The sequence below is a fragment of the Lepus europaeus genome, chromosome 19 (assembly GCF_033115175.1).
Source record: "Lepus europaeus isolate LE1 chromosome 19, mLepTim1.pri, whole genome shotgun sequence".
In the NCBI taxonomy this organism is placed as follows: domain Eukaryota; kingdom Metazoa; phylum Chordata; class Mammalia; order Lagomorpha; family Leporidae; genus Lepus; species Lepus europaeus.
In genome coordinates, this window is record NC_084845.1 from 43,182,137 (window position 1) to 43,326,315 (window position 144,179).

Here is a 144,179-nt window from a genome sequence, read left to right on the forward strand (position 1 = left end):
ATCCCAAAGCCCCTTTATTCCACAAATTAAGACCAAAAGTACCTGCATCCCCTTTCCTGGCTTCTGCTCTCTCCCTATCCCCCACCAGACAATTTCCCAGATTTCCCAGTAAGATGCCTCTTGGGCCTACAGACACCTGCTGGAGAATATGCCTGTCTCGGCTCCTCCAGGATCCTCATGTCAGCTCCTCCCATTCACAGCTCAGTGCTTTCTGTCTGCTGTGACTTCACTGGCTCTTAGACACTGAGCTCAGTCCAGAAGGCCACTTCCTTGTCTTTCAGCTTCTGGGCTTCCTGGGTGGCAGCTCCAATGTGCAGGTATCCTTCCTTGTGGTCATACTCTGGCCAGTGAGGAAGCCCCTTTCCATTGGGGTTTCTGGGACACAATCAAACAAAAATCCTCTCAAAATGATGTGTGATCCCAATGAACATCTGAGAATAACGGAGGCCCATCCTGGGTTATCTCTGACAAGAGGCTCATACATCTCCAGGAAGGAGAATTTCACCACCCACTGAGACTGCTGTTTTAGCGAACTCTTATTTTTAGAGTTCTATGGTCATGGCAACTGGAGTTCAATCCTCAAACTTTAGAAGTTAACCCTTCCCAATAGATATGGCCTACCCCCATCAGGCCTCTACTCCCCAGCCTCACCCATTCCGAGCAAAGTTGGCCCAGAATTTCATCATCATCTTGCTCAGTTGGATCTCTTCTTCTGAGACACCCTCTGTGGCAAAGAAGAAAAATCCTTTGCAGCTCAAAGTGCAGGACATGGACAGCAGTAGCAGCATCACTTGGGAGCTTGTTAGAAATATAGTGTTGGCTCTTACTCTACTCCTACTGTGTCGTCATCTGCATTTTCATAAGATTCTGGTTAATTGATGTGGACTTTAAGTTTGAGAATGGCTAACCCAGGACCCAGCAATGGGCAAGTAGTCCCCACACAACCCAGCTGCCTTTGGTTTCTGCTCCCACCTGCCTGAATCTCCCCACAGAATCACAACATCACATCCCAGGGTTGCCACTATTGCAACTTCACCTCTAAGAGTTACTCTATCTTTGGTCTTTTATCCATATATTACATACACTCACATTTTCATAGAAATGAAAATCAATAAGGTTGCAAGATTGCAAAGGAGTCACCCAACAAGGAGATGCCCAGCAGCACTGGGGTGTCATGAACAGCCATAAGGGGTCACAATCACCTGTAGCTGCTTAAGGTTAAGGTATGGAATATATTTCTAAAAGATTTTCTTTATTTTATTTTTAAAAAGATTTATTTTTTAAGAAAACTTTTATTTAATAAATATAAATTTTGAAAGTACAACTTTTGGATTATGGCGCCCCCCCCCCCCCAACCACCATTCCACACACAGACCATCCCATCTCCTACTCCCTCTCCCATTCCATTCTTCATTAAGATTAATTTCTAAAAGATTTTCTTTAAATAGTTTAACTTAAACTATTAACTTTAAATAGTTTAAACTTAAAAATCTATGAGATAGAGATGTGTGTGTGTGTGTGTGTGTCTACACTGATTAGACCTGATTCAAGGTTATTGGCCAATACTATGCTTATTCTTATCCATATTCTGATATGCTCCTGTGGGTGGGAAATCAAACAGAGGCATTCTTATCATAGAACAAGGCCATATAGGAGACCTATCATAAGCCTTACTAATACCTAAGGCCTGGGCTCTGAGAATGATTCTCAGGGCACATGAATACACATTGTCCTTCATGTGAGAAGGGGTAAGTTTGTGGACTTCCCAGTGTGGTCCAACCCTGTTACAATAAATTGGAAAACTGAGAAATAGAAAAGGACAACTTGCTCAGAATCACTAAACCAAGATTAGAACCCAGACCTTCAACTCCAAGCTCATAGCCAAAACAAGAGTATTTACCTGTGAAAAGTGGAATCCCAAAGACAGAGTAGAGCTCATCCCCATGATCTCCCATCACCGTCACAGGTTTCATATCTGATGAGAAGCTTGGATGATACTGAAACTCATACATGTAGGTGGGGGCTCTAGCATCTGAGAAGACACAGATCCACACACAGTTCATGTTACCAGATATACACTTTCTGCAGGAAACTCCTGGTTAAGTACATAGTAGAGAAAGGGAAGACCAGTGACGTGCATAAGGCTGCATAGCAGGTTGAAGTAGAAGGAGAATTTGAGCAAGATATATGTTGAATAGAGGAATGAATGTTGAAAATATGGGTCAACCATTTAATATGGTTCTCATTACCCTGAGTTCATATAACCCCTTTGCCTCCTGATGCAGTCAGACAATGGAAAAGACCTTTATATCCAGTTCATATCAGTTGTATTTCATTGCTAACAGACTCCTGTTCATTCAACTGTTTCATTCACTCCATCCTAGGTTCTTTGGCCTCTTCACCTTCCACCTGGAATGAGGCAGCAGAAGGCCCTCACCTGATTACAGCCCCCTGATCTTGGGCTTCCCAGACCCAAACCCAGAGAAATATACATGTAATTCTATTGTTTATAAATTACCAAGTGTGTAGTCTCCTGTTATAATAGCATAAAACGGACTAAGATATGGTTAAAGATTTATGCAAGTAAGGTTGATCACCATGTTATTCAGAATATCAAAAAATGAGCTTCCAGCATATATATCCAATAGGGAAGAATTATTAAATTACAATGCACTAACCTATGGAATAATGGATCATTTTGATGGATTTTCATTACTATTAAGGAAATCTCAACAACATAGTGCTATATGAACAAAAACATAATGTAAAATTGATTTTAAGTTATATATGACATGGGAAATCATTACAAGAAATTACAGAAAAATTATAGCATATACTTATCTATAAAAATAACATCTGGTTTCTTTTTTGTGTGTACCCAAATCTTAACATTATAAAATGGTAATTTATAAATATTATACTCAGAAAGATTTTTTTATCAAAGACAATGAAACAAAAAAATGAAAGTTTATAAATTCTTGTACTCCTGGGAAAAGACTCTAAACACAGAATCATGAAATATCAGATGAAAACATAGTCCAATTATGATGGGAACAGCAAGAGATGCTGGGGGCACCATGGATCAGACATATAGCAGGAAATACAAACAAAATTTATAGAAGAACAGATTTGACCACAGGCTGCCCTTGGCTAGAGGGTTTTATCCAAACTTCAGAAGTGGGAAGCAGTAATTAGAGCCTATAGACTAGTGTACTGAGGGGTATTATTGTACATACTGCATCAACTTTGGTTAGTTTTTTGTTTTTTTAAATTAACATTTACAAAGTCTTGAATGTAAAAACCTTCCCAGCATAGGCAGAGAAAAGAAAGGTGTGCATCAGGGACCTAGTCTATGCCTTGGGAGTAGGTGAAAGAGAGCAGATAGAAAAGAAGCATCCGGTGAGGGTCCCCAACTGCCACGCAGATGGAGAACCCTCCTCTGCAGTTAAGCTCATGCATCTGTAAACTCACACCCCACTCATCAGCTTGAGTCAATGTGGAAAGCTGCATGGTTGACGCTGTCCTGGCCCTCAGCTTGCCCACACCTGCGCGCACCAGGATTAACAAATGCCAGCCGCAGACACTGACATTCTCCAGCCCCTTCTTCCCTATACCTGCTGCTGCCATCTCCTTTTGACCTTATTGGGCCTGGATATTTCTCCTAATCTTGTGCTTGGCTTCCATTCTCCCCCTACCTCCAGTAGTTAACAAATCAGTTTGCAACTAGCTCTGATCTGGGAAATCTTCCAAGGCCCAACCTCTGATATTTGCCCTCTACCCCCTCACTCCCCATCATAAGGAGCTCCTGTAGCAGATGCTGGTGGTGCTTCACCCACATCCTCTATTTCTGGGCATGTTGGGCTAATTTGCACCTCCAGTGATGGTGGCTCTTTGCCTGAGGAGCCTCTCTGGTCTCCAGAGACCACTCTGCAGCCTATGTGCGCAAAAGAGCAAAGCACTAGGAAACTTCCACCATTTGGAGCAGTCTTCACTCAATTATCAAGGGAAATGGTGGCTGATACCTCAGCCCCCCTTGCCATGTGGCTGGGATAACCATGAGATGTGTCTTCTGTTTGCCTCCCAAACTCCCCAGCTCCAGTTGTCCACCATGGACATTTGCTTGATATTGATCAGTTTCCCTCTGTTTCCTGCTGTGTCACTTCCTTGTCTCCCTACTGGTGTTTTCTCAAACAAACTACTGGCTTTGGGACCCTTTCCCTAGAATCTGCTACTGACGGAAACTAACAGAGAAAAATGCTCCACTCCAGGCCATGTGGAATCAGCCTTCCAAGCCTCATCTGCACCATTTCCCACATCTGTCTGTGCTGGCAGCTAGCCAAGTGGGTCAATGTCCCTCTCCTATAAACCTCTAGGACTCACCTCTGTGGTGACGGGCCACAATGACAGATGGGACACAAAATAACACATCTCCAATCAAGTCCAGGAACAAGTCTTTCTTTTTAACAGGGTCATCTGTTGCTCCTAAATACTTCTCAATGGCCACTGGAGTCAGTTCTTTAGAGATGTTCTGAAATGGACCAAAAGAGTGACCACTCCACCCACGCCTCTGGTTAGCAGCCAATGGTCGGTCTCCACAGCCCTGTGCACATTCTCTGCAGCAGGAGTGCTGTGGTGGGGAGGGGGAGGGATAAATAGAGGCAGAGCCTTAAAGTCTCACTCCTCCTTCTCCCATTTAATTAACCTGTGATTTGAAGCAGGCTCCCGTCCCTTAGTTGAAATTCCCATTTTTCCCTAGACTCTTACAACAATGGGGTAGGATTTCCACAAGAGTTCTGTGGCCGTCTTCTGATCCAGCTTCCCTTCAGAGAGTGGATAGCCCATAATCTGTTAAAAAGATGGTTAAGCAGTGTGATTCACTAGGGATTGACAGGCAGAAACAAACTGAGCAACAAACCAAACCAAGGCACGGTGAAGGTCTTCTGATTCTGTTGAACACTGAAGGGCCTGGATCTTTTAAAAATTTGGCACAAAGAAGTCAAGGGATAGCAAATTGGATTAGGAAAGAAGTTCAACAGGATCTGTGCCAATGTTTGCTCTCTCTCTCTCGCTCTCTCTCTCTGTGTAACTCTACCAGTCAAATAAATAAATAAAAATCTTTAAAAAAAAAAAAAACACCTCCTTGCCTTCTAGAAGTTAACTTTGACTCAAGAAGAAGCACAGGTCTCTGATTTTTCCTAACGAGGTGGGAAGAGCAAGTGTGAGGTTTCTGGGCACCCCTGCACACAGCCCAGGTGAGAAGCCGTCAGGCCCCAAACCTCACTCTCCCTCTCCAGCTCCTTCCCTCTCCTGCACATCTTCAGTTTGCCCTTCCCAGAGTGATTATCTTTGCAGGTCTCCCCAGCCTTCTCTCATTTCAGGATTCATCAACTGGGGGACAATCAAACAATGTTTGGGCAGAGGGGTTCCTAGGATTAGGCACCCAGGGGACAGTTGAGCCAACCCAGAGATTTCCACAGAAACATCCACTTGTCAGAAGGGGGCAGTTTCCCAGTGTCCCAGGACTCAAGGGGAGCTTCGAGAAGGAGGGCTCCCATAAGCAGAGGTGGGAGGCATGGAGAGTGGGAGGCCCACATGTTCTCACCGTTGGAAGGATCCAGCCGAACTCTTGCTTGTTGATTCCCACGATGTAGGGGACTCTGTTGAATCTCTTTTCTGCCAGAATCTCTTCAGGTGCCTTTGGCAGCAGCACCCCATCAACCACAGTGAGTGGAAAGGGGTAGCTCTGAGAAAGAGAGCGACACAATGTCTGTCATTCCTGTTTCCCAAGTAACACCCACCTCCCCCTCTCTGCCTCTATGTGAGTGAGGCCAGTACCATGGACCTGAAGCTCCAGGTCCTACCAAAGGGGATTGAGTCTCTGTGCCCACAGAAGGTAGAATGCTGACTAGAGGCAATTAGTGATAAGGTGATAGATGGGGGCAACCTTCATTCAAATTGAAATGGACACATATATATTTATATACACCTACATATATGTGTATATAAACATATAGTTACTTATATATTTATTTATATTTTATACATATATTTTAATGTATTTTATTTATGAAGCATAGTTACAGAGAGAGAAATACAAATAGAGATATCTTCCATCTACTGTTTACTCCCCAAATAGCCTGGACCAAAACCAGGAGCTAGGAACTCCATCTGGGTATCCCTCATGGATAGAAGCTGTTCAAGTACTTGTGCCATCTTCCACTGCTTTCCCAGGCACATTAGCAGGAAGCTTGATCAGAAGTGGAGCATCCAGAACTTAAATGGGCTCATTTGGGATGATGGAATTGTAGGCAATGGGTTAACCCATTGTGCCATAACACCAACGCATATGTACTTATTTCAATCTAAAGTGTGAATGTATACAAGGAGTCTTCACAAAGTTCATGGAAAGTATGTATTTGAAAGTCTTGGCATGAGTTTTAAAATATTTCATAACAAAATAGACTTATATTTCATTTTATTTTCTAAAAAGATTTTCAATGTTTTATTTTTGTATAATTTAAGAGCAGACAAGTAGAGATAAAGAAGCAGACAGACTCAGAAAAAAAGAAAGAGAGATCTTCCATTCACTAGTTCACTGCTCAAATGCTTACAACATCCAGGCCAAAATCAGGTCAACCCAGGTCTTCTAGTTGGTGGCAGGGACCCAAGCACTTGAACCATCCCCTGCTGCCTCCAGGGTGCCCATTACCAAAAAGCCAGAAACAGAAGCAGAACTAGGACTTGAAACTAGGCACTGTGATAGGGAATGCAAGGGTTCCAAGAAATTTCTTGACCACTGTGCCAAACACTTGGCTACCAAGAACTTTTCAAATAACTAATTCAGTAGAGGCAAGGGTACTTGTCTTGAAACAGGAAAGAGTAAACATTTAAGAGGGGGTGACAGGCTTTAACTTTGTGTTTAGGGGCAAGTTTGACAGCATATGAGGCATGAGAGTGGGAGGGAAAGTGGAGGAGAAGATGGTAGACGTCCATGGCGGAGACACGGAGTGCTGAGTGGGGCAGTGACCTCAGTAATGAGAACTGCAATTTTGGCTGTCGTCCACTCAGTGGTTACAGTGGCTGCCTGGAGTGGGTCATGGCATGGGTTTGCTTGGGTTGGAGAACTCAGGGCACCCCTTCTCCTCTCTCTCTCACACACCGCGTGTCCTGTCCCTCAGCAAACCCCCGCAGCTATTCCTTCAAAAGTGCCCAGACTCGAACACTGATCTCCACCCAATGCTATGGCTTAGTGTAAATGACAGCACCCATGCCTGGGCTAGTGCAGTGCAGGCCTTCCAGCTGCCCCCTCTCCATGGTCTGTGTCCACAGAGCAGGCAAAGAAACGCTGGAAATTCTTTTTTTTAATTTATTTTATTTATTTTTTTTTGACAGCCAGAGTGGACAGTGAGAGAGACAAAGAGAAAGGTCTTCCTTTTCCATTGGTTCACCCCCAAAGTGGCCAATACGGCCGGCACGCTGTGGCTGGCGCACCGCGCTGATCCGAAGCCAGGAGCCAGGTGCTTCTCCTGGTCTCCCACGCGGGTGCAGGGCCCAAGCACTTGGGCCATCCTCCACTGCACTCCCGGGCCACAGCAGAGAGCTGGACTGGAAGAGGAGCAACCGGGACAGAATCCGGCGCCCCAACCCGGACTAGAACCCAGGTGCAGGCGCCGCAGGTGGAGGATTAGCCTATTGAGCCGCGGCGCTGGCTGGAAATTCTTTTTTTTAAAGAAGATTTATTTATTTATTTAGAAGGCAGAGTAATAGAAAAAAGAGGGAGAGACAGAGAGTGATTTTCTTTCACTCCCCAGATGGCCCACAACATATGTGGCTGGGCCAACCCAAAACCAGCAGCCATGAACTCCAGCCAGGTCTCCCACATGGCACAGACCCAAGTACTTGGCATTGTCTGCCTCCTTCCCAGGTCCTTTCGCAGGAACCTGGATCAGAAGCAGAGTGGCCTGAACTAAAAACAGGCACTCCAATACCGTAAGCTGTCATGGCAAACACCAGTTTAACTTGCTGCCCCATAATGCCCACGCCCCAATGGCAATTCTAAGATCATATCGCTATTGTGCACAAAACCCTCTGAAGACTTCCCATCTGATACCAAATCATAATCAAAATTCCTTTAATGACCACCTCTCACCTCCCACCTCCTATTACCTGTTGTCTCTGCTCACTCCCTCTACTGTAAGCACAGTGGCTCCCAGCCTCAGGGCCTTAGCACCTGCTGTTCCTGCTGTCTAGAATACTCTTCCTCTAGTTTTCCTGACTTCCTTCTTTCCCCTCAACCTAGACTCAAATGTAACCTCTTAATTAAATTTAAACCACTGACCCTACTAATTAAATTCAAACCACTGGAAAACTCTATCTCATTTCTCACTTTTTCTCCTTTACTCTGACAATCATCAAACACAGTACATATTTTATATTTTTTCTCTCATACGCAACCCTTGGAAATGGAAGGCTCCAAGAAGGCATAGACTTATAACCTATTTCAGTGTTGTTTTCCCAGCTCCTAAATCAGATCCTGGAACACAGCAAGTGCTTAGTTCACCTTTGTCGAATGATTGAATGAATCTCACTTAATCCTTACAAAAACTTTTAAGGGAAGTGCTGTGATCTCCAGCAGGTACAAGAGAGGACAGGATGGTATGATGTAAAGTGTTGTACATCCAATGTCACCAGAGCCTGGAAAGTCACTGACACGAGGGAGGGGATGAAGCAGGAGGTGAGGAGGATGCTGTGGTAGCTCCCGAGGTGCTAGGAGGAGCAACATGATCTTAGGATTCCCAAAGTCTCTGCCTGCTCCATGGAAACAGACTGTAGGGAAGGGGCAGACACTGAGTATTACCCGGGAGGCCCCTGCACTTCACTAAACCAAGTACGGGATGCTGGCGGCTTAGAGCAGGCCATAGCCGTGGAGCAGTGAGCAGTATCTGGAATTGGAGCACTTCTGAAGGCTGGCTGCCTGCACAGCTCATCAACCCTGCGCCTCCTACCCACCCTCCTCAATGAAGGCTCCTGAAGAAACCTCTTATCCAGCATTTCTGCCTCCTCACAGTGGAAGGTTCCACTTTGGCATCCAACACAGAGCTATGTTAGGGCTCCATGTGTGTGTTGGGTGGGAAGGTTCGCTTAGCCCAGGGGACACAGGGTTGTTGGCTGGGAGTACTAGGCTGGGAGTAAAGGAAACTGGTTCCAGCACTATCACTGGTTTTCCTGGCTGTGTTTTGCAGGCAGGTCACCACCCCTCTCTGTGATACACACACAAGGCATGTTGACTCTACTAAGGAGAATCTTTCGACTGTGGTATAGAGCTTACAGATAACAAGACGCAAAACCTGTAATGAAGAAACCAAGATCCTTACCTGTCTGGGGTCTCCAACCAAATCAAGAGTGAAAAATTTCTGTGAAGACAAAGGCAGAGGAGGTGGTGAGAAGGCTTCCTGGGCAAAGCTGATCCCCAGGGGCTGCACACCTGACGAGTCAGGAGCTCCCTCCCGGTGCTTCCCCATCTGCTTGAGAGGAAGTGGGCAGGACACAGGCTCCTCCAGGCATGAGCATGGGCACCAGCAAGGGCAGGCTAGGCCCTGGGACCAGTGCTGGGTCCACTGGAGCCCCGGGGAGGCTGTCTGCTGGGCAGACCCGCCCCACCTTTACCCCTCTCCCTGGTTCCCTCTGGCAACCATCTCTGTTTTCCCCAGGGGAGTTTTCCCCTCCCAATTTATCTTTAGTTCCAGGAATTCAGGCATCTGCATATGCCTGAAGAGCTCCTGATCCTGAAAGCAGATATTTACCGTAGGGATGGTAACATAATTTTGTCAGCCCAACAGAGCTGACCCCCAACAGTTACTAGAATTATTGGGAAAAAGATTTCTACCCAGACAAGATATGTCTACAGTGCTATTATGTTTGATCTCCCCAGGGGACAAATCTATCTGCAATGGAAGGCAACACACAGGAGTACAAAGCTGAGGGATAGAGACTTAATAATATTCTACGATAGTTAATAATATCCTGTGAGCATCTGGATCCAGCCATGCCTGAAACATCCATTCCTTGACATGCATTACCTATAGATTCTAACACATCCCTTTTTCTATTCAAGTCATTTTGAGTTGATTTCTCTCATATTGCATTGGAAAGTCTTGACATATACAGCTCCCCTGAAGCATATCTCACCCCAAACTTCTCTTTGGTGTGTGTTCAACAAGACTACAGTGATGCCAATGTTACACTACAGCCAGCAATCTGATCTGTATGCAGGAAGGGACAAATAAGGCCCCTGTTTTATGAATTGTAGCCCCATCACCCATGTGTGTATGTGTGTGTGTGTGTGAATCAAAAATCATGGAAGTATTTCAATAAGATCTCAGAAAACCTCAGAAGGTTGTCTTGGAGTGTCTGATTCTCTGGATTTTCCCAACATGACCAAGATTTCCCATACAAGCTGGGTCCTCTTGCTTCATTTGGAGAATTGCTGAAATATTTGCTTCTTTCAATGCATTAGAAAGAAGCTGTGTTTTAATTCTTCAGCACCTTGGTCACCTTATTTGAGTCCAGTGAACTGTGACTAAAGCCCAAGCCCACACTGGACACAACCCATGGACATAACTGAGTGATAGAGTCTGTCCTGAGGGTAAAGGAGTATCTTCAGGTACCCACCTAAATACAGAGTTTAGGCTCAACCTGAGCCCACATAACAAAATAGCTCCATTGGCCCTGGATGCTCTGGGTGTTTGTCCTGCTCAGAATCCATTGATCTGTAAATGTTACCTCCCTAAGGGCAGCCTGGCTGGCCATAATGAATGTGTCCTCTGTATACTCCCAAAACATTTAACCTAGTAAGTCTGTGACTGTGTTTCTCTGTGCATAGTTCTTTGCTTACAGGGCATATGTTCAATTCATTTCTGTACTATAGCCCCAGGAACTCCCTAACCTCGTTATGCTTTTGATGAATGGGTAGAGATGGATGAATGGTGGAGTTGTTTAATAGCTGGAATATAAATGTACCACGTGGATACATGGAAGATAGCCAGCAGATAATTGATGGGTGGATCATTGCTTTAGTAAGAATGGATGGTGTAATACAGATATATGGTTGCTGGCTGATGGGTAGACTGAAAATAGATGAATGAAACCTGGGAGAATTGATATTAGATTGATGGAGGGATTTCCAAGAATAATCAGAGGATAATTGTTGGCTGAATGGAAGAATGGGTGGATGGATGGATAGGTGATAAAGGAGTAAACATGCTTATGGATGGTACATTACTGTTTTTAGATACTATAATCAAATACCTGAAGGAGGCCAACTTTATAAAGAAAAGAGTATTATTTAGATCTTGCATTTTGAGGCTGAAAGTTGAAATAGTATAGCATTGACTCTGAGAGCTACACAGCAAATAGTGGGAATGTGTTTGTAGCAAGGGATCATATCACCTAAAGAGAAGCCAGAGAGCAATTTATGGGTCAGACTCACTCTTATAACAACTTGCTCTCACAAGAGCTCAAGTGTCCCTCAAGTGATATTATCTTGATGGCAGCTGCTCCACTGGCCTAAAAAGACCTTTTACTGGGCCCTGTCCCTTCAAGATTTCACTCTCTCTCTCTCTCCCTCTCTCTCTCTCTCTCTCTCTCTCTTTTTTTTTTTTTTTTTTTGACAGGCAGAGTTAGAGAGAGAGACAGAGAGAAAGGTCTTCCTTCCGTTGGTTCACTTCCCAAATGGCCGCTACGGCTGGCATGCTGCGTTGATCCGCAGCCAGGAGCCAGGTGCTTCCTCTTGGTCTCCCATGCGGGTGCAGGGACCCAAGCACTTGGCCATCCTCCACTGCCTTCCTGGGCCACAGCAGAGAGCTGGACTGAAAGAGGAAAAACCGGGACAGAATCCGGCGCCCCAGCTGGGACTAGAACCTGGGGTGCTGGCGCCACAGGCGGAGGATTAGCCTAGTGAGCCATGGCACCGGCCTCACACTGTCTCTTAATACCACCACCTTGGGGACCCAACTTCCAACATTGCACCCTTGGGGAAACACTCAAATCATATCAAAACCATAAATATGGCTATTCTGTATTCACACTTGAAGCTGTATCAAAACATCTAGAAACCTAGTCACTATTGGGTTATAATTTAGATATTTTCTTAATCATTCAAGATAAATTATGACACCTTTCTGAAAACCTAACAACTCCATCACAAAATAAAGAATGGCCATTGCTTCTGGAATATGGAACTAATAATTTATTTAAATATACCCAAAAACAAGAAAGGCGAAATGCTAAGTTTTTATAAAGGTAAGGGATTATTATGCAATTTTCTTCATATTATTTTTGGTTTTTTTTGACATTTAAAATATTTCACAAGTTTGGTTTGTGATTATTATATGATTACAATTTTATTATGTTATTTTTAGATGTTTTAGACACTTGATCAATTTCACAATAAAAAAGGAAAAAAAAATGAAATTCTGAATTCAGATCCAAAAGCTGACACTGCCCCCAGGAGTTGAGAAAATTCCTCAGGTAGTTTTTAAGGGCAAGAGAACAACTGAAATAATGAAATGTGGGGCCAAGTACACAGGGTGGGGGCCACTTGCATGGGAAGACCTACCATTTTCTGTGTTATCTCCAAGAGTTCTTTCTCTGTCTTCTGGCGCAGGCAGTGGATCATGACAGCCGAGGTGGTGGTTTCACAACCACCGGTGATAGCAATTTGCTGCAGAGATCACAGAGAGCAGCAGAGTTTAAGAGCAATGTCCCTTCCCTCCATGAGAATACAAAGAGGTGTTCTGTCCCAAGCCCAACCTCTGAGGACAGCAGAAATACCCTAGACCAGCAGGTATGGGTTCTGAGTTCCACATGGTGTTGCCTTTTATACATTTGAATTGAGACCTGAATCCATTACACAATCTCTACAACTCAATTATGCCTAAGGGTATGAAGAGCATGGATTCCTGAATTCCAGTCTTGTTTCAAATCCTGTCTCCTTCACTTACTAGCTATTTGGCATCAGGAATGCCACTACATCTCTTATGTCTCAATTTCTCCACCAAATGTGGTGGGGATAGTGACTGTCCCTCCCTTTTATGACAGATTAGTACACGTGAAATACCTAAGAGGGCACTATGTATCTCACACTCTAAAACATGCAGAATTGTAGCAGGTCTAGATAACATAACTGACACAAAGCACTTGAGAAAGTACATGGTGTGATGACAGTGTGATCCCTAAGGGAAGCATCAAAATGGACATCTCAGTGCATACTTGGTATTTTTCAGTTGAGTGATGCGTTTGTGGCACAGCTAAGAGTTTCCACCTGCAAATTCATGCCTTAGAGCTTAAAGCAATGTTAGCATCTCCCTAGTGCAGGGGGTCAGCAAAAGTTTTATCAATGGCCAATAGTATATATTTGGGGCTTTATGGACCCTATGGTCCACTCTGCTGTTGTAATGAAAAGCAAAAATGAACAGCAAGTAAATGAATGAGTGTTGCTGTTAAAATAAAATCTTGTTTAGGACACTGAAATTAGAATTGAGTATAAGTATGAAAGTCATGAAATATTATCCTTATCTGATTTATTCAGTAATTTTTAAGTGAAAACTAAAAACATCCTTAACTCAAAGGTCATATAAATAGGTACAAATTTAGTCATGGGCCATAGTTCTAAGGCAAGTCACTTAGGACTGTAATTATCCGAGTCCAGAATCTTTTTCTCTCTTAAAAATATATAAAATATATAAAAATATATATATTGTGTTGCAGTTGATTAAGTCACCACTTGCAGTGCTGGAATCCTATTCAGATTGTTAGTTCAAGTCCCAGCTGCTCTTCTTCCAATCCAGTTAATGCACTTGGAAAAACAGTAGAAGATGACCCAAGGATTTGGGTCCCTACCACACATGTGGGAGAGCAGGATGGAGTTGTGGGCACCTGGGAATAAGATAGGGAGGAGATGTACAATTTGGGATATGCTCAATCGGATTTGCCCCAAATGGTGGAGTTAGAAATGTGCCAGGGGATTCCAATACAATCCCATCAAGGTGGCATGTACCAATGCCATCTCACTAGTCCAGTGATCAATTTCAGTTCACAATTGATCACACTGATAGGTCTAAGAGTCAAAAGGATCACACAAACAAGACTAGTGTCTGCTAATACTAACTGATATAATCAAAAAGGGAGAGAATGATCCATCATGGGAAGCGGGATACATGATACACAGCAGACTCATAGAATGGCAGATGTCTTAAATAGCACTCTGGCCTCAGAATCAGCCCTTAAGGCATTCAGATCTGGCTGAAGAGCCCATGAGAGTATTTTAGGCATGGAAAGTCAAGACACTCTGGAAAAAAAAAAAAAGACCTAACTGAAAGATCTCTGTGAGTGAGATCCCAGTGGAAAGAACGGGGCCATCAAAGAAGGAGGTACCTTTCTCTGAAGGGAGGAGAGAACTTCCACTTTGACTATGACCCTGTCGGAATAAGATCGAAGTCGGCGAACCCTAAAGGCTTCCATAGCCTTGGCAACTCATGACTAGAGCCTAAGGAGATTACTGACGCCATAAACAAGAGTGTCAAATTGTTAAGTCAACAACAGGAGTCACTGTGTACTTACTCCTCATGTGGGATCTCTGTCGTTAATGTGTTGTCCAATGTGAATTAATGCTATAACTAGTACTGAAACAGTATTTTACGCTTTATGTTCTGTGTGGGCACAAACTGATGAAATCTTTACTTAATATATACTAAATTGATCTTCTGTATATAAAGATAATTGAAAATGAATCTTGATGTGAATGGAATGGGAGAGGGAGATGGGAGGGGAGTGGGAGGGAAGTTATGGGGGGGGGAGCCATTGTAATCCATACACTGTACTTTGGAAATTTATATTTACTAAATAAAAAGTTTAAAAACAGAAGTCTTGAGTTAAAGAATTCAATAAATCAGAAAGCATTAAGCAAGTGAATATTTTTATTATACATGTTCCAGAAGTAGACAAGACGAGAAAAGCCTATTAAATTAAGTAATACCTGAAAACTTTCCCGATCTTGGGAAAGAGATGGAAAACCATAGTCAGGAAGTTCAAAAGATCCTTAATAGACTGGAATGAAAAAGGTCTTCTCTAAGGCGTACTGTACTTAAAGTGTCAAAAGTACAAGACAAAGGGAGAATTCTAAAAGCAGCATGTCTCTGATAAGCAATTCCCCTTTACCTAACAGTAGGCTTCTCAGCAGAAACCTTACAGGCCAAGAGAGAACGGGATGATTGCCTAAAATGTTCATGAAAAAATGAGATTTAAAAAAAGATACGTTTATTTTGGTACAAAAATATTTGTTGCAATTCTTGCATAGTCATTTTATAATATCCATTTTCCAAAAACATTTTAAAGATCGTTCATAAATTATTTAGTCAACTAAATTTTTTTAAGTATGTAAAGAAAGTGTATAATATAATATAATATAAAAAAATCTGGGGGCCGGTGCTGTGGTGTAGTGGGTAAAGCCACCACTTGCAGTGCTGGCACCCGATATGGGCGCTGGTTTGAGTCCTAGCTGCTCCACTTCCTATCCAGCTCTCTGCTATGGCCTGGGAAAGCAGTGGAAGATGACACAAGTCCTTGGGGCCCTGCACCCATGAGGCAGAAGCCCCTGGTTCCTGGCTTTGGATTTGTACAACTCCAGCCGTTGCAGTCAATTGGGGAGTGAACCAGCAGATGGAAGACCTCTCTCTCTCTCTCTCTCTCTCTCTCTCTCTCCCCCTCCTTCTCCCTCTCCCTCTCCCTCTCCTTCTCTCTGTGTGTAACTCTGACTTTCAAGGAAATAAATAAATCTTTAAAATAAAAAAAAGTCCCATCACTCCAGAAAACATTCTTCCTGTTACCCCTTTGTCATCAAACCCTTGCTATGCCCCAACACTGAACAGCCACCGATCTGTTCTTCATCCTTGCAGTTGAACCTTTTCTATACTGTTTTTATGCTTTGATGTGTAGCATTATATAAACAGAACCATACAAAGCCTGGGTGTAGTAAAATGGAGTATGTAGATAAAGCTACTCTATGTTCCTTTGTAATTAATAAATTTTAGGGGTAAAATTTAAAAAAAAATAATATTTCTTGAATGAATGAATGGCCCAGGACCTGATCCCTATCACAAGGCCCTCAGGGAGGAAGCAGTCCAGGCCTACATCCTGTAGCACATCCACCATGTCTCTGACCCTGAACGTGATCACAGTCTCTGCTCACTGTCCACTCAGCACCCTGCCCAGCACACTCGGGGCCAGTGGACACTGCACTGCACTGGCAGCTCAGAGCCGTGCGCTTGAGTCCTAGGCCTGCCCTGCTCCCTTGATGACCTTGGAAAGTTGCTGTTGAACTCTGCTGTAGTGGTTGGTTGTAGAATCATTAGGCTGGGGATGGTGTCTCCTTACCCTTCCTGCTCAGTTATTCTCATGTCAGTGATGCTTCAAGGATCCCCAGCCAGGAAGAACCCTGAGGATTCCAGAGAGCAGAGCAAAGGGTACAAGAGTTTCCCAGGGTGAGACCTACCTCGGCCAAGGGCTTGGCATCCTTCTTGAAGAGGCAAGGAATGAGGGCCACACCACTCTCAGAAATGGCTCGATGGAAGAGGTTCTTGGCCAGAGGAGATAAAACCTGGGAGGGGAGTGGAGAGGAGGAGAGGTCATGCTCATGGGGAGAGGGTCACTGACATGTTTCTTCTCAAGGCTTCCTCCACTCACTGCTCTGCCCTGGCCAATGTCCCTGGAGACATTGGGGATCAGCAGATACAATGCTCCTTGCCTGGCCTGGCCTATGTCCAGGTTTCCCCTGGACCTAGCTTCCCAAAAAGAACCTGAGCATGATGAAGTCAGAACAGAGAGCAAGGGACATACTATGACAACCAAAACTACCCAGGACACAGATTGGCAATTCCTAGCCACAAATTCTGATTCACCACTCCCATCAGGGAGAATTTATTCTAAGAATAATAATCATGGAGACACAGAGAGATATCTATGAAAGCTCATGCTGTTATTCATAGTTAAAATTGGGGGAAAAAACCCAAGGTTCCAATTTTATGAGATCAGGTAAATAGTTTTTTTTTTTTTCATATTGGCCACAAAATATGTGTGTACTTTAATGTTTGGGGAAAAATACATGATAGAACTGAAGAAAAAAATTGTACAAAAAATAGATGATAGAAATAGATGTATAAAGATAAATAGATGATATAATATAAGATAGATACAGATGCTAGACATAGATTACAGATAGCTAAATTGATAGACAGAAATAAAAAATTGCACAGAAATGTGTGTAAAAACATCTATGTAACTATTCCTAAGATTGGTATTATTGCTGACATTTCTCTTCACTGGGCTTATCCAAGTTCTTCCTATTTTCTACCTTAACAAATATAAAAACATTTTCCTTGAGTAGTCAACTCTGAAATAAACATATGTTTGAAAACTACAGTAAAAGGGCAGATCCTCTGTTCAAGTCTGAGGTAACTTATATCTTCCCTCAGTGTCTCCCAAGCTCCATTCTCCACACCACAAGACACATCCTGCTCCCAGGCTGTGTCTCCGGCCCACACCCCTGTCCCATTCCTCCCTGCCCAGCTGCCAGCCCTGCTGCCTTTCCCCACCTTCTCCAGCCACCTCATTCCTACAGATAGTTGCCCTCTGTCTGAGGCATGGAGGCCATCAGACCTCCTTAGAGGAAGCCCCTTGTCTGCTCCTGTTGTTCATGTCTTACAGACAAGCCTTCAGATGAGACAATGATATCTCATCCAACTCTGCTTCTCACCTCTGCTTATTCATATCTGCCTTCCGAGAGGTGAGTCTTAATGTTATTAGAAAGGAAAAGGAGAAGTGAACCATGGGAGGAGAGGAGGAACGACCCTGCTGCAGGCTGCAGGAGGTTCTGATAGCACCCCGAACGTGACACTCCCTGACCCTCCTGACTGACAAGGACAGTTTGGTCTTTGCTCTCTACCATCTGATGCTGTGCAGAGAATAGGGTCAGACCTGAATCCAGAACATGGAAGCAAAGATGCCCATGGCTGGATTGATGGGTCTCCAACGGGTCCCATCAATAGCCATCATGCTTGAAGATGGGTCTTGATGCCAGGAACACTTACAAGAACGGATACACTTTGACCTCCTGCTGACTCTCCAAAGATGGTCACAGAGTGTGGGTCCCCTCCAAAGTTGGCAATGTTGTCCTGGACCCAATGCAGCGCAGCCACCTGGTCCAAGTGACCCCAGTTCCCTCGGCCGTGTTCATCTCCTGTGCTGTGAATGAGAAAACAGGTGGGAGTGGGGAGCAGGAGTGGGGAGCACAGGTGTTATGGTAGAGATCTCAGGACCACAATAGCCTGGGGACTCCAGTCAGCCTTCCAGAACCTTCCACATCCCTGACACAAGGTCTCCCCCTGCCTCCCATTTCCACACATGGTTTTGTGTAGAGCCCTGCATTCATGCATCTGACAGCTATGAACTGAGTGTCTGCTATGTGCCCAGAAGTGCACTAAGAGCTAGAGAGCATCTGAGAAAACACAGGCAAACAGGACACTGAGCTCACACTACAGAGCACAGATTAATCTAAAATATAATGACATATAGTGGTATTGCTTTGGGGACAGATAAAACCAGACAAAGGAGGTCACATGACTGGGGAGGCATCTCGGGGGCAGTGGTGTTTGAGTAGGGACCTGAATACGATGAGCACAAGGATCGTGCAGAAGGACCTGCAAGCAGCAGAAGCAACAAGAGCGGAGGGCCTGGGCCCAGTGAATGGAAGTGTGTGAGCAGCAGATACAGCTGGAGAGTGCTGTGGGCCTTGGTGAGGGATTTAATGTTGTTGCAAATATGAAGAATCCCACTGCAGGGTTTTGTACAGAGACATAACACAACTCCGTCTATGTTAAAACGATCTTATATTCTTATAGTACAGCACATTAAGGACAGAGATCCTACATGGGAAGTAAGTGCACAGTCATTCCTGTTGTTGATTTAACAATTGACACTCTTATTTATGATGTCAGTAATCACCCGAGGCTCTTGTCATGAGCTTCCAAGGCTATGGAAGCCTCTTGAGTTCACAAACTCTGACCTTATTTAGACAAGGCCATAATCAAAGTGGAAGTTCTCTCCTCCCTTTAGAGAAAGGTACCTCCTTCTTTGATGGCCCGTTCTTTCCGTTGGGATCTCACTCACAGAGATCTTTCATTTAGGTCATTTTTTTTGCCACAGTGTCTTGGCTTTCCATGCCTGAGAAACTCTCATGGGCTTTTTGGCCAGATCCAAATGCCTTAAGGGCTGATTCTGAGGTCAGAGTGCTGTTTAGGGCATTTTCCATTCTATAAGTCTGTTGTGTATCCTGCTTCCCATGTTGGGTCGTTCTCTCCTATTTAATTCTATCAATTATTGTTAGCAGACACTGGTCTTATTTATGTTATCCCTCTGACACTTAATCCTATCTTTATGATCAAGTATGAACTTAAACTGATCACTTTAACTAGTAAGATGGTATTGGTACATGCTAACTTCATATATTTGAAAAGCGAAGCCAAGATCGTTTGCAGGCCAACTGGATGTGGCTGGGAGAAGAGTCCAAGCTGCTCACTGCCCTTTATCCTGAGCAAGTAAAGGATGGAGGTGCCACAAGTATGCAGGAGGCCCTGAGAAAAGGAAGGCAAGTTTGCTGGGGAAGCAGCAATGGGAGGCAGTGATTCAGGGTGTTTCTGTGATGAGAGAGACACCTATAGACATCAGTAGAGGAAGGAGGAGGTCATTGATGACAAGTGTCTGGATTTCAAAAGGGAGCTCTGGATGCACCACCGCGACCACTCATGGGACTACTGGAGAGGGAGAAGGAGACACCAGGAGGCCTCATGTGCATTGGGAAGGAGGAAGAGAGATCAGTGAAGAGATTGAGAAATAACAGCCCAGGAGGTGGAGGTGGCCAAGGGAACAGAAGAGGAAACATCTTGAAGAGATATGAGTGGTCATCTGTGTCTGTGCCAATAAGGCATAATGTGGGCTGAAAGCTGAAGGAGGCTGTTGGTGAAATGGATGCTTGGAGTCAGGTGACATGGACAACTCTGCCTGGGGTGGGCATAGGAGAGATAGGGAAGAAGGTAGTGGACCAGGATGTCATAGCAATTTTGCCCCAGTGGGAAGCAGAGGCACCAGCCATGCATGAAAGCACTGTGAAGCTTCAATAAAAATGATAGATCTGGGTCATGACTGGGCTGGGGTGGCTAAGTGACAGGCAGACCTGAACCTCTCCTGCTGCTCTGTGGTCTTCCCCTTGGTGAACATCTCTGCCCACAACTAACTCATCACCTGTCAGAGGCAGATGTTCTGGACCAGGGGCACTCAGAAAAGGTTCCCAGCAATTGTGCTCTGCAGATAACCAGTCATGTGCTCCTGGAGACCTACTGGAGAAGGTTCTAACCTTGACTCCTGTGTGTGCCAGTTTCCAAACAACACAGAGTCCTCCAGGGAGTATTATTCATGAGGTCAGATACCCCTCTCATTGCTTCATGCAATTGCCTCCAAGAGCCTGCCCTCTGCTTCATCTCCCATGAGAAGACGTGTGAATGCTTAGCTGCTGTGCTGTGTGCTGACATCACAGGGGAACGCAGTGTGCAAGGGCACCGCAAGTAGAAAGGAGGTGAGTTTTACATAAGAGGTAACATGCGGGCTGGCCTTGCAAAATGAACAGGAATTTGTGGGATACAGTAAACATTCCAGGCAGAGGGAGAAACACAAGGACACATGTTTCCAGGGAATGTGAAGGTGGAAAGGGCCCAATTAGGAATGGATTTGCATTCCTCATTAAGGAACATAGAAATGTCCTATTGAGGGCACACATGACCAATGCTGGGTCCGAGTCTTCTCTGTGGGGCCAATGGGCAGTGAGTAAAGTCCAATAACTTACCTGAAGAATCCCCAGATGCCCAAGCGGTACTGAATGGTCACCACCACCACGTTTTCATAGGCAGAGATGGCCAGGCCATCATAGATTGACGCCGCACCCACCAACAGACCACCTCCATGGATCCACACCATCACCTGCACAGGGAGGAGGCAAACACACTCTTTGTAAGAAGCAGAGCAGGGAATGACCTGAGAGGTTGTCTGATTTGGTCACCTACCTCTTGGGCACGAAGGCTGTTCCCCATTGTCTACTAGTGCCCAACAGAGTTGCAAAAAACAGTCTTTCTCCTCCTCTAGCTCTCCCAGGTTGGGCCAAGGCAAACATGTGACTCACTGCATCCTGATTACTATTTCCTTTCTCCCCAACCCCAGGGCCATCTCCACCCAAGGCTCTTCAAACTGAGAACATCATCATGGGAGCAGCAAAGGCCTAGGTTTTCTGTTCCTACCAACACTCCCATCATCTTCATGCCTACACTGTTCATCTAGCTCAACATACGCATGAGAGAGTGCTTTTATTATCAGTCTTAAGAAGGTCATGGACAATGCATATTATGTAAAAATTATGCATGGGGGGCCAGCGCTGTGGCGTAGCGGGTAAAGCTCCTGCCTGCAGTGCTGGCATCCCATATGTGCGCTGATTCGAGTCCTGGCTGCTCCACTTCTGATCCAGCTCTCTGCTATGGCCTGGGAAAGCAGTGGAAGATGGCCCAAGTCCTTGGGTCCCTGCACCCACGTGGGAGATCCAGAAGAAGCCCCTGGCTTCTGGCTTCGAATTGGTGCAGCTCCAGCCATTGCAGCCAATTGGAGAGAGAACCAGCGGATGGAAGATTTCTCTCTGCCTCTGCCTCTTCCTCTCTCTCTCTGGGTGTGTAACTCTGACTTCCAAATAAGTAAATAAATCTTTAAAAAATTATGCATGGATTTTTATTTTTACATGCAAATAAACATCTGTTAAACTTAATTTCCATGAACTTTTTGAAGTACTATTTTTCCAGCTTCATCTCAGGAAACTCTTCTGTTTTAAAATAAACTTGTGTGTAGAAGCACACATCCCCAGTGAAGTCCTTCCTCATATGTCTCCCCTCTGCCTCCTTAGCCTTCCAAATCCTGTGTACATTCCAGTGCCAGCCTGAAAGCCACCTCCTACACAAAGCCTTCAATCATTGTTGTCTGAGAACCTCCTATGTATGAGTCAGGGATTGTGAAAAAAACTTAAGACAAGAATAGATATTATATCCATGATTCATGGAATGTGCATTTGACATGCTTACATAGCAGGAAAGCAAGGAACATTGTTAATAAAATTAAAAAGAACTCCTAACGTGAACTATGTATCAAGTACTGTTGTAAACAATTCAAAGTAAGCTATCCATGAAATAAATAGTAATACTGGACAGACAGGAAAACTGAGGCACTTCGTCCGCCCAAAGTCTCAGATCTAACAGGAGGTTGAAGATGGACTTGGACCAGGGTAGTCCACCTCACTACAGCCCATGACCACAGTGCAGTCAGTTGGCTGTTAGGTCAGGAGTAAGATCCTCCCTCCTGGTTCTAGCTAACCTCTCACAAATGCTTGATTTATGGACTTAGCCTGGTGCTGAGACACCGCTTGTTATTCACCATTGAATACTCAGGTGTAAGTATTCCAGTTTGAGGAAACAGGATGAAAGAAGTTAAGAAATGGTCCAAATCTCTAGCTTGTCAAAGGGAGAACCAGAATGAAATTCAGACTCTGCAGTTCTCAAGTCTTGTGGCCCTAAGTAGAAATTTTCCTGCCAGGAGGTATTGTGAGCACCTGTTTCTCCTCTACCTTTAATCCTTGCCTCCAAGGCAGGAATTGAGTTATGGGCTGAGACTACAGCCAGTCATCAATTATATGGTGAAGAAGTTACCCATGTCTTTGTGCAGCCCAGTTGGAAAGGTCCATGAAGGCAAAAGTTGCATCATAATGGTTTTATGTTCCTCCTTTCCACTAATCTCAAATCTCTCTCTCTCTCTCTCTCTCTCTCTCTCTCTCTCTCTCTCTGTCTCCTCTTTCCTTTCTCTCCAAGTATGTGGGGGGGGGCACTGAGTACATAATAGATGCATAAATGAATGAGTGAATGAACTTTTGTCCACCGCGCCATAGGTCTTCACGGGTCATCTTCTAGTATAGTGTAGACCTCCTTTTTCACCCCAGACACTAGGCCAGAAATGTCTCTGAGAGACTGACTGCATGCTGATGTCCCCCCCTCTTTCACCCCAGGACTACCTCCTTTTCCCACAGACCTTGGTTGCATCCTCTCAAATTTGTAACTTACAGCCTGCCTCGTATCTGACCCTTCACTTCTTTAGGAAATGCTGACTTACTAAGTCATCAGCCAGTGCCAAAGACAATTAGAGAGGCAAATTAGCTGCCATTAAATGCCGAACGATTTACAAAACGCAAAAGAAAGAGCTTTTGAAATTGCCCCATGCTCGGTCTCCCACACCTCTCTCAGGGGACAGCAGAAGTTGTCATAGACGGATCTTTCTGTGCAGCCTGGCGGGTGTGAAGAAGGTCATACACAGACGTGATTCTCCAGACCATGTCAGGGTGCCTATTTAAAGATCAGATGTCCAGAGCTCTTGTCCTGCCAACCATATGGTACAAACTCTCTTATCCCATCTGGGCCTCAGTTTCTCTATTTGTAGAGTAAAAGTTGGGTTGTTCGTGCCAGGGGATTCCAATACAATCCCATCAAGGTGGCATGTACCAATGCCATCTCACTAGTCCAGTGATCAATTTCAGTCCACAATTGATCACACTGATAGTTCTAAGAGTCAAAGGGATCACACAAACAAGACTAATGTCTGCTAATACTAACTGATAAAACCAAAAAGGGAGAGAAGGATCCAACATGGGAAGGGGAAGACACAGCAGACTCATAGAATGGCAGATGTCCTAAATAGCACTCTGGCCTCAGAATCAGCCCTTAAGGCATTTGGATCTGGCTGAAGAGCCCATGAGAGTATTTTAGGCATGGAAAGCCAAGACACTCTGGAAAAAAAAAAGAAGAAGAAGAAGACATAAATGAGGATCTCAGCGAGTGTGATCCCAGTGGAAAGAATGGGGCCATCAAGGTAGGAGGTACCTTTCTCTGAAGGGAGGAGAGAACTTCCACTTTGACTATGACTCTGTCGGAATAAGATCAAAGTCGGCAAACCCTAAAGGCTTCCATAGCCTCGGCAACTCATGACTAGAGCCTAGGGAGATTACTGACGCCATAAACAAGAGTGTTAAATTGTTAAATCAACATCAAGAGTCACTGTGTACCTACGTCCCATGTGGGATCTGTCCTTAATGGGTTGTCCAATGTGAAGTAATGATATAGCTAGTACTGAAACAGTATTTTTACACTTTGTGTTTCTGTGTGGGTACAAACTGATGAAATCTTTACTTAGTATAAACTGAATCGGTCTCCTGTATATAAAGATAATTGAAAATGAATCTTGATGTGAATGGAAGGGGAGAGCGAGTGGGAAAGGGGAGGGTTGCAGGTGGGAGGGAAGTTAAGGGGGGGGGGGAGCCATTGTAATCCATAAGCTGTACTTTGGAAATTTATATTCATTAAATAAAAGATTAAAAAAAAGTTGGGTTGTTGACTTTTCTCTAAGATTCAACTCTAACTTAATTGGAAGTTACGTCTTTGCTGCTGTGAGCATCTGATTCTTAAACTAGCAATGAAGAATAATCATTCTTGTTCCTTTAATAACATGAAAGAATTAGGAAAAATTAAAATGTGCATTAAAGATGTACTGCAAATCCCTCAGAGGTCCTGTGTCATCAGGGGAAAACTGAGACATGAAAAACTGGTGCTTCCTGTGTTCAGAGGATGCTCTGGGACACCTGAAACAGACACAGCCCATGATGCCACCACCCCAGGCTGCCCTCATCTTCTTCCAGTCTGCACCAGACGATCCCAGATGCTGGGACTTACATGCATAGGGGTTCCCATGCTTACCGGCAGCCTGCTTTTCTTCATCAAGTTGGGAGTGTAAACATTTAGGTAAAGGCAGTCTTCAGAAATTTTGAGAGATACATTCTCCCGGACATTGAGCCCTGGAATCAGTGAAGAATCCTCAGTTGTGGTTTGAGAGCACCTGGGGAGGACAGTATCACTGAGTAGAACCATATGTGACCAAAGTGTTTCCTGGGGCAGAACCTTGGACTGGGAGGCTCAAAGCTGTAAATGGATTTACTGTCACTAGACTCAAGACACTGAAACGGGTAGGAGATTACCTGAGAAATCTGGATGGGTGCCCAGAACACAATAAAGTCTCCCAGTACCATGCAGGGTGAGAATGCCTCGGCACCATTCTTCTTCCAAGAGCTGTTGCATGCCCTGACCCAGGAGAGGAGGCTGCCTATACATTGCCCTGCCTTGGAACACGGCATTTCCTACACTCCCCGGATCTGGCCTCACCTTTACATGGAATACAGGGTGACGGTGTTCTAGTCCATGGAAAACCTCCATTAACCAGGAGAAGTCCCCAATGTGGCAGACATTTAGGGACTGCAACAGGTCAGCAGTGACATCTTTGTGGGACAACCTCAGGAGAACTGCACATAAGTCTTGCCTTAGCCACTGATTTTCTGGGTGACCTTGAGTGAGTTCCTTTCATGTCTGAGAGTGAATGTGCCATGTCTATGTGAGGGGAGAGATTTCTCTAAGGGTATGAAGGTGTGGACTGCTAAGATTCCATCATCACTTCATCTCAGGCCAGGACTGTAATTTGCCTGATGACAGGTCTCAGGGATCAACACAGATTACAGATTACACTTGGTGACAGTTATTGTGGACTCTCATTGTGTCAGATCCTGTTTTTAGAGAATATCCCCAAGGTCACATAGACAGGAAGGTCAATAATATGTGGTACTTGCATATCCAAGTACATTATAAGCACCATGTCCTAATCTTTGGGTACCCAGAAAGCAGGCATCTCTGCCCTCAGAATGCAGCTGGGATAACTGAGGACCGCAAGAACAAGGAGGACACAGCTGTCAGGGGCCAGAATGACAGCAGCCAAGATGACATCTGTCTTCCATCCTGGGAACTGTCTCTAGGTCACCAAGATCAAGAGGCATAATATTCTTTAAAAATGAAATCCAAATAGCAAAAAATGTAAACAGGTTTCAACTTCACTAGTATACAAATAAAATTAAAATTATACTTAATATTGTTATTATTTATTATTATTATGCTATGCCTATTGAATAACCAAAATTCATTTTTTAAAGAACCTTGTGGGGGCTGACGCCGTGGCACAGTAGGTTAATCCTTCGCCTGTGGTGCCGGCATCCCAAATGGGCACAGGTTCTAGTCCCGGCTGCCCCTCTTCCAGTCCAGCTCTCTGCTATAGCCTGGGAAAGCAGTAGAAGATGGCCCAAGTCCTTGGGCCCCTGCACCCACATGGGAGACTAGGAAGAAGCACCTGGCTCCTGGCTTCGGATCAGCACAACTCCGGCTGTTGCAGCCATTTGGGGAGTGAACCAACGGAAGGAAGATATTTCTCTCTGTCTCTCCCTTTCACTGTCTGTAACTCTAACTCTCAAATAAAATAAATAAAATCTTTTTAAAAAAAGAATCTTGTGTTCTGTGGAGACTTTGTACATATTGATGGTAAAAATGGGGCTTTTAACTAAGTTGCCCATGGGAACATGGGCACGCCCACCATTGCTACACTCAGAATTGGGTTCTTGACACACCTGGGAATATGAACCTACCAAGTAAACACTCAAATACGCCCACACCCACACACACCCTCACACACCCACTCCCTCAACTATGCCTGGGTTTGAAGATAGGTGATTAGTTAAGATCATATATTTTCATCTCTCTTATCTGTTCAACTTTTGTCCAAAGCACTGTGTACAAGCATATTACCTAATTCATGACTGAATTTGTGTAATGTTTATTATCTCTCCCCCACTGTTGGGAGGCAAGCTCTATGAAAGTAATATTCTTGTTCTGTTCACCAATGGATTCCAAGAATCCAGAACATGCCTAGCACATAGTAGGTGCTCAATAAACATGCATTGAATAAAGGAGCCTAGAGTGCTGTATGAATTTAGGAATGTTTTTAAGTTCTACAATATTCTTGGAGATCCTAGAACAAAGTGTAAGCCAACCAGAGGGTTGCCTTGACTCCTTCCTACAGCATCCCCACTGAAAGATGCCAGCGCCAGCCCCGTGCACAGCTTACATGGGAGGGTAGGAGGTGGTGTTCTTCACGTAGCTCCATGGCTCTGCAGGCTGCGGTGGCGCAAACCTCAGGGATCCAAGAGGGGGCTTGGCGAAGGGGATTCCCAGGAAGACGGCCACGGGCTGTGCAACTCCTTCTAAGCTGACGAACTTCCCCAAGACTTTGCCGTGCACGGTGTCCACCACAGGTGGTGCAGACAGGTGCCCTAGGGACATGGAGAGGAAGAGCGGACACGTCAGAGGAGGAAGATTTGGCTTGGACTCCAGGGAGGCTTTTCCATGTTGTACAGGTGGCTTTGATCTGTGGAAGGTGATGCCGCAGGACATGGACCCTTCAAGACTGGAAGGCGTCAGGTGAGGTGCAAAGAGGATCATCCACCTGAAGGAGAAGGTGCACTCCTGGGTGTTCGTGACTTTCTGGAGGATTCTGGTGTGAGACACAGGAGAAAGAGTCAATGACAAAACTCAGGGACGTCGACAGTGAGACTAGGAACCTCCAGTCGAGAAATGGGGGGAGGATATCACCACATCCTGGAAGCCCAGGGAGGTGGAGAGGGTGGCCAGAAGGTTGAGTGCAGCAAAGGGGTGAGGGATTCTACTGGATGTGGCCTGCACTGGCTCGGTGATAATCTTCGACAGAGATGAAGGGTCAGCACCCAAATTCCCAAGCATGAAAGAGTGGGCAAGCAGGTGAGTGACATAAGCAGGAATAGCAACAGCAGCACTTACCACTTAGGTACATGGAGGGTGTACACTGTGAGCACTGACTCAGGGCAACACATGCATTCCAATTCTTTTCATGAAAGAAGCCTTGCTAGTTAGTTTTCATCCTCATTTTACAGGTGAGGAAACAAAGAAAAGAAAAACTGATTTGTATTTCTAAAATGAGAATGCGGAGGCATTGCCAGTGGGTACCCAGTAACAAAGGAAAGTTCCACTCCAGATTTGGGTTCTTACATGCTCCATCCTAACACTCAGACCCAGGCCTTTCACAGTGCCTCACTGCCGCAGAGAAGATAAATCATAGACAGGGTCTGGGCTCTCAGGGCACTCAGGGCCACAACACTGGCTCTGGATTCAGGAAGCAGAGATAGCCCAGGGCATGGTGTTCCAGGTGGCCCGGGGCAGGTTCCTTTCCCTCTCTGAGTCTCCGTTTCTCCTGTAGAAACTGTAGAAGGGCACAGGTGCATGTTGAGACGCTCGCTGCATCCCTGTGGTCACCATGTCTCCATTCTCTGTGTTGGGTGCTTTGATCTTGCTGGCTCTAGAGAAACTGTCCCAGGGCCAACCAATTCAGGGTCCACACCTCAGGCAGGCTCTCACACTCCAGGCTTCTGCTCCCCATGACCTTAATCACCCCAGAGCCAGCCACTAGGCAAGTAAGGACAAATTCTGTGTCAGGAGTCCCCTGAAATGGCTCACACTAGCCAAGCTTAGCCTGCTTGCCCTCCTGTCTCTTCCAGGGGGAACCACAGTGTCACCGTCGCCCACCTCCCAATGCCTGCCTACTACTCTAGTGCTTTCCCTTGAGTCTGGGCCATAATCTCAAATGACGAAATCCTAAAGGATCAAAAATCCCTAAAGCTGGGTGGGCCTGGCTCCTTTTGGGGCCTGCGCGGCCCTACCCCTGTGTGACTGCGAGGAAGATGAAGAAAGTAGCCGAGCCTGAGGGGCGGCTGTGACTCCCTGGCCGAGGTCCTTGCCGCTTTCGCCGCCGGGAGCGTCCCTCCTCTCGGGGTTCCGTGCGTCGGAGCGCCCCAGTGGCCTGGCCCCGCCGGTGGAATGGTCGCCGAGGCCCACGGCGGCGGGCGTCCGCGCGCCCCGTAAACGGACGGGGGGAGGCTCGAGGGACCTCCGCCCCCACGCCAGGCGAGAAAGCCCCCGGCACGGCAAATGTGCAATACCAACATGTCTGTGTCTACTGACGGTGCTGTAAGCACCTCACAGATTCCAGCTTCGGAACAAGAGACCCTGGTTAGACCAAAGCCATTGCTTTTGAAGTTGTTAAAGTCTGTTGGTGCACAAAAAGACACTTACACCATGAAAGAGGTTATATTTTATCTTGGCCAGTACATTATGACTAAACGATTGTATGATGAGAAGCAACAACATATTGTGTATTGTTCAAATGATCTTCTTGGAGATTTGTTTGGAGTGCCAAGCTTCTCTGTGAAAGAGCACAGGAAAATATATACAATGATCTACAGAAACTTGGTAGTAGTCAATCAGCAGGAACCATCAGATTCAAGTACATCTCTGAGTGAGAACAGGTGTCACCTTGAAGGTGGGAATGATCAAAAGGACCCTGATCAGGAGCTGCAGGAAGAGAAACCTTCGTCTTCAAGCTTGGTTTCTAGACCATCTACCTCATCCAGAAGGAGAGCAATTAGTGAGACAGAAGAAAATTCAGATGAATTATCTGAACGCCAAAGAAAGCGCCACAAATCAGATAGTATTTCCCTGTCCTTTGATGAAAGCCTGGCTCTGTGTGTAATAAGGGAGATATGTTGTGAAAGAAGCAGTGGCAGTGAATCGACAGAGACGCCATCAAACCTGGATCTTGATGATGGTGTAAGTGAACATTCAGGTGACTGGCTGGATCAGGATTCAGTTTCTGATCAGTTTAGTGTAGAATTTGAAGTTGAATCTCTAGATTCAGAAGATTATAGCCTTAGTGAAGAAGGACAAGAACTCTCAGATGAAGATGATGAGGTATATCGAGTTACTGTGTATCAGGCAGGAGAGAGTGATACAGATTCATTTGAAGAAGATCCTGAAATTTCCTTAGCTGACTATTGGAAGTGTACTTCATGCAATGAAATGAATCCTCCCCTTCCACCACATTGCAACAGATGTTGGGCCCTCCGTGAGAATTGGCTTCCTGAAGATAAGGGGAAAGACAAAGGGGGAATCCCTGAGAAAGCCAAACTAGAAAACTCGACACACTCGGAAGAAGGCTTTGATGTTCCTGATTGTAAAAAAACTACAGCAGATGATTCCCAAGAAGCCTGTGTTGAGGAAAATGATGATAAAAGTACACAAGCCTCTCAATCACAAGAAAGTGAGGACTTCTCTCAGCCATCAACTTCTAATAGCATTATTTATAGCAGTCAAGAAGATGTCAAAGAGTTTGAGAGAGAAGAAACACAAGACAAAGAAGAAAGTACGGAATCTAATATTCCACTTAATGCCATTGAACCTTGTGTGATCTGCCAGGGTCGACCTAAAAATGGTTGCATTGTTCATGGCAAAACAGGACACCTAATGTCATGTTTCACATGTGCCAAAAAACTAAAGAAAAGGAATAAGCCCTGCCCAGTATGTAGACAACCAATTCAAATGATTGTGCTAACTTATTTCAACTAATTTACCTGTCCATAGAAATGGAATTATATATTTCTAACTATAAAGTCCTAAAAATTTAAAAAAAAAAAAAATCCCTAAAGCTGTAAAAATTCCCCTTTTTTCATTACAATAGGCTTCTGGTCAGTTGGCCTGACTGTACCTCCAATTTTCTATTAGCACAAGCACACTGCATTTTATGACAACCCTGTTCTTTCTCCATCCCTTGTCCTCTCCTCTACATCAGGCACCATCCTAAGTGCTTTGGAAACCACCACCTCCAGCCTCACCACCATCCACTGAGGAGCGGACTACCAACATCCCTACTTCGTAGACACAACAACTGAGGCACAGACAGCTGAATACCTTGTCTAAGGATACACAGAAAGAAGTGCTGAGGAAGATTCAAGCCCATGCCCCACACCCTCTGGCTCCAGAGGAGATAATTTTAATAGTCTGCTAAATCATTCTGCATGATGTGGCCATATCAGGACTCATAACCAAAGAGAAAATAAGTTGTGCTCTCTTAATTCCTCATGTGTGAGGTTTGAAAAAGTTCATTGTCCTCCTGTGCATGGTCCAGGCTGTGACCCCTGAGTTTTGCTCCTTCCCTGCAACTCTGCTCAGAACCGCCTTGGCTGCCTGGGCTCACCTGCTTGAAGTCAAAGCCCAAGTCCAGAGGGTGCACACTGCTACAGAACCGGACCTGTCAGGCCTTTGCCCTCTGTGCCGCCTCTCCCAGGACAAGGATTTCTAAGTGTGCCATCTCCCCAATATTTGTGGTTCAGGAGGACTTACCCCAAGCTGTGGAAGCAGCAAGTGAGGCCAGAACCAGAGCGCAGAGCCACATCATGGAAGGATTGCAGCTGCTGGAACCAACAAGCTCTCCCTGCCTCTTATAGGAGTTCAGCCAGGCACCCAGAGCCCAACCTTTGCCCCTGAGTCTCCACCCCCAGAGCCAGATGCCACACATTTGTCAAACCTTTTGTTACTGAAGAGTTTCTCATTGTAGGTCTCTGACTTGGGGCTCTGTGACCTTCCCAAAGTCAGGTAAAGGGCAGCTTTGATTTGGAGTCCTCAGAATAAGCTTGAACACTTTTAGAGCCACTCACAGTCCTATAGCTGCTCAGCTGGGTGACATGGAACACAGCTCTTAACTTCCCTCAGCTTGTAGTTCCTAGAATCTGGACTGTCGAGTTTGGAAGCCATGTTAAGTTTTAGCCAGTCCCCACATTCGTGTTACAGTGTTCCTGCCCAGTGATCCCATCTCCTTACTCACACCTCTGGGACTGGATGGCTTTACAGCCAAAATCTATAAAGCACTTAAAGAAGAATTGACCACAATTCTTATCTATTGTTAAAAAATAAAAAGAAGTAAACTCTGCCAAACTCTTTTTATGAGGTCAGCATTACCCTGAAACCATAACCAGATAATGACACAACAGAAAAAGAAAACTACAATATCACTGAATGCAAGTATCCTTGACAAAATAGCAGCGAACTTAATTCAACAGCACATCAAAAAGATCAAATACAGTGATCAGGTAAGATTTATCCTGGGAATGTTAGAATGGCTCAACATATACAAATTTAGTACAACCCATCAGTAGACTGACGAATGAAGACCATATGATCATCTCAATATATACAGAAAAAAATCTTCAATGAAATCCAACATCCCTTCATGATAAAAGAAAAAAAATAACTCAGAGGGATGGGAACTGGGGCACCAACAATGGCTTAAGTCCCACTTGTTACGCCCACATTCCACATCAGAGTGTGTGGTTCACATCATAGCTGCTAAGCTTCTGATTCAGCTTCCTGCAGCAGCAAATGACCACTCAAGTGGTTGGACCCCTGCCACTCACATGAAAAATCCTGGATGGAGTTTCTGGCTTCAGCCTGGTCCAGCCATGGCTGTTGTGGATCTTTGTGAGAGAGACTCCAATAGAAAGAAGGGGCCATCAAGAAAGGATGTACTTTTCTCTGAAGGGAGGAGAGAACTTCCACCTTATTTATGGCCTTGTCTAAACACTGATGGAGATTGTGGACTCAAAAGGCTTCCATAGCCTTGGCAGCTCATGTCAAGAGCCTCAGGAGATAACTGACATCATACATAAGAGTGTTAATTGCTAAATTAACAACAGGATGAAATCTTTACTTAATATATGCTAAATTGATCTTCTGCATATAAAGATAATTGAAAATGAATCTTGATGCGAATGGAATGGGAGCGGGAGCGGGAGATGGGAGGGTTGCAGGTGGGAGGGAAGTTATGGGGGGGGGAGCCATTGTAATCCATAAATTGTACTTTGGAAATTTATATTTATTAAATAAAAGTAAAAAAAAAGAATTGTATCTATGAAAAAAATTAACAACAGGAGTCATGGTGCACTTACTCCCCATGAAAGACCTCTGTCCTCAATGAGTTGTATTATGAAAATTAACTGCAAAACTTATTCCCAAACAGTTTGTGTGTGTGTGTGTCTGCAAATTGTTGAAATCTTTACTCAGTATAGAGTTGGTCTTCTGTGTATAAAGTTAATTGAAAATGAATCTTAATGGAGAATGGGACTGGGAATGGGAGAGGGAGGAGGAGGTGGGGTGTGAATTGGGGTGGGAGGGCAGGTTTGGTTAGGAGAATCACTATATTCCTAAAGTTGTACTTGGGAAATTTGTACTCATTAAATAAAATATTTCTTTGAAAAAAAAAAGAAATTGGCTAAGTAGATCAAAATATGTAAATCAATGGGGAAAAAAGTCAGTGTGTGAAGAGACACTCCCACACAAATGCAAAATTGAGAGAGAGCAGGACTGTGGATTTAGAGACAGTTTGTATCTGTAAAGGCAGCAGGTGCAGGTATCCTCACTTACTCACATGGGGAACTCTCCCCCTTGAGATTTACCCCCTAAGACTAAAGTTTTCTCAAGTTCTCTGCCTCTTCAATCCCAGAACTGGATAAGCCCCATGGACTCTGACCACCTGATTACAGCCCAGCACCAGAAGGGCCTCAACAGGGGCCAATATCCAGTGACTTCTATCCAGAAATCTGAGGGTTAAAAGGAAGGAGTTCCTTTATGTTCAAGGAAACAGCTGCAATGATGACAACTTTTGATCTCAATCCCTGGTCACTCATCTAGAGCCCATGGCAGCAGATAGGTTGTCCCTGCCCTTATATTAACCCATTGCCAGTGGTTCCCTTTACCCCACTGAGTGATTTATTAACAGGAGCAAGTTTCACAAATCAATTGATCCATGCATTAAAACTAATCAAGGCACAAAACTGTACCAGTCCTTCTGAAAATAGCTAGCATTAACAATTGAAGTGGCCGGCGCTGTGGCAAAACAGGCTAATCCTCCACCTAGTGGCACCGGCACACCTGTTCTAGTCCCGGTCGGGGCGCCAGATTCTGTCCCGGTGGCCCCTCTTCAAGGCCAGCTCTCTGCTGTAGCCCGGGAGTGCAGTGGAGGATGGCCCAAGTGCTTGGGCCCTGCATCCCATGGGAGCCCAGGAGAAGCACCTGGCTCCTGCCTTCGGATCAGCACGGTGCGCCGGCCGCAGCACGCCAGCCGTGGCAGCCATTGGAGGGTGAACCAACGGCAAAGGAAGACCTTTCTCTCTGTCTGTTTCTCTCTCTCTCACTGTCCACTCTGCCTGTCAAAAAGAAAAAAATTGAAGTGACCCTTTGTCACTGCTGGTAGGATTGTTTGTGGGTGGAATTACTTTGGGAAACTTTTGGAATGTCTATGTGGTTGACATACGCACCCAGTGGAGTACAATCAAGATAAATGCTTGCATATATGCATTAAAATACAAGTTCTAGAACAGTCATGACAACATCATAATAACCATAAACTAAACACTATCTGTTATGAACTGAATAATGTCCCCTCTCCTCCTCAAATTTTGATATTGAATCTAAACCCCAGTGTGGCTCTATTCAGATACCAAGTATTTCTGGAAGTAATTAAGGTTAATTAAGTCATAAGTTTGGAGAGTTAAATATAACTAATTTCCCTTTAAGAAGAGACACCAGGGTTCTTTCTCTCTCTCTCTCTCTCTCTCTCTCTCTCTCTCTCTCTCTGCTGGTGCACACAGAAGAAAGATCATGTAATGACACAGTGAGAAGGCAGCTATCTCACAAGCCAGAAAGAAAGCCTTCAGTAGGAATCAACTCAGCCATCTTTTAATCCAGGACTTCTAGTTTCCAGAACTATACAAAAATATTTTTCTATTGTTTAAGCCACCTACTCTATGGTGTTGTGTTATGTCAACCTGAACAGATTAATACACTAAGATTGCCAGCAAGAGTAGAATGGATTCCACATGACATACGCATACCATGAGTGACTACACAGCAGTGATATTGAGCAAAACAATACAAATAAATGTGCAAACATGATGTCGAGAGAGGAAATCCAGGTGTAAGCGTTCACAAGTTCACTATTCTGTGTATAGAAAGCACAAAACCTGGAATAAGTAACATGTGTTGCTAGAAATCAGAACAGTGGTTACAACCGTAAGCAGATGAGCAAGGAAGGATAAGGAAGTATGCAGGGCCTGGAACTGAGCTCAAATGGCTTCTTCTGGGATAATAATAATGTTCTGGTTCTCAATCTGGGTGTTTATTAGACAAGTGCAACCAATGTGTGAAAGTTCACTAAGACCATGTTATGTATTATGTGTATTATGTGTGTTCTGTACTAATCCATTTTCTGTTGCTGAAACAGAATGCCTGATTCTGGGTAGTTTATAAGAAGAGACTGATTTAGTTCCAAGTTTGGGAGGCTAAAAGTCAACTCTCATGGGGTCCTATTCATTTGGACTCTGGGGAGATACTGGGGGCTCCCTTTTCTACATCACAACACAGAAGATGGCATCATGTGGGAGCATGTGAAAGGAAGAGATCAGAAGGCAAGATAGGAAGACAGAGACATTCAGGAGCCAGGCTTGGTCTTTTCATAACAAATCACTCTTGTGAGAACTAACTCCCTCCATACAACCCACCTTAATCCCTTTTGAGGGAAGTATCCTATTGACCTTACTACCTTGTACTAAACCCATTTCTAGAAGGTTTCTTCACCTATCAACATCAGCACGTTTGGGTACCAAGTTTCCAGCACTTGAATCTTTAGAAAACACACTCACACTATATACAAACCACACACACACACACACACACACACATAGTTTCTTGGATATACACTGTATTTAGTTTAAAACTTAATAGTGTGGAACAGCCTTTAAGAAGTTACCCAATGGAGGAATCAAGGTTAAGACCATATAAATAATAGGATAGAATATAAATGATCAAATGTGGCAACTCTTTTAGTAAGGACTCTGTTGCATGAGCAAACAGAAATACAACTTAAATTTATGTAAAGAATTCATTGAATAAATTGACTCTAATAAATAAAAATCCAAGAAGTAAACAGAGTTTCAAATACTATTACATAAAGAGGTGGAGAAGAACAGATGATAAGTGATATAGATAGATGGATGAGATAGATAGATAGATAGATAGATAGATAGATTCACCTCTTACCACATTATCTCCCATAAAGAAAGAAGTCTAGGGGCCAGCACTGTGGCACAGTGAGTTAAGTCTCTGCCTATGATGTGGCATCTCATTTGAGAGTGCTGGTTTGAGACCTGGCTGCTCCTCTCCCTATCCAGCCTCTTGCTAATGCACCTGGGAAGGTAGCCAAAGATGGCCAAAGTATTTGAGCCTCTGCCACCCATAGGGGAGACTTGGATTGAACTCCAGACATCTGATTTTGGCCTGTACCAGCCCCTTCTGTTGAGGTCATCTGGAGAGTAAACCAGCAAATGGAAGATCTCTTTCGTTCTCTGTCTCTCCCTGTCTCTCCGTCACTCTGCCTTTTAAATAAATAAAAATAAATCTTAACAAAAAGAAGACATCTATTCTCTAAATGTGAAAGTATGAGGGCCAATCTTGCCAATGCCAGCCACACGACCAGCTGGGCGGCCCCCTCTCAGCCACTGCACATTCATGGCCCTGACTCCAATGGAGGCTGTTCTTCTTCCTACCCATCCCTTCAAGTCCTGACTTGAACTCCAGCCCACCCATGGAGCACAGCCAGCTCTTTGCCAGTTAATGCCCTTATACTTGGAACAATCAAACAACAAGGCAGGTTTTGCTCTCCCTAGCTGTTCCCTTTCTAGAGAATAAAATGAGGCACACTCTTGACACAACCTCTGGCACAGCACAACAGTTAGGCCTAAATGGCATCCATCCCAGCTGTGGGAAGGGAGAGAGGTTCACCCCAGGGATGACCTGGGGCAGCACAAGGTAGGGTAGCTTTCCAGGTGCAGGGCCTGAAAACATCTCCCACTCTATCCACACTCCTATACAAGGGGGAACCCAAGTGAGTGATCTGCAGCTCAGGCCAGAGGTTGAGAGAGGAGAACCGGGCTTTGGAATTGAGAAAACTATTGGAGTCCAAAGGGCACTCAAAGGAAGAGGAGAAGGAGCAGGCAGCCCAAGTGGGAGGAACTCCCTCATTCCCATCTGAGACAACTCCCCAGGACACTTCGGGAAAGAAAAACACTGCAGACCCAACTACCATCCTGTCTGAGTTTAGTCATTTCAGTCATCTTTACAAGTGGTGGATTATACTTTCACCATTCCAAATGTTACAGAGAAAAAAAGAGAATGGTATATGTTGTTGGTTTATAATTTAATATCTTGGTGCTGGCTTCTTTTCCGTTCATGGATGTGCAATGTCAAATCACCAGCACCCCAGGAGTCTGAGTGGGAACAAGTTGTTTTTCTTCTGTTGTGATGCTGCCCTCTGCTGGACACTGGGAAACTCATGGGTGAAGACTGACATGGTTTGTCTCTAAAGCTTTGCTTTGGTTTGATCTGATGACTCAAGTCTGTGTGTGTATGTGTGTGTGTGTGTGTTGGGGGGAATAGGTGGGGAAGTAATATTTCTGCAAAAAGAAATTAAATAGCTTACTTTTCAATTAAAAAGAGAATCAATATTTTATGTTTTTAAGTGATGGAGAAGCAGAGGTGGTTTCAAATATGATATACATCTGTGTTGCTGATGAGCATGAAGGAGTGTGGCTCTTTAGGAAAGTGAATTGTAGAATACAAGAGGTGACATTTTAAAATGGATGACCTTTGACCCAATCCATATTCTGCAAATCTGGATGTTTTTCAGTCATGTTAAAAAATAAAGACTCTTCCCAAAATTGCTCATCAACTTATGCCCATAAATGTCCATGTTCAGATGAACAAGTAAAGAGATTGTCACACGTCCACACCAGGCAGACCTTAGAGCAGACTTTGTGGGAAGTGCTCCCAGCAACGTGGAAAGTACACAGACCACACCATTCAGACTCGGTGGTGCTTAATCAGGGTGCATGTAAGAACATGGAAAACATGGATTCCCAGTTTTCACCCAAGAAGGTTCTGCTTTAGTTGGGCTGGGGAGTGGCCTGGCTGTTGGAATTTTGAGAGAGTCCCCCAAATGATTCTTCTCACATCCTTTATATCAAAATCTCAATTAATTAAAAAAAAGATACCAGGTGACATACATATGTCAGCTTTACCCCCATAACATATCTAATGGCATTTGGACAGGAAGGAGGAAGAGGAACCTATATCTGGAAATGTACTCCCCTTAGAGAGACAGCTGCCAAAACTAGAACCATATTTAAGGATGCTCAGACTGCAAGCATGAGGAATGTGATGTCATTTCACACTACAACTGCAAAATGAGGAATGTGATGTCATTTAATACTATAGTATTTCGGAAAATGAGTTGAGCAGTGTTTGGGGGCTGTGGTTGTACCAAATATTGATGTAGAAATCAACCTGCTGCAGCTGTGGAGGTCATTGAACTTCTAGCTTGCATTCTTGTGCCTTGGTTCTTCTTTCTAGAGCCACGAAGTAGCTCGATCATCTCATTTGCCCCTCCTACAACTTCCTAGGCAGATGAGTCTTGTTTGGAAAGACAAGAGACAGAAGGCCTAGTTTTGATGTCAGGCTACCTTGCTGAGGGATCTGTGATGAATCCCTTCTTCTCTCTGTGGCTCACTGTAACATGGTATGTCAGGAGTGCAAACTTGAACACCACGAGAGGCCAGGTGATTTCAGTGAGTAAAATGGGCCAGTAACAAGACGAAAGGAATGACGAGGGCTGTGGAAAGTTGAGAGCTCATGCCTTTGCAAGAGGTGTTGCCACTACTCAGTTCATGCAGATTGCTTCATCTTTGTGCCTCAGAACAGGTGCATAGGTTGTGTCCTGCAGAAAAGTTAACACTTTGGAGGAATTATCATTCACATCACATATATAGCTATTTATCAATGACAGTTTCCTGGAAGATTATGTGGTGGGCTTGGATAAAGGGGTACCTTCTAATTTGCAAGAAGATCCTGTATGAGCAGAGGCCCTGGTTATCATATGGAAATATGACTCTTCTGTTACCAGATCTTCTGTTTTTGTATTTTCTGGAAAAACTGAAAGTAAGGCTTTAATATGAAATCTCCTAATTTAAGATTACCTGACAATTAATTCCATAAGTCTGTAACATTGTGTGAGCTCAACAAAACACTTCTGGGGGTCAGATTCAGGCTGGGAGTTGGCGATCCCTGAGCCAGAGGATCTGTAATGTACTCATGTCTCAAAAACTCCCCTATTCTATATAATTCATGTGTGATCTTCAAGCAATCAAAAAGAAAAATGAATTACCCTGGTGCATCATTGTGGAAAAAAATATGGATTAAATGCTATTAAAAGTATGTGCTGGAGCAAATGTTTAGCCTAGTGGTTAAGAAGTTGGCATCCCACACTGAAGTACCTGGATTCAATTCCTGGCTCCAGCTCCTGACTCCAGCTTCCTGCTAATGCAAACCCTGGAAGGCAGCAGTGACAGCTCAAGTAATTGGGTCCCTACCACCCACTTGGGATACCTAGATTGAGTTCTCAGTTCCTGGCTCTGCCCCCAGTCCACCTCTGGCTGTTGACAGCATTTGAGGGTAAACCAGCATGTGGGGGTGCTCTATCTCCCCCTCAAATTTTTTAAAAATTATTTTTAAAAGTGAATATATCCTTTGAATGATGATGAAAATTTATTTCATAATACATGGAAAACATATATTATGAAAAACTATGCATGAGTTTCAACTTTTTTCCACCAAAATAAACTCATACCTTTAATTCTGTTTTCCTATGAACTTGAAGTTACTTTAGTTCTCCAGAGACAGCCCCTATGATTTCAATCTAGGAATCCCTCTGTTATACTTTCTTTAAACACCTTACTTTTCCTGAGTAGTGGTTATCAAAGTCGAGTCTTAAAATATCCACCTGTGTGTATGTTTGCTTAATACATGTCTTCTCACTGTTTGATAGAGGCCGTGATTCTGTTCACCACCATGTGCCCAGGGGCATATGTCTGGCATATGCCAATGTCAACTTCTTGAGTAGTAGATTTGTCTCATCCCCATCAGGGGAGCCTCTTCTTTCCTTGTAGTCCCTGATCTGACTGGCTGCCAGATGTTTGATCTTTAGGTTCTTGACCTTGGATGATGTCTTGTTTCCATGGCTATGATTTGAACATCCCCACTGAAGTGCATGTTGAAGTTTGATTCCCATTAGATATTAAGAGATGGGGCCAGCACTGTGGTGCAGTGGGTTAACGCCCTGGCCTGAAGAGCCAGCGTCCCATATGGGCGCCGGTTCTAGTCCTGGCTGCTCCACTTCCAATCCAGCTCTTTGCTATGGCCTGGAAAAGCAGTGGAAGATGGTCCAAGTCCTTGGGCCCCTGCACCCATGTGGGAGACACAGAGGAAGCTCCTGGCTCCTGGCTTCGGATCGGTGTAGCTCTGGCCATTGAACCATTGGTCAATATGAACCATTGGATGGAAGACTTCTCTCTCTCTCTCTCTCTCTCTCTCTCTCTATATATATATATATATATATATATATATATATATATATATCTGCCTCTACTTTCTTTGTGTAACCTGAATTTCAAATAAATAAATAAATCTTTAAAAAAAATATATTAAGAGATGAGGTCAGGTGGGACCCTTAGCAGGTGGTTGGGTCATGAGGGCTTTGTCCCCAGGAATGGATTAATCCATTTATAGATTAACAGATTAGTGGATTAATGGGCTGTTGTGGGTGTGGCTCATGATGAAAATAGACTGTCTCTGCCTTGCTTGCTCTGTCTTGCCACATGATACTCTCTCGTGTGGTGATGCACCAGGAAGGTCCTCATCAGATGCTCAGTAGGTGCCAGTGCCATGCTTTTGGACATTTGGAGCCATGAGCTAAATAAACTTCTTTTCTTTATAAACTACCCAGAATGTGGAATTCAGTTATAGCAAATTGGCTATGGACATTGACCATGGACAAAAAGGATTAGGACACCCTCCTCTGCATATCTCACTGAGTCAGAAAAGAGACCCAGCTCAAACCAGCCATGTTTAGGAAATCCCAACTTGGCTTATGGCAGAAGCCTCCTTGGATTGGTGGTGGGGGATCCACATTTTGGGAAACACACAGATATCTTCTCTAATAGAAAGTCTGTTTGATCTTGGGTTTGGTGGGGAGAGTACCTATCAGCATAGAATTAAATTCTATTGCCTGTACATATTTTACATTCTGATTTTATTGCAGCTAACAAGATTATTATTACAATAGGCCAGTCCTTCTCCAGATTTACTGAAGAAATCTTATCCAAGACAAATTTCATTTTTTGATGTCACAAAGAATTTCAGAAGAATCATCCCTAAGTCTGTAAAACATCAACCAAAACTACTTATCCCACAAAGAGCCCCGCACAAAGCACTTAAACTCAGAATGAAGTTCATGGTTGTGGGAGAAATTACAGCAGGAGAAAGGAAGTCAACACCATACAAAGATAACTAACTGCTCAAGGAGCAGAAAAGGAAAGGAATGGTAAGAGCAGAGAAAACAAGATTAAGGAAGACGGGGGACTGGGGAGAGCTTCAGAAGTGGACATTATCATGGGAAAGGTATTGGTCCAAAACACCACTTTCTGCTCCTTCAGTCTCTCTCCAAGACTTATGTTCAAGTCCAGCTTCAGATACATCTCGGACTTGTTGTAGGCTGGCCACAGAGGCAGGCGGTCCCCATTCGGATTCCTGAGAGTGAGAGCAGCAGAAGTGAGACTGACATGCTCTGACATCATGTGAAGGAGACAACAGATTCATTACCCAGTAGTGGGGACATGACACATTCACTTACCCAGTCCGAGCAAAGTTACCCCAGTATCTCATCATCTTCCTGCTCAGCAACTTCTCCTCCTCAGTGGCCCCTTCTGAAGGAGACAATCACAAAACCCAGCTGCTCACAGTGATTCCTCAGAAGCACAAGGCATCTCACATTCCATGAATCCCTTTCAAATCTCTCTTCCCGTTGGATCCTTACAAGCCTGCCAAGTCATTGTACCCATTCCATGTATGCAGATACTGAGGCTCAGAGCACCTGTGATTTGCACAAGCAATGGTGGCTTTCAAACAGTGTATCTTCCCAGTCTACCTTGCGCCCTTGTGCACTTCCAACCATTCCTATGAGGCTGCAGTTTCATTGAGGACAGAACCTCAGCCTCTCTCTCTCTCTCTCTCTCTCTCTCATACACACATAAACACATATTTTATAAACAATTAATTACAGCTGTCCTTCAATACCTGAAGGACATTGGTTCCAGGACCTGCCACAAATACCAAAATCCTTATATACCAAATTCCATATTTAAAATGGCATAAGATGATTATTTGCATATAACCTATGTACATTATGCTAAATATACTCCAATTATCTCTAGATTACTTAGAACACCAAATACATGGGTGGGGGTTGTAGCACAGTGGGTTAAGCCACCACTCAAGATGCTTCTATCCCACATTGGTGGGTCTAGGGTTAAGTTCCACTTCTGCTTCTTTCTGGCTTCCTGTCAACGCACACCCTGGGAGGCAGCAGTGATGGCTCAAGTACTTGGTTTCCTGCCTCTCATATGGGAGACTGGGATGGAGTTCCTGGATCCTGGCTTTAGCATGGTCCAGCCCTGGCTATTTGCGGGCATTTTAGGTGGGAACCAAGAGACAAATGATTCTCTCTCTCTCGCTCGCTCGCTCTCTCTCTTTCCTTTCCTTTCCTCCCTCCTTCCCTCTCTCTGTCACTCTACCTTTCAAATAAATAAAAATCAGTAACTTTATTTTTCAAAAGAATATCTAATATAATGTAAATTAAATAGCTGTACAGTATTGTTTAGGGAATAATAACAAGAAAAAAGTCTATGAATGTTTAGTACAGATACAATTTTCCCCCAAGTATAGAGAGGGGAGACTATGTTATATTTCTTCATTTAAAAAGGCAATACCTAGTCAAAGTACAAAGGCCAAAATCCAAAATACGGTATGAAAATCTAACATCTAATGAAAATCAGTTTCCTTCCTTCTCTTCCTTTCAGACCCTTCAGTTACAACCTCAGAGGCAACCAATGTGATCAAATTCTCAGGCACTTACAGGAAAGCAGTTTCCACATGCACCAGGGTATAAGTAAGCTCTTTCTTTTCACACATTTGGGAGTCTATTTGCCACATATTCTAGATCTTTTGCTTTTTACTAAAATTGTAGCCAGGACATTGTCACCTATAAATCTTCCATTTAGTATTCTATAAACACTTATATATAAATTATGTATATATAAAATATATATACAGTTACATAAATATTGTAACTCATGTATCCAGTATTCTACTGATGGATGTTCATTTTATTTCCAGTCTTCTGCTGGCAAAAACAGTGCTTCAGTGTGCACATATATTTTTGCACATGTGGAAGTGTATTTGCACAAAAAATCCTAGAAGAAAAATTGCCAAGGTCAAGACTGCGTAGATTTTAAATGTGGGTAGTCTTCTAATAATGTATAGAATGGTCTGTTTCCCACATCTGCTTGAATCCTTTGTTGAAAATGCATTGTTCTTCCCAACTTGAATGATGAAAAATGATTCTCCAGCCAAGGTTAGTCTTCAGTTCTTATGTGGTGAGTGAGGTAAAATGGATTTTCATATGTTTAAAAGTCACTTGGGTTTCCTTCCCCATAAAATGTCAGTTTATATCTGTTGCCAAATTTTTTATTAGGTTGTTCTTTTCTCATTGATTTTAGTAGCTTTTTAAATATCAAGGATATATTCGGTGTTCATATTTTTTCCAGTTTGGAAAGTCCCTGTGTCATCACACAGAATGGGCCCAGTAATGGTTACTGAGTAATAACATCATTTATTAAGCACTCAACTGTGTGCTCTATGGAAATTGTTTCATTCAATCTTTGATGGCAACCTATTAGGTAGTCCTGCTGTTATCTTGTTATAAGATGAGGATGAAGAAATGAAATAATGAATAAACCATAGTGAACAAGCACCCCTTTAAGGGAGATCCTGTATATTGTATTGTTCTTAGCTAAATATTTTAGTGATAAAATCACATGTGCAATTTTTCTATAATGTTTTCTACTGATAAGCCCATCTGATTTGTTGATTATTTTAGGCAAAGAACATGTCATCAATTCAGTAATAAATGCGCCAATGTCATTAGTACCAGTTCACAAGGCATTTGGATCCAGACAATTTTGAGCTAGAATAATGGAAAAAACATGGTCCCTGCTTGTTAAAGCATGGGTGGTGGCTTCATGGGATTTCTGAGAAGGGCAGGGAGAAGGGAGATCAGTAGTCAATGAGAAGGAAGAAAATAATTCTAATTGTTTTTCAAAAAATCAGATTGCCTGAGTGTCCCAAAATACCTATCCCTGCAGGCTTTGGTACAAGATTCAATACTCACTGGGAAAATGCTTGTAGCTCTTTTTCATATTGGTTTCTTAAAGCTAAGCGCAAGCCTTTTCCCAAGAAAGGATGTGCTGGTCTTTACGCCAGGCATGTCATTTAATTCCAACCCACCAGTCACCCTGGACTCTTGCAGAGCGGTGGGGTGAGCAGGGAGCTATACTAACTGTGAAGACCCAGAATCTTCTCCCCACCTGCAAAAGCAGGAGCCCCCCTGCAGTCAGGTCCTTACCGAACATGACAACGTCGCCCGTCAGGAAGGCACCTCCAAAGACAAAGCGGATTTCATCAGAGTGATCAGCTTTGACAAAAGCAGGCTTCGTGTTTTCAAAGCACTGGGGTCGATGCTGAAACTCATAGAAGTACACGGGTGCACCACTATCTGAGAAAAGGTCAGGAAAGGTCAGGCATGCACGCAGTGGGGGAGCAGGGGACCAGGCCTGCATCTCTAGCTCTGAAGTCCTGGATTTACAGATCCACAGGTGGAACAGCTCAGAGTCAAGAGGTGGCCTACATCAGCCTAACTTCCCCCTTCTTCCTTTGAGGCCAGAAGTTCGTGCTACAACAGCCCTCATACTCCCAGTGACAACGAGATAACTATCCCTCAGGAAGCCTGAGAAGGCAATAGTTCTACTCCTTGAAATAGTCCTTCAGGGGACAGGACCGTGGTACAGCCAATAAAGCTGCTGCTTCTGCCCCCAGGAGTCCCCTATCAGAGTGCTAGTTTGAGTCCCAGTTGCTTCACTTATAATCGAGTTCCCTGTCAATGCACCTGGGAAGATAGAGGAGGATGGCCCAAGTGCTTGGGCTCCTGCACCTATGTGGGAAACTTGGATGGAGTTCCAAGATTCTGGCTTTAGTCTGGCCAGCCCTGGTTGTTGTGGCCATCTGAGGAGTGAACCAGCAGTGGAAGACACCTCTCTTTCTCTCTCTGTCTCTCTCTCTCTCTGTCACTCTGCCTTTCAAATAAATAATTTTTTAGAAAGAAAGTCCTTCATACTGAACACAGATCTACCTGGTTGTGACTTCCTCTCATCTACCCTGGTTCAACTGTATAGAGACAAATGGAGCAAGGCTCATTCCTGCTCCCACGATTAATCCATGCATGTGCACCCCACATTTGTTCGCTTCTCTTCTGAAAACCTTTATTCTGTAATGTCTTGGTTTAAGCTTTTATTTATTTATTTATAAGAGAGAGAGAAATTCCCATCTACTAGTTTACTACCTAAATGTTTGCAACAATTTGGCCTGGGTCAAGCTAAAGCCAGGAGCCAGGACCTCCGTCTGGGTCTCCCAAGTGCTTGTTTTCCATCATCTGCTGCTTCCCAGGCACATTAGAGGAAAGCTGGATTGGAGGCAGAGGTGGGACTCCATTCCAGGCACTCTGTGGTGTAGGATGTGGGAGTTCCAAGTGGAAGTTTAACCTGTTCCACAATGCCACCCCTACTAGATTTTTCTTTAATCACCAAGTAGTTTACTACTGCATGAATATTTTACAATTTGCTTATTCATTCATCTAATGATAGAAATTTGGGTTGTTGTTTCCAGGTTGGAGATACTGTGACTAAAGCTGCTGTGTACAAGTCTTTTGTATGGAAAATGCTTTCATCTCTCTTCAGTGAATGTCTAGGAGTAGAATAGGTAGATAATAGAGTAGGTAGGTGTTTAAGTTTGTAAGAAACTGCCAGTTTTCTAGAGCAGTTGTACCATTTTACATTCCCACCATCAGTACATGAGAATTCTGAACACTCCATGTCCTTGTCAATATTTCCTGGTATGATTCACGTTAATTTTAGCCACTCTAGTGGGTGAAAATGGTTACTTCATTTTGCTCATAACTAATAATGTTGAGCACTTTTTTGGTGGGCTTTGGAATTTCCAAATATCTTCTTTTATAAGGTGTCTTTTCAAGTTTTTTAATCCATTATTGAAAAAGATTGTCTTTGTTACTGAAACATGAGAGTCCAATTCTGGATATGGATTAGTGAAAGTATTTCTCCAAAACCACTGCTAATATTTTGATTGATATTGGGATGCCACTGTGTCTGGAGATCAGTTTACTCGCTTTACCTTGAACCCATCTTAGTAAAATTTTCAGTCCCCCATCATTTCATCACAATATTTCTTTTCAGTGTCATCAGTGGTCTCCATGTTGCCAAACTCAGTCCTCATCCAATCTGTCATGTATCATCCTAGCAGACTTTAAAAACAGTGACCTCCCTGTCACTGCTAATCTTCCCTGCTTGATTTTACTCCATAGCACTATCATCCAAGATATTCTAGATTTACTTGTTTTTCTGTTACCATTCTCCTCTACTAGTATGTTTGTTTAATGGTGCCATGGTCTCTCTTTTGTTCACAGTTCCAGGCACATAGTATACCTTTGGTAAATGCATTAAAAGGAAAGGGAAAGGGAGAGGTGGAGGGAAAGGTGGAGAGGAAGGGGGAGGGGAAGCCAGAGGAAGAAGAGAGGAAGGGAGGGGAAGGAAAGGGAAGGAATGGGAGGAAGGAAGCCAGGGAGAGAAAGAAGCGTTAGGACTGCATCCCTACAAGTTATCTTCCTTTATGATTGTTCCATACTCCTTATAGCTAGGATGTTCTGGAAGACATCTCCAAAAAGAATATATATATATATACATATATATATATATATTTTGGAGAATGGGCCCCAGAAAAATTGTGGGAAGGTAGAAATGTTTAACATGGTCCTGAAAAACAGGAAGGGACAGAAACAAGTATTGACCAACATTCTCAAACTCTGAAAGGCAAGGAACTTGCAAAGTCAACATGGCACAGTTATGTCTCAGACACACCTGGGGATCCCTCTCAGCGAAGGAGCAGAGAGGAGGAGCAGACAGCTGGCCAACAGACAAGTTAGATCCCTGCTGCCATCAGCCTCACCAGGCTGTGGTCCTGGGGCTGCTCAGAGACTCACCTCTGTGATAGCGAGCTGTGATCAGCGCAGGGACCACAAAAAACACATCTCCAAGCAAGTCCAGGAGACTATCTCGGATCTCAACTGAAGAGTTCTTGTCACGAAAGTATTCATTAGACACAACATACAAAAGCTGGGGAGGAATGTTCTGCAAGACATCACAATCATAGGAGATCCAGATCACCATAATGGTCAACATATTAGGCACTTGCCTGTGCAGGCATACTTCTGAATACGTTATGTGCATTGCCCTGGGTAATCCATACAGCAATCTCATGATGCAAGTATCAAAATTAGCCCCATTCCAAAGGTCAGGAAAATGAGGCTTAGAAAGTGTAAGTGGTTGGTCCAAATGGGTCTATTTGCATTCAAATATCATGCTTCTAAGCACAGTGACAAACCTCACTAGCATGCTTCAGAAAGAGTCACTCCTGGCCAGAAATGGTTATACCATTTGCGGAGCTCAACGCAAAATGAAAATGTGGGCCTCCTCTTTAAAAATTATTAAGAAACAGGACTGGTGTTGTGGTGCATCAAATTAATATGCTACCCTCAACACTAGCATCCAAAATGGGCACCGATTTGAGTCCCAACTGCACCACTTCCTTTCCAGGTCCCTGCTAGTGTACCTGGGAAAGCAGCAAAAAACTGGTCAAAGTCCTTGGGCCCCTGCACTCACAGGGGAAGCCATTTCATGTCCTGGATGCTTCATTTCCCATTCAGATCCATGCTAATGTGCCTGGGAAAGCAGAAGAAGATGGCCCAAGTACCTGGGCTCCTACCACCCATGTGGGAGACCGGATGGAGTTCCAGTCTCCTAGCTTCACCAGTTGTTGCAGCCATTTGGGGAGTGAACTAGCGGATAGAAGATACCTCTCTTTCTCCCCTTCTCTGTAACTCTGATTTTCAAATAAATACATGAACCTTTTTAAAACTTATTAAGAATGTCAAGATGGGCACAGCAGAGCATCAACCCAAAAGTAGGATCCTTCTGACTACATGAACCATACATCCATGAAATTGGCTTTGCTCCAGGTCTCACTACTGCCTCCAGTTCTTTGCTATTTTATCTGACCCAGTTGGTCTCTTAGAACCCTCATATGCTTATCTGTGGGAACACAGGTTGCTGCATGAGATATGAAGAGAAAAGCACTGCTGGTACAGAGTAGGTTCTGTTGGTTCCGCTGCTGAGTGCCTTAATGGGGCATTTGATGCCTTCTTTGACTCAGCATAAATCTGCCTTCAGGTTTTCTCCCTTAACTTTCTCCAAGAACAAAACGAGGAGGGTGCAAGGTAAACTCTATGAGGATTCAAGGGTCTACCACACTGGTGATGTTTTTATGGAATCTGGTGCTCCAGGGGATGCTGGACAAATTGTTGTACCTCAAACAATTGCCACACACAGCCCTTGGTAGATTTCTTTGAAATTTTGAGGCCTGGCAGCAGATGCCACATCTGGAAGTGATGCTCAGATGCATTTATTGAATCTTCACAAGGCTTATGGTTTTTAATCAGGCTCAGAGCAAGGGTGGGCTCTGCAGCAGGTACAGGTTGGGATGCAAGGGCCTGGCACTTGAATCATATGGTCAGTAGGCCCCATAGGGCTAGAGGTATCCAAGATGGGTAGATAGTCTTATTCAGTCACTGGTGATCCTTATAGGCCAGTGACAGTGCACACCCCTGAAGTTTTGGAGCAAGGCCATGCATTCTGCATCAGAGAACTACTTATCATGTGCAAAGAAGCTCCTGGTGTGCTGCCAGGGCTAGGAGAGACCATATATCCTCCCCTTCCTCTTGTAACTCCCCATATAATCTATTTCCTACCACTGTGACTTGGCTTAAGATAACTTCTGCTCTTGAAATGCCCTCCTTCTCAAGAGTTCCCCTACACTAAAGTGCAGACCTGTGACCACCTCTTCCATGCACCCATCTCCAATCCAGCCTTGTGGTCTACTATCCACCTTATATTTTAAATGTCTCTCAAACCTTAGTCCCAGTTCTCAGCAACAGATGCCAGGAGTCATCCAACATCCCTCCACATAGCCTTAGGGACTGAGGGATCCTCTACTCCCAATATGGCCTACATTGCACTCAGAGGGTTCCTTCCAAGAGGAAGCCAAATTATTTCATTCTTCCTCCTATTTCCAATCCTTGGGATGAAGATTCTACTCCTTCCATGGTGTGCAATACTGCAAGCAGCTTCTCTGAGTATAGCCACCTCTCCACATTCCTCTGTTGCCAGCTGGTCCTCTTAATTCTTCCTTGCTCATCTCTCCCTTGCCCCACAACACTCTTTACCCCAAAGGAGCTGCCTGGTTCTCTTGCAGGCACCACAAGGTCTCAGACATTCCTGTTTTGGTTCTTATGTACTTACTTAAGTTCCTTTTCTTTTCCATCCACCCCACATTGCACCCCAGTGCCTTCAGAAGTGCTGAGGCATCTGCATTCCCAATAAGCATTTGTTGTATGAATCAATGAACAGAATTAACCTGGTGCTGATTACACAGTGAATAACTGTTTATGGAAGGAAGGAAGAGGAAAGGAAAGAGAGAAGAAAGGAAGGAAAGAAATCGGTCTCTATATCCCAAAGTCTGGGGTAAGACCTGATTCTGCTGTGCCTGTATATGCAATGAATGAATGAGTAATGATTAACTAATAAATAAATGAATGGATAAATGACAGGTATTGTAGAACATAGCACAATACCTAGTTGGAATGTAGTGAATAAGATGTTCTAGTCCCAGGTGTGTGTTTCAGGATTAAGAACTTTTCAAATTATTGCTAGACAAGTCTGTACATGTGTTACACATTGTATAACATATTGGGGTTGGGGGCAGCACCTCAATACCTACATAAACATATCTGCATAGCAACATCTGAACAGTAGGGCAAACTAGTGAATGAACATGTAGAAACAATAAAGGCTAATGGCCACAAATCAGTCAAGGTCAGATTTGGAGTCCAGGTTGGTTTCAAAAGTCCTTTAGGTCTTTGGACTGTGAATGAAGGACTGCAGGCCTACGTGTAACATAGTCTGTTGAACGAGTAAATGAATAAGAAATGTCTATGCCCCCAGATCCTATCTTTCTATGCCCCCAGATCCTATCTTGAGTATAGTCCAGAGATGTTTGTTAAGTGAATGATTCTTTGGAGAGTCCCAGTCATCCAAGTTCACTTACCAGTATAGTGTGTATCACGTGATGGGCAAGAGTCTTGTTGGATCCATCAAGGATATTAGGGATTGTCTTCTGTGGAGAGAAGCAGGGTATCTTCTGTGAGTCTTCTGGTCAGAAACCAGTCTTTCTGAGGGCCTGGGCATTTGACTTCCCAAGGGGAGGATGGGAACAGTAGGAAATCCTTCAGCCCCAGGCGGCCACATGCAGGAGCCCAGGTAACCCCCCACCAGAGGAAATGACCCCATTATCTGCTTAACTGTATACCCCTTGATGTCATATTTTGAAACCCTAACTCCCATTATCTTTGTATATGATTTCATTTGGAGAAAGGTCCATTGAAGAGGGAGTGATGTAGAAGAAGGTCTTTAGTGTGGGCACTCATCCAGTCTGGTTAATAATATCCTAATAAGGGGAAATTGACACACAAACAGACACCAAGAATCAAGCACATAGAGGATAGACCATGTGAGGACACAGCAAGAAGGTGGCCATCTGCCAGCCAATGAGAAACCAAACCCACCCACACCTTGGTCTTGGACTTCTAGGCTCCAGAACTATAAGAAAATAACTGTGTGTTGTTTAAGCCGCCCAGTCCATGGTATTCTGTTATGACAGCCTGAGTTGACTAATACAGGGAAGCCAGAAAATGTTGAGACTGGTGGTTTGTTTTCCTTCCAAGGCCTTTGCAATCTGGGCCTCTGAGGAGGCAGCAGCAGGGGGTCAGGCAGTGAAGCAGTGGTTGAGAGCACAAGCTCTACAGCCGGACGTCCTGAACTCGAATCTCTGCCTGCCCCTCACGAGCTGTGAACCTGGCAGTGGCCTCACGTTTTCATATCTCAGATTCCTCATCTATAGGATGGAGATGGCAACAGTCCCCACCTGAGAGAGGTGATATTTGCAAATCACTGACAACAGGGCTGGCTACCTAAAAAGAGCTTCATGTAATTATTTGTGAAATGATCATCTTCTAGAAATTTTACAGTGGAAAAACATGAGGGGGTAGAAATATTATTCACTTGTCAAATGAATTTCTCTGGTCCATGTTCTGCTGGAAACATTGGCATAATGAATCACTAGCCAAAGATACTTAAATGGGTTTGTCTCTGGAATGCAGGGAAGTCTCCAAAGTCATTCAAGTTTTCCATGAGTATAATTTAAACACTGAGAGTCCTCTATGTGTGTTAAGAAGCTGGCATTTTGTTTTTGTTTTTGTCTTAAGGATTTCTTACGGTCTCCAACAGCCAGGAATGGGGCTAACTCCAAGTTCATATGGAATATCAGCACTGATACAGGTTCTGGCACCAATTTCCATCCTGTCACTTGTAAAATTTCAATACATAGCATCTACTGAGTACTTACCATATGTCAGGGTATTTGATGTGTATCAGTGAAGCAGGCACTAACATTAGACCTTTGTCACAGGTAACGGAAGAGGCTCAGTCAAAAAGCAAAGAACCCAGCATTTAAGGCAGAGTCTAAATGTATAAAAATTATATTTCACTGTTTCCTTACTAGCTGGGAGACAAGAAAATAACTTTAACTTCTCTGAACTTCAGTTTCTTTAACTATAAAATGGGATAATAATAGCTCTTTTCAAGTTGTTGCACAGATACAGCATGTACATGGGACATGGAGAGCACTCAGGAATTGGTCACTATGGCTATAGTGGTACCTATCAACAGTAGCACCTTCCCTCTTTCCAGGGCACACCCAGAAAGCATTGAAAAACCTTACTGAAGCCACAGTTTGTGACTCAGGCACCACCTTTACAACATGAGGACAAAAATACCCAACCCCACTGACCCTGAAAAATTGCTCTAGAGATCAAATTAAGAATGGCGGAGCATGCTCTAACAAACCAATGAACTCAGGATTCTGGTTCTAGGCTGCCACCAACTAGCTTTATAATTTGGCAAATACCTTTGATGTGAATGGAATGGGAGAGGGAGCGGGAGATGGAAGGGTTGTGGGTGGGAGGGAAGTTATGGGGGGGGGGAGCCACTGTAATCCAAAAGCTGTACTTTGGAAATTTGTATTTATTAAATAAAAGTTTAAAAAAAAGAAAAAAAAAGAAAAGATAAAAACAAGGAGTTGGACTATATAAATGGACTTTGATGGTATGATGAATTTGAGTCCTCCAAACTGCTGAGGACACATGGAAAGCATATTTTCCATGGGAAGCGTTTCTTAAATTACAGAGTCGGGGCTGGCGCTACGGCATAGTGAGTAAAGCTGCCGCCTGCAGTGCCAGCATCCCATATGGGCACCGGTTCGAGTCCTGGATGCTCCACTTCCTATCCAGCTCTCTGCTATGGCCTGGGAAAGCAGTAAAAGATGGTCCAAGCCCTTGGGCTCCTGTACCCACATGGGAAACCTGGAAGAAGCTCCTGGCTCCTGGCTTCAGATCGGCACAGTTCCACCCATTGCGGCCAATTTGGTTATGAATCAGAGAATGGAAGATCTCTCTCTCTCTCTCTCTCTCTCTCTCTCTCTCTCCCCTTCTCTCTCTCTCTCTCTCTCTCTCTCTCTCTCTCTCTGTGTATGTGTAACTCTGGTTTTCAAGTAAAATAAATAAATCTTTAAAAAAAAATCACAGAGTCAAGGCTCCTTCTCCACATCCAGGCTCAATGATCTTTCCTCAAAGGCTCTCTTGACCTTTGATCTCTTGTCCTCCCTGAAGACACCATCTCTCTCCACTTCTGTCCTTCAGAACACTCAGCACTTTCTGAAATCGTCTTTTGAACCATGGATTTAATCTGTCTTCTCCCTCAAGAATTTAAGCTCGAGACAGGCAGGAGGTGCAGCAGTTAGGATGCCACTTGGGACAGCCACATCTCATATTGGAGTACCCGGGTTCCAGTACCAGCTCCACTTCTCATCCTAGCTTCCTGCTAGTGTGTGCCCTGGGAGGCAGTAGGTGATGGATCAAGTACTCAGGTCCCTGATACCCACATAGGAGACCCAGACTGACTTCAAAACTCCTGGTTTTAGCCTAGCCCAGCCCCAAATGTTATGAGATTTGGGGAAGCTCCCAAAAAGCTGGAAGCATGTGACTTGCTCTCTTTGGATGCTCAGTTTTTATAAACATGTGGTAAGTGCTCAAGGTATGCTTGTTGAGTGGATTAAATGATTTAATAATGCTTCAACTTGAAAATATTACAAAGCATTCTTAGAAGTCAAAATGCCAGCATCAAGGGTGGACATGAAAAGTTTAAAGGGCTAAAGTTTTCCAAACTGGAGTATTATCAAACAAGGCCACTTCATATACTTAGCCCCTTCTGCACACAGCCAGTTCTCTTTCCATATCTGCACCATGTGCTGCCATGGGAACCCATGCCTGCCACCAGAAATATGAGCCAAATAAACCTCTTTTTTTATACACTAGCAAACATGAAGTATTATGTTATAGTAACACAAACAGACTAAGGTTCCACGTATAGAGAGAGGGGAGATTATCACTGAGTGGTTGGCTGATGGGCTGCAGCTCTCATAACACTTGGGGTCCTCTAGGGAAACTCCCAGCTGTTGAAGCAACTAGCTGCATCATGGGTGGTGGTGGTGGTGGGAGGGTATCTAGGGCAGGCAGCCACAATTCTTACCATGGGCAGCAGGTAGCCGCATTCGTGGTTATTGACTCCAATGATAGAAGGAACCGCTTTGAAGGATTTTTGAGACAATAGTTCTATAGGATCTTCAGGAAAGAAAAGACCATCAACCACTCGAGTAAAAGACTTTGTTTTCTGCAATAAGGAATGGAAGAAAACTCAGTAGCTGCTTCTGTTTGCAGAACTGCTATTCCCAAATCCTGGCTCAGCTAAGCCAAGCCAGTCTGGCAGTAGTCAAAATGCATCTAGAAAGGTTCCTGGAGCAGCAGAATTAGTGTTATTTGGGAACTTGTTAGAAATGCAGATTCTTGGGCCCCACCCCAGGCCTGTTGATTATGAAACTCAAAGAATGCAGCCCAGAAAACTTCTTGTAGCAAGTCTTCCAGGGGATTCTGATGCATTTTCAAGTTTGAGAAACATGGGCATATGCAATGGGCAAAATGGGGAAGGACAGAATGGCCAGGACAGCAGAAATCAGAGTGAGCATCTTCCTAAGATGTCTTAATCAGAGCACTGTGCCTTGGACATTGCAGGATATTTCTTGGATCTCAGAAAGCAACACCTATCTCTCATCATGGTTTTTTTTTTAAGGTTTCTGTTTTGGGAGTTCAGTAGAAGGGAGCATAGGAAAGAGCTAAACACACATTAAGTCAAGAACTTACATATTTCAGGTGCTCATAGCTCATATCAAATATTCATTACATGCCAGATAACTAATGTTGGGTTCTGACATATGATGATCTTGCTCTTTCAGACTACCAAAGGGGGGTGGGTGTTTGGCACAGCAGTTAAAGTCACTGCTTATGATGCCTGCATCTCATATCAGAGTCCTGGTTAATCTATTTCTAATCCAACTTCCTAGTAATGTGCACCCTGGAAGGCAGCAGATGATGTCTCAAATACTTGAATCCCTGCCACCTATGTGGGAGACTCAGATTGAGTTCCAGGCTTCTGGCTTCAGCCTGGCCCAGCCCCAACTGTTGTAGGCATTTCAAAAGATTTCTCTACATCTGTCTCTATGTCCTTTATCTCATTTTGCCTTTCAAATAAAATTAATTATTTTCAAAAAGATGATCCAAGGCTCTCAAGATCAGGAGGCATATATAAAATCATCTGATCTAACTAATCACCAGTGATTAAAAGTTTGTAAAGGAGCAGGGCCGGCGCCATGGTACAGTAGGTTAATCTTCCACCTGCGGTGCCGGCATCCCATATGGATGCTGGTTCTAGTCCCGGCTGCCCCTCTTCCAGTCCAGCTCTCTGCTATGGCCTGAGAAAGCTGTGGAAGATGGCCCAAGTCCTTGGGTCCCCGCACCCATATGGGAGACCAGGAAGAAGCTCCTGGCTCCTGGCTTCGGATCAGCACAGCTCCAGCCATTGCGGCCATTTGGGGAGTGAACCAATGGAAGGAAGACCTTTCTCTCTTTTCTCTCCCTCTCAAAGTCTGTAACTCTAACTCTCAAATAAAGTAAATAAAATCTTAAAAAAAAGTTTGGAAAGGATCAGCTAGACCTTCCTCAGTTATCTGCAGAGCTAGACAGTTCATCTGGCCCTTTTCTAGGCAACTGAGGTGGTAGAAAGTTCTCAGTTTTACCCATCCAAAATGGCCTATTCATAGAACTTCCAGCTCTTGTCTTGACTACAGCTTCTAGGGGCCTCTGGAGCAAGTGTGGGCCCTGGTCCCAGTAAGATTCCTTCACTGACTTAGGGGACAACTCTTGCATTTTTTTCTGGATCTTCTCCAGGCTAAGCAATACCCCTTCTCCACAGAGTTTCTTTAATTACCCAGGAGGGTTCTAGATCCCACTTTTCTCTTATAGCTGTTAACACAAGTCCCCAATCCTACCCTTTTCCAAGTCCCAAACTTAAAAAAAAAGGTAACCCTGACCCAGAACTCTACTGTCCCTCATTACCTGGCTGAGGCTCAGCAATTCCTTGGAGGATTTTGCCCTCAGGCACTTCAGCAGGGCCAGGGAGTCTGATGCGTTGCAATCACAGGCTTGTGCCACAACCTGCAACTATTTCCAGAGAAGGAAACAGGTCAGAGCATGATATTGAAAGCATCTATGGAAAATGAAAGTCTGGAAGTGTCCTCCAAGCAGCCATAGGCTGGTCCTTCCTACATGAAGCCACAGCCATTTCCAGCTCCACGCCCCTATAAGGGAACAAACACACTGAAGATAGGTTGGCACTGCATTGTCCTTACTCTCTTGCCTGGCCCTCCTGTCATCTTTAGCAAATGCCAGAGCTGGGGATGCCATTGTGTCAGCCTATGGTTGTAGAATGGCATTAAGAATCCTGCAAGCTTAACTGCATGGCACTAGGCCTCATGGAGCCCAGTGGCCCAATCTTGGGGTGCCAAATGAAGCTAGGAGTCCCAAGAGTGGTGAGTAGTTTTGCAAGCTCCTAATCACCAGATGCTCAATTTGTCAGCTCTGGCTCAGATGATCAATTTGTCTGCTCTATCCAAGCCCCCACCCCACCACAGCCTAATGTGCCCTAGAGATTAGTTTCTTCTTCTGCACCAATTCTGCTCTTTCTTTTAAAGGTCCAGACTCTGCCTCCTTTGAAATGTCCTTTCAGATCATCTCAGCCTTCATTAAACACTTTTCTCATCTAGTCTCCTGTCATCCTGAGAACCCTTACCTTCCCTACCTAGCCCATTTGCTAAATACCTTCTTGAGAGGCCAGAGCCATGGCTCACTTGGTTAATCCTCCGCCTGCGGAACCGGCATCCCATGTGGGTGCTAGGTTCTAGTCTCAGTTGCTCCTCTTCCAGTCCAGCTCTCTGCTGTAGCCCGGAAGTGCAGTGGAGGATGGCCCAAGTGCTTGGGCCCCTGAACCCGCATGGGAGATCAGGAAAAGCACCTGGATCCTGGCTTCAAATCGGTGCAGCGCCGGCCATGGCGGCCATTTGGGGAGTGAAACAACAGAAGGAAGACCTTTCTTTCTGTCTCTCTCTCTCTCACTGTCTATAACTCTATCTGTCAAATAAATAAATTTTAAAAATACCTTCTTGCCCTATCATTGACCTTCCATATTTGTAGACTTTGTCCATTAAAAGTGATAGTCACTAATTTTCTGGGAAGTGTGGATGCTCTGAGAATCCAGTGAAAACTACACACTCTCTTCCTTCTCCCTTGAAAAAAATCACAAGCATATCAAGTCTGCATGCAATCAAGGGTATTCACAAACCCACCCAAACCTATCCATAAATTCCAGGTAAAAAACAGAAAGATTCTGTACTTCCAAATTCAGGTTATATACTCTCCACTGACAAAATAGGTCCTAATAGAGCTGAGAAAACAATGGGCACTCAATAAATGTTCTGGGGATGAATAAATATAAGCACAAACTCAAAGTAGCTATATCTATAATGATACCACAAATCAATACACTGAGGATATTTCTACAATTTCAGAACTCTGTCTCAACTTTCTTAGAACATTGTTATTTTTATAATATATTTAAGAAAATTTACCACTAGAAAGATTAATACCCAGATGACCAGGTCAGTGCTCAATTAAAACATTGAATGAATCAGTTCATTAACTCATTCATTTATTCAGCAAACATTTATGGTTCCTAATATATCTCAGGTATTATGCTGGGAGCATGAAGCAAAAAGAGATCCTTGTTTCCAGGTCCTTACTATCTGGTAGAGAGTTAAGACAAAATAACAGATGATAAATATCAGAAATATATGCCAACCCCCACCCTTGAAATCTCATTCTGGTCACCATTAATCAGAGTGCTATTTACCACTGGGCTAGAAATAGCCTCAGAATCTTTCTTAACACAGTACTCTAGGTGGTGAATCCCTGTGGAATAGAGGAGATACAGGAATGGGCTGTATATAACACAAGAGACTGAGTTATACGTCACAAGAAAGAATAATAGGTAAGATGTAAGGACTATAGCATACATGCGCACACGCATCCACAATGCTGCATTCATAGCTTGACCCATAGCCTGTTGAGTCCTTCCATGAAGGAATAAGGCTCACTTTGGGCCAGCATCAAGTTCCTGGGGCATGGTCCATAAGGAAAGCCAAGCACATAGGGAGGAGGTGATGGTCTATGGACTCCTGACCAAAAAGAGGAAGCTAGAGAGATATTAACAAGATACCTACATCTTTACTCCTCTCATCATCAGGGGACTTCAGATAGGGAATGATGGCCACTCCACTCTCCATGATGGCTCTGTGGAATAAGCCACTTGCCATGGGGGACAGAACCTGGAGAGAGAACACAGAGACCCAAGAGAAATTATCCAGATTACACTCCTCCCCATGTGTTCCAACCACTCCTTCAAAGAAAACTTCCCAGAAAGCCTCCTTAAGTGCTCTAACCCTAGAAAGCCTGGTCTGGGGGTTTGAGGATTAGCTGTGAAAGTTTGGGTGAGTTACTTAACATCTCTGAGCCCCAGTTTCCTCATAAACTTTGAAGTGAAATCAACCATTGTGGCACCTGGGTTCTGGCTCCTTCAATTCCTAGATGAGTTACCTCAGGCAAGTTGCTTAATATTTCTCAACACTCATTTACTCCCCTGCAAAATGGGAGGAAACATTAAGCTCATATCACAGAACTGTTGTGAAGAATAGAGGAAGTCATTAACATGAGCGGTGGGTGTTTGGCCAGAGGTCAAGTGACCACTCTGGACATCAGCATCCCATATCAGAGTGCCTGGCTCAAGACCCAGCAGTTGCACTCCCAATTCAGCTTCCTGGGAGTACACTGGGAGGCAGCAATGATAATTCAAGTACTTGGGTCCCTGTCACCCACGTGGGAAACCTGGATTGAGTTCCAGGCTCTGGCTTCAGCCTGGCCCAGCCCTAACCATTGTGGACATTTGGGAAATGAACCAGCAGATGAAATCTCTCTCTCTCTCTCTCTCTCTCTCTCTCTCTCATCCTCATTCCATTTCAAATAAAATGAAAGTAAATAAATAAAAGTTTTAAAAGGAAATGAACATGAACTCTTTGAAAACTAGCTGGTCAAATTTCATTCGTGCAATAGTAGCTGTTATAACTGTAAAGTTGAGTTAACTTTGAAGACAAATATACCTTGGATATTATCAAAAGTTATACAGCAGAAGCTCTCCTAACCCACTGCCATGTCACTAACTTCTGTAACTAGCATAATGAGCATGCTGACTAATGCCTAGGAAATGCTCACCACCCAGGGCCTGTGGGCTGTTTTCTAGCACCTCTGTACCTTTCTACTCCACTAGTTTCTTGCCAAGAGTCAGGTACGTTTGCTTCCAAACTTGTTTTGTTAGTTGCACTTGTTATTGCAATTACATATTCAATGAAATATCTTGGGAACCAATGAACTTTGTGTAAAAAGAAAGAAAACTACAGGGCAGGCATTCAGCATAACAAGTAAAATATTGCATGAGATACTGCGTCTCACACTCGAGTGTCTGGGTTCAAGTCTTGGCTCTACTTCCAATTCCTGCTTCCTGCTAATGTGCATCCTGGCAGCAGGTGACAGTTCAAATAGTTGTGTCCCTGCTACCTGTGCTGGAGATCCAAATTCAGTTCCCAGCTCCTGGCTTCGGCCTGGTCTAGCCCTGGGTTCTGCTGGTGATACAAGAATCAACCAGGTGAGGGATCTCAGTCTGTCTCTCTTTCATTCTGCATCTACTTCTTCCTTCTGTCTCTATGTCTTCCAGATAAATAATTTTTTCTTTCTTTCTTTCTTTCTTTTTTTTTTTTTTTTTTTTTGACAGGCAGAGTTAGTGAGAGAGAGAGAGAAAGGTCTTTCTTCCGTTGGTTCACCCCCCCAAAATGGCCGCTATGGCCAGTGCGCTGCACCCATTTGAAGCCAGGAGCCAGGTGCTTCCTCCTGATCTCCCATGCGGGTGCAGGGCCCAAGCACTTGGGCCATCCTCCACTGCCTTCCCGGGCCACAGCAGAGAGCTGGACTGGAAGAGGAGCAACCAGGACAGAATCTGGCGCCCCAACCGGGACTAGAACCAGGGGTGCCAGCGCCGCAGGCAGAGGATTAGCCAAGTGAGCCGCAGCGCCAGCACAGATAAGTAATTTTTTAAACATAATAAAATTATGTCCAAGGGAAAAAAGATAAATAGCTAAAAATATTGCTGTCAGGTTAGATGCAGACACAAGAAGGGAAAAATACTGGAATATTGGAGGAAAAGTATAAAACTCAGGAGGTATTTCACCCAGACTATTTTGTAGGCATCTTTAAGTTCGAGCTCACTACAGAGAAACCAAAACTGCACTATGAGGGCAGGGAATTCTGAAGGTGATTAATGCATGAGACCCTGTGTTCATGGAACTCAGCAGCTCAACTTCAGAAAGATAAGCTCTTGTTCATTGGTGAGGAAAAGAACATGCCATGCTTTGTTAAAATATTTACATGCACTTTTTAGTTATTTTATGCTTCAGCTGAATTTTTCTATTAAACAAATGACTACCAGGCCTGCCAGTTGGATTCTAGGGCTTTTCCCTTACAAATAGAAGGAATCTTCCTCACCTTATTACTCACTGTACAATAGCTGTCTCATCCATGAAATGAGACCACATCCCTAGTTCACAATATGTGAGGGTTCTTCAAAAAGTCCATGGAAAGTGCATTTTATGACAACCCATGCATGGGTTTGTGTTAGGCACCAAAGTAAACTTACTCTTTCATAAGGTTTTTTAAGTATTCCCATACTTAGGAGGCTCAAAGGAGGCAGTGTGGCTGTTAGTGTCGCTCAATATGAAAGTATCAGTGAACTGTGACTGATTCGTCCTCCTCCCCAGCTGGGCCTCATTCAGGTCACAAAGCAGAGAACTCACAAGGCTGGAAACACTTATGCCTCCTGCTGACTCGCCGAAGATGGTCACACTGCCAGGGTCTCCACCAAAGAACTTGATGTTCTTCTGGATCCAGGAGAGAGCAGCCAACTGGTCCTTGAAGGCCCAGTTCCCAGAAGCGTGCTGGTCCTGTGTGCTGGGGGCAGGAAAAGGGTGAGAAATCTCAGTCAGTCACTGTTTCCTGCTGCCCAGGAATTTGGGGAGGGGCTTGAGTGAAGCCTGGGAAAGCTGAGAAAACTAGCCTTAGATCTCATTCTTTTGGGGGAATTTGTCTTTTTTTGAGAATCTAATGAAAGCTATGCACCCTAGAAAAATGCACAGAACATGACTGTGCATGCAATCTGAGAGTATTCTTAAAACCCCTGGAATTGGGGCCAGCGCTGTAGCTTAGCCGGTAAAGCCACCGCCAGCAGTGCTGGCATCCCATATGGGTGCCAGTTCAATACTTGGCTGCTCCACTTCTGATCCAGCTCTCTGCTATGGCCTGGGAAAGCAGTAGAAGACGGCCCAAGTCCTTGGGCCCCTGCACTCACTTGGGAGACCCAGAAGAAGCTGCTGGCTCCTGGCTTCAGATCAGTGCAGCTCCAGCCATTGTGGCCATCTGGAGAGTGAATCAGCAGATGGAAGACCTTTCTCTCTCTCTCTCTCTCTCTCTCTCTCTCTCTAGCTCTGCCTTTCAAATAAATAAATAAATCTTAAAAAAAATAACCCTGGAATCTATAGATCCTGAGTCCTGCTGCTAGTGGATCTTTAACAGGCAGCAAGAGGTTTCAGAGAATGGCTAAATTAGTAACAGCAGCAGCAGCAGCAAGATGGGCCTGATATTATTGTAAGGGCTTTCCAGCTGATGCTTCCAGAGTCCTCACAACCTGTGGAGCAGGTGGTGCTGGGTTCTGCCATGCTCCCGCAAGCCTGACCTCTAGAGCCTGCCTAGCCCAGGCTGGCTGTGTTCAGGAAATGAGCGGCATTGGCAGGCGAAATACAGCCAGACCAGGATGTCCCTCCCACAATCCCATGCTCTCTCTCTCTGCTGGGAAGTAGTCTGGACCGTGGCTGCATTTCTCCATGGCCACAACTCATGCTAGCTCCTGTCAGAGAAATCTGTGAACATGCCATCAGGACACTAATGGATACATCAGCTTCCTCTCACAGACTAGGAAATTCAGGCCCAGAGAACTTTTAAATCCTCTTGCTAGATAGAGCTAGAAAGCTGCAGAGTTGAAATTTCACAAGGCTGACCCCAGAATCTAGGCTCCCAACTATAAACCATGCCTCATGCTGCTGTCCCTGTAGAACAGCCTATTTCCCAGGATAGGTGGACAATTAGCAGGGGAACAAGTGAAAATGAAACAGAACCAAATAAATACCTAGACCATGAGAATTCGTGCAGTGCACACCATATGTGTGAGTAATTCTAGGACTGCCTTCTACTCCCCTCCTTATGCCACTCCCCCAGATTACTCCTCCCCTTGGTTCCCTTTCTCTATGACTGCTGGACTAGCTCTGACTCTACATTCTCTCTCCTAGACCCACATATCCAATCAAGACCCATGCTCGGCCAATTTTACCTCCATCCCATCATGGAACCCACATCAGACTCTGTTCTTCCATTTCTATTTATGCTGAGAAACCCTATACCTGAATGGTTAAGATCTCAGCCTCTCTTTCCCCAAATCAACCACATCCCTAAGGTGTAATTCAAATGTCATCTCTCTCTGGAAGCTGCCTGGTCTGCAGCTCTGTCCTCCACTTGCATTGCTTCTCAGTCTTGGAGAATTTGCATGGCCTACCCAGTAACATGGATATGGATGGTCCTGCATGATCTGCCCCACTAGCTTTTGATCCTCTTGAAGTAGGATCCATATTTGAAAAATTGCTTCCTTCCACACAGGATCTGATAGTGGCCTCCAAACACTCATGTGGCCCCACATCTATTATCCTTTGTTCAAACTGCACCTGGTCAAGACTCATCCTGCTATGTTTTAGGCAGGACAATAGATATGGTCAAGATCTGTTCTGTGATCTCTTGGAAATTACTTAAGCCTCCTGGGCCTCCATTTTTCAGCTGTAAAATGGGAATAACAACAGAACTTCACTCGAGGATTATTTTGAACCTGCTTTGAAGTAATGTATGGCAAGTGCACACACCATGCTTGGCTCACTGAGTGTCCAGTGCATGGCAGGTATTATTGGAGGGAGGGAAGCCCAGGTGGGATGGGTAATTATTTGCAAGTGAGCATTTGAAGAGCCTTGGGTGGGACCCTATGGCAAAGTCCACTAACTACTCATACAACCTGTGTCCCTGACTCCCAGGCATACACCTGGGCTGCATTTCCCTGGGTCCCTTGCAGTTGGATGTGGCCAAGCAACTCAGTTCTGCTGATGGTATGTGAACAGAGGAATGAGCAACCCCTCCAGGTTAACCCAGGAAAACCACCTTCCTGCGATCCATCTGCTGGCCAAATGCAAAAGATCTAGAGGATCTACATCAGAGCCACAAGATGGAAGGAGCCCAGGATTCTGATTGACCATGTGGATGGATGTCTGTCAGTCAGAAACACACAACTGCACTTCACTTAAGTTTTAAGTTTCAATTTTATAGCTGCTGAAATTACTTAATGAATTAGGACCAAATCTGCTCAATGCCAAAGAAGGCTCACTTTCTCGAGCTGATGAGCACTGACTATGGCCACTGCACAGCTGTCTCTTGGAGATCTGAAGTGTCAATCACCTGGGGAGACTCACGTGAAAAAGCCAAATATTCCAAGCCGGTATTGAGCAGTCACAACCAGCACATTCTCATAGGCAGCCAGTGCAGACCCATCGAAGATGGAAGCTGAGCCTGTCTCAAAGGCGCCCCCTGGGAACCACACCATGACCTACAGCGGAGAGGAGAACAATGCTTTCAGCCCACCAGGTGCTCATATCCCCTCCCCATGCATGCTGGCATATTCTTTCTTCAGGGAAATATAACAGTCTCAGTTTCCAGTCTAAGCATGATCAGAGGTTTTGTCTTTGGAGAAGGTCCAAGGTTAAACATGTGGGCTCTAGCTCTGCCACGAAATAGCTGTGTGACCTTGAAAAGATGACTCAACCCCTCTGAGGCTCATTTTTCTCAGCTGGAAAGTGTGAAAAATGATAAAATCTCAAGAGGTTATCTGAGATTTAGGCAAGATTCTCTATCTAAAAATCATAGAGAAATGCTTTTTCATGCAAGTGCTCACAAAGTATTTATTAGATGTCATTGAGCTTTTAACCCAGAGGACACTGGAAATCATTGTAAGCACATATAAGAACAAGAGCCACTTAAGGTGTTTGAATTTGTGATCAGCATGGTTAGGATGTTGGTTGTGACACCAGCATCCCATATGAGCACCAATTTAAGTCCCAGCTACTCTGCTTCTGATCCCACTCACTGCTAGTAAACCTGGGAAGGTAGTGGAGGATGGGCCAAGTGATTGGGCCCTCGACAGCCACATGAGAGAACCAGGTAGAGTCCCAGACTCCTGCCTTAGGCCTAGCCCAGCTCTGGCTGTTGTGGCTATGTGGGAAGTGAACCAGTAAATGGAAGGCCTCTTTCTCTCTCAAAATCAATAAATAATTTTTTTAATGTCTGAATTTAAGTTTTCTTCTATCTTCTGAGAGAAGAAAAAAATGGAAGAGAAGTGTACAAGCCTTAGTTAGAAAAACCAGGACCAGAGAACATAGAACATTTTTGAAATGGCACTATCAGTATTTACATACTGAATAATAAATACCTTCCATTCTCTTTTGTATTATATAATTGTAATTGCATTATATAACATTAATATATAATTGAAATATATTAACATATAATCAATTAATATATAATTGTATTATATAATATTAGAAACTACAATTCCTATATCAGGGAAAGAGAAGAAAGCCACTGAGGAAAAGGGAGATCTGACACAGCATTGGCTTTAGTGCCAGGACCTAGCGCCTACTGGGTACAACATAGGAGAAGTCACTTATACCCTCCTTATGCCTCATCTTGGGTTCAATCATCCTTACTCACTGGGTTATTGTAGAATTTGAAATAATTTCCTGTGCCTGGTGTATAGTAAGTACTCAATAGATATCACTGTAATGATACAATGGAGTGAGTAGCCTATTGTAGAGGCAAGGAGAAAGGAGGATGGAAGGGTGTGGCTGAAAATTATAGAATATATCTTTCACACATTCACTTCTACAAGAATTTTGCACATTGAATTTCATTGTTTAAAATTTATTTGAGAGGCAGAGACAGAAACAGAAAGTTGGAGAGAGAGAAAACTGCTCCATCCACTGGTTCACTCCTCAAATGCTTGCAACAGTTGAGGCTGGGTTGGGGCCAAATCCAGGGGCCAAAAATACAATTTAGGTTTCCCACATGAGTGGCAGGAACCCAGTTACTTGAACTGCCTTCCAGGGTCTACATTGGTAACAAGCTGGAGTCATGAGCTGCAGGTGGGAATCAAACCCAAGTACTCCAGTGTGGGGTGTGAGTATATTAATTGCTAGAAAGAACACTGATTTTTACATTTTTTAAAAAAATTTGTATTTTAATTTTTAATTAGTTTTCAATTAGTTTCAACTAGTTTTAAATTAGTTTTTAATAGATTCAATGTGACCTGTAGATAAAGAACATCACAACATTCCCTTCCTCCTTCCCTCTCCCTCTCTCTCTTCCACCCTCCTTACTTTTCTCTTTCTTTTTTTAGTTTTTGAGATAACATATTTTAAATTTACTTTACAATAAGGTCTTAATACTTCACCAAATAAGAAGTTTAACAAGTAAAAGCAAAAAGATCCTAGTTTAGTGGGAATATAAACAAAGGCTTTAAATAATAATTGAATGGAAAAATGAACATTTCACTCATATACAGTAGATTTTAAAGTAAGCACAGATCATTAAAACTGTAGTCATATAACCCACTTCTACATTCTTAAATAAAATATTTAATAGTATTACCTGTGTTAGCTACAAACTGAAAAACTGAAGGATGCAAATATCATCTTTAAGAAGTCATTGAGAAGCAATGACTTAAACAGCCTTTGACTATTGAGGAACAATTTTATTTAATACTACTTGTTGAACTCTTAACGGAGTTAAACATATGTGTATAATGTCAAGTGAAAATAGATCTCAGTGGGAATAAGAGAGGGAGGAGGAAAAGGGGTGGGAGTATAGGATGGGAGGGCGGGCACCGTGGGAAGAATCATCATGTTCCTAAAGCTGTGATTATGAAGTATATGAAGTTTGTAACTGTAAAGCTGTATGGTTCTGCATACATTCCTATAGACTTACTTACAGTTTAAAAACTTGCTATGGGACCTCAAATCCCATTAAGCTGTGTGGTAAAAATGCCATCTTAAGTGTTAGAGTGATCATATGGATAGGATTAAGTATCTGGTAATAATAAAAAATAGAATTAAAAAGGAATGAATTCTCCAACATGGGAAGCTGTCCACACAGCAGACTTATAGAATGACAATCGCTTTATATAGCACTTTGACCTCAGAATCTGCCCTTAACACATTCTGCTCTGGCTGAAAAGGCCATGAGAGCATTTCAGGCATGGAAAGCCAAGACTCTGTGGCAAAAATGCCCTACATGAAGGACCTTGGTGGGTGAGACCTCAGTGGAAAGAAGTAGTCATCAAAGAAGGAGGTACTTTAAATATAATAAGAGGGGAAAAAACAAAGATGAAAGGTAGAGTCACTGCCAGTAAAGCAATAAAAAAAAGTCAGCAAAGTAAATCTACCATTCTCCTTATTTTGTAAACAAGTCATTGATGTGATTTCATTTCTCTTTAACCCACAGTAGGGGAGGTTCAACTCCAGATATCCTACCACCCTTGCTGAACCCCAGGCCCAAACCCACTAGCTGGAGCCCCAAGTGCAGCAGACAGCCTTACGGGGAGGTTGGAGTCCTCCTGAGCAGGGACTGGTGCGTAGATGTTAAGGTACAGGCAGTCTTCTGACACTTCCAATGTGGGGTAATGCACCTGAAGCATGTGTTGATCTGAGAGCAGCCACTCTGAGTTCTGGAAGCACCTTGGAGAAAGGAAAGAGAATGTCCCCAGAACTGCTTTCAGCAAACTTGCCTGGGAGGGGTCAATGGCTGTGACAGCAGAGAGGCCTGGCCATCTCTGCCTGAACAGAAGAGGCATATGGAGCTATTGGTACAAAGCCTAAGCAGCTCCTCATGGTTTCCAAAACAACTAGAGTAAGACAACTAACTCTGATTCCCTTTGATGCACTTGCCAAGTGGGAAAGCTCACTGTGCAGATTAAGTGTATCATTAACTATCAGCACACTCCCACCACCATAATAGAGACACACACAAAGCTGGCTCAAGGAGGCCCCAGCTTGCAAAGGACAAGACACTGAGTTGAATAGCAATTACTTTGCTCTCACAGCCCCTTCTCCACTGTCCAAGGAGCAAAGGGACAGCCAAGCCTCCCTACCAAGAACCAGGCAAGGGAGACTTCCAGGGAAATTTATGCATCCAGGTTCTTAAGTTAGCCCTTCTCTCTGGACCACTCTCCCCTCATATCTGCCCGCCCACATTCTTCCCTTTCTTTCAGATTTAGTCCAGTATTGCTTCCTGCAGGGAGCCTTCTGGGACTTCTCCAGTTAGCCTGCAGCTTTTCTTTTAGAAATGCCCGCATGTGTTGTGTTCTTGCCTAGAACTTGTCATAAGTGTATGCATGAGAATTATCTTTCCAACCCAACTGTGAGCAGCTAAAAGCTCCAAATACCTCCTAGCTCCAATCCCACAGCCAGACACGGGAAGACTGAGAGTTACTCATGTGTGTGGATATGTCTATCACAGTACTTGATCAGTTAATGCTCATTGTGTTCTTAATAGAGAAGTGAACAGTACTAGCAGTGGGAAATTACTGCTGAAAACGCACTCTCCGACAGACATTTGAAGTCCCCAGCCCCTTCATGTGTTGTTTATCAGAAATTCAGGCCTGGCTCCTTTCAGCAAAGCCATCCCTGACATCCCAGGGGGGCTGGGCTAAGTGGTTCTCTGTGTTCCCCTGACACCCTTCTCTGACCTCCTGATGGTGCCTTTGTTGTCCTCTATTTTAATTGTCAGTCATTACTCAAGTCCTTCCCCCAACACCACCAGTCTATGTCCTCCTGAAGGCAGCTATTACTCCTTTGCTGTAGTGTTGCTAGGTCCTAACAGAGAGCCAACTACTGAATTAGTTCTCCATTTTAATGGAATGAATGAATGAACAGATCAACCATGAATTTCAGCTTAATGTCCTCAGTCCCTGGGTCATGTAGGTCATCTTCTGTGGTCTAGGGAGCATCCTGGCCCCCAGAGTACTCCTTTTTTCTTGGGACCCCAGTGCCAGGAACCCAACCTGAGGGCTACATAGGATCTGAAACATCAAAAGATTATTGGGAATTTGAAAGTCTTACTTCCTACCCACAAGTCTCCTTCAGCCCTCTACCTGGTAATCAATTATCCAGTGAATCTGCTAACTAGTTACCCACCCAAGCTTGAAAATCTTCAGTGACTGGCAGCTCCCTACTTCGTAAGACACCTGTGTCAGATGGTATTCACACACAGGTGTCTGTGCAGTTCCCACTGTGGGCCAGGCATTACCTTAGTTTTGACAGTCTTCCGTCTGAAGCCACCATAGAGGCTACACCCAGGAGACAGGTTGAGTGGAAATACCTGGACAGTCCCTTCTGACCCAAGACTCTGGAAACACCTCATATGCTTCCCAGTGCTGGTTGGTGCTCAGAATCTCTAGAGAACTTTCAGACAATACAGTCCCCTGGACCCAGATCAGAGGACTCTGGTTTAAAAGGGAGCCCAGGGAATCCGTATGGTTCCAACAATGCCTTCAACCATTCTGCTGATCAGCAAGTTTGGGAGCACTGAGATGACTGAAGGACTGGCCAAGATCTGCAGTGGTCTGCCTTCCTCCACAGTGCCTACCCCTCCTCCCGTTTCCCCCTGTGCAGGCTTTCATTCACAACTTTCATTCCCTTTCAGTGAGCCCACCCCTCTCCCAACTCTCAGAGCCTCAGGCCACCCATGAGACCTAGCCTGGTCTTACAATTTAGGGTAGGAGGTGGCATCTCGAAAGCCATTCCAGGGCATTGCTGGTTGTGGATCTGTGAATCGCAGGGGTCCCAGAGGGGGTGCAGCAAAGGGGACCCCGAGGAACATGTTGACAGGCATGAGGCTTCCTTGTACAGTGACTTGCTTCCCCTCGACCCATCCCAGCCTGGTGTTTCTTTGTGGCACTTCATTCACAGGCCCTGAGGGAAACGTGGGGAAAACGAGGATGTTACTGGGAAGAGGCAGGAATTCCATCCAATGCAAGCTCCCCAAAGATCACACTCTACCCTGCTCAGAGGCTAAAAAGCCGCGAGTCTCTGGGTTCTCTCTCCATGAATCCACTTCCATTACAATACTGGAGCCCGGTAACAAGCCATGAACTCTTTCCCAGTTCCCTAGGGACCTCACTTCCCTCCAGCTGTGTGGAATCCCTCCCTTTCTGTGGGACTCAATGACCAAGACTCCACAAAATTGTTTTTCCCAGGCTCCCCAACCTCCATCATTTCCACACCCACCAGCATAATTGCTGTGCACCACCTCTGCACTTACCAGTTGTTCTTTTTTCTGAGAATTAAATTTATATAAACTCCTTTTAAAGTTCAACCTAGAGGAGTCTTTAGCAATCACATCAAGGAACTTGTGCTTTGATAAAATAGAGGTATGCTTTTCATACACAGCAAAATAAATACACATCAGTGAAAATATTAGAAATTCTCATGCAGATGCCCACTGAGTTGGCTCATTCGCTTCCAGGGATATGAAGATGGCACTTGGGGAGACTGGGCATGTGGGCAACTCGGTTTCCACATAGAACATGGAACCTTGAGAGTAAAACTGCCCAGCTACTTAACCAGAAGAACCTAGGAGTCTTGGCACTACTGTTCTGATGTCATTTCATTCATCAAAGTCCTGTTTTCCCAGCCAGGACTCCATCCATCCCATGTCCCTCCCCAGTGCCCAAGTGCAGGACCGGAGTCTTTCATGCTCTATCTATACCCAGAAAGAAGTTGTGGTCTGGGTTCTCAGCAGCTCCAGGAAACTGGAACCCCAAGGTACCACAGGGCTGCCCATGGGCCCTCCAAGACCTCTGAGAAATAACTACACTCCTCCAGTGGAAAATCTTCCCCCATCCCATCTTCCCAGAACACATCTCACCCTTGCTGGCAGCTACAAGGACCCAAATAGCACAGATTACAGCCTGGTTTGGGCGTACCCAATCCCCACTCATCTGGCTGGCCTGCCTGAACTTTCTGGATATCCACGACTTCCGCTGGCCTCAGAGAGCTTCTGTCAGCGACAAGAAAGAGCTTCCTCTTAGGAGAGACAACAGCGGAGCAGGCAGACACAGGATGTGCAGTTAGTGAAGGATAGCAGCAGATCAATACTTTCAGAGGAATTGACCAAGCAAGACTTTCCTGTTCTGATTTACATAAGAGGAAGCTAATGATTAACTTTTGAAAAATCATTTAGTAGGCTTTGAACTCATTGGATATAGAAAGAACATGCAAGAACAGGTAAGCCAGAGATCTCAAACTCATAGATATTTGTAGGGGCCAGAAAGACACCTAACCAGCAATGAATAAAGCTGGCCAGGAGAGACAACAGAGGGTAGTAGAGACTGTGGGAAAACAGCACATGCTTTGTGCTATTTACTACACTTCTCAGCTCTAGTAAACATTTAGCTGTGACAATGTAAGTAAACCAAATGAGATATTTATACTCATGATTTTTAAAAGGGTCTTCAAAGGCTTCAAAGGTTTACAAAAATCACCATGTGAGCCCAACACGACATTCCTACTGGCTTCAGGTGTGTCATGAGTCAACACCTCCGATTCTGATCCAGACCCAGGTTGTCCAGTGTAAATATGAGGAGATAGGACCAGGGAGGTGCAATTAGGACTGTGACCTTTCTGAGACTAGTCTTCAGTATCCTGAGCTCTCATTGCAGTACTCTTTCCATCATAATGTTATGTTCTGAGAAACAGCATGTGCATCATGGAAGATCCAGGTCAGAATCCAGGAGCATCAGCTCCACAGCTGGCTCCATACCTCTAGATGGAATCAGGAAGGGATTTCTCAAATGCTGGGGACTAAGCCAACAGAATTATCAGGGGCACTTGTTGAAAATGCATCGTTCTGCACCATGGCTCACTTGGTTAATCCTCCGCCTGTGGCACCGGCATCCCATATAGGCACTGGGTTCTAGTCCCAGCTGCTCCTCTTCCAGTCCAGCTCTCTGCTGTGGCCTGGGAAGGCAATGGAGGATGGCCCAAGTGCTTAGGCCCTGCACCCGCATGGGAGACCAGGAGGAAGCACCTGGATCCTGGCTTTGGATTGGCACAGTGCACCGGCCATAGCGGCCATTTAGGGATTGAACCAACGGAAGGAAGACCTTTCTCTCTGTCTCTCTCTCACTGTCTAACTCTGCCTGTCAAAATAAAAAAAAAAATGTATCATTCTGTCCCACCCCCTTGATATTTGGGGGCTCTGGAATTTGATAACAGCAGTAGTAGGTTTGTGAGTAGTTGCCTTATAAGAAAAGCCACAAGCTGATATTATGTACCTTCAAGGTACAGAATTCTGTACAAGTAAGGAAAACTTTTCTCAAAGTCAGAGCAAGGAATGGCCTAATGCACTTTTCTAAAGGCAGGTGCTCCATGAACATTTAGGGATTTGAAGTCCTCCAGAATATAATCTTTTTTTCTCCAACTCAAACTCCTTTCCTGATACACTGCTGAAATGAAGATTAGGGACATACAATTTACACAGCAGTTAAGATTCCACTTGTGGGGCTGGCATTATGGAGTAGCAGATAAAGCCACTGCCTGAGGTGCCAGCATCCCATATGGGTGCCGGTTCAAGCCCCAGCTGCTCCACTTCCAATCCAGCTCTCTGCTATGGCCTGGGAAGCAGTAGAAGAAGGCGCAAGTCCTTGGGCCCCTGCACCTGTGTGGGAGACCCAGAATAAGCTCCTGGATCCTGCCTTTGGATCGACTCAGCTCCATCTGTTGGGGCCATTTGGGGAGTGAACCAGCAGATGGAAGATCTCTCTCTCTCTCTTTCTCTCTCTCTCTCTCTCTCCCTCTCTCTCCCTCTCTCTCTCTCTCTCTCTCTCTCTGCCTCTGCCTCTCAAATAAATAAATAAATCTTTTAAAAAAAGATTCCACTTGTGATGCCTGAGTCCTTAGGTTCAAGTCTTTCCTCTTCTTTTGATCCAGCTTCCTGTTAATGCACACCCTAAGAGGCAACAGGTGGTGGTTCAAGTAGTTAGGTCCCTGCCACCGACTTGGAAGACCTCGATTGAGTTCTAGCCTTCTGGTTTCAAGTTGGCCCAGCACCAGATGTTACAGTCCTTGGCGAATGAAACAGAAGATAGATGATCCCTGTGTGTGTACGCGTGTGTCTTCCTTTTGAATAAATTATAAATAGGTTTATATATTGTATTGTTCCACTTTTTGTTACCCTAACTAAAGCACCTGAGAGGAGCTTCTTGAGAAAGAAAAGGCTTCTTTCAACTTAGAGTTCGGAGGGTACAGCTCGGGATCAGACAGCCCTACAGTCCAGTGTCTGATTCAGTCTGCTCGTGGTGGGTGCAGAGGAATGATCACATAATGAGCAAGGAAACAGAGGGAGAGAGAACCTAGACTGAATTTGAATTCAAATAGTCAATGCTTTCGTTAGAATCACCCTTCAAGAGGGTGCCCCCAATTATCCAAATACTCCCACAGACACTTCTCTCAGATGCCATAATTAGATCGTCTCTGCCCCCTTAATCCATTGACCCTCAACATAAGACATTAGAGCTTCAACATCAGCATGAGTTTTGGGGAGACAAGTCCTTCCTGCCTTGGTAACTTTGAGGCTTTTTTAACCATCTTCTCTCTCTGGCCCTCTCCAACTGCCAACACAAAAATTCTCTCTGGCCCAAAACTCTGTCCTGCCATCCAATTAGAAATCCTAACAGTGCCAGCAATGTGGCGCAGCAGGTTATGCTACCGCTTGGGACACCAGCATCCCATATTGGAGTGCCAGTTGGAGTCCTGGCTACTCCAGTTCTGATCCAGCTCCCTGCTATTGCACTTATGTACCTGCATGATACATTGGGAAGACAGTGAAGGATGGTCAAACTGTCTGGGCTCCTGTCACCCATGTGGAGTTCCTGGTTCCTGGCTTTGGCCTGGACTAACCCTAACTATTGCAGCCTTTTGGGGAATGAAACTGTGGATATATTCTCTCTCTCTCTCTCTCTCTCTCTCTCTCTCTCCTCTCTCTCTCTCTTCCTCTCTCTCTCTCTCTCTGCCTTTCAAGTAAATAAATAAATCTTTTTTAAAAAATAAATGATATCAATGTTCCACACTGTTATTCATTCAATAGTTTTTAAAGCATCTCCACATGTTCTGTTTTCATGTCACAATCCCCCCAATTTGGTGGTCTTTCTTCTCTAGCTCCTATCCTTTAAAGCCTAATTCAACTGCCACCTCTCCCAAGAACCTTTCCCAAATTTTTGAACTCCTTGGTGCTTTGCTTTTCCAATCTTTCTTGTTTGTAATTAGTTGTGATCATGACGCTCTTCCTCCTCGAGAGTACTGTGTCTGTATCCAACACAGCTTCTTACGTGCACCCTGGTGCTCCCCAGAACTCAGCCACTGATCATCAGTTTTCACAATTTGTACCCATTTTTACTACGAATTTGATCATGAATTTAATTGATTTTTTTTAAATATAAAAAAGTGGAACTGAGAACTGAGTGGAATCACAGCCAGACACGGAAGACAGTGGTGATGGCTGATCAGGGTCAAGGTGGTGCACTGAGTCAACAGGGGAGGGTCAGCATTGATCAAGACAAAAGGACCACAGACTCACCAGTGTAGAATTTACCATCTTACCAAGAACTCAGTGCAAGGAGAAGTTGCTATGGAGACTGTGGCAATGAGAGGACCTCTGCAAGTGGGCCAAGTTTCCTGTACTCATATTATTTGTGTGGTCACATAAGCTTCCTCCAACTCATGCAGCCAGACACCATCTTGAAGAGGATAGGTAGATTGTGGAGCAAATATGAGAGGCTGTGGATATATTTGAAAAAAAGATAATGTTACTTAAAAAACTGTTCAAAATATTGAATAGTGGGGCAGGTGCTGTGGCCTGAAGCGTCGGCATCCCATATGGGCGCCGGTTTGAGACCCGACTGCTCCACCTCCGATCCAGCTCTTTGCTGTAGCCTGGGAAAGCAGCAGAAGATGGCCCAAGTCCTTGGGCCCCAGCACCCATGTGGGAGACCTGGAAGAAGCTCCTGGCTCCTGGCTTCAGATCGGTGCAGCTCCAGCCATTGCAGTCAATCGGGGAGTGAACCATTGGATGGAAGACCTCTCTCTCTCTCTCTCTCTCTCTCTCTCTGCCTCTCCTCTCTCTGTATAACTCTGACTTTCAAATAAGTAAATAAATCTAAAAAATATATTGAATAGGACTGAATTTACTAGATTAGGTTAAATTAATTATCTACCATTAACCAGTGTGGCAAGGTATCGTCTCTTTGCTAAAAAGGAAAACTAACAAGTGTTAGATATTTACAAAAGATATGCTGGGGCCGGCACTGTGGTGCATCGGGTTAAAGCTCTGGCCTGAAGAGCCAGTATCCCATATAGGCACCAGTTCTAGTCCCAGATACTCCTCTTCCAATCCAGCTCTTTGCTGTAGTCTGGGAAAGCAGCAGAAGATGGCTCAAGTCCTTGGGCCCCTGAACCCTTGTGGGAGACCAGGAAGAAGCTCCGGGCTCCGTGCTTTAAATCGGCACAGCTCCGGCAGTTGTGGCCATCTGGGGTGTGAACCAATGGATGGAAGACCTCTCTCTGTCTCTACCTCTCTCTGTAACTCTGTCTTTTAAATAAATAAAATAAATCTTTAAAAAAAGATATGCTGACACTAAACTGAGTCTATCTCTTAGGAAATCAGAGTGGAAAGAACTGTGGAGGGAATGGCTTCCTAATTGTATGTCTTCTTTGTGTATTTGCTGTTCTGTCTAGGTAAACCTCTGATTCTGTCAGATAACCCCTAATATATAAGCATAACTCAAAGAGGTCATTAAAGATGGAATTTTAAAAAAATGGTGCAAAAATTTTTTGAAATCCATGCATAATCTTTTCATAATACAAATTTTTCCTGGCTGGTTTAAGGATACTTCATATGCATGGATTTCAAGAAATTTCTCATCAAACTAAACTTATTTCTTAATTCTATTTTACCATGAGCTTTTTTATGTACCATATCATAAGAAAATACCAACATATAAGGCAACAATGACACTAGCTATCTTTTATGGGCTGTCTTGTAGGTACAAGGCATTAACCTAAATACTGTATTCATTACCTAATTTAATGTAACAGTTTTCATTTTGTAGATGAGGAAATGGAGGCTTTGTAGGGTGGTATTTCCTACATCACAAGACTGAGAAGAAATCTAGGACTTGGCCGGCGCCGTGGCTTAACAGGCTAATCCTCCGCCTTGAGGCGCTGGCACACCGGGTTCTAGTCCCAGTCAGGGTGCTGGATTCTATCCCGGTTGCCCCTCTTCCAGGCCAGCTCTCTGCTATGGCCCGGGAAGGCAGTGGAGGATGGCCCAAGTGCTTGGGCCCTGTACCCACATGGGAGACCAGGAGAAGCACCTGGCTCCTGGCTTCGGATCAGCGAGATGTGCCGGCTGCAGCGGCCATTGGAGGGTGAACCAACGGCAAAAAGGAAGACCTTTCTCTCTGTCTCTCTCTCTCACTATCCACTCTGCCTGTCAAAAAAAGAAAGAAAGAAAGAAAGAAAGAAAGAAAGAAAGAAAGAAAGAAAGAAAGAAAGAAAGAAACCTAGGACTTAAGCCCAAGTTTCCTGCCTCCAAGCTGCAAGCTTTGAAATCTGTAAATTGGGGAGAAGGAATTAAGAAAATAGGAGTGATAGGAAGATCAGGGAGGATGGGCTGCTCTCTGCAGTCATTAGACCATGAAAAAATCACTTAACCTTCTAGGAAGCTGAATAACCACATGACATCACCTCTTTGTACCTTGATGTCCCCATCAACAGCACAGACAGGTGGCCTGGGTGACTTTGAGAGACATAGACCTTTGGCAGGCCCTTCCTGTCTTCCAAGATTTCTCTGTTGAAACACTGAAGGAGAACATCAAGATGAGAACTAAGACATCAGTCTGTGCTGTGAATTGAAACAGATGCTAATCCATCCCTGCTGATAAGTAATGAAGATCAAAACCCACTTCTGGATTCTAATAAGGGGAACCTTTTTGTCATGAGAGTAATGTTAGCTTCCTCAGGGTGGGAACCAGCCTAGAGGTGGACAAAAACAAAGGAGGGAGGCTCTGGTTTGGGAACTAAATAACTGCCAATTGTCCATCTCATGTGACATGGGCCCAGGGCTGAGAAGCCTTGGAGGTTTCTTCTTATCATCTGTTTCTTTAAATCCACCCACATTCATATTAAACCCAAATACTTGATGTTCAACTCTTTCTTTATATAGCTCCATCCTACTATTCCAGACTGATGCCTCACTGCAACCCCATAATTGCAACCACATCACTGTCTCCATTACTGCACCAATCACTGCACTCCCATCATTGCACTCCATCACTGTATCCCATCATGACACCCATTATTGCACCTCATCACTGAACCCACCACTATACCCCATCGCTGTATGCCCACTAATTACATCCTCATCGTGAGATCTCATCACTGCATCCAGTGTTTGCTAATTACATTTACTTTTTTGGAATGTTCTTTCTTGACCTTTCATCTGAAGAAATCCTACTTATCTTTCAAGAGCCCATGAAATACCATATCCTTTAAATAGACTTCCTCATGCCCATATGCTAAAATCATTCTCTCCTTCCTTCATGTACTTTGTTGATGTCCCTGATATTCTATTTAAAATACTCGATCCTTGTTCTACAGCTGGCTTAGCTACAGATAGTGATCATCATGATGATGATAACAATAACGATGATGACAATGGCAATGAGATCTCTTACCCTAGTCACAAAACCTCAGTCAATTTCTTATTTAAGTCATGGGTGCACTGGACATTTTTGTGCAGGCTTAACCTTACCTTGCATTGACCTCACACCCCTTGAAGCAGGGATAGGATAAACTACTTGCCTTTCTATTTCATTCCCCAGTGTTTTCTCCTCCAACATAAAATCCCATTGATCAAGTAATATTAGAATTGCAGGATGGTAAAAGCCCTCAGGAGCTTTCAAAAAGGGCTGCCAGAACAGAGAGCACTGAAAGCACCTGCATGTTTTTCACCAAGGAGATCTACAGAAATTTGGCTGTCGTGGCTCACAGCAGACTCTATATAATACACCCTCATCTTGCCCTTCCTCCTCCCTCTGTTTCTTGCTCCTTCCTAGAACCATTCTAAATAAACAACTTTTTACCAAAAACTCCACATGGATTACTTTCAGGAAGCCAAACCAAGTTCATTGGTACCAAAAGGGGAGCTAGAGAACAGACCCTCAGTGGGATTCTAAATTGTCTCATTCACAAGTCAAACACATCCTATTACTAAGACTCTCACTGGTGGATTAGGGTGAGTTACAGAGAGAGGGGCAGTGCTGAGAAGCATAGTAACCCTAACATCTCTAGTATATAGGCAACGGTGATTATAAGATTCATGGTATTGGCTGGCATTTGTTAACTGCCTTGCAAATCTTGTAGAAAAGGGCAGCTCCAGGTCATTCATCTACCAACATAGAATATTGTGGTAATCAGAAAGCCTCCTGGCAGCATTTAAAGATAATCTCATCTCTTGGAACCATAGTTAGACTGTCCTGCAAATCAGATTCAGGATTTAGTCATAAGGGTAGCAGAGCTAAAAAGGAGGTTGAATGCACAGTCTTAGAATGTTTCCTCAGCTGAAGTCAGGCCACTGAAAGGAGATGATTGGGACCCTGAAACGTGGAATGGGCCATTTGGCTAGATTCACTCCAACTATTAACTCCCAGAATCTCCTAAACTATCAAAAAAAAAAAAAGCATAAGTAGAACTCTTATTACTAGAGGAGAAAAGATACTCCTATTCTGGTAACAATGCAGAAATGTAATCTGTAATGCATGCCTCAAAAATAAAGATTTTCCTACACAAGATAGTTTTACTCCACTCACTGCCCCAGGCCAATAAGGGCATTAGGAGTGGAGATTCGTGCTATCAGGTTTCAGAATAGCCTGAACCATATATAAACCCTTCCCTGGGAGGAAATAGTTTTCTCACTGAATGAATTGCATGATATAGCTTATGTCCTGGTAGGAACTGAGGAAAATATATGTGGGAGTGGTTCTTGAGTATAGTGAGCCTGAAGGACAGGACAAAAGATGAGACTAGTTAGGAGAGAATTTATTAACACAATAGCACATTCTCATGGAATAAGACTTCTTGTCCTCTCTGACCTCAGAATCAACACTTAAGGCTTCCTGGTCTGGCTCAAAGGCCTGTGAGAGCATTTCAGGCATGGAAAACCAAGACTCTGTGGCAAAAAAATATCCTACATGAAGGATCTCTGCGAGACCTCAGTGGAATGACAGGGCCATCAAAGGAGGATATACTTTTGTCTGAAGGGAGGAGAGAACTTTCACCTTGCTTATGGCTGTGTCCAACTACAGATGGACTCTATGGTCACAAAAGGCTTCCGTAGCCTTGGCAGCCCATGGCAAGAGCCTCGGGTGATCACTTGTGTCATAAATAAGAGTGTTAATTGTTAAAGAAACAACAGAAGTCACTGTGTACTTACTCCCCATGTAGGACCTCCATCCTTCATGAGTTGTACTATGAGAATTGACTGCAAATCTTGTTCTCAAAATGTACTTTATATGTTGTGTGTTTGCGTGGGTGTAAACTGTTGAAATCTGTGCTTAACATGGAGTTGGTCCTCTATATATAAAATCAAACTAAAAATGAACCATAATGAAAAAGGGGATGGGAGAGGGAGAGGGAGATGGGATGGGAGTCGGGGTGGGAGCATGGATATAGGGGAAAGAACCACTATATTCCTAAAGTTGTACCTATGAAAAATGCATTCATTAAATAAAAATTTTTAAAAAAGACTTGTTGTCCTGAAAGAATGACTTGGGCTATCCTGATAGTCAGTAGTGGCTTTTTGAAACTCCGGACATAATGATAGCTTCAGCAATGAGACAGAGGTGCTATAATTGCCATGACAGAATACTGAAGAGACAAGAAGGTTCACAGATGTGGGGCTGTTAGAACAAATTTATTTCCTATGGAACCACCATCTGACCTTGTTTCCCAGGAGTGCTCAGTGAGTCTCTTCCTAAGACAATAAGGAATTCTTTGAGAAGCACAGTTGTAAAAGTACTTGTTAGGTCAGGATTAACACCAGGCGATTTCAGCATGGAAACGGACTCCCCAGTATTAATATGAATGAATCTGGAATAAGAGAGGTCAGGCAGTGCTACTTCACCATCAGAGATAAAATAGAAATAATGACCTTAACGGGCAGCAAAGACAGGGTGGCAACCAGGACACCTTGTCCCATAGAGATATACATCAATAGTTAATAGATAATGGCATTCCTAGAAGTGGGATAGACAAGCAGCCAATATCTGAATGCTGTTTAACTTGCAAAACCAGAAAAGTCAGGGTTGGTGAGAAGCTTCATGAAAAATCACCATCCTTTACTAGATCTTTATAGATCCAAATCATTTCTCAAATGTATTGAGCCCATTGATTGAAGGAGGCAGGATCGTCTTAAAAAAAAGAAGTATCAAATTTCAATACAAATATGTAAAAATAAGCACTTCCTCAATCCCCTGGAAAAAGATTTGTAGTCAGGGGCCCAGCTCCTAACAGAAACTTTCAAAAGCATGGTCATTTTTTGCCCATAGTATTATATTTCTCCTCTACTAGGACTAGTAATACATGAGATTCTCAAAATGAGGTAGTTCTCTGCCCTAACAGGCACAACCTTACTACAGAATGAACTAGAACTTGCCATTGACCCAGTGAACTCAAAGTTAGCAGGATTTAATTATGGCTCCATTTATTGTCTGGCCCTTACATTTCCCCTCTCCAACAGGAGAGTTGTGACACACTTTGGATATCTGGATATAAATGTCAGCTCAGACTCTGTGTCCAATAGTCCTGGATGTATCTGCTCAGTAAAAAGTAACCCAAGTAAATATTCATAGGTCTCCTTAGGAAAGAACTGGTAAAACTGTCACTGTGTATAATTGATATAATTTTGCAGAGACCTTCTTTCTAAGGATCTGGACAACTTTTCATTCAGTGATTGCCAGATCTGAAAACTGGCTCAAATATAGGAACTGAGTAAAGATTTGTGGCTTTTCACTGGGGCTAGAAACATCAGCTTCTGTTGCTCCTCCACTTTGCTTTTTCCTTTATTATGGATGTTAAGCACAACCCATGGTGCAAGGTCTTAAGCATAACTTGTGGATGGTCTATTTTGCCTCTACGTGTACCATGCTCCATTAATAATTTCCACTATTCTCTAAAGGCCAATCTTCCTTTTCTGATCCCCTAACCTTGGTGATCATTAAAGCAACTACAGTCTCCTGGTTTCTCAAGAGTCATTACCCAGTCTCTATTACTTTCAGGTTCCATCATCTCTGTGGATGTCAATAAAACCAGATCTGTTAATAAAACCAGATCTGTGGTCACTTGTACATGGCCTTGGGCCTGTAGAATAAGGCCACCACTAAACTTCTTAATGATGCTAGTGTCCCCCCTCATCAGCAAATTTGTGGTGAGGTCTTCAGCTGCCATTCAGTTGTGTCATCCCTTTGCTGTTGCTGCTAATAGCCTTTCCTGAGGACTCACCAAGGTTCTCTTAATCTCACATGTAGCCATTTGTTAACAGCTATCTCTAATTACCCTTCCCCAGCATGAGATTTAGTATAACCTAGCCTACCCCTTTGTTTCTGTAGGCTTTGTACTTCTCATATTTTCCAAATGCTTACAGCATTGCACCTACTACAGCAATCTCCCTCGATTTGGGATATTTTTCCAAGTCACTACAAGCAAAATCATTAGCAGCTGGGTGACCACCTTGTGCCAGGGACTATCTGTGCCCTACCTACAAACTAAGAGGACATTCTCTATCCTGTTAGTCAATAGCTGATCCAATTCCAGACCCACGTCAGTCCTGACACCATCTATATTGGTTTGGGTCCTCCAAGTAGCAGATATTATGAGAAGATTAAATAAAGATGCAATAGGGGAAATGACTATGGGTAGAAAATAGGAAAGGAGCCAGAAAAGGCCAGGGGTGCTGCCAGATCATGATAGAATCTGCAAAGGAAGGAGGACAAGAAGGTTGGACAAAGGCTACCATGAAGACTAAGAAATCCCCAGCAAATATATCAAGGATCCTGTGAGCCTAGATTAATCACCAAAGGAGGCCTGAGTCTCCCAGAATTTGGTCTACCATTGTATCTCTACCATACTCAGTCTTTAGCCCAGGAAACATCCTGTGGGAAGCATGACCTGGGTGTTAAGGTAGTGACATATTTCAGAGGTAAGAAGTTGATGATCTCAGCCAACTGTTGGAAGCAACAGTTGAAAGTCTGCAAGGTACATTCTCATGGTTGCTATACTATATCATACTGTAAAATATCAAATGAGTATGCAACAAGAGCTGCCCATTGTGAGCTGAGGATTTTCATATCCAAAAATAAAGTCAGAAAAGCACATTTGGTACCATGTAGAAATTGTGACTAAGTAGTTCTAGGTAGCACAAATAAGTTACATGCATGTGGCTGCCCTATGTCAACTACTGCTATTATACCAATGCCTCCCCTCAATTACATACATCTACTTCCTCTTGGCAAGATCACTATGACTGACTGAGCAAGAAAACAGGGCTTTTTCACATATGGGCTGCCTTAAAAGATGGGCTATGATTCAGCTGTTTCATAATAGCCATGCTCAAGGATGGTCCAAAAGGACGGTAGTAAATCTTCGTGTCTAGTTTCAAGTGATACACTTGGTTTCCCATTTTGAAAGGGAACAAAAGTGACCTGAGGTAAAGACATGCATGACTTCTGGACAGTAGTGAATGCTTGGGTGGCTGCTCAGGGACCTGGAAAGAGACAGATTGGAAAAAATCAATGACAAGGAAGTTTGAGGGAGAATCATGCAGATCCATCCATGAGAATAGATCAAACTGTACAGATCTTTGTGTCTCACATTAATGCCACCACTGAGCATTCACTGTAGACAAGAGATTCTATAAACAAATGGAAAAAAACCCATCCGAGGCATATTAGTCAGTTTCTGTCCTCAGCCCTGCGGTACTTGCACAATGAGGCCATAAACAAAGAGCTTTAGTGGTAGACAAAACTACACGGGGTCTGATTCACCAGGGCTGATCTGGACGATGCTGCTGCTGAATGCCCAAGAGTCAGCAGCAGAGACTATGAACACTCAATATGTTCAACATGGCAACATCCTCAACTGTGGTATCAACATATATTTGAAACAAGTTGATTTTGCCATTCTCTTTCTGCTCTGTCATGAAGGACAGTGACTCATCCTTACTAGAACTGATGTCTACTCATGACCTGTGATTGCAGGTTTACACATCCTTCTCGCAGTGCCTTTCCCAGCACCACTGTCTGAGAGCTCTTGGCTAGTTTGCTCACTTGCAATATTACCTCAGCAAAAGGGACACATTTCTCAAGTGCCTGCAACAACTTCTGCAGGGCTAGCCTGAATCCAGGAGCAAGAAGTCAGTGTGGATCTCCCACGTGGGTGGTAGGGACCCAGTTACTTGAGCCATCACCTGCTGTGTAACAGGATGCACACTGACCAGAAGTTAGAATTAGAAATGGAGACAGGATTTGAATCCAAGTGTTCCAATATGAGATGTGGGCATCCCAAGCACTGTCTTAATGATTGTGCCAACTGCAGGCCCCTGTTGATGGAATTTAAGGAAGCAAATGTGGAAGAGCATGCTGAGTAAGCATGTAAAGATCAATTAATGACAGTCTTACAGAAACTCAAGAATAAAAGAGGCAGAAATAATTTCCAACTGCTTTAATGAGCCCTGCATAATCTATATTCCAAAACCCACAAGGGATCTTATGATAAAATAAAAATTAAATACTAATAACTTATGGTAAAATGATTTTTATGAATAAATTCTTTAAGTTATTAGATATTCAAATCTAGTGATTTGCAAAAGTATACATCACAACCACTGAGGTTTATTCCTGGTGTGCAAGGCTGGTTTAATGTTTGAAAATCAGTGTGGTTTTACCACATTAGAAAATGCTCTTGTTTAACATAAAAAGAAATTGCTTAAAATAGTAGTCGTGATATTTGGCTTGCAATTAGGTCACAGAAGCTTGTTATAAATCTTGCCATTTAGGACATCTGCCATTCTATAAGTCTGCTGTGTATCCTGCTTCCCATGTTGGATCGTTCTCTCCCTTTTTGATTCTATCAGTTAGCATTAGCAGACACTAGTCTTGTTTGTGTGATCCCTTTGACTCTTAGACCTATCAGAGTCATCAATTGTGAACTGAGATTGATCACTTGGAATAGTAAGATGGCATTGGTACATGCCACCTTGATGGGATTGTATTGGAATTCCTGGCACATTTCTAACTCCACCATTTGGGGCAAGTCCGATTGAGCATGTCCCAAATTGTACATCTCCTCCCTCTCTTTTTCCCACTCTTATATTTAACAGGGATCCCTTTTCAGTTAAAATTTAAACACCTAAGAATAATTGTGTGTTAATTACAGAGTTCAACCACTAGTACTAGAACAACAACAACAAAAAAAATACTAAAAAGGATAAAGTATTACATTGTACATCTAGAGTCAGGACAAGAGCTGATCAGGTCATTGTTTCTTATAGTGTCCATTTCACTTCATCAAGTTTCCCCTTTGGTGCTCAGTTAGGGAAAACAAATGATATTTGTCTCTTTGGGACTGGCTTAATTCACTCAGCATGATGTTTTCCAGATTCCTCCATCTTGTTGCAAATGACCGGGTTTCATTGTTTTTTACTGCTGTATAGTATTCTATAGAGTACATATCCCATAATTTCTTTATCCAGTCTACTGTTGATGGGCATTTGGGTTGGTTCCAGGTCTTAGCTATTGTGAATTGAGCTGCAATAAACATTAATGTGCAGATTGCTTTTTTGTTTGCCAAATTAATTTCCTTTGGGTAAATTCCAAGGAGTGGGATGGCAGATGTCCTAAATAGCACTCTGGCCTCAGAATCAGCCCTTAAGGCATTCGGATCTGGCTGAAGAGCCCATGAGAGTATTTTAGGCATGGTGAGCCTAAACACCCTGGGGAAAAAAAAAATAAGACCTAAATGAAAGATCTTTGCGAGTGAGATCCCAGTGGAAAGAATGGGCCATCAAAGAAGGAGGTACTTCCACTTTGACTATGACCCTATCGGAATAAGATCGAAGTTGGCGAACCCTAAAGGCTTCCATAGCCTTGGCAACTCATGACTAGAGCCTAGGGAGATTACTGATGCCATAAACAAGAGTGTCAAATTGTTAAGTCAGCAACAGGAGTCACTGTGTACTTACATCTCATGTAGGATCTGTCCTTAATGTGTTGTCTAATGTGAAGTGATGCTATAACTAGTACTAAAACAGTATTTTTACACTTTGTGTTTCTCTGTGGGTGCAAACTGATGAAATCTTTACTTAGTATATACTGAATTGATCTTCTGTATATAAAGATAATTGGAAATGAAAAAAAAAACCTGGTGTTAAATTGGAAATGGCATAGAAAATTAATTAATTTTTTAAAAATATCATGTAGGATCTCTGTCTTTAATGTGCTGTACACTGTTATTTAATGCTATAACTAGTACTCCAACAGTATTTTTCACTTTGTGTTGCTATGTGGGGGCAAACTGTTGAAATCTTTGCTTAATATATACTGAACTGGTCTTCTGTATATAAAGAGAATTGAAAATGAATCTTGATGTGAATGGAAGGGGAGAGGGAGCGGGAAAGGGGAGGGTTGCGGGTGGGAGGGAAGTTGTGTGGGGGGAAGCCATTGTAATCCATAAGCTGTATTTTGGAAATTTATATTCATTAAATAAAAGTTAAAAAAAAATTGCCATAACAGAAAAAAGTGTATGAAGTTTTACAAATTATATTTTTCCCTTAAAGCCATCAAAAAATTATGGACACACAGAAACTTAATTGAACTAAGTACCACAGGGGGAACAGACTGAACCTAAATGAGTATAAATGAATATAGCTGAGTACAGTTACATCTCTGGGGAGAATTTACAAAGTTAGGGTCATAAATACATAGTTTAATGAGCCCAACACTAGGTAGGTGAGATTTTCAGGGACAAGGACAAACCATTTAACCTTCCATATCAAATGTGGTCTGGTTTGGCAGATTGAAATCTGGAAAAGTGCCAAATACAGGCTTCTGCTCCTTGTCTGCTCTCCTCCATAGGAATTTAGCAGAGAAAGCAGTGGCACTGAGAAACTTCAGGGAAGGTTAGAAAACAGAGAGAAACCTTGTATATTCACAGTACTTACATTCAGAGCCCTACAGACGGGAGGGATTTCATTCCATCTCCAAGGTATATGAAACTAGAGGTCAACATAAACAAAGGCCCAACCTTGACTCAGTTCAACTTCTGGTTAAATTGATCTGGCATAAAACAGAAATACAATCATGAAGAAACAAGAAAATTTAACCCATAAGCAGAAGAAAAACAAGGTCAATCTAAGTAGTTACCATAAATGACAAAAATGTTGGTACTAACACACAAGAACTTTAAAATGACTTGTATAAGTACATCAAATAATTTGGAAAGGAAGTAAACAAAATGAATGCAAAGATAGAGAATTTCAACAGAGAAAAGAAAGTCCTATATGAAACCAAATTAAAATCCCAAAGCTGGAAAATACAACATATGAAATAAAGAATTAATTGAATGGACTTTACATTAGACTAGACAAAGCCAAAGAAGAGATTAATGTATTTAAAAACAGGGTAATAGCAAATATCTAAACTAAAGTACAGCATGAAAAAAAAAATGAAGAAAAATAAAACATCAGTTACCTAAATTATAATACATAATGGTCTAACATAGGTATAATTAGAATCCATAGGAGACAAGAAAATGAGTGAAAGTGCAGAACTATTTGAAGAAGTATTGACTAAAGTACTGATGGAAATTATCAGCCCATGGAAAAACCTTACTCCTCCACATCTCATAATCAACTTCTGAAAACTTGGAATCCTGTCTTTTTCAACAAAATTAATGCAACTGGGGACCATTACAATAATCATATGAACATTTAATCTAGAAAAAGATGGCTGACTCTTGATAGGAAAATCTTCTGGCATTTTGGGCACGTCCCCTAATTGCTAGTTCCATAGTAGTCTTGAAGGTGGAAGTATAGGTTCTTTGTGCCAGAAATAGTAAAATGGATTTCACTGTCAAAGATTTGTAATTATCCATTATTACCTCTCTGGTGGCTCACTGAGCATTAGCTCAAAAGACTTGCTTCTATTTAGCCCAGTTTACAATTCTCCCAAGGTAGTGAGCAGAGTAACCAGAGGGCTTTTGTTTAAATAAACAAATAACAACACACTATTTCAAGATACCACCAGCCTGGAAAAGGAATAAACTGAGGCAAATGATATACTAAACATCCTGAGAGGGGCATGAGATAATTTGAAGGACAGGGCTTTGGATGCTCCATCATGGTCCTTGGGATCTCATGGGGAGCACACTCAGAAAATACTCATGATATACCTAAGCTTCCACATTAACTGAACTTCAGGCTCTTCTCAAGCAGAAAGTAAAGCCTAAGACAGAGTTGTAAATTTCCAGCTGAGTGTGGAAGGCATGCCTTAGCACATACACAAAGCACATCTGAAAATACTGATAGATTTTTGTTGTTGCTGCTATTGTGGTTGTTCCAGGAAAGCAAAGAAATATCTGCCAATTTACTAGCTAACCACTGAGATAACAAAGAGTTCAGTGCTTACACATGACAAAGAACAGAAATGTTATCAAATTAGTTTCTGACAGTCACTAAACAAAACCAACTATAAGGAGCAACAGCAAACCCTAGGGTGGATGGTGAATACGATTTCCAGAAATGCCACATTTTAAATATCCATTTTTTTTCAGCAAAAACAAATTACAGGGCGCATAAACAAATAAGAAAGTATGTTCCGCACACAGGTGGGCAGTGATTAATAAAAACTGAGGAAGTCTAGACATTACATTTTCTCGACAAAGACTTTAAATAGCCATTTTTAAACATGCCACAAGAGCTACAAAGAAACTAAGTGCAACGAGCTGAAGAAAACCATGAGAACTGTTTCTCATCATGAGTCTAATATCAGCAAAGAGAAAATAATTTTTAAAAGTAATAAAAAGGAAATTCAGGACTTGGAACATATAATCACTGAAACTAAAAATTTTCTTGTGACATTTTTAGAAGAATATGTGAACTTGAAGATAGGCCAATTGAGATGACTCAATCAGAATAATTGAAAGGAAAAGGAAGAAAAATGAAGAAAGCCTAAGACTTGTGAGACACCATCAAGGATCACAACATACACACAATAAGAATCCTAGCAGTACAGATATAGAGAAAAATAAATAAAGAAGAATAGAAGAAACAGTGTTTGAAAATAGCCTAAATTTAGGCCGGCACTGTGGCTTAACAGGCTAATCCTCCGCCTTGCAGCGCCGGCACACCGGGTTCTAGTCCCGGTTGGGGCGCCGGATTCTATCCCGGTTGCCCCTCTTCCAGGCCAGCTCTCTGCTATGGCCCGGGAAGGCAGTGGAGGATGGCCCAAGTCCTTGGGCCCTGCACCCGCATGGGAGACCAGGGGAAGCACCTGTCTCCTGGCTTCGGATCAGCGAGATGCGCTGGCCGCAGCAGCCATTGGAGGGTGAACCAACGGCAAAGGAAGACCTTTCTCTCTGTCTCTCTCTCTCACTATCCACTCTGCCTGTCCAAAAATAGCCTAAATTTAATTAAAAAAAAAAACACATGAATCTACACATCCAAGAAGCTCAACAAACCCAAGAAGCATAAACTAAAAAAAAATCCACAACAAAACATATTATCATCAAACTGTTTAAGGATTCAGACGTTGAAATAGATTTGAAAGCAACCAAAGCATCACAATAAGCTAATTTCAATGAGATTAATTGTTGATTTAATATCAGAAACCATGATGTCAGAAGGCAGTGGGATGACATATTTGAAGAATTGAATAAAAAAGTGAACTAAAAAGACACTTTCTTAAATGTAAAATGATTAAACTTTCTAATTAAAAGGCAGCAATTGACCAAAAGAATAAAAATATATGACCCAACTACCTGCTGTCTACAAAAGACTCACTTTGTAACTATAGACAAAATATGTTGAAAGTAAAATGATAGAAGAAGATATTCAATGCAACAGTAAGCAAAACAGAACCATAGTGGCTATCCTACCACCAGACAGATAGGCATTTTATACAAAAGTTTGTGCAAGAGACAGAATGACATGTAGAATGATAAAAGAGTAAATGAATCCACCAAAACATCTAATAATTATAAATATGTATGCATCTTAAAACAGTCCCTAAATATTTGAATCATAAATGCATAGAGTCAAAGAGAGAAATAATTCTCTAAAAATAATTGGAAACTTCAATAACCCACTTACAATAATGGATACAACATATTGACAAAAAATTTAAAACTTCTGCCAGCACCGTAGCTCACTAGGCTAATCCTCTGCCTGTGGTGCCGGCACTCCGGGTTCTAGTCCCAGTTGGGGTGCCCGTTCTGTCCTGGTTGCTCTTCTTCCAGTCCAGCTCTCTGCTGTGGCCTGAGAAGGCAGTGGAGGATGGCCCAAGTGCTTGGGCCCTGCACCTGCATGGGAGATCAGGAGGAAGCGCCTGGCTCCTGGCTTCGGATCGGCACTGCGCGCTGGCTATAGTGGCCATTTGGGGGGCAAACCAATGGAAGGAAGACCTTTCTCTCTGTCTCTCTCTCTCACTGTCTAACTCTGCCTGTCAAAAAAAAAAAAAAAAAAGACCTTCCTCTCTGTCTCTCTCTGTCACTAACTCTGCCTGTCAAATAAAAAAAAAAAATTAAAACTTCAAAAAAGTATAACCCAAGCAGACCTAAAAGATGTATAGTCATTTTTCAATATTCACAGGATATTTGATCCTGGAACCTCAGAAATAAATCCACAGATGCTTGAGTTCCTTATATAAAATGGCATAGCTGTGGCCAGGGAGTGCAGTGGAGGATGGCCCAAGTGTTTGGGCTCTGCACCCCAGGGGAGACCAGGATAAGCACCTGGCTCCTGCCATCGGAACAGCGCGGTGCGCCGGCCGCAGCGCGCTACCGCGGCGGCCATTGGAGGGTGAACCAACGGCAAAAGGAAGACCTTTCTCTCTGTCTCTCTCTCTCTCACTGTCCACTCTGCCTGTCAAAAAATAAAAATAAAAAAAAAAATGGCATAGAAGGAGAGGGCATTTAGCATAGTAACTAAGATCCTCCATCCCATATCATATTATGGGTTCCATATCTGCTTCCATTTCTAATTCCAGCTTCCTACTAATGCAGACCCTTAGGAGAAGTGATGCTGGCTGAAGTGATTGGGTTCCTGTCAATTACAAGATGTGGATTGAGTGCATGGCTCCCATTTCAGAGCCTTAGTCCAGCATCAGCTATCTGAAAAGTGAACAAGTAGATGGGAGTGCTCACTCTCTTTCTCTCTCAAATAAATAAAAATTTTAATGGTATAATTTTTGCAAGGAACTATGTACCTCCTATTGTATACTCTCAGTCATCTATACATTATTTATAACACCTGGTACAATGTAATGCCATGAAGATAGTTGCTATATTGTATTTTTAGGGAATCATGACAATAAAAAAAATGCATGTGTTTAATATAAGTACAAGTGCTTTTTGGATAATTTCTATTGGAGGTTGGTTGATTCAACTTCTCTGCAGAAGTTCAAGATATAAAAGCTGGCTGAATAAAAGGCACATTCCACAACTTATGAGATACAATGAAAGCACTGATCAAGGATATTTATACTTGTAAGTACCTATATTTAAAAAGAATACCCCAACACATAGAAATTATAGATGTTTGAGGAGAAGGAAATGTTAGTAATCCTGATTTGGTCATTATCCATGGTATACAAGCATCAGATTATTGTGTCACAAAGCATAAATATGTATGAATATAGTATACAAATATATGAATATGTGTCAATTAAAATATTTTATTTTTTAAAAAAAGATCCCAAAACATTAACATAATATTCTATATTAAGGAGCTAAGAAAAGAAGAGCGAATAAATCTAAAGCAAACAAAAGTAAAGAAATGATAAAGATTTGATTTGATATAATCAAAACTGAGAATAGAAAAATAATAAAGAAAATTAAAGACCCAAAAGCTATTCCTTGAAAAAATTGAACAAATATTTTTCTATATCATCCAAAACAAAAAGAAAGATAACTCAAATTACTAAATTCATGAATGGAAGTGGGACTATTACTATCAACTTACAAAATATCCTTTGGGCTGAAGGAAAGTCACAAATCACATATAATACAAACTATCATGAGGCTCTAAGCAGCACAGAAATAGAATAGAAGATAAAGGAAAATGTGGATTTTTTTTTTTAGTTTCTTGTACTGTGTATAAAAACATAATAGCAGAGATAAATAACTGATTAACTTGAAAATGTGTGTGTACATATATACACACAGTATCAAATAACACAGCCTCAAAATACATGAAGCCTGAACGAAAAGGGGAAATAAAGAACATTGTAATCCCATATAGAAATTTTAATATATCTGTCCACAATTAACCAAATAAGCAGCAAAAAAAATCAGTAAAGATATGGATTTTTAAATGTTTTATTGTATTTATTTGAGAAGCAGAGGGAAATAAGGGGAGAAAAAGAGCAAGAGAGAGAGAAGGAGAGAGAGAGAGAGATCAAACTACTGGTTCACTCCCAAAATGCCCACAATGGCCCTGCACAGGCCGTGAGCTAAGTAAGAACAGGATCCAGATCTTCCACAAGAGCAGCAGGAGCTCAATTACTTAAGCCACCATGGCTGCCTCCCAGGGTCTGCATTAGCAGGAAGTTGGAGACAAGTGCCAGAGGAGGGCATTAAACCTAGGCACTCCATATGGGACCCAAGTATCCTAATAGGCATCTTAACCATTAGCCAAATATCAGTTAAAGATTTTCAGTAAGGATACGGATTTGAAAAGCATTGGTCAAACTGGTCTAACTGAAATACATAGAATACCACATTAACAACTACAGATCACATGTTCTTTTCAAGTGCACATGGAATCTTTACCAGCACAGACTGTATGTTAGGTCCTAAAGCAAGTTTTAATAAATTGTAAAGTATTAAAATCATGTACATGATATTCTCCAATTACAATGCAGAAAATGGCAACATAAAGAAATCTGTCCAAACATTTGAACATTAAGCAACACACTTCCAAATTATCCATGGCTCTAAGAAAAAAGATTACAAAAGAAATTATACAATGGAGTTCAGGGATTAAGGGATTTTTTTAGATAACATAAGTGGATTGATGCCATCTCTAAAGTATGGTTACACTGGTGAGACTTGTTGATTGATTGGCACTCAGAGGTGCATTTTGTTGAATTGGTTTTTCCCTAATTGGTGGATTTGCAGAAATAAAGGGCTAACAATGACTTGCTGATCTGCAAGAGTATATTGTCAGTTCAGATGGCTACTTGTTATCCTGGCTACTATGTTTATGATGATATGTTTATTTTAAATTTTAAAAAGTCAGTTATTTTTTCTATTGATAAAGAATCCAAAGATGAAATTTTTAAAATGCTGAATTAAATAGCATAAAAATATCAAATATTCAGAAATGTGTTTAGTGAAGATTTAAAAGTCTTCTAACTTAAAACTACAAAACATTGCTAAAAGAAACTAAAAAAAGAACTTAATAAGTTCAGAGGTAAATATGGTCATGGATTAAATGATTAAATATTATTTTAAAATGCCAGTTCTCATAAATTAATCTATAGAGTAAATCTAATCCAATGAAAATGCCAGCAGACTTTTTTTTTTGGTAGAAACTGAAAAGATCACTTTAAAGTTTATATGGAAAACCAAAGGACCTTAAAAGTTGTTGGGGGATTTATACTATCAGATATTAAGACTCATTATAAGGATATTTTGATCCATGTTCCAGCATCTTCAAAAATTAATTTAAGATGAATAATAGACCTAAGTGTGAAAACTAAGCTATAAGTTTTCTAGAAGAAAACAAGGGAATATTTTCTTGATCGTTGGATAAGCAAACAATTCAGAGATAGGTTGCAAAAAGCACCAACCATAAAAGGAATAAATTGATAAACTGTGCTTCATAAAAATTTAAAAACTTATGCTCACCAATAGACACCATTAGGAGTCACTGTGTACTTACGTCTCATGTGGGATCTGTCCTTAATGGGTTGTCCAATGTGAAGTAATGCTATAGCTAGTACTGAAACAGTATTTTTACACCTTGTGTTTCTGTGTGGATGCAAACTGAGGAAATCTTTACTTAGTATATACTGAATAAACCTTCTGTATATAAAGATAATTGAAAATGAAAAAAAAAACTTGGTGTTAAATTGGAAATTGCATAGAAAATTAATCAATTTTTTAAAAAATATATCATGTAGGATCTCTGTCCTTAATGTGCTGTACATTGTGATTTAATGCTATAGCTAGTACTCCAACAGTATTTTTCACTTTGTGTTGCTATGTGAGGGCAAACTGTTGAAATCTTTACTTAATATATACTAAACTGATCTTCTGTATATAAAGAGAATTGAAAATGAATCTTGATGTGAATGGAAGGGGAGAGGGAGCGGGAAAGGGGAGGGTTGCGGGTGGGAGGGAAGTTTTTTGGGGGGAAGCCATTGTAATCCATAAGCTGTACTTTGGAAATTTATATTCATTAAATAAAAGTTTAAAAAAAGAAAAAAAATGAAAACACAAGTCATAGTTTGGGAAAAAACATTCACAATGCATATATCTGACAAAGAAATCATAGGTGGGAGAGGTAGGGGTCCAGCATTGTGGCACTATGAGTTAATCTCCCTCTTATGATGCCAACAACCTATATGAGTGAAGCTCAGGTCCCAACGGCTCCACTTCCAATCTAGCTCCTCGCCAGTATATCTGGAAAGGCAGCAGAGGAAGGCCCAAGTCTCTGGGCCCCTGCCACCCATGTGGAAGATTTCGATGGAGTTCCAGGCTCCTGGCTTTGGCCTTACCCAACCTTGGCCATTGAGGCCATTTGGGGAGTGAACCAGAAGATAGAAGACCTCTCTCCCTTTTTCTAACTCTAACCCTGCTTTCAAGTAAACAAAATCTTAAAACAAATTTTTAAAAGAAATCAGATCTGGATATACAATAATTCCCATTCCAAAATAATAAAAAATAAACAATCCAAGTTATAACAGACAAAAAACTTGAGTAGGCATTTTTACAAAAGAAGTTATCCAAACAGCTAAAAAGCACACTAAGGGTGCTATGAGTAATCAGAATAATGTGATTAAAACCACCCACCAAAAGAGTTAAAAATATTTTTAAGAAAAACTGACTAAATCCAGTATTGGCAATGATATGGAGTCATACTGCTGGTAGGAGTTAAAATGGTTAAACCTCTTTGTAACATTGTTTGACAGTTTCTATTAAAGCTAAACATTCACCTACTCCTAGGCAAATAACCAGGAGAAATAACATATAGATCCACAAAATGACTTGCACAGGAAAGTCCATAGCAGCTTTATTAATAACAGTCCCAAACTGGATTCACATGAATGTTCCTAAAGAATGGATAAGTAAATTGTGGTACATTCACACAGTTGAATACCAGTCACCATAAAATAATGATGAAAACATGAGTAATATGGTTGACTCTCAGAGACACTGTCTTGATTGAAAAAAATTTAGTCTAAGGTGATAGAAGTCAGAATAGTGGCTACATCTGGGGAGAACATGGCACAGGAAACTTAGGGGAGTTATACAAATGCTTCGTGCTGTGTGATCACATGGGTCTAAACATATATAAAGATGTATGAAGGCTGGTGTGGCCAGAGAGCTCTGTTCAGCTCTTCAGGGTTAAGGGTGTGCCTAAGGTGACACACCCAGGTTTGGCATGGTAAATCTCTCTCCCTTTCTCTCTCTCTCTCTCTCTCTCTCTCTCTCTCTCTCTCTCTCTCTTTAATCAGAAGGGAAGTAATTCTGCTCAGCTGAGCACTTCTCTATGGCGATCAGTGCCTGAGCGCTAGCCCTAGTGGGTATAATATTTATCTGCTCTGTTCCAAGGACCATACAAAGGATCTATGCAGTACTCAGTGTAAGCTCAGATTCCCCTGCAGTGTCTCTCACCGGGTAACCAGGCCGCCCGAGCTTGTGGCATCTCCCACGGAGACTACTCAAGTTTCAGCCACATGGTGAGTTCTCCCACACACTCTCAATTGTTTTTTTTTTTTTTTCCATAGTCCCAGTTCATAAGCTCCACACATTCACTAGGTTTTAGTCTCCTGTTATTACTCCCCACCAGAGTCAGGTTTTTCTGTTTGGCTGGTTGCCGGGCACGGCCCCGAGCTGGCGTAGCTATTACGTATGTCCAAAATGGCGCCTGCTCTATTGGCTCCTAGGCTTTTGTAAGGTGATTGTACCTTTCTCTGAAGGGAGGAGAGAACTTACACTTTGACTATGACTTTGTCTAAATAAGGTCAGAGTTTGTGAACTCAAAAGGCTTCCATAGCCTTGGCAGCTCATGACAAGAGCCTCGGATGATTACTGACGTCATAAATAAGAGCATCAATTGTTAAATCAACATCAGGAGTCACTGTACACTTGCTCCCCATGTAGGATCTCTGTCCTTAATGTGTTGTAGTATGCAAATTAATAGTAAAACTACTACACAGTACTTTATACTTTGTGTATCTGTGTGGGTGCAAACTGTTGAAATCTTAGTATATACCAAGTTGATCTTCTGTATATAAAGATAATTGAAAATGAATCTTGATGAAGAATGGGATGGGAGACAGAGTGGGAGATGGGATGGTTGTGGGTGGGAGGGAGGTTATGGGCGGGGGAAGCCGGTATAATCCAAAAGTTGTACTTTCTAAATTTATATTTATTAAATAAAAGTTTTTTAAAAAGATGTATGAAGTTGAACCCTCACGCTTTGTTTGTTTCACTCTAGGTAAATATATTCCAACAATTCCTGGAAGATAAATAGGGTCCCATTTCTAAGGTTTTTCACTGGAAGCAACACATCGAGGGTTTTGAACATCAAAGCCATTTCTGGGCTCATTCACTGTGTCAAGCTTAGGTCACAATTGCTCCCGCTTGTATTCTGATACTCAAGCTAGAAACAAAAAAATTGTTGACATCTGCCCCCTCTGGATGTATTCCAAATGTCAACTATTTGGTTTGGTCACCTCCTCATCACTCATGGCCAGTGGTCAAAACCCCAGCTCAGCCACATCCCTGAAATCACACTGGGCCATTCCAGAAACAGCACAACCCTGCCAGCAGCACAGACTCATTCATCAGCCTAGATGAAACCTCAAATATTCACAATGAAAAAAAATATCAAGAAGAGGCTTGCCAAAAGGAAAGGTAGTGCTGCACAGACTGCACACAGGAAGTGTGTGAGCATCCCAGTTCACAAACTTGGGAGCACCATAAACATAGCCTTACTTTTCTCTAACTCAATTTCTACATAAGTACCCTTCAATACTCTGTAAAGTTGAATTCCCTGCCACTACTGCCTGCTTTCAGACCCAGCCTGTGGCTCCAACCACACTTACTGTCCCATTTCTAGCCTTGAGTTCCAGCAGAGTTTATTCTCAATGTTCCCATTGTGTGCTGTCTGTCATTGCAACAGATTTGGAGCAGAGATCAAGGCATAAATGGATTCCTGGCAAATACTGACAACAGAAATCACAAACTTACTAACTTTGGGGAACTTGAGTCTTCTCCATCTTACATGAGACTCTTTTGAACCTCAGAAGTTCAAAACTGATTCCTGTTTTTGCTGCCTTATGCTATGCTATTCTTCTATGAGTAATTAATATAAAATGGCCAGGATAATTTAATGGAGAAAGGGTCAAGTGGATACAAAGAATGCAGGAAAATTAATATAATCTTCTGTGTCTGTGGAGGATTGGTTCCAGAATCCCTATGGATACCAAAATCCAGGAATGTTTATGTCCCTTATATAAAGCTGCCAAGTATTTGCATTTAACCTATGTACATCTTTTGTTATACTTTATCTAGCCTTTTATTTAAAGATGGCAGAGGGGAGAGAGAGAGAGAGAGAGAGAGAGAGAGAGAAAACTTCCATCTTCTAATTCACTCCTCAAATGATTGCAACAGCTGGGGTTGGGCCAAGCAGAAGCCAGGAACCAGGAACTCTGTCTGGGTTGCCCACATGGGTGAGAGTACTTAAACCATCTTCTGTTGTTTCCCAGGTACATTAGCACAGAGCTGGATCTGAAGCAGAGTAGACAGGACTTGAACTGGCACTTCCATATGGGATGCCAGCATCCCAAGAAGTGGCTTAACCCACTCTGCCACAATGTCCATCCCATTAACTTCACTGAATAATTAATATATATAAGATTATGGACAAGAGGATGGCAGAGATTCAGAGGAAAATAAGGCATAAAGTTTTCTTTAGAGAGCTTACCAAGTAAGAGATTTAACATGTAAATTCAGGTAACTCTAATAGAAGGTAGAACATATTTTAAGTACAACTTAGATTTGGACAGATATGGGGTGCAAAAAAAGGAGATAGTTAAACTAAGGCAACCCAGAAGTTCTCCACTGATTTTCTACCCTTATCCTCATAGATGCTGGATTGGTAGCTTCAGGCTTCCTCAACAAGAGGCTCCCAGCCCCTAGCCTGGTCCTTGCCATAATCCTGAAGGTATTTTCAATCTCTTTCTCTCCCCTCAACCCTGTCCCCGCTCAAATGATGTTATGTAAGTGCAGATTGTTGCAGGATTCCATGAAGGGAGAAAGTATATTTCAATCTCTATCCAAAGAAGGCTTAACAGATGGGAAAGGGTTCCAGTAGATTGTTGCAATAAACACTCAAATTTGTCCACACCTTTCTACATCCACATCCTTGAGTGGTCCCTTTCTACACTGACTATAAGCTTGGCCATGTGACTTGCTTTGACAACGAAACAACAGCAAATATGACACAAGCAGAGACACAAAAAGTGGTTATGTTTGCAGGTTTTCCAATTATTGCTGCCCTTTTGAGACCCTGCAGCCACCACATGTGAGCTAATCCCACTGCCCTGATGGATAATGATAGTCCCAGGACCTAGTTGTCCCTATGGCTCCAGCTGACAGGCATCAAGTCTACATATGCAGTCTCCTGGGTGACTGGCACCGCCCACAGATGCATATGTGAACTTAGCTGAGACTGGCAGAATTGCGTGAGTAACCCTAGCCAAATGTGTCCTGGGGTGGCTTGTCACACAGCCATAGGTAACTGATACAAAGATTGGTATATAGAAGTATGTAAAATTCAACAGACAGAATAATGTGGCATTAGTGTACTTGTAGCTGCTGTTAATAAGATAGAGAAAGTGTATGCTCAGGCAAAACAAAAAAAGTGATGGCTAGGGCACACATTTGGTCTTGTAGTAAGATGCCCAGTCCCACATCAGAGTGCCTTGGGTTTTGATTTCAGGTTCTGGCTCTTGATTCCAATTTTCTGCTAATGCAGACCCTGGGGGACAGTGATGATAGCTCAATAATTGGGTTCCTGCCACCCACATGGAAGACCTGGATTGAGTTCCCAAACCCTGACCCAGCCCCAGCCATTGCAGACATTTGGGAAGTCAAACAGCAAATAGCAGAGTGCTCTCTCACTTGCTCTCTCTCTCTCTTTCTTCTCTCTCTCTCTTCATTGTCAAATAAACTAAAAATTTAAGAAAAACTTTTTTTTAAAGTTTTGTAAAAGAAAAAAGACAGAAAAATCCAAAGCTAAAAACTGAAGCTAAGTTTTCTCACCAAAATGAGGGTCCTGGAGCCTAATTGAGCATCATAAACAATAATTAATACTATGTTTTGATACTGCGTTTTTTTTAAATTTTTTTTATTTTTTGACAGAGTGGACAGTGAGAGAGAGAGAGACAGGGAGAAAGGTCTTCCTTTTGCCATTGGTTCACCCTCCAATGGCCGCTGTGGCCGGTGCACTGCGCTGATTCGAAGCCCGGAGCCAGGTGCTTTTTCCTGGTCTCCCATGCAGATGCAGGGCCCAAGGACTTGGGCCATCCTCCACTGCACTCCTGGGCCACAGCAGAGAGCTGGCCTGGAAGAGGGGCAACCAGGACAGAATCCGGCTCCCTGACCGGGACTAGAACCCAGTGTGCCGGTGCCGCAGGCAGAAGATTAGCTTATTGAGCCACGGCGCTGGCCTGATACTGAGTTTTGAGCAGTTACATTACTACTCACTTCTTTCCTCTCAATGGTAGTTAAGGGAGTCAATCACTCAAAGTCCAACTCCTTTCATCAACAAGAAATTAATTATTTATGAATTATCATGCTAATATTATACCACCATTATGTAATATCTCCTGCTTCTGTCATTATTATCATGGATTCCATTGTGCTTAGTGCTTTACATATAATACATTATTTAGCTTTTATGCAACTGTTTGAAGCAGGTATTATTCCCATTTAATAAATGAGAGAATTAAGGCTTAGGAGAACTAAGTACTTAGTTCCTCATCTTGCAAGCCTTGGCTTTTACCCACTACCCTATACTGCAAATGTGTCTTTGGAGGCAACAGGTATAGCTGCATAGACTCCAAGGGAATCACAACCAGGACAAGGTTAGAGGTAGCCGAAGCCAGCCTTGTCATCATATGGATGGGGACACTGAGGGTTAGAGGAGTGGGGCTGGGACCAGCGCCCAGGTTCCTGACTCTTGACCACAGGTGGTAGACATTTCTCACTTTCTTCCACTAGGGCACCCACCTTGCAGCCTGCCAGGCACTGTATACTGGGTAACATTGACTGCTTCAATTAATCCTCATGACAACCTGCAAAGTAGTGTTTATCCCCATTTTAAATATGACCAATCTGTGGTTTACAGTAAGTATCAGCCTGCCCCAGGTCCTAGATGCTAAATGGTAGAGTCACCATTTGAAAGCAGAACTCTTATTGCAAAGCCTGCTTTCAACTCACATTTCACCTGTTATGGAGTAGTGCTTATCCCAGGGAATGCAATCACAAAGCTGGATTTTCTGTCAGTTGGGGACCAAAGGAGCATTCTTATACTCTTAGTTCCCTCATGCCCCACCTCTGGGCCTGCTTGCTCCTATGGGAAGAACTCTCACTCCACTCTTCTCCAGAGGACTGCTAAGTGCTCAACCTGCCTGAAGCCTAAAACAAGAGCACCAACCCTGGGTTGAACAGCATTGAACAGCTGCTGTCCTGCTGGGGAACCATTCCTGCTATCTTCTTGAGAAACAAAGCATTTGGCAGAGGTGTGGAGAAAACAGCAGGAAGCTGGATTCAGGATGAGTGATGGGCATTAATCTCATCAAAAAGCCAAGATGCTTCCAGGACTAGGGGGTGGAAGTTCTTGGAAAAGGGGAAGAAATGGTCCAAAGGCCTGCTAAGTGGCTCAGGGTCCTGGAAGGGGACCATGACAAAGGTTTGACTTGCCCTTCCAAAGTGATACTTGGCCTGTCTTTTTGGTCTACATCAAAACCAATCAGCCCTATGAAAGCCTGCCTTGGATCAGAGAGGGCCAATCAAGTACCTGGACATGGAGACACCAGGATCCCATAATGTTCCTGTTTCCTGATCAAAAGACCCTCAGTGAACATTTCCTCTAGGCCTCTCAATGTACAGCAGAGAGACTAAGATCCAAAAGGGAACAAATATTTGCACATTTTCTTTTTGCTTAACAGGCACTTATAGTGGACACATGTCATCCAACTTTACAAATGAGTCATTCACAGCAACATCATGTATTTTTAAGAGTCTAAACCTGGAACCAAATCAAATGTCTTAGGGGAACAAATAAATTGTGATCTATCCATGCAATGGATCCTATACAGCAATAAAAAAAAAAAAAAAGAAGAACACTGTTAGAAGAAGTCATGAAATGAGTGAATCTTCCAGACAATGCCAAACTACAATCACTAGACCCAAAAGTGTATATACTGTAGAAGTTCCATAATGTAAAGTTCAAAAACAGTCCAGCTGATCTCTGGCAATGGAAGCTGGAGTAGTGGTCGCCTGGTGGGATGGATAATGACCATGAGGCTTCTGGGGTGCTGAGAATGCTCTAAGTTTTCATCTCTGCAATGTGATGACAATGGACTTGTGTACTTTTCTACATGTATATTGGTGTTATATTTCGATGACAAAATAACAGCAAACTGGGCATTCCCTGAACTCACGCACGTAAGATCAGCAGGAATTACAGGAAATGGGAACAGAAGGTATCACGAGTGGATAGACCTATGGCACAGAGGTTTGGGTGATTTTTATTTTTTTCATACTTACTTCTGTATTATATCAAACTTTGCTTACAATGAGCATGTACTATTTTTAGAATCAGAAAAAAAAGCTATTTATTTTTATTTGAGGGAGACATAATTGAAGTAAATCCAAGCAAACAACTTTGCCCAGTTTGGTGGCATAAGATGGACAGGTGCCCTTTAGAACAGCTATTGGAGTTGATAGCTTCCCTGGAGTTGAGAAGCTCCCTGGAGGAGGTTTCCAGATGAGAATGGCTACAAAAAGCAGCTTGCACTGCTGCGCTTCCTTGCAAGCTGGGAGCTGGGAACACTGAAGAAGCTGCTGAATTTCCCCCATTTAAAAAAATCCATATCCATAGGGACATTTTGAGCTAAGAAACTTCAGAGATCTGAACCCCTCTGTTTTTGAACCATGTCTCCTAAAGCTCTGGTTTGTCAGTAGACACTTAGGTGCCAGAGAAGGAACCCAGGTCATGCCGCTTCCATCTCCCTTCAAGGAAGGATCTCACCTTTTAACAATTTTAAAACAGTGACTATCAACAGGTGATTTTACCTCCCAGAGGACATTTGGCTGTGGCCAAAGACATTTTTGGTTGTCACAACTAGAGGAGTAGTACTGGCATCTACCAGTAAAGGTAGAGGCCAGGAATGCTGCTGATCATCCCACAGAGAAGCCTCTCCCAATTTTCTGACCCTACACGTCCTTATTGTCAAGGCTGAGAAACTCTGGGCTAAACATACATATTGTCAATATTTCTGATCAATAAAAAGCAGCAACTGCACACAATGCAATTCATCCTGGGTTTTGATAGATTTCCATTGAAGAGAGGGTTCCAACACATTTTTTAATTGCTAACCATTAAACAAATCCAAACCCCTTCTTGCACAAATGGCAACATGTGGCCAAGAGAGGGAAAATGTTTTTCCCATAGTCACACAGCAATGAGTGTGGATCCAGACCTGAAGAAAGGCCACCTCCCTGTCAACACTGAAGTCTGACCTCCATCACAAGCTAATTTCTCCAATCACAGGAAATGGTTCTTTCCTTCTTGCTGCTCTAATGTCCTACCCAGAAGTTTCAAAGAAAGTTGCTTCCCACTGAAAACTTGGGATGACATTCATCTAGCACTCAAAAGAAAATGTTTGCTTAAAAAGAAAAGAAAAGAGGAACAAAAGAACCTTATCCCCAAACAACCATGCAAAGCGAGGCCAGCTGCAGGGAATTAAGCCAGATTAATACTCGCTCACGTTGATTGAGAGAGAAGAGGCAGAGGAGAAGCACATTGGGAATGACAAGGCTTTCCTTTCAAGGAATAATAACTTTACTTCTGATGGACAAGCAGCCTTTCATACTGAAAGACTGTACTCACTGCTGTCTAACAACAAAGGCTGTGCAGGGGCCTGCAAGGGATGCAGGGAACTTGCCTTCAGGAGAAACGAAATTGTGATGCTCAAGCACTGACCACTACAAGCTGAAGATCTGCAGCCTACAGCACAGCTCTGCTTGCCAGAAATGGGAATGGTCCAGTGAGGAGAAGCAAGCAGGCTAAGCACATTGAGGGTGAGGAACAAGAGGCAAGCTTGCCTCCTCTCTGTAGCTAAAAGCCAGGGAGCCAGGTGGCAGTTTACCTGCCAACCACATTTAATATGCATGCAATCAAATTTTTCAGATTTCTATTTATTTATTTGAAAGGAAGAATTATGGGGGTGGGGGAAGTCAGAAATAGAGACACAGAGAGGGAGAGGGAGAGGGAGAGGGAGAGGGAGAGGGAGAGGGAGAGAGAGAGAGAGAGAGAGAGAGAGAGAGAGAGAGAGAAAAGAGATCTTCCATCTGCTAGTTTACTCCTCAGATGGCAACAACAGCCAGGGCTGGGCCAGGTCTAAGTCAGGAGTCTGGAAATCCACCCAAGTCTCTAACATGGATGTCAGGGTTCCAAGACTTGGGCCATCTGCAGCTGTTCTCCCAGACACATTAGCAGGGAGCTAGGTTGGAAGCCAAGCAGCCAAGACTTAAAATAGTGCTCTAGTATAGGATGTTGGCATCGTAAGTCAGATATTAATCTAATGCAGCACAACACCAGCCCCACATGCTATCACTGTAGTACCAGGACACTTAAATTCCACCCACTCAGTTCCTTGCCCAAGTTTTATTTAAACACTTTTCTAGAAAGTGCATGGAGGAAGTACTCATCTATTCTCACATCCTCATGGTATAATGGGGAAATTGGGGAACAAAGAGGGTTTTCCTGAATCAGAGGAAGAGCTGCCCACTTCTCCCATACCCATGCTAAGGTCCTTTCCCAAACAGGAAGGGAAATAAATCTGGCAAGAAAATTCCTTGTGGAGACACTATTAAGTTTTGTGTTTCATTTCTAAAGCCTCATTATAAAGCTAAAACAAACCCCCACAGACACAAAATAGACAAAGTACTTGACCATACAATTTGGAAAGCAGATTCCCATCCTTAGTGACAGCTCTGGTCTCTCCATATCTCCTGTTTATTGGGGTGTCATTTATTTTCCATGGTTTACTTGGTGCCAGCAACATTGTAGGGCTATAATCACTTGTCAAAACCTAAATTCTCCAGCACCCCCCTAACAACAGCTTCCAAGGCAAACACTTACCCTTTTTTTATATGTAAGATTCAGGTCAACATAAGGACTCCTGAAAATGGTTTTTTTGGCCCCATGATTGCTGTCCCTCTTTTCCTCTTATATATTATATCAATGAAATTTATTCGGATTTTGAGGTTTGCAATTGCATTGCAGCTGTCCTGGTCTGTCTGTGTGTCAGCACGTGGCTTCAGCAGCCAACGCAGCCAAAATTCCTTGTGCTTGTTCCTTTCAACAGGGGATGATGGAAAGGCTGTAATGAGGAACAGGAGGGCTCACCCTCAAATAAAAGCGTTCCCCTTTGATCTGAGCCTTTTTGACTGTGCATTTGGCTGCTGAGCACTGCTTTGATCCTTCACAACCAAAAGTCACTGGAGATTTTCCACATCCTCTGTTCCAGTTAGAGTGAATCAGAAACCTCATCACCTGGCAAGCCCAAACAGCCAAGGGCAGGGATTAGGAACTGTGAATATCCACTCTCCAACAGGGACTGTACATTCGGCAGGGCAATGACCCATGCGGCACAGAACGGGCAGTAGAAATATATGAATCCTTTTATCCAGTCTGGCCAAGCCCTGAGTCTGGCTATCCACCAGCCTCAGGTGGGTAGAAACGGCATGATGCCTCCACGGTACACTACTTCCTGACCATCAAGACTGACGTCCTAAGGACCTGCCCACAGAGGACATGAGAGACCACTTTGGTTTCTTTTCTCTGCCCTGACCAATGTCCTGTGAAATCATCATTTATTCAAATTCAAATCCTTCCCAAGAAGATATTCACTACAAGATAGAGGAATCAGAGGCTCCATTGGCAGCTAAGAGAGTCCTGGGCCCAGGGAAGTTTGAAGGGGACAAGAAGACACAGAAGTATGTCCCTGTCGGAATTCTTATACCCCTCGATTCATGGAAAGATCAGGAGCGTGTCATCCAGATTTCCATCTCTCAATTGTTGCCTGAAGCACCACTATTGGAGACTCCTTTACAACACAAACACCTAGAAGGAAGGCTTGGGTTGGTAAAGGCCAAGGTCTCCAAAGGAGGCTATGGGCTTATCAGATAAGGGGAATCTAGGTCAGTATGGAAGAACTGCAGGCCTGGTGAAACAGGGGATAGAAAGGATCAGGGGATGAGAGACCCCTCTACCTCTAGCCGCTCTATCCAGTCATCAGGCTGAATTGAGAGTGCTTGATCACAAAGCCCTGGACCAGGACTTATTTTAGAGGGATGTAGATAAAGGGAGAAGGAAGGAGGGAGGGAGGGGAGGAGGGAGGAATGAGAGAGAGAGAGAGAGAGAGAGAGAGAGAGAGATCCTATGTTCAAAGTTACTGTCTTTGAGTTGGGGGAAACAGGATACTCCCTGGTGTGTCAGCAAGCAGTATGCACACGAGTGCACCTGTCTGCAGGTGGCAACACCATCCTTACACCAGATTGTGAGGTTCAAAGGACAGGAACTATATCTTAGAAATTAATATGCCTAACACCATGCATGGAATCAGAACAGAAATTCAATTAACATTTGTCCCATTAATAGACTAGTTAGCCAAAGGAAACAAGTGAAGAAATTTTCCACCATACCATGATTTGGAGCCAAGAGGTCTGAGTTCCAGCCATGTTCCTTCCATTTTGAGTACTTTTTTTAAAGATTTATTTATTTATTTGTAAGTCAGTTACACAGAGAGAGGAGAGGCAGAAAGGGAGAGAAAGCGGTCTTCCATCCAGTGGTTCACCCCAGTTGGCCGCAATGGCCGATCCAAAGCCAGGAGGCAGGAGCTTCCTCCTGGTCTCCCACACGAGTGCAGGAGCCCAAGGAGTTGGGCCTTCTGCTTTCCCAGGCCATAGCAGAGAGCTGGATAGAAAGTGGAGCCGCTGGGTCTCAAACTATCGCCCATATGGGATGCTGGCACTTCAGACCAGGGCGTTAACCCGCTGCACCACAGGGCCTGCCCCATTTTGAGTACTTTTGAGCTGGGGGAACTAGGCAATTCATACCATCTCTCCAGTCTTTAGTTTCTCCATTTATAAGATGAGAGTTATAATTTTCCTAGATTATCTGGAAATTATGACATTCTAACTGCCTCGGAAGCTTTCAGGGATTAATGAAGAAAAGTACAAGAGAAAGAGGAAGGAGGGAGAAGCACAGGTGAGCAGGGCCATCAGGCCAGCTTCTCTGAGATATTACTGGGGTCTTTCTAGCACTGATCCTCCTAACAAACCTTAAACATTAGAAATTACATGAACTGAAGAATTAACTGGCTTAAAGCAGAGCATTCAGAGAGCTTTCAAAAAGATTACCTAGTAGGGAGGGATTTAGATATGACTGCAACTCTTTTCCAAGGCATAGAGCCCTGTGTTGCAGGTGGCAAAGAAGAAAAATATTTACAACTAGACAGAGAAGTGATAGGCAAGAAGTTATAGGGATCATGAACTTGCATGCACACAATAATGTAGCTTTAAAATATATAAAGCAGTAACCGGGAGAAATGGATAAATCTATATGCATATAGAGGTGATTTGAGCAACACAGCACCTGCTTAATTGGGAACATACACTGTACCTGGACATCCCAGAGAGAGACTTCTCATGTCTGGGATTCATAAGGAAAGAGGAGTTTCTGGACTTTAATTTCACTGTGTAAATATAGGATCATGACTTGATCGTGAGTGAGGTCCAGTCCAGCTTATTGTGATGTCATTGGGTTTTGGGGGCACAACCCAAACTAGAATTAAAAGTAGTGTGCTTGTGTTTGAGCTATGCAAATCTCTTTATTTCTAAATCTGTAAGTGAGAAGCTCCAGAATAAAAGCAGAACTGAACTCAAGTGTGGTAAAGCCAGTGCTTTATGGAAGTAGAGAAGGAAATTATGGGTTTTGTAGAAAATTTGAAAAGGCTAAGAAAAGGCAGATAATAGAATACCAAATATAAACTCCCTATGAGTTTCTGTGTCCCTTCCACTTCTGGACCTCTTGGGGCAAAATCATCTTTAACGTCACCACCACTAGGTAATCACAGAGCTACTGTGTAAGGATGCAGTGTGTACTATCTTTCTCAGTCTTCTATAAGTTCAAGTAGGAGGGTTTTTGTTATCACTCTTATCATTATACTGAAAAGGAAACTGAGGCTCAGAAAAATTCAGTGATTTGCCAACAGTAACACAGCTAACAAGTGACAGAGTAAATAAGTGAGGTATTCAGGATCACTTGGCATAGCAAATGGCAACAACTGTCCTCATCACTCTAGTTCAAGTCAATCCTCCCCCAACCCCCTGGCAGGAGTCAGCACCCATGTTTCTAGTCTGGACCTCCCCATCTATTGTTCTAGAAGACAATGAATGGCAAAGGAGCAGCAACTTGTCTAGTTCTTCCCTGGATCCTCAACTCCTAATACTGTCTCACCCAAAGAAGGTATTAGAATATTTTATAAAGTTGAATTGAATAGATTGACAAGAACAATACTCGAGGCATCTGACCACTTCAGTCTCTTATGTCCAAACAGGTTGCTAAATATGCCAGTTGGTGCAAGGCAAGAAACTATTCTTGTCCAAATTTCCTGCAGTAGCAAAGTTCTGCCTTCACCATCCATCCATGATTCCTCCCAGGCCCTGTATCTAAACCTCTACCACATAGGCAACATCATCTATGGACAAATCATGGTGGTTCCAAAGGTAGTATCACAAACTAAGGGGAGTTTCATGGTTGAGGTGACTTCTAATTTCCAGTTTTTCTCTTTCTTTGCAGGACAACCTATCACCACACAAAAGATTTGTGAATCTGTTAAAATCATTCTTCCTCTCAAGCCCAGAACAACTCCCAGTTTCCCTAGGAAGGTTTCTGTCTACCAGTAACTCTGCTCTGCAAGAAGACCTGCAATGTAGTTAAGGCTAAACTTATTTGCTAGTTGCTGATGCAAAGCCCTCCCCCCCCCGCATTACAAAATCATACCCCCAACAGAGAACAAAGAATACAATGATTAATTGATAAATGGGAAGAAAATTGAATTTTTACTTATTCATCACCTAGGAAATATTTTGATACTGTAAACATATCTCATTTCATCACTGGAACAATATTCCCAGGAAGTACTATTGTCCTCACCTTGCCGATGAAAACAACTAAACTCAGAGAAGTTAAGCCCCTCATCCAAGTTCATGGGGAGAAAAAAGTGACAGCCAGGATTTGAGTTGGAGTCTGTCTGCTTCCAAGGAACTGCAGACCCAGACTGTGCACGAAGTACATTCTGCACACTGTTACAGATGGTCAGTGTTGGTGCTCCTGAGTAACATACCACTTGGCCCCCAGAAAGACACACCTGAGGTTTAAGCCAGACAACATCTTAGTGAGATGGCCATTGTTTCCTACTGAGAGCATTTGAGGAGACGGACGTTGATGGATGTGGGTTGTAATAATACTCATTTGTCTGTAATTGCTCCTTGAATTCCAGCCAGAATGGGCCACACTGAGCTGCAGCTGTACAAGATGTCTGGATTCTCTCACACAGCAGAGTTGGGAACAGGGTGGCCAGTAAAGTAAACAAGTTGGGGTAAGAAAAATGTCTACATTCAATGAATATTTATTACACTTGACATTGAAAATGTAGTTCCTGTATGCCAACTAAATGTTTATTTTGAAAGTGCAAAAAGAGTGGTTTCTTCCTTTGGGAGATAACAAGCACATGAATGAAAAGCAGCCAACTGATGTGACAGGCACCATCATCAAGGTGCCCTGAGGCCCTGAGAAAGCTGCTCCCTGGGGGGCTGGGAGGACTCCCCAGTGGAGGCATTTTTGATAAAGGCCTGGGAGGCCAGGGCTCATGTAGCTGTTCACCACATAGATGAGAAACTGAGGTAGAGAGGGAGCACAACCTGTATGAAGGCTGTGGGGCGTGAGCAGCATGGTATGCTTGAGGGACAGCAGAAATTCAGTCAGACACAGCCTCTGTCCTGCTGAGAGAGGACAGAAACAGGACTTCACACAAAATCAGGCCTCTCCTGACCCGAGCATGTATCCATTTGCTCTGATGCAACCTCCAGCTGCCCCGTCAAACTCCCAAGAAACCTCAAGTCAGTGACACAGCCATGTGTCAGCTGAGACCCATCAACCCACTCATCCCAGGATTTCTTGAGGGAGGGTGGGCAGGGATGTGCTCAATGGGTCAAGACCCCCTCAAGCCCCTGTTGCTGCCTCCCTCCTGTGCCTGCTGAGCTGAAGGGATTCTTGAAGGAATCTCCAGAGCTCCTGGAATTTGAGGCACCACACAGACCTATCCACATTTCCCTCTTTCTGCACCACTTACTGGATCTCCCGAATCCACTCAGCCCATTTCCCAAATAACTCTTGGAAATAAGAGATGAATATTCTGTTGTGGGCACCAGGGCCCCCAGCTGGGCTTATTTCGGGTTCTTTTCTCCACGTGTGAAAGAATTCCAGGTGAGAGCATAAAGATGTAAAGAGCAGGGTTTATTTAAAGCAAAGGCAAAGTACACACCAAAGAACTAGAGTTGGGCAATCTTGTGAGAGAATGAACAAACAAAGAAATCAAAGACACAAAACAATCCCTCCAACAAGGTTCAGATAATCTTTTATGATGAGGCATAGGCGGTGGTGCTTGGGGTAGGGCCTGATCAAATATTCAAAGGAGGTGGAGTCTGGGGAGGGTTGACTATTGTCCAATTCCATGCCCTTTTTTTGGAAATCTCAGAAATATCATGACATCAGGTGCATGATGGGAGTCATCGTGCCAGTCATGGACATTTTATTATAACGACATTATTACCTTAAGGTCATCGCAGGGACATACCCTGCAGCCATACTGGATATTTCCAGATGGTGCTTGTTTCTAAGCTTACATCACTGCAGAACTTATGGTTTCTAGTGGGGAACATCCGGCCCACAGGCTATGTAAGGCCCATGAAATCAATTGGCCAGGCCCTGCCGAAACAACCACAGGCAGAACTCAAAATTCAGTAAATCTGTAGCAGGCTAATTTTTAAGCTGATACTTTTGTATGGCCCACAAATGATGCTATCAATACCCAAATAGCCTTTTGCAGACAAAAGGTACCCAACCTCTGCAGGCAAGGATGGGTCAGTGGGGCTTGGTGATATAGTCTGGGTTGTCAGGTGGGCTGGGCGAGGCCAGGCTGTCATGTGAGGACTGGCCATGCTGCTGTGCCAGCAAGCCAGGGTTTCTGCAAGGACCAGCTGTAACTGTCAAACCACTAGTTGGCCTCGGCTGCTGACATGCAGCAGGCGGCACCACCACCTAGGTTCAGCTGGGACTGTCAAACCTCAGCCCCTCTCTAGCAACCACCGGCTCACATCAATTCCGCTGTCCAATGAAACTTCTCCAGGCTTCTATCTGAGCTTGGCACTGAATGACTGCCCCCTCTTTGCTCTGCTCTGATTGGTTCTTTATCTTTACCAATTGGTCCTCCTGGTGCTCCCAATCACACACCCCTGAAATTAGCCCAATTCTCAAGTTTTGTTCCTGCTCATTGACAGCAGGGGGCCCCCTCCGCATTCTGCAGGGCATGCACACCCGGGACCCCAGAGCCTCTGGTCCCTTTCCTGCCTATGCCCATCTGTCAGCATCCCAGTGGAGATTTCTTGCTCTGCAGTATCCTGTTATCAAACACAAGGACTCCATTCACCTGAGGTGTCACCAAATAATCAGCCTCAAGTGAGAGTTGCTCAAAAGAAAGCTTTATTTACTTGGACAAGTAAAGGAGACAGTGGGGAGGTATAGTTCCCTAAAGAAATGCTGTCCCCCTACCCCAGAAAGCTTTTCTAGTGAGTGTAGGGGAGAATCCAGGATGCAGAAAAGAGAGCAGGAGGGCGCTTCCTGCTCGTGCAACACACACTTCACACATCCTAGGTCCAAAACTCAGACTTGCACTGGCCTGGCAGCTTTCTTTGTTTGTGCTGGTTTGGTCCCTCTCTGAGTACGAAACTGCAAGACAAACTTTCCTGGGACATCCTCTGGAAAACAAGCTCTGATGAATACACTGTTTCACATTCTCTGTCCCCAATCCTGAGGCCTGTTTTAATGAACCCCACATTCTTGGTTACATAAGTACAGTAGTGGAGGCTGATTTTTCCCTCATTGCTACCTGCACAATCAGGGTGATATTCAAGCCCTTCCCCCAAACTCCATCCTTTAAGAATATTCTATTAAGCTCCGCCCCAGACTCTACCCCATATGCCTCCAGATCATGTAAAGTGTTGGCTCTGAACCTCATTAAGCACAGCTCTCTCTCAAATGCACCCCTATTCCTTCTTGAGTGTGTACTTTCACTTTGCATGCAATTAAATTTGCTTTCCTGTTGACCTTTATCGACATCTCATCCTTGAATTCTTTCTTGTGTTGGAGACAAGAAAAAGGACTCAGTTGCCCCCACACCTGAAAGTGGAAAGACTTGATCTTTTAATTTTTTTGAGTTTTGCTTTAATTCTTTATTCCTTTTTTTCTGAGGATTTTATTTATTTATTTGAGAGGCAGAGTTGCAGAGAAAGAGAGAGAGACAGAGAGAGAGGTCTTCCATCTGCTGATTCACTCCCTAAATTACCACAATGGCAAGAGCTGAGCTGAGATGGTCTGAAGCAGGAGCCAGGAACTTCTTCCCAGTCTCCCATGCGAGTATGGGGGACAAGCACTTGGTCCATCTTCCACTGCTTTCCTAGACACACTAGCAAGGAGCTGTATTGAAAGAGAAGCAGTTGGGACACAAACCGATGCCTATATGGGATGCCAGTGCTGTAGGTGGAGGCTTACTACTACACCACGGTGCCAGTCCCTCTAGTTCTGAGATATCTTGCTTGAGTAAGTGAAAGGAGCTCATGGGTGTAGCAAATGGCTCACAGGTGGATGGCAGTGTATCTGAAGTCTGCTGCCCAGCCTTTCTCCATGTCAGCTATACCGGCCACCAGCAGAAGTCAGGAAATCTGGGATCTGGTTATCCCTGCTGCCTCTGTGCAAGTTCCTTCTCTTCTGTAAACTCAAAATGAGGGGACTGGACCTAGTGATACCTTAAAAGACCCTCAACTCTGCCCTCCCAGGGGGTTCAAGGGCTTCCTCTATGCTGTGACTATTGAACACACTGCCAGCTTGAGGCACAGCCTGAACCAGCCTCCAGCCCCTCAGATCACCACCGCACACTTGCCTCTGCTCCCTGATTGTTGCACAAACTTCAATCTCAGAAAGTCACGGCACGCCACCTGGTCACTGGCAGCATCAGACATGTGACAAAGGGTAAATGCTAACAGCCCTTCCACCCCCAGATCACAGGGAGAAATGTGATGTGCCCTGTGGTTGGACCACCTCCTCCAGATCACCCCCAACTGAGAGGCATCCTGCAGCCTAAATGCATAATGCAACCAAATCCAGCAACAACTGAAACCACCCTGCAGTCAAATGGGCCAAAGCCCTGCTTACCCTACCCTGACTCAGAGAGCTTTCCACCAGCTCTCCAAGTTCTCTCCAGTGGATAAAGCCCAATTTCAGTCTACCTCCCCCAGGAATCCTTCTCTGACTGCTGGTCCACACTCATCTGCCTCTTCTCTGAGTCTATACCACTTACCACCTGAGTCCTAGAAATACCTTTAAAAATATTCCATTGTGTTCTCTTGAGATACTCCTTCTTCTTAGGTTTCCCCAATCACATTGTAACCTCTGTGACGACCTCACAGAGTTCAGGAACTTGAGGGCTCCAGTAAACTGAAACCTCCCATAGGCACAGCACTTGGAAATTAACTTATTTAGGGAAAGAAGTTAAGCTTCAGAAGATCCTCAGCATTTAGTGGCTTGAAGGAAACAGAAGTTTATTTCCCTGTCTGAAGACCTACGGCTGATGCTGCTGATGCTGTGTCCCTTGTGCCCTCACAGCCATATGTGGTCCCCTGCCCACCAGCCTGGCTTCCAGCAGCCAGAAACTGCCTGTCTGGGGCTGGATTTGTTACCGTGAGAGCAGGTTGTTAAAAAAGTGAGCCTGGAACCTCCCCTCACCTTCTCTTGCACACCTGGTCCCTCCACACATACTTGCTTCCCCTTTCCTGCTTTTCCACCATGTGTGGAGTGGCATGTGGTCCTCACCAGAAGCTCAGAAGATGTGATCAACTGGTCTTGAACTTTCTAGGCTTCAGAACCATGAGCCAAAATAAACCCATTTACTTTTAGTTTTTAATTTTTATTTATTTATTTATTTGAGAGGCAGAGAGACGAAGAGGGAGCACCTATTTGCTGGTTCACTCCCCGGATGCCTACCACAGGCATGACTGGGCTTAGGCTAAAGCTGGGAGCTGGGAGCTCCCGCGTGAGAGACAAACACCCAGTGACTTGAGCCATCACCACTGTCTTCCAGGATCTGCATTAGCAAACAGCTGGAATCAAGAGCCCAGAAATAAATCCAGGCACTCTGACATGGAACACAAGCATCTCAAGCGGCTTCTTAACTTCTAGGCCAAACACCTGTCCCCTAACCCTCTTTTCTTTATAAATTACCCAGACTCTAGTACTTTGTTAGGACAGAAAACATGGAGTAGAACTTCCCGGGTAGCTGGCCACTTGGCCAGCTCTGAAGACTGTGTTTTCCTCTATTTCCTAGAGTGTCCTGTGAAGTTAAGCTGTCATCATTCACTGTGGTGGCTGGTTGGATACAATACCCTTCGTTGGATTCATTCTCTTCCCTTTGTCACCTCCCCACCCACCTGCCAGTGATCACACTCTCCCATTCACTTAGTTCTCTTCTTAGTATGGGGAACTATGCTAAGACAGGAACAGGACAGCCTCAGGCTCCTTGATTCCAGGACTATGAGCTAAGCATGAAAACAAAGGACCCTGAGCCATTGCTGTCACCTTGATTGATAGATTTCCTATTTAGAAACTTTAGAAGCTAAAATGATGTGAGGTTGGGCTCTGGCTTCAATAAGCCTGAAAAATACAACTCCTTCTCCCTTGCATGCCAAAGGCGTTGAACTGACTGGAGGCAGCAGTTTCTATGTAGTCAGCCCAAGGGTGGTTTCATGCAGGAGGCAGCAGGAGGGTGGCCAATGGCCCTGCATTCTGGGCTGATTCTCCTTTCCTCCCTGTGAGAATCGCTCCTGCCTTTGTCTGGCCCTCAATTTTATCATCTTCAAAGTGAGGATATTGCTCTTACACTGCCTCCCCCACCCTCAGCATGTCTTCCTGCTGTCCATGGCCAAAGTGGTGTGCCAGGCCTGTCTACACCTTGGCATACAGGAAGAAAAAGAGAGGAAACATCCAGGATAGCAAGTCTCTCACGAGGGAGGAGAAGGGACATTCATCCCTTCCCTTTGTTTATTTTTGGTGAGAATTCAGTGGTAATGGAGGCTGGGAACATACCTAACTTAAAGTCTGAAAATAAGGTGTAAAAGAAACAACTATGGAGAACAGCATACAGCCTCTGCTACAGAACTGGAATGAGACCTGCCCCTCACTGTACTCCAAAATATGCCCAAATAAAGGCACATGCCTTCCATGGACTGCTTGGTTGGATCCTCACAACACAATGACAGTGCTACTACCATGGTGACAGATAAAGATACCAAGGCACAGGGAAGCTCAGTGTCTAATAAGCAGTCGCACATGGGCAGTGAGAGGCAAAGTCAGGATCGTAGCCAGATATGGCTCATGGATTTTTCTACTCTGTGGTTAACCTGCATCTTAAGTTTATAAATGCATTTCATTTGATTCAATACCCTTTCTGTGAAGCTGACAAACTTGGGGGCAAGACAAAGGCAGCAGCACTTCCCACAGAGAGAAAAAGACAGAATCGGGTCAGAACCCAGGGCTGCTGGTCACCTGTCTGCTGCTTCGTTCATGAAGCCTTCTCTGGACGACTACATCAGAACAGCTGCTGCCTCCACTGAACATCGGTGGCTTCGGGCTGCCAGGAGAGGGACGGATGTGCATTCTTTAGGCTCACTGAGTCCAGAGCACAGCCTCACTCCATCTGAGCATCTAAAGCTCCTAAATAAAAACCTCACCAATCAAAAGGGCAGTGGCAGTGTTCCTTGTTCTCTGGGCAGCATCCTCTGTGCTCGAAACAGAAGCCTTAGATCAACTCCCTAGCCTCTCCCAGAAGAGAAGAACATTTCTTCTCTGGGGCCTGGCTGCTCATTGTAGGAATTAGACAGTGGTGAGGGACTGGGCCACCAGGGTCCCCAGATCCTCCATGAAGTCATCCCCTCACTGTCGTCAGTGTCAGTTGCCTAGCAACCGCCTTTGGCAGATGGTGGCATGGAGAGCATGCCAATCTCTTCCCACAGCTAAAAATACATTCCGACGACAACAGGTCTATTTTAAAAGATGCAATGTGCTCCCATCGTCTCTCCTTGTCTGCGAGGAACTGCTGTGCTGGATCTCTCTGGGTTTCTGATTTCACCTGACAAGGTGAAAGGGAGCATTCGAGGAAAGAAAACACAAGCCCAGGCACTGGGGGGCTGCTCAGGAAAGACTGCCATCGAGAGAGAACAGGATTAAAAAACTGGGGCATTGAGAATTTCAGTGTCTATTCTTTTTTAAATTTATTTATTTATTTGAAAGTCAGAGTTACACAGAGAAAGAGAGGTCTTCCATCCACTGGTTCACTCCCCAGTTGGCTGCAACAGCTGGAGCTGTCCCGATCCAAAGCTAGGAGCTAGGAGCTTCCTCTGGGTCTCCCCACGTGGGTGCAGGGGCCCAAGGACTTGGGCCATCTTCCATTGCTTTCCCAGGCCATAGCAGAAAGCTGGATTGAAAGTGGAGCAGCTGGGACTTGAACCGGTGCCCATACGTGAAGCTGGCACTGCAGGTGGCAGCTTTACCGGCTACACCACAGCGCTGGCCCCATTCAGTGTCTATTCTTAAGTCACACATGGGCAGTAAGAGGGCAAAGTCAGGATGGAACCCAGGTCTGTCTCCTGGATTTAAAAATAGAATCTGTGAGGTAAATATCTAGTCATTGGCAGAGAAGCTTCTATTATGGCTGTATTTTTTAAAATCTATTCAGGAGGGTGGGGTGAAAGAAGAAATACAATAGAATTAAAGAAGCTTAAGACTGGAAGAGATGCAATCCCATCTCATTTCACAGAAAGTAGAGGCCATAAGAGGTTAAGAGAGAAGAGTTGACTTTGCCCTTGTTCAGGGTGCAAAGGCTAAGTCCCACAGGTGAACAGCGGCCTCGAACCTGCCATACCTTTTGCACTCTGTCAGCAAGTTTCTCACACAGAACCTCACCAGCTTGGCCTATCTGTTTAATCACCATCTCCTGCAGCCTTTCTTGGCACAAGGAGAACTGTGAGTCCATTCATGCACACATTTAGCCATTCATTTGCCCAACGAATCTCTGTTAAGCACTCACAGCACTATTGTGCCTGTAGATACAGCAGGGAACACATACCCATGGTCCCCATCTCATGTTGTTTGTGGCTCTCCAGGTGAGGCAGGCATTGAGCAACTCAGCACAAGGGTATCCCATGTACAGGCATCAGAGTCAGACCCATGTCTCAGTCTACTTACTCTCTCTGCAAACATCACTTAATTAGGGTGGCAGGAGAAAATACAGGAGGCCCAGTTACATTTGCACTTCAAATGAAAAACAACATTTTAAAAATACTTATGTATTTGAAAGGCAGAGTTACAGAGAGAGAGAGAGAGAGACAGAGACAGAGAGAGAGAGATCTTCTATCTTCTGATTCACTCCCCAAATGACCACAACAGTAGCGCTGGGCTGATCCAAAGCCAGGAGCTTTCTCCAGGTTTCCAATGTCACTGCAGGGTCCCAAGCACTTGGGCCATCCTCTGCTGATTTCCCAGGCATATTAGCAGGGAGCTGGATTAGAAGTAGAGCAGCCAGGTCTCGAACCAGTGTCTATATAGGATGCCAGCATCACAGGCAGCAGCTTTACCTTCTATGCCACAGTGCTGGCCCAAACCGCAGCTTTTTAAAATCTAAGTACAGGGGCTAGCATAGTGGGCTAAGTTCCATCTGTGGCACTAGCATCACATATGGGCACCAGTTGGTGTTCCAGCTGCTCCTCTTCTGATCCAGCTCTCTGCTTATGGCCTGGGAAAGCAGTAGAAGATGGCCCAAGTGCTTGGGCCCCTGCATCTATGTTGGAGACCCGGAAGAAGCTCCTGGCTCCTGGCTTTGGATTGGCCCAGCTCTGGCCGTTGCAGCCACTTTGGAAGTGAACCAGCAGATGGAAGACATTTCTCTCTGTCTCTCCCTCTCTCTGTCTGAAACTCTACCTCTCAAATAAATAAATAAAAATCTTCACAATAAAATATAAGTACATCACCAATATTGCATTATCTGATATTCAAATGTATCTGGGCCACTGTATTTTTATTTGCAAAATCATGCAACCTGTACTTCACAGCACTTTTGTTCAATTTCAATTTCCTTATCTATAAAATGGAGAAAATAGGATGAGACCTACTTGCAGGGCTTCTTCTGTGGATTAAATCAGAATCTGTGTGTTTCTGTGTGTGTGTGTGTGTGTGTCGGTGACAGGCAGATATGTGTCATTTTCCTCTCCAAACAGGACTTCCCTGGGTTTTTCTCTGACCAGCTACCATGGTCCATCACAAGGGTGGAAGAGAAAAGTACATGTTAGCACCTATCCTTTCCAGCTGTGTCTAGAAGTAGGAGATAGGTGAAGAAACTTTGTTTCGTTCTAAGGCTTAGCTAGAAAAATCTACAGTTGACAACTTCCCTGACAAAGCACTAGAAACCACCCAGACTTTGCTTGAAATGTGGATTCCTGTCGGCAATTCTCCATGGATGGGAGCACTCATTAAAAACATTGGTGCCAGGGTTCTATCCACAACTTACTGAATCACAGCGTCTGAGAAAGGACATGCCCTTTTAACAAAATCCCTGGTAACGCTCTGGACTCTCAAGTTTGAGAACCACTGGCCTGAGATGTGGGGAGGAATTGCTGTCCCAGGGGAGGCATGAGCACAAAAGCCTGCTTTGGGATGTAGGATTCTGGCCTGGATTCTGGAGCAGAGAAAAGACATTAGTGGGAAATTGGGTGAAATCTGAAAAACATCAGTAGCTTCGTAAATAGTATTGTACTGATGTTAATTTCTTACTTTTGATCATTGTACCATGGTTATTATGTAAGACGTTAACATTACGGAAAGCTCAGTGAAGGTTATATGGGAACACTCTGTACTCTCATCACTACTCTTGTGTAAATCTCAAATTATTTCCAAATAAAAAGTTAAAAAAAAACCTGCTTCAGCTCAGTGCCTGCCTTGGGCCTTTCCTCCCAGTTCCAGTTCCACAATGCAGTCTGCAGGCTGACTCAACCCATGAGTTAAACAAGTACAGGCAGCAGGGAGCCCCCACCACATATACACACTAAGTACGGCAAGAGCACTGCTTCCCTTCCCTGCCATTCACACTGGGGCTTAAATGTCAACCCCAATGAATTACATTTTAATCTGTCTGTGTTGTCAACCTGGCCAGAGCCCTAATTGGATGCCAGGCACACCCGCTGAAGGGCATGCATAATTCATCAGCTGGGAAGCTGCGGAGGGCCTTTCATCATGGGCCAGGGAAGGAGGAGGGGGAGAGGAGGAGAAATGAGAGAAGAAATTTGGGAGAGGGGAGAATGGGAAAGATGGGAAGGAAGAGTTGTTAAAGGAGGGAAAGCAGGCAGGATTGGAGGAGGGGAGGAGGCATCTGGAATTACCTTCCCAACATGGTGCTAGACATTCACCCTTTCAGATCTGCTCCAGGGCCACCTCCTCTAGAAAACCTGCATTCATTCACCACTCCATCACCACCACCCCTGCACTCAAGCTCAGGCCCCTGCCCTTTCTCTTATAGCACACCAGGATGTACATAGTACACTTTGACTACTCATACGAATCCCTTTAATACAGATGTCTGACTGAATGACAGACCACCACTGCCTGGCAGAGTCCCCACACATAGTGTAGGCTGAAGGGTAGATATCCAGCTCAGATCATACAAAGAAACTATCTTCACCTATTGGATAAACTCTTCCACTTGAGTTCCCTGGCTCTGCCATCAAACTTGCTCCAGCTGTGTTCTGTCCCACAATGCCATCCTCAGCTGTGCTGCAAACTCTGTCTTGTCTCCCCTTGCCCCCCTCCAACCCTCCACCTCTCCCCAGAACCACAAAGGAAAGCAAATGCAATTGTGCTGGAACTGAAGGAGAAAGTCTGTATTGCTTTGGGCAGGCTTTCTGCTACACAGTGAGGCACACAGCCACCTTCCCACTCCCTGCTGTCATCAGTCCTGTCCAGTTGGGCTTTACCTGCGCTCAAAAGTTTCTAGTCCAGGTTGCCAAGCCACTCCATGTGACCATGGCCAGTGGGCACATCTCTGTCTTCTCCTTAACTGACCTCCCAGCAGCATTGACACATGGTCTTCTCTTGACCCCTGACACACCTTTTTGCTTTTTCCTTCAGCCTTAACTATTTCATGTCTATCTGCTTTGTTGGATCTCCCTCCTTTGGCCAACCCTTGACTACTGAGGACCCTAAGCTTACTTCTCAGACCTCTGCCCCACCTTGACTACTGTTTCTACTTCAGTAATCTTATCCAGTTCCATGATGTTGAGTGCCATCACATACTGGAAGTTCCCAAACATATATCTTCCCCTTGTCATCTGCTTTAAGTTCTAAGCACAAATATTTTATATATTAGTTTAAATGTACTGGTTTAAAAACAGTAAATATCATCTCACATTTTCTGTGAGTCAGGAATCTGGGTGCCACCTGCCTGGGTGTCTCTGTCTCAAGTTCTTTCATGAGGTTAGATTCGAGTTGCTGGTTGAACCTGTGGTCTCATGCTAAGATTTGAGTGAAGGAAGATTTGCTTCCCTACCCACCACATGGTTGTTGGCAGGATTCACTTCCTGGCAGATCACTGGACCAGGGGGTCTTTGACTAGAGTTCTCCCTCAATTCCCTCTCATATGGGCTTTCAGTAAGCAACCAACAAATGGGCAGCTGGCTTGCCTCCGAGCAAGGGAGAACAAGAACAAAAAGAACAACCCAGACAGAAGCCATGGACTTTCTTGTAACCTAATCTCAGAAGTGACACTCTATCACCTCTGCTGAATTCTATTTTCTAGAAGTGAGTCACTAAATGTTGTCACACTCAAGACAAGCAGACTACACAGGACATGACCACAGAATACAGGAATCATTTGGAACTATCTAAAACAGGCATTTCAAATATACTCAACACTGTACTCCCAATTTTTTCTACCATAAACTTGCTCTTCCTCAAGTTTTCTCAGTATTTCAAGAAGCAGTGTACCAGCATGTGGTGACTGTGCTGTAACTAGGATGACCTGGAACTATGGCTCCCAGAATCCCCCTATTGTGTGGTTCTGGAATAGACGTGGCCAAAATAAGGACTTGCACAATATTTGGAAGGTAAGAAGTGAAGGGGGAGTCATTGTTCTTGAAAGATCATCAAAGTCAGATGAGCTGATGGGTAGACACAGAGCTATCTGGAGCATGCCCACTTGTCCTTACTCCCTTCAGTTCTGGGCCCAGCTCATCTTCCCAACTGAAGGTCTTGCTCACCAATAGCTACTCAAGCCTACCTCCAAAAGTATGGCTATGGTCTCAGGCTCAGAGAAGTGGAAGCTACACAGAGGCAACAGGATCCCAGGGCCCTCTCCACAAGCTTCCCTCATAGCCTCAACCTCAGGGGTTGGATGATGTTGGGTTTCTTTTTTTTTTTTTTTTTTTTTTTTTTGACAGGCAGAGTGGATAGAGAGAGAGAGACAGAGAGAAAGGTCTTCCTTTTTGCCATTGGTTCACCCTCCAATGGCTGCTGCGACCGGCGCATCTCGCTGATCCGAAGCCAGGAGCCAGATGCTTCTCCTGGTCTCCCATGCGGGTGCAGGGCCCAAGCATTTGGGCCATCCTCCACTGCCTTCCCAGGCCATAACAGAGAGCTGGCCTGGAAGAGGGGCAACTGGGATAGAATCTGGTGCCCCAACCGGGACTAGAACCCGGTGTTCCGGCACCACAAGGCAGAAGATTAGCCTGTTGAGCCACAGTGCCGGCCATTGTTGGGTTTCTTGAGTCTGCCTACTGTTCTTTTGTAATGATAATCATAATACTGGCTCCCTCCTCTCTCAATGGAAATAAATCCTCCTCAGAGAGACCTTCCCTAGGCTTACCACACCATCCATGTTCTAACCCCCTATTCCTTGAGACTCAGAATGAGAGCATAATTAGTCGTCTGTACAAGTTTCTTACTGTATCCTACATGCTGCACTATTTACTCTCATTGTGTTACCATGAATAATCTTAATATCATGCCTATTGTGAATGGTACACAAGGATTTGTGGAAAAAATTAAAAGATAAGTTTATTTGTTGCGAAAAAAATCTGAAATCAGGGCCAATAATGCAGTATAGTAGGCTAAGCCTCTTCCTGCAGCATTGGCCTCCCTTATGGGCACCAGTTCCTGTCCTGGCTGCTCCTCTTCTGATGCAGCTCTCTGCTTGTGGCCTGGGAAGGCAGTGGAAGATGGCCCAAGTGCTTGGGCCCCTGCACCCGCATGGGAGACATGGAAGAAGCTCCTGGATCCTGGCTTCAGATCAGCTTAGCTCCAGCCATTGAGGCCATTTGGGGAGTGAACCAGTGGATCAAGACCTTTCTGTCTCTCCCTCTCTCTGTCTGTGACTTTACCTCTCAAATAAATTAAACAGAAAATTTTTTTAAAAATCTGATATCTATCGCTTCTCGGCCTTTTGGCTAAGATCAAGTGTAAAATCTGATATCTAGGCATAGCTTTTCCATAACAGGCATTTTTCATAAACTTCTGAAAAACTCTTCCTATTGATCTCTACTTTTTTTTCGAAAGGCAGAGTTACAGAGAGGGAGGGATCTTCCATTCACTGATTCACTCTCCAAATAGCTGCAACAGCTGGGGCTTGGCCAGGCCAAAGCCAGGAGCTTCATCTGGGTTTCCCATGTGGGTGACAGAGGCTCAAGCATTTGGACTATCTTCTACTGCTTTCCCAAGAACATTATCAGGGAGCTGGGTTATAAGCAGAGTAGTTGGGGTACAATGGATTAAGCCATTGCCTGCAATGCCAGCATCCCATATGGGCACTGGTTCAAGTCCCAGCTGCTCCACTTCTGATAAAGCTCCTTGCTAATGGGCCTTGGAAAACAGCAGAAGATGGTCTAAGTATTTGAGCCTCTGCACAGACATGGGAGACTCAGATGAAACTCCTGGCTTTGGCCTAAACCAGCCCCAGCCATTGTAGTCATTTGGGGAGTGAGCCAGTAGATAGAAGATCTTTTTTTTTTTCTTTCTCTCTCTCTCTCCCTTCCTCTCCCACCCCCCACCTTTCCAATAAATAAATAAATCTTGAATAAGAGGAGAAAAAGCAGGAGGTGGATGAGGGGGAGAATGAGGAAGAAGAGGAGGATGAGGAAGTGAAGGAGGAAGAGGAGGAGGAGAAAGATGAGGAGGAAGAGTAGTTGTAGTAATAGTAGTAGTAGTAGTAGTAGTAGTAGTAGTAGTAGCAGCAGCAGCAGCAACAGCAGCAACAGCAGCAGCAGCTGCCACCAGGACTTGAAGAATCACATTCATATGAGATGCAAACATCTCAGGCAGTGACAAAACCCTTGTGCACCATATATCTGGTTCCTTTGATCTCTACTTTTAATGGGGAAATGAAGGCACAAAAAGTGGAGCTATTGGTACAGGATCTCATGGAGAGTAAAGTAACCAACTAAATGGCAGTAAGAGAGGGTCTGAAACCCAATTCTGTCTGACTTCTAGTCCATTCTCTTCATCATATTATGACATTTCCACATGTCCAAAGCTGGATTGGGAGAGTTTCTCAACCTCCTACTCTCAGTGTTTTCATTTGTAAGCTGCAGGTGTCTTAAAGATTGATAGTGACGTTTTATGATATTTAGTTAGAATCAGTATCTCCAGCCTGGGATTGCCCAGAGTGAAATCAAGGATGGTGCAGAAGATCCATGTGCCTTCAATAATTTGTGGCAGATTTCAGTCTGCAGCTTTGGCAGTGCCTGGCAGGAGCCTCTTCCTACCCCACTCCTACCTCACTGATGATCTCAGGCTAGCACCCAACTCTCAACCATATGCATGTTGATTAACCACAAAAGGCCCAAGTCTGGGCTCCAAGCCTTTCTCAGTAGAATCTGAGTCACTCCAGGGAGGTCCCCCCTCCCTCAGGCCTCAACTGGCTTCTAGGTAGTACACACTGTGTTTCCTCCTACAATCAGGCTGGGGTGGGTCAGGCCTCCAAGCCCCACCTGGAATTGTTCTATTTGTGCAAGCTGTGATGCCACGCAGAAAAACAGATTTGTCATCCAACGGGTCAGAGGGCTCTAGAAGGGCCAGTTTCAGTTGAGTATGGCCATGATTAGTTTCATCTTCATTGCCTGTTGGTTAAAGCTCAAGGTCCTCCCCTACTGCCTGGGATTCTCTATAGTCTGTCTTCAGCCAGAACTGTCTTTCCAAGTGCTCTGATCCACTCTCTCCCCAGAAGACTTGGGCCCTTTTGACCCCTTTGACTCTCAGCTCAGAGTCCTGCTTCCTACTGATCACCTCTCCTCTCTCTTTTCCTAGTTCCTATCCTTGTTCAATGTCATATGTCAAGTCCAACCAACTAGTATCATATATAGATGAAACCACCTTTTACCTTCCTGAATGATTTTCATTCAAGATTTAGAAAAATCACTACTTTTCCATCAATATACACGTTCCAAAAAATGTTTTTCCATCTGTTGTCTCATTTGGTCTATCAGAAGTGATTAGGCGGGTTGAACATAAAGCAACCCCACTGTAGACTTGTGGAAAGCATTATAGCTGAGCCCTTTTGAGCTCTTCCTCATGGCTCAGCATTGTGTCGTGCACTTTCTCTGAGTTCAATACACTGAGTCCTTTCAAAAGCCCTAATAAATAGAGACTGCGACTACCCCCCATTCTCCAGAAGATATGCCTAAAGCTCAGAGATATTTAAAAATAAATATTTTTATTTCTGTTTGCTGCTCTTTAGCTAATAAGTAGCTAAAGCCTTGATACGAGCTCGGGACCTCAAACCAGTTAACTGCTCAACTACCCAACCATATAAGACAGTCCATGGAGCTCAAAAGACTTGTCCTGTTCCTCAATACAAATGCTTCTTGTATTAGTCCACTTTATTTTGCTACAACAAAACACCTGAGGCCAGGTACTTTATAAATAAAAGAAAAAAATTTATTTAACTCACAGTTTTAAAGGCCACAAATTCAAGACCAAGCCTTGTGGTGAATGATATCACAATGGCAGGAGCACCTACAAAAGTGATCACATGGTGAGACATGCAGAGGAGCCAGGATTGTAGGAATGAGCCCAAATCTCACAAGAACTACATTAATTCCACAAGCATTGTGCCACCACTGACCTAACTATCTTCCATAAGGTCTTGCCTCTTAAAGGTTCCATCACCTCAATGCCACCACATTGAGAAGTAAGCTTCCAGCAGATGAACCTGTGAGGAACCCTCTCAAACCATGTGCAAACCACAGCCCTTCTCAAATTTCAACATGCATATTAATCACATAGGGTATTTGTTAAAATTTAGTAAAGATTTTTGAGTCTGAAAATCTGAGGATAGGCCAGAGATGAGCCACCTTGAAGAGGTTCTTAAGTGATGCTTGGGCTGCTGGTCCAAAGAACACACTCTGAGTAGTGAGGCTGTCTACCCACAGCCCCTGGGAAGCACCCACCACCCTCTCCATCCTGTGTAGGTAAGCTCTTGTAAGAAGCACAGCCCACTCTTGCTACTGAAAGTGATGTAAAGCCAAATTCAAGTTTCATTTAAAGCAAAAGCAGAATGTATTGACTCATGTAATTGAGAAGTCCTGGCTTCAGGCATGGCAGCATCTGGGGGCTCTGCTGATGTATCTGGACCTGTCCTCTCCTAACTGCTTCATGTTGGCTTTGTTTTCAAATGATGCATAGTGACACAAAGGCTGCCAGAAAGATGGAGACACAGTGGAATGATCTGGACCAAATGAAGCCCAGGCCGGTGAGCTGACATCCAGGCTGGAAAGACAACAGAGTCAGCCAGGAGTAGCTATTACTACTGTCTCCAATATGGGGAGATTCCATGTGCTTTCATCACCCTTCACCTACCAAGATGTCCTTGAAGTCTGAGTTGACTAACAATGTCCATGCCACTATGCAGATTCAAGGCTCTCAGTGAATGAGCAGGTGGATAAAAGCATGAGGCTTGTGTACTCTGCACACACCTAATAAGTTAGAACCAGGGCTCACCCGAGCAGTCACTGAGGAGGTGAGTGGGTCAGAGTGGACCCCAGATGGGAGTAGCTACAGGCCCATGGGCTCCTGGGAAGTACCCTGGATCTGCCCCAAGGCACAGCTGACTCAGGTTCCCAGGTGCTTCTCATCCCTCGTGGGAAAACGGCTCCCCAGCAGCCCTGCTGAGGAGAGTGGGTGCTTGGCTCAAGAGCCTGGTTGGCAGACATGCAGCACAGATGGGCTGCTGACAACATTCTTCTCTTGCCCCTTAGAATACTCCAAAGGGGGAGCAGCAGCAGGCCTGTCTGCACATCCCCTCCCGCCTGCATTCAGACAATCTGGCTGCATCAATCATGTGCACCTCACTCCCAAAGTCTCCATGCATCCAGTCCAAACTCTCTGGGCCTCCATGCCCCACAAACCCAAGTATTACTTTAAAAGCCAGGGCACTTCATAAACTAGAGTGAGGCAGGGGATGCCCAGAATGTCAAAATACTCAGAAATTTGGTAAAGAATATCTTCACACATTCTTTTAAAAATAAAAATTAATGTAAAATGTCCCTAATGAACAAAATTTTATCATACTGCATCCAATAGGGTGGGTATTGTACTGAGACCAGCAAGGCCTACTCATGCAAATGCTTTTACTGAAAATACTGTTATTTTGTTCACAATGAATATTTTTGTCTTATTTTAAATTTTTATATTTTTTGTTCATTTATTCATTTGAAAGGCAGAGAGACATAGACATGGAAACAGACAAAAGAGATATCTCATCCACCCATTCACTTCCCAAATGCCCACAACAACCAGGGCTAGGTCAAGCTAAATCCAAAAGCCAGGAACTCAATCTGGGTCACCTTGTGTGGGTAGCAGAGACTCAAGTATTTAAACCATCCCCTGGGGCCTCCTAGTGTGTGCATTACCAGGAAGCTGGAATCAGAAGCAAAGCCAGGACATCAACTCAGGCACTCTGATGTGAGATGCAGGTATCCGAAGTGGCATTTAACCACTACGCCAAATACCTGCTCCTGCATTACTTTTAAATGTCTTAAATATTTCATGAAAATATTAATTATTTTAATTAATGATTTTTGGTCCCTACTTAAATTCAGTGACTCAGACCAGCCCTCACTCTCCTTGATTTAGTCCTGATTCTGTAAAACCCAACTGTGGTTCTGTTCCCCACCCTCCTCAGCCTACCAGTTGCTCCCCCAATATCTTTAGGATACTGACAATTCTCCCTGAACCCACTAAGTCTTTGCGGTTGAGTCTCTGCTCACCTCTCCATCCTAATTACTGGTGATCAGCTGGAACAATCCATAGGGCTGTAATAGCTGTTAAAGCACTGATCCTGAGCATCACTACCCAAGTCTTCCATGTCACCCTGACTCTTCCTCTCAGGACCCTGTCAGAACTCCCTGCATTCCAGCAACCAAGAGACTAGTTCTTGGCCAACTGAGGGCCCCCAGATCCTGCTCAAAAAATGTTTTCAATTTTCTTCTATCCAGCCTCATCCTATGCCAGGTTCCCTCTTGTTCACTCTGCTAAAGCCCCACTGGGCTTCTCTCTGTTACTCTGATGCCCATATGCTGTTCCCTCAGCCTAATACCTCTACTGGTACTACCCTGATCCAAGCCACCACACATAGCAGCCAGAGTGACATTGTTAAAACAGAAAGCAGGTTATATTATTCTTCTGCCAATAAAAACACTGCAAGAACTGTCTTGGAATTACAGCCACATTATGTACAATGGTCCACAAAGCCTTAAAGCTCTGACAACTCCCTTTTTATCATTTACCTCCTCTCTGGCTCCCGTCCATTTATTCATGTTCATCTAGCAACACTGGCCTCTGCCATTTCTCAAATGCGCCAGACATGTTCTCACCCCATCCTTTGCACTTTCAGTGTCTCTGCCTGATCTGCTCACTCACCTGCTTCCCAATTCTTTGTTTAAATTTTGCCTTCATAGTGAGGCGTTCCTGACTCTAAAACCCAACATCAACCCCAGCAAGTTTAAAGCCTTTTACTCTACTCAATATTTTATATCATTTATCACCTCCTAACATATGTATAAATAAGTTATTTGTTACATTTGTCTTTTATTGTTATGCATTCCCCCAACTAAAATGTAAACTTCAAGAGATTATTGATCATTATTCAGTTCATTGATACATTCTAAGCAGACAGTAAGTATGTGCTGACTGAACAAAGGAATATGTAGGGGCCAGCGCCGTGGCTCACTTGGTTAATCCTCCGCCTGTGGCACCGGCATCCCATATGGGCACTGGGTTCTAGTCCCAGTTACTCCTCTTCCAGTCCAGCTCTCTGCTGTGGCCCGGGAAGGCAGTGGAGGATGGCCTAAATGCTTGGACCCCTGTATCCGCATGGGAGACCAGGAGGAAGCACCTAGCTCCTGGCTTCGGATCGGAGTAGCTCTGGCCATAGTGGCCATTTTGGGGGTGAACCAACGGAAAAGGAAGACCTTTCTCTCTGTCTCTCTCTCACTGTCTAACTCTATCTGTTAAATAGATATAAAAAAGGAAAAGTGAATATGTAAAATGCATCATCACACAGGATGCAGAACACTCTGGCCCATAGGTTTATTGAGTGGGTGCTCAATAAATATTTGTTAATTAAGTAACAGTACAATACTGATCCACAGGCTAGACTCAGCAATGTGTCCCATAGCACAAGCCTAAGGATTAAATGAGATCATGTACAAAGTACCATGAACAATGCTTGACCCAAAGTAGATTCTCAGTGAGTGTTCATTTTCTACAACTTTGCTTCAGAAGTTATGTTCCCCCACTCTAGTATGAGTCAGAGTTCTTCAGAGCAGTAAAACTAGTAGAAACCAGTAGAGGTGTGTGTGTGTGTATGAGTGTGTGTGTGTGTGTCTGTGTGTAAAGAGAAAGAGAGAGAGAGAAAGAGAGAGAGACATATTAGCTCATGTGTTTATGGAAGATAATCATATGATTACTGAAAGCTGCAGTCAGCAATCTGGAGACCCAGGAGATACAACATGCAGTTCCAGTACAAGTTTGAAGGCCTGAGAAACGGGAGAAACTGCTAGTATAAGTTGCAGTCTGAAAGCTGGCAGGCAGGCTGGAGACCCAAGAAAAGCTGATGCTTCAGTTTGAGTCCAAATGCCAGATACAAGCAGTGTCCCAGGGTGAACACTTAGTCTGGCAGCCCACATCTCATGTTAGAGTGCCTGGGTCCAATTCCCAGCTCTGGCTCCCTAGTCTAGCTTTCTACCATTGCAAATCCTGAGAGGCAGCAAATGATGAATCAAGTAGTTGGGTCCCTGCCACTCACATGGGGGACCTACATTGATTTCCTGGCCCCTGGCTATGGCTCCAAGCTTAGCCCCAGCCATTACAAGCATTTGGGGAATGACTCAAGAGCTGCTTATAGCAGATGGAAGACCTCTCTCTCTCTCCGCCTCTCTTTCTCTGTGTAACTCCGACTTTCAAGTAAAATAAATAAATCTTTTAAAAAAAAAGAACTACTTGTGTGCGCTCTCTCTCTGTATATAGACAGCTCAAAATAAACAGGAAGAGTTGCCTGCTATTTGTGGAGGATCAGCCTTCTTATTCTATTTGAGTTTTCCAGAACAATCTGCTTTATTCCAGCCATTGATTCAAATATTATTCTCATCAAAAAATATCTCCACAACACACTTAGAATAATGCTTGACCAAATATCTGGGCACCCTGTGGCCCAATCAAGTTGACATTTAAAGTAGTCATCTCTTCTCCTCTCACATATCTAAAGTATAGCCATCCTTCAAGGCCCATCAAAAAAACACTTCTTCCTAGAAGTGTTTCATCTCATTTTCTCCTAGCTCTGAACTCTATACCAGTTTTTAAATTTATGGTCATGCACTACATAATGATGTTTCAGTCAGTGATGGGTCACATATACAATAGTGGTCTCCTAAGATCACATGGCACAATGGCAATATTTGCCAGTGATATAATTCCTTGAATATATCCCCATTGTTAAGCAATATATGAGTGTATTTTATTTTGTTTTTAATACATTGTTGATGTCTAATTGGCATGTAATAATTGTACATATTTGTCTGGTCCAATGCAATATTTCATATGATCAGATCAGGCTAATTGGAATATCCATCACCTCAAACATTTATCATTTATTTTATTGGGAACATTCAAACCTATCTCTTCTAGCTATTTTGAAATACACAATTTGGCTGGCGCCCTGGCTCAATAGGCTAATCCTCCACCTGTGTATTCTGTCCCAGTTGCTCCTCTTCCAGTACAGCTCTCTGCTGTGGCATGGGAGTGCAGTGGAGGATGGCCCAAGTTCTTGGGCCCTGCACCCGCATGGGAGACCAGGAGAAGCACCTGGCTCTTGGCTTTGGATCAGCACAGTGCGCTGGCCGCAGCAGCCATTGGAGGGTGAACCAACGGTAAAGGAAGACCTTTCTCTCTCTGTCTCTCTCTTTCACTGTCCACTCTGCCTGTAAAAAAAAAAAAAAAAGAAAGAAAGAAAGAAAGAAACAATTAATGATTGTCAGCCATGGGTATCCTACTTTTATATATAATTTTTATTTTATTTTATTTTTTGACAGGCAGAGTGGACAGTGAGAGAGACAGACAGAGAGAAAGGTCTTCCTTTTGCCGTTGGTTCACCCTCCAATGGCTGCCGCAGCTGGCGCGCTATGGCCGGCACACCACGCTGATCCGATGGCAGGAGCCAGGTGCTTCTCCTGGTCTCCCATGGGGTGCAGGGCCCAAGCACTTGGGCCATCTTCCACTGAACTCCCTGGCCACAGCAGAGAGCTGGCCTGGAAGAGGGGAAACCGGGACAGAATCCGGCGCCCTGACCAGGACTAGAACCCGGTGTGCCGGCACCGCAAGGTGGAGGATTAGCCTGTTGAGCCACGGCGCCAGCCTTTTATATAGAATATTAAAAGTTACTCCTCCTATACAACTGTACCTTTACACTCATTAACCTTCCACTCTTCAGTGCTTCCTTCCCCAAATCCTTCCCATATTCTGGTAGCAACTATTCTACTCTCTACTTCTATGAGATAAATTTTTTAGCTTCACATATGAATATAAGTGAGATCATATGGCATTTGTCTTTCTATGTCTGACTAATTTCACTTAACATAATGTCCTCTAGTTCCATTCAGTTTACTGCAAATGACAGAATGTCCATCTTTTTACCACATTTTCTTTATCAATTCATCCATCTTGGTTGATTCCATACCTTGGTTATTGTGAATAGCTCTGCAATAACCATGTGAGTGTACATATCTCTTCAACAAACTGATTCACCCTCCTCTGGATATTCCTCATTAAGGGGACTTCTAGATCATATGGCAATTTCATTTAGAATCCTCTAAGTGTGTAATGGCTGTACTAAGTTTCCCCTTCTCCACATAATCAGCACTTGTTATTGTTTGTCTTTTTGTATATATCTACTTTTTAAGTAGGTGACCTGAGAGTCTCTTAGGGTAGATGTGTAACTTCTTTGTCATTGCATTTTTCTGTGAACTCTGCTGGTGATCTGTTTCATTGATTAATGGCCTGTTTTTTTTTTATAACCTCTTTCCCATACAAAATCCCTAGTCCTGCTGGACCATATGAACTATGAGACAAGCATGTCTGCCAATTCTTTCATTTTAAAGTCATCAGGAATAAAATTTAATAAACAAGAAGCAACATATAAAAATATTGAGTCAGAAAGATGACAAAACAATGTCAAAATCACCATAGCTGCCAAAATTCCTATCTGTAGATGGGTCCTTCAAGTCAGCGAAGTGGAGAGCCCATATTTTCAGCTCTTCTTTCCTCCTCACTGCAGCTCAGCATTCTCTGATGTAACACTTTCCTCCAGCACCTCCTTAAAGTCTCTGTCACCTCCAGTCTTCCCACGACCTCAGTATCTGTGTTGTTATTTCTAGACTGTCCTCAGCAGCATGCCTGACTTTCCATGATATTTGAAAATCTACTAACCATGCCTCCAAGAGTTAAAGAAAGGAGAGACCTGGCATTTGCTTTTCACAATGCCATCTTTACAGCTCTGTAGGTCAACATCTTTGGTTTCTTGCTGTGTTTTTTGGGAAAACTTGCTTACAAATCCATTTGAGAATCCTTTGGGAAGTCTCTGCCCAATCAGACAATTCCCATCCACACTTTGCTGGCAATGATGTTTTCCACGTCAAAGCACCTTACATGCTAGAAAATGGGGTTATTCTATGATGTCTCTTCATGATTGGATCCAAACATAGATTGTGTTCCCTTAGCTGGCTCTTCAGGCCAGTCTTGAGACATCTTTTGTGTCTCCCTGATTTTACTTGTAGGTGCTCCTTTAATCTCAGTAATCACTGAGTAATACCAGCACAGATCAGAGAATTTGCTACTTCAAGGAAGGGACGCTGCTGTGGTCTCTTGAAACTTAATCTACCAAGACATATGTAAATGGTATTTGGAGGTGGTAATGGATTCAATGTGGTCTGAAAGCAGGTCAATGCAGGTCATGATTGCATTTATAAGAAAAGGAAGAGAGACCAAAGTTATTAAAATTGTTCTGTCTCACCAAGTGAAGCCCTGTGCTGCCTTGGGACTCTGCAGAGAGTTCCCATAAGCAAGAAGAACCTCATCAAGACTGTGGCCTCTTGATCCTGTACCTCTCAATCTCTAGAACTGTGAGTTGAAGTCTTTATATTTACCCAGTTGTAGTGTTCTTTTATATCAACAGAAACAAGATCAAGACTGATCTCTTCAAGAGAAGGCATGATGTTCCATGATCCTGACACCAATGCTCACAAGCCTCATCTAGATCTACAAAAATGTGATCTACTCCATAGTTTGAGGTTTTCATGTAATTTTAACAAAAGAAGCAAAACACAAAAGAGAAACAGATATCTCATTTCTATAAAGCCTGTCTTTTTTTTTTTTTTCCACCCTACCCATTTTTTTCCATCTTGAATGTTGAGTCCCAGGGGTGAATAGGCTGTAATCTCCCAGTTCCCAGAAATGTAGATTCCATGGGTGAGGGAAAGGAAGGATGAACTATCTTTTCCCTTTCGTCACAGGAAGCTGCAGCACACTTCAAAAGCGAGATGGACTTCTGGTTATTAAAAATAAACCCTGGCACACAGCCTGCCTTGCACATTAATCTTGCCAACAGATGCAGACTTGCAAACACTCTCTGGCTCCATGCTGAGACCCAGCTTCTCTGCACAACGCTCATGCTGAGATTCCCTAGGGGCAACCATTTCTGTTTGGAGGACCATAAAATCAGTTATTTGCTATCTAAAGGAAGAGGATACTATCCTAGGGCTTAAGGGGACAATGGGTCTCCATATTCCTGACCAAGGAATTGAAGCAGTTTGAAAGGAGATTTAAGATATGTTTATAGGTATTGTGACTCCTAGTATTAAATCACATAAACATCAACTAATAATGCCTGATTCAGAGAAGGTAGTTTTGTTGCTATTATTTTGTTTTGTTTTGCTCAGGTATCTGAAGATTCAACAATGTGGGAGCTGCTTACCAGCTTCAGGAATGGCTGGATCTAGGTGCTAACTCCTAATGAGTTTGCTTTTCTCCTCCTCTAGTTCACTTTGCTCAATGTGCCCTTTAATTCTCAGGCAAGCTATGCCAAGATTTTAATCCCAGCAGGTAAACAACCTCAGTGAAAAGACATTCTGTCCCCACTGGCTCTCACAAAAGTCTCAGAAATAATTTTTTGTTGTGCAAATTGAATCACATGTTCATTCCACAACACATCCTTGTAGCCTTGGGGTAGAAGACATTAACTTGCCAGAGTAGGGCAAATGGGACTGGGGTTGAGGTCAACTCCATCTCAAACCTAACAAACTGAGCATATGAAAGGGTAATTCTCTAAGGAAAAATCAGCTTTAAAACCTAGCAGAATATGAGGAGCGTTACAAAGGCACTATAAAGCAATAATGACAGGTGTATAAAGGAAAGGGCCAGATTTCAGAGCACCACTGAGTTACTTGTATGTGATCCTTTTCCCCCTCTATTATCCCTGAACACAGCACAGCCTGAAACCCTGAAGTGCACAGTAATTAGCATGAACAGAAAGCTCTGAGAGAAGCTCTGTACTTGTGGATCAAGGAGTAGGAAAGGCAACTCCTATCCTCAGAAACAGATGAGCCGAGCAATGCCATCAACAAAGTAGATCTCACTGACGTTTTTAGAACACTCTCCCCAACAAAAGCAACATGTGCATTCTTTTCCAGAGTACATTAAATATTCACCAAGATAAACCATGATCCTTAATCATAAAAATAAATTTTAACCTATTTTAAAATACAAAGTATGTCTCCACACTATAATGGAATTAAACTGGAAATCAATAAGAGAAAAAAAGAAGAAAATCTCTAAACATTAGTAGATTAAACACACATCTAAATAATTCATGGGTAAAAAAAGGAGCTTCAAACTAAATTATAAAACAGTTGAACTGAATAAAAAATAAAATTTAGCAAAATGCATGAGATGCATCTATTTTTAATTAAAATTTTATTTAATAAATATAAATTTCAAAAGTAAAACTTTTGGATTATAGCAGTTTTCCCCCATTACCACCTTCCCACCCACAAACCATCCCATCTCCTACTCCTTCTCCCATCCCATTCTTCATTAAGATTCATTTCTAACTATCTTTATATACAGAAGATCATCTTAGTATGTACTAAGAGTTCAACAGATTGCACCCACACAGACACATAAAGTATAGAGTACTGTTTGAATACTAGTTTTACTGTTAATTCTCATAGTAGAACACATTAAGGACAGAGATCCTACATGGGAAGTAAGTGCTCAGTGACGGTAATGCAGTGGTTAAAGGGAAAATTTGCAGTATTAATTCTTACATAAAGAAAAAAATCCCAAGTCAGTAGTCTAATCTTCCACCACAAGAAATTGTAGTGAAAAAAAAAATAAAACAAAACAAAAGCAATCAGGAGAAAAAAAAAGCAATAAAAGCAGAACAGAATCAGAGAAATCGCAAATTGAAAAACAATAGAAAACTATTCAAGCCAAATGGTGGGCTTTTTTTATTGAAAAAATTGAGATGTATCTAGCAAGACTAGAAAGGAAAAAAAGAGAAAACACAAGTTATTAATATCCAGAATGAAAGAGAAAATACAATGAGGGATCTTACAGTGATTAAAAAATCATAAACACTATAAACATGACAATACATATAAACTCAAAAACTTAAATAAAATTGCAGAGTGATGGGAAGCCAAAATCAAGCAAAATTCCCCACAGATTAAATAAATAGCCTAAATTATAATATAAATATTTTAATTGAATTTGTAGTTAAAGATCTCCCAAAAAAGAAATTTCTGAGCCCACTGGTTTTACTGGAAAATTCTTTTTTTTTTAATTTATTTGACAGGCAGAGTTACAGACAGAGAGATAGAGATAGAGAGAGAGAGAGAGAGAGAGAGAGAGAGAGAGAGACGGAGAGAAAGGTCTTACTTCCATTGGTTCACTCCCCAAGTGGCCGCAACAGCTGGAGCTGCACCAATCCAAAGCCAGGAGCCAGGTGCTTCCTCCTATCTCCCATGCGGGTTCAGGGTCCCAAGCACTTGGGCCATCCCCCACTGCTTTCCCAGGCCACAGCAGAGAGCTGGACTGGAAGAGGAGCAACCAGGACTAGAACTGGTGCCCATATGGGATAATGGCGCTGCAGGTAGAGGATTCACCTAGTGTGTCACTGCACCAGACCCTGGAAAATTCTTTAAAAATATTTACATAAAGAATAACACAAATTTTACATAATTATGTCCAGGAAAATCAAAGTTAAGGGGCCATCTTGCCACTCATTTCATAAAGCCAGTATTACCCTGATGCTGGAAATATACAAGTAGAGTAAAAACTAGAAAACTATATATTAATATTCTTAATGAACATAGAAGCAAAATTTCTCAACAAAATTATAGCAACCAATCATAGCAAAGTATATTTTTAAAAAGAATAAAATACACAATTAATTGAGATATTAGAAATACAAGCTGGGTTTAATATTTTAAAATAAATCAAGGCACTCTATTTTATAATAGCTTTAAAAAAGACAAAAATAACCATATCAATTAATCCACAAAAGGCACTTGATATAATTCAACACCAATATATAATAAAACCTCTCAATAAGCCTGAAATAGAAGAGAACTTCCTCAACTTAATAAAGGATACCTATAAAAAGCTTACAGCTAACTTTTAATTAATGTTTAAGAATGGACGCCTTTTCTTGTAAGATCAGGAACAAAGCAAGGATGTGTGCTCTCAGCACTCCTTTTCAATGTTGTATATGAAGTCCCAGTCAATTGCAATAAGATAGGAAAAGTAATCAAACAAAAAACATATAGACTAGAAAAGAAGACATCACAGTTTATGTGGAAAATACCAATGAATCTATGTAAGTTCCTAAAACTAATTATTATGATAAGAATGCAGGATACAATATACAAAAGCAATTGTATTTCTTTTTTAAAAAAAAAACTTTTATTTAACAAATATAAATTTTGAAAGTACAACTTTTGGATTATAGCAGCTTTTCCCACCATAACCTCCCTCCCACCTGCAAACCATCCCATCTCCCACTCCCTCTCCCATCCCAGTCTTCCTCAAGATTCATTTTCAATTATCTTTATAAACCAAAGGTCAACTTAGTATATACTAAGATTTCAACAGTTTGCACCCACACAGATACACAAAGTATAAATTACTGTTTAAGTACTAGTTTTACTGTTAATTCACATAGTACAACACATTAAGGACAGAGATCCTACATGGGGAGTAGGTGTACAGTGACTCCCGTTGTTGATTTAACAATTGACACTCTTATTTATGATGTCAGTAATCACCCGAGGCTCTTGTCATGAGCTGCCAAGGCTATGGGAAGCCTCTTGAGTCCACAAACTCCGACCTTATGTAGAAAGGGCCATAATCAAAGTGGAAATTCTCTCCTCTGTTCAGAGAAAGGTACCTCCTTCTTTGATGGCCTGTTCTTTCCACTGGGATCTCATTCACAGAGATCTTTCATTTAGGTCATTTTTTTGCCACAGAGTCTTTGCTTTCCATGCCTGAGAAACTCTCATGGGCTTTTTAGCTGGATCCGAATACCTTAAGGGCTGATTCTGAGGCCAGAATGCTCTATAGGGAATCTGGCATTCTATGAGTCTGCTGTGTATCCCAAAAGCAATGGTATTTCTATATGCATTTGGAAAACAAAATTGAAGAACAATACTATTCATAGTACATCTCCAAAAACAGAAATACATATAAAAGATCTGTATACTGAAAGCTACAAAATGCCAATGAATGAAATCAAAGAAGACCTAAATAAACAGAGAGAAAAGACTATGTTCATGGGTTGCAAAACTCAGTATTAGTTAAGATGACAGTTCTTCCCAAAATGATGTAAAGATAGAACACAATTCTAATAAAATTTCTTTTCTTAAAGATTTATTTACTTTTATTTGAAAGTAAGAGTTACACAGAGAGAGGAGAGGCAGAGAGAGAGAGAGGTCTTCCATCTGCTGGTTCACTCCCCAATTGGCCGCAACAGTCAGAGCTGTGCCGATCTGAAGCCAGGAGCCAGGAGCCTCTTCCGGGTCTCTCACACAGGTGCAGGGGCCCAAGGATTTGGGCCATCTTGTAATGCTTTCCCAGGCCATAGCAGAGAGCTGGATTAGACGTGGAGCAGCCGGGACTAGAACTGGGATGCTGGTGCCTCAGGCCAGGGCATTAACCCATTGTGCCACAGCGTTGGCCCCTCTAATCAAATTTCTAGGAAGTTTTTTTTCAATATTGAAAAGCTGACTCAAATTTATACAGAAATGGAAAGGAACTAAAATAGTTAAAAGGATTTTTTTTTTTTTTTGGACAGGCAGAGTGAGCAGTGAGAGAGAGAGACAGAGAGAAAGGTCTTCCCTTTTCGTTGGTTCATCCCCAAAGTGGCTGCTGCAACTGGTGCACTGCGGCCAGCGCATCACGCTGATCCGAAGCCAGGAGCCAGGTGCTTCTCCTGGACTCCCATGGGGTGCAGGGCCCAAGCACTTGGGCCATCCTCCACTGCACTTCCGAACCACAGCAGAGAGCTGGGCAGGAAGAGGAGCGACCGGGACAGAATCTGGCACCTGGACCAGGACTAAAACCCAGGGTGCCGACGCCGCAGGTGGAGGATTAGCCTATTGAGCTGCGGCGCCAGCCAGTTAAAAGGATTTTTAAAAAGAACTACTACAAAGTCAAAGCACTCACACTACCTGATTTTCAGTTACTTTAAATCTTTATCAATCTAGACACCATGATTCAGTAAGAGGAAAGACAAATAGACAATATGAGGAAATTTCCTGAGGTGCTCAAACTATTCTATATCTGATTGTGGTAATGGCTACACAAATCCATATATGAGTTAGAACTGTACATCTCCCCAAAAATTCAATAATACCATAATTTTAAATAAAATTACTTTTTAATTGAGTTAATTAAAAAACTAACCTTCCTAGGTATTAGATCAATTTAACAGGGAAAGGAAAATGCTTTTAACAAACAGTCCAGGAATTATGTGTTATCTATGTGAAAAAGACAAATTTTAACCCCATCCTCACTGCAGATACAAAAATAATTTAAGACAGATCCTAGACCAAATCAAAAAAGTAAAAACCATAAGATGTATAGAATAAAGACCACAGGAATATATTTATAATCTTAGGGTTGGTAGTGATTTCTAAGACAAAACAATCACTAAGCATAAGTGAAAACAAGGGGTACATTAAACTTAAAATTTAAAATTCACGCTTATAAAAATACACCCATTAAAACTCAATCTCTGTCCTTAATGTGTTGTACTATGCGAATTAACGGTAAAACTAGTATTCAAACAGTACTCTATACTTTATGTGTCTGTGTGGGTGCAATCTGTTGAAATCTTTACTTAGTATATACTAAGTTTATCTTCTGTATATAAAGATAATTTAAAATGAATCTTAATGAAGAATGGGATGGGAGAGGGAGTAGGAGATGGGATGGTTTGTGGGTGGGAGGATGGCTATGGGGGGAAAAACACTATAATCCAAAAGTTTTACTTTTGAAATTTATATTTATTAAATAAAAATTTTCTTAAAAAAAAAAAAACTGAATGGGGAGGGGGGCAACATTGTGGCGTAGCAGGGAAAGCCACAGCCTTCAATGCTGGAATAACATATGGGAGCCAGTTTGTGTCCCAGTTGCTCCACTTCCAATTCAGTTCCCTGCTGATGTGTCTGGGAAATCAGCAGAAGAGTAGCAGAAGATGGTCCAAGTTTTTGGGTCCCTGCCACACACATGGGAGACCTGGAAGAAGCTCCTGGCTCCTGCTCTCAGCCTGGCCTAACTCCAGCCATTGTAGCCATCTAGGGAGTGAGCCAGTGGATGGAAAATATCTTTCTCTCCCTCTGTCTCTCCTTTTCCATGTGTAACTCGGACTTTCAAATAAATAAATACATCTTTTAAACATAAACAAGAGGGAATACTTTGCAACCCATACATTATGACAAAGGACTTGTATAGGATATATAAAGAACTCCTACAAATCAACAATAAAATGACGTTAACTTTTTTAAATGAGCAAATAATAATGAAATTTACTTCACAAAGAAAAGCAGGCATATGATGAATAGGCCATGAATCAGTTCTCAACACTCAGAAGCTAACTGAGAGATGTAGCTTTATGACCACTGGAGCAACTATCATAAACAAGACTGACAAGACAAGACTCTTTTGCATTGCTGTTAGGAATGGAAAATTGTTAAACCATTTTGTATACCTGTTGGGCAGTTTCTGCTGAAGTTAAACAAACATCTATCATATGCTCCAATATTCCACTCCCATTCAATAGAAATGTGTTCATATGTTGGAAATATGTACTAAAATATTTACTGCAGCCATAATCATAGTATCCAAAAACCAGAAGTAAATTTTTTTACAGGAAAATAGATAATACAATGTGGTATGGTATAATAGATAATATAATACAGTATGCTCATACAATGGGATACTATTCAACTGTAAAAAAAAAAAAGCAACCTGGATGAATCTCAGAAATATTATAGTAGGTAAAAAAAAAAAAGGCACACAAGAGTCCATTTTTGTCATTTTGTTTATGTAAATCTCTAGAACAGGCAAAACTTAGCTAAGACGATAGAAGTCAAAACAGTAATTGCCTGAAAGGTGGGAAAACTGACTAGAAGCAAGTGCAAGGGAATTATCTGGAGTGATGCAAGTGCTCTCTCTTATTTTGGGTGATGGTTTCATAGCTTATTACAACTGTCCAAACTCAGTGAATTGAATATGTTAGAGATGCGACTTTCTTTTTTTTTTTTTAAGATTTATTTATTTATTTTGAAAGAGTTACACAGAGAGAGAAGGAGAGAGAGAGAGAGAGAGAGAGAGAGAGAGAGAGAGAGAGAGAGAGAGGTCTTCCATCCACTGGTTCACTCCCCAATTGGCTGCAATGGCCAGAGCTGCACCAATCCAAAGCCAGGAGCCAGGAGCTTCTTCCCAGTCTCCCATGTGGGTGCAGGGACCCAAGGACTTGGGCCATCTTCTACTGTTTTTCCAGGCCATAGCAGAAAGCTGGATTGAGGCCGGCGCCGCAGCTCACTAGGCTAATCCTCCGCCTGCGGTGCCGGCACACCGGGTTCTAGTCCCGGTCGGGGTGCCGGATTCTGTCCCGGTTGCCCCTCTTCCAGGCCAGCTCTCTGCTGTGGCCCGGGAGTGCAGTGGAGGATGGCCCAAGTTCTTGGGCCCTGCACTCGCATGGGAGACCAGGAGAAGCACCTGGCTCCTGGCTTCAGATCAGCTCGGTGTGCTGGCCGCAGTGTTCCAGTGACGGCAGCCATTGGAGGGTGAACCAACGGCAAAGGAAGACCTTTCTCTCTGTCTGTCTCTCTCTCTCTCTCACTGTCCACTCTGCCTGTCAAAAAGAAAAGAAAAGAAAAAAGAAAGAAAGAAAGAAAAAGAAAGCTGGATTGAAATTGGAGCAGCCGGAACTCGAACCGGCACCCATATGGGATGCTGGCACTGCAGACAGCAGCTTTACCAGCTATGCCACAGCGCCGGCCCCAAGATGTGACTTTCTACTGTACATAAATTTTAATTCAATTCAGTAAAAAAAAGTCATTTATAAATATAGCACTTTACTTTCTACAAAACATTTCACATCCATTCCCCTATTCCCTTTGATCTTAACATCTCTGAGCAGTAGGAAGAGGGGGATTATGTTTTGAATGGGGAAACTGGAAGAGAATCTGAAGGAGAGAATGATTCCCAAGGCCACACAGCAAGCTATTGTCAGAGCAGGGACTGAAACCTAGATGTTGGGACTCCACATCCAGTGCTCCTTACACAATGTTTTGGTTCCCTCAACTCTCAGGCATTGCAGATACCCTTGGGGTCACAGTAAAATGTTTTCTCCCTCAATTCTCACCATTCATCTCTCTTTTATCTCTTCAAGCTCTGCCTAAGAGTTCATTGAAAATTTTGAGAATTACTGATGTTACAGATGCTAAAGCAAACATAAATATTCAAAGATATCTCTCTTCATTTGCACCCTTTGTGGCATGACTTGCAATACATCAGAGTCTGATTTTTACTCTGGGTCAAAAACAGCTATTTCTGCCTAAAACAGTACAGCCTCCAAGCACCAGCTGTTATACCTGAGTGTGTAGAGAGAGGCTGGGAAGGAATGCCTTTATCTATGGTCTGCCACTGTGTGATGTCAGTCTCTGGGAGTCATTCCCTATCTTGGAGTCTCAAGGCATAAGAAACCTGACCAGATAAATTTTAACTAAGCATCCTATAATAGAAAGTCTAGTACTAGAGGGGCAGTATTCATCTTCTGTAACCCTTCATATGCAAAATATCAGCCCAGAATTATCACCTGAGGATTCTCATTACAGAGAAAAATCTCAACAGACATTGAGTTAAGGAGATCTGCTTCTATGTAGGAAACTGTCCCAAGACCTCCAGGATAAATCTTCTCCCATCCCCTTGTCCTAGGGACCTGGAAACCTCTCTGCAAACACATGTGGGCCATGAAGATGTGGATCCCAATGGTAGCTCCATCAACAACTGACAGTGCAACTCTGGAACAAGACCTTCCCCTTTAGGGACCTGATGCTTCACCAAAAAAATTGAATTAATGGCCCTTGACTATCACACTGGACTGTAAAGAAGATCTAACAATCTGAAAGAGGAGGACATGCTCTGAACAGAATGAACTGTTGTCCACCCTCGGGGGCTTTTATCTTTGCAACAGGGAGGCCAGAACCATCTTCTAGTTTCTGTAGTAAACCTTTTTCCTCCATGCCTGTGTAGTGTCACTGAAACCACTAGATGGCGGTAGCTGTCACTCGCCGATTCAAAAATAAGGGTGTGTGAGCGCCAAGGGACGGGCCTGCTTTAAGAAAACTAGGCCAAAGCTGAATCGTTACATCACTTCTAATGGAAGCAGCCAGTTCAGTCTGGATTTTTCATTATTGCAGGCGACAATGCAAGGAAGCTTCCCGGCTCCTTCATATTTCACTGCTAATTGTTTGACCTGGAATTAGTCTTTAATTCCCAGAGATTGGTCCTGCAAGCACTGCCCTTCCTTCCCTGTGTACAGCCTCTCTCCCCAAGGCCACTTTCCCTTCTCTCCAGTTGTCCCAAGCTAATGCCCCACCTTGGCCACGGTTGAAGTGCATCTCTTGTCATATCTTGAAATCTCAGTTCCATTTATAAAGCACTTATTGATGTCTACTTGTGTGCAAGAGCCTCTACCAGGGGCCCTACTTGGATGAGAAACCAGGTACTACCCTCAAGGGAAAGAACAGGCCTACAGATGGCTTAGGGGGAAATCTATCTCTGCCCCTCACTAGCTGAATGCATGACGTTGAACCAGTCATTCGAATTTTCTCTTCTTCACTTACTTTAATTTTAAAATTGAATTAATAGGTTTGTTTTGTTTATTAAATGAGCTCAGACTAGCCAGTTCCATGATTATAATGAGGTCTCACACTTCATATGCAATAATTATTTACTGAGAACCTACCAGGTGTAAATGCACTATTTAATTTAATGCTCATATCCATGACTCATAAAAGTTAAGTTAGGGGCTGGTGCTGTGACGCAGCAGCTAAAGCCACAGTCTGCAGTACCAGCATCCCATATGGGCACCAGTTCGAGTCCCAGTTGTTCCACTTTCAATCCAGCTCTCTGCTATGGCTTGGAAAAGCAGCAGTAGATGGCCCAAGTCCTTGGGCCCCTGCACCCACATTGGAGACTGGGAAGAAGCTTCTGGCTCCTGGCTTCAGATTGGCACAGCTCCAGCCATTGCGGTCAATTGAGAAGTGAACCAGTGGATGGAAGACCTCTCTCTTTCTCCTCTGCCTCCCCTCTCTCTGTGTAACTCTTTCATATAAATAAATAAATCTTAAAAAAATAAGTTATCTCTGCATCATTGTTGAATCAGAAGAAAAGGGAAGATTTGAATCAGGTCCCCTGCTTTTAGCTGTTCTTACAAAGAAAACCTGAGCAACCAAAAGCAAAGTCCCCAGGGAACAGCAAACATGCAGCCCACACTGTCAGTCCCAGGGTGGCTGGAAACTGGCCATCTTAGAACACACCATTCTGATCTCAGGGATGCTGTCCTGGATTTAGCACTAGCACTACCTGGGGCTTTGCAGTCTGGTGCAAGACCCCCTCCTTGAGCCCCAATTTGTTCACCTGTGAAACACGCAGCATGATAGGTCAGTATTTTGCACATGTGCCTAGTTGCCAGATCACCCAGGATTCTTAAAAGCATGGAGTTTTGAACCCCACTTCAGATTTAAAAAATAGAATGTCTAGGGGAGGGGCTGGAGATCTATTTTTAACAAGTGATTCAGATGATTCTTAGGGCCAGGGAAGTTAAGAAAACATCCCAGGACCAGATGATCACAGACACTTTCCCACCTCTGTTTCTACTGATCTTACTACCACCCAGTCAGGCTTTTTATCCACCTCTTAAGGACTCATCATGAATACTACAGACCCTAGGACCTCAGCCCCTGAGCACCTATCTGCCCACCAGCATGGATTTGATAGCTCTTTCCTCCCTGTAAGGCACTTAGGTTCTCAAGGGAGCAGAAGCTATTTAAATAATGAATGGAATTTACAGTAGCTTTTGGAATTCACTTAAGCAATAGAAACTAGTTTGCAGTAAAGGCTCCTTAAAAATCATCTTTGCATTGGAGAAGAAGAAAGAAAAGTAATTTCCCTTACTTTCCTAATATGCAAATCAGGGTATTTTGATGTGCCTTAATTCTAAATTTCCCCAGTGTCCCTGTGGAAGGCATAATTTCCATTGTCAGGATGTCAGCACTCTGCTGTTCCCATCCACTGTATCCAAGAGCCCTACGTCAGACCGTATTTTAGATCCAGGGTAGGGTAAGAGGTCCCTTGGGAAAGATGGAGAAGAAACTCCAAGATACAAAGCCAGCCCCTGCTCTATCCTACTGCCTCTGACTGGAAATCCTTTTTATACTTATTTTCCCAGTTTGCAGTCATCAATTGTACAATTGAGCAATACTGGCTATGTGTTTCTCTCATTTTCTGCTGTAGTCCCTATCTGAGTTTCTGCAAACCACTGACTCCACTAACCTGGAATAGTCAAACATTCTTACTGTTCTTCCACACTCTAAAAGAACGTTTCCTGGAAGATGGAGTACCCTGGACTGGATTATGGAAGACCAACGTATTAGCTCTCACCATAACAGCACCACTTAAGAAACCACCCCAAAACTCAGTGACTTACAGCACCCACTTATCCTCACTCATGCACATGTGGGTTGGCTGGGACAGCTCTATTGATCTCACCTGGACTCAGCTGAGCTTGATTCTGGCCTTGGGTTTGATTCAGATCTGTTCCAAGTAGGCCTCAATTCCTCCTGGACCAGTGAGCTAAGCAGGACACATTTCTCTTGTGGCCACAGAAGCCCAAAGGGAAGGCAAGTCCGCAGCCCATTTCCAGTGGCTGTTGGCACTCATCGGCTCACATCCCTTTGACCATGGCAAAGAACAAGGACAAAAATTCTGTCCAACATGAAGACAAAGCAAGTCACAGAACATGGGAGACGGGATGGAAGGCTTAAAATGGAGAGAAAGTCAGGCCCTGGAGAGCCACTCCCTGCAGGTGGAGGGATTTGGGGGAGCTGGAGCCAGGCTTTATTTGGAAGTCACCCAAGCAATAAAAGCATAGTTGCAATAATGTCTCCATAGGGAAGAGGGTGGTGGGGAAAGAGAAGTGTAAATCAAGGATTAAAAAACTATCTCCAACTACACAGCACAGCACTACCTGTACCCCAACTTTTTCAGTGCCTGCTCCCCATCTCCAACTAAGAAAACCCATGAGGCGTACCTAAGCTCTTCTTTGTCATAGCCGGTCATATTCTTTAAACAAATCACTATCTTACAGAAAATCAAGACTGAAGCGCTATTGGATGGCCATCCTGCCTACCCCCTTTGCTTCCAGAGAGTAAAACAAACTTCCCCACCACGGAAAGTTTTCAACTGAGGTACTGAGGAAATGCAACAAAATTCCTAAATTTAACAACCTGAAGAAACAAGTTTAACATTAAGAACTAAATAGGGCCGAC

At 43.3% G+C, this 144,179-nt stretch overlaps 3 protein-coding genes and 1 non-coding gene across 4 annotated transcripts; 2 read left to right on the plus strand and 2 right to left on the minus strand.

Annotated features, from left to right (window-relative positions):
• Nucleotides 1–236: 236 nt before the first annotated feature.
• On the minus strand, nucleotides 237–31,368 carry LOC133747708 (liver carboxylesterase 1-like). The gene is made up of 15 exons (XM_062176016.1): nucleotides 31,317–31,368; nucleotides 31,171–31,173; nucleotides 27,178–27,382; nucleotides 24,936–25,074; nucleotides 20,951–21,084; nucleotides 18,144–18,297; nucleotides 16,550–16,654; nucleotides 12,617–12,721; nucleotides 9,375–9,413; nucleotides 5,603–5,743; nucleotides 4,765–4,845; nucleotides 4,381–4,528; nucleotides 1,901–2,032; nucleotides 652–724; nucleotides 237–375 (listed from the first exon to the last, which is right to left on the minus strand). The coding sequence occupies exons 1-15, from the start codon at nucleotides 31,366–31,368 to the stop codon at nucleotides 237–239; spliced, it is 1,650 nt and encodes a 549-aa protein (XP_062032000.1).
• On the plus strand, nucleotides 28,771–30,593 carry LOC133748797 (E3 ubiquitin-protein ligase Mdm2-like). The gene has a single exon (XM_062177763.1). It carries the CDS (start codon nucleotides 29,070–29,072, stop codon nucleotides 30,540–30,542), a length of 1,473 nt encoding a protein of 490 aa, XP_062033747.1. The 5' UTR covers nucleotides 28,771–29,069; the 3' UTR covers nucleotides 30,543–30,593.
• A 10,063-nt stretch (nucleotides 31,369–41,431) lies between the features above and the next one.
• CES5A (carboxylesterase 5A) lies at nucleotides 41,432–70,228 on the minus strand. Its single transcript, XM_062177761.1, has 13 exons — nucleotides 70,156–70,228; nucleotides 68,996–69,200; nucleotides 66,827–66,965; nucleotides 63,651–63,784; nucleotides 60,888–61,041; nucleotides 58,212–58,316; nucleotides 55,993–56,097; nucleotides 54,074–54,214; nucleotides 50,478–50,546; nucleotides 47,299–47,446; nucleotides 44,596–44,745; nucleotides 41,767–41,839; nucleotides 41,432–41,663 (listed from the first exon to the last, which is right to left on the minus strand). Exons 1-13 carry the CDS (start codon nucleotides 70,226–70,228, stop codon nucleotides 41,432–41,434), a joined length of 1,728 nt encoding a protein of 575 aa, XP_062033745.1.
• Nucleotides 70,229–120,942: 50,714 nt separating this feature from the next.
• LOC133748927 (U2 spliceosomal RNA) lies at nucleotides 120,943–121,126 on the plus strand. The gene has a single exon (XR_009864529.1). It is a non-coding gene; the product is annotated as a U2 spliceosomal RNA (small nuclear RNA).
• Nucleotides 121,127–144,179: the final 23,053 nt, after the last annotated feature.

What these genes read in the sequence shown, in the direction of transcription:
- LOC133747708 (XM_062176016.1), bottom strand. Translation starts at nt 31,368, where the DNA reads ATGTGGCTCTGCGCTCTGGTTCTGGCCTCACTTGCTGCTTCCACAGCT. An exon ending in ACCACCTCCTACCCTCCCAT is followed by an intron (nt 25,075 to 27,177) that starts GTAAGCTGTGCA and finishes TGTCCTCCCCAG; the next exon opens with GTGCTCTCAAACCACAACTG. An exon ending in GCCAACTTTGCTCGGAATGG is followed by an intron (nt 376 to 651) that starts GTGAGGCTGGGG and finishes ATTGTGTCCCAG; the next exon opens with AAACCCCAATGGAAAGGGGC.
- LOC133748797 (XM_062177763.1), top strand. Translation starts at nt 29,070, where the DNA reads ATGTGCAATACCAACATGTCTGTGTCTACTGACGGTGCTGTAAGCACC.
- CES5A (XM_062177761.1), bottom strand. Translation starts at nt 70,228, where the DNA reads ATGAGTGGGGATTGGGTACGCCCAAACCAGGCTGTAATCTGTGCTATT. An exon ending in GGAATATTTGGCTTTTTCAC is followed by an intron (nt 61,042 to 63,650) that starts GTGAGTCTCCCC and finishes TCCTGCCCCCAG; the next exon opens with CACACAGGACCAGCACGCTT. An exon ending in GGGCGACGTTGTCATGTTCG is followed by an intron (nt 41,840 to 44,595) that starts GTAAGGACCTGA and finishes TGTCTCCTTCAG; the next exon opens with AAGGGGCCACTGAGGAGGAG.